The following is a 116427-nucleotide window of genomic DNA, read 5'->3' on the forward strand; positions in this document are numbered from 1 at the left end:
GCCCCACCCCTCCCATTTTTGGATGCACGACAGACGGACGGACGGACACAACAATCCCCTGTGGGCTGGTGTAACCAGGAGGTTCCTACCAGAATAATAATAACGACGGATGTCGTAACCTCTGGGCCACCCTCTATATTATACTGGTAGAAACCACCTGGTTCCACCAGCCCACAGGAGATTATTGTGTCCGTCCGTCCATCGTGCATCCAAAAATGGGAGGGGTCGGGCTGGGTGGAGAGGGGAGGGTGTGGGGAGGGGCTGGGTGGGGAGGGTGGGGCTGGGTGGGGCTGGGTGGGAGGGGTGGGGCTGGCTGGGGTGGGGAGGGTGGAGAGGGGAGGGTGGGGAGGGGCTGGGTGGGGAGGGGCTGGGTGGGGAGGGTGGGGCTGGATGGGGGGTGGTAGGGGTGGGGCTGGGTGGGGAGGGGCTGGTCACCCCGTGGTGCCCTTATAAAACTCAACGTTTCACCTACTCACGCCGACTTGTGCCCGCCCTCACAGTCGGCCATATTTGCGGAATACACCACGCCGCCGTTGACCCTGCAGGCCATTGACCGAGCAACCCAACGTTCCTACCAGCTCCCTCCGCAGGACAATGTGTTCGTCATCACCCTGTGTGTCCTGACCTTTGGCCCACCCTGTGTAGTTGAGCCTTCTCGCTGCATTATTGCACCTGATGATAGTTTTGGATGCCTCATTCATTTGTGTCCCATCCAAGTGCACTTTTAGTTTTACGAGTGTTTCTACAACAACGTTTGATGCGTTATCTCTGATGTTGCAAAGTGGCCTTGAACCCTGGGCTCTGAAAGTCGCTCTGCAAAAATAGTTGTTGTTGTGTGTGCGTGTGTGCTGGTGTGTGTGCGCACGTGTGTGTGGGTGCGTGTGTTGGTGCGTGTGTCTAGGTGTATGTGTGTGTGTGGGTGCGTGTGTGTGTGGGTGCGTGTGTGCGTGGGTGTGTGTGTGTGTGGGTGCGTGTGTTGGTGCGTGTGTCTAGGTGTATGTGTGTGTGTGGGTGCGTGTGTGTGTGGGTGCGTGTGTGCGTGGGTGCGTGTGTGTGTGGGTGCGTGTGTGTGTGGGTGCGTGTGTGCGTGGGTGCGTGTGTGTGTGGGTGCGTGTGTGTGTGGGTGCGTGTGTGCGTGGGTGCGTGTGTGCGTGGGTGCGTGTGTGCGTGGGTGCGTGTGTGCGTGGGTGTGTGTGTGCGTGGGTGCGTGTGTGTGTGGGTGCGTGTGTGTGTGCGTGTGTGCGTGGGTGCGTGTGTGTGTGTGTGCGTGTGTGCGTGGGTGTGCGTGTGTGTGTGTCTGTGTGTGTGTGTGGGGAGCGGTAGTGTAGTGGTTAGCGCTACGCTATGAACCTGGCGACCCGGGTTCGATTCCCGCTCACGGCCAACACCAGTGACGATTATCTGAACCGGTCCTGGGCCTCCCCTAGGTCGACTCAGCCTGAAATGAGTACCTGGTGCGGTGTGTAAACATCGCCACTAGAGAGACAAAGGCGGTCGGGCGTGGTCCTGGCCACCCACCCCCTCGTGTGCCGTTCCGGCCTTCATAGGTGCTCGCTAACAGCACTTGCCTCTAAAGTCTACACGGAGGATCTTTGTTGTTTTGTTTGTAGGTGCACGTGTGTGTGTGTGTGGGTGTGTGTGTGTGTGGGTGTGTGGGTGTGTGTAGGTGAATGGGTGCGTGTGTGTGTGTGGGTACGTGTGTGTGTGTGTGGGTGCGTGTGCATGTGTGTGTGTGCATGCACGTGCGTGTGGGTGCATGGATGTGTGAGAGCATGTGTGGGTGCGTGTGTGTGTGTGCGTGTGTGTGTGTGTGGGTGTGTGTGTGGGTGTGTGTGTGTGTGTGGGTGTGTGTGTGTGTGGGTGTGTGTGGGTGTGTGTGTGGGTGCGTGTGTGTGTGCGTGCGTGTGTGTGTGGGTGTGTGTGTGTGGGTGTGTGGCTGCGTGTGTGGGCGCATGTGTATGTGAGTGCGTGTGTGTGTGAGTGCGTGTGTAGGAGCATGTGTGTGTGTGGGTGCGTGGGTGTGAGTGTGTGGGTGTGTGTGCCTGCACGTGCATGTGGGTGTGTGGGTGCGTGTGTGCATGCACGTGCGTGTGGGTGTGTGTGTGTGGGTGTGTGGGTGCGTGTGTGCATGCACGTGCGTGTGGGTGTGTGTGTGTGGGTGTGTGGGTGTGTGGGTGTGTGTGTGTGCATGCACGTGCGTGTGGGTGTGTAGGTGCGTGTGTATGTGTGTGTGGGTACGTGTGTTTGTGTGTGCGTGTGGGTGCGAGTGTGCGTGTGCATGCACGTGCGTGTGGGTGTGTAGGTGCGTGTGTGTGTGGGTGTGTGGGTGCGTGTGTTTGGGTGCGTGTGTGTGTGTGCGCATGCACGTGCGTGTGCGTGTGGGTGCGTGGGTGTGAGTGTGTGTGGGTGTGTGGGTGCGTGTGTGTGTGTGTGCATGCACGTGCGTGTGTGTGTGGGTGTGTGGGTGCGTGCGTGTGCATGCACGTGCGTGTGGGTGCGTGGGTGTGAGTGTGTGGGTGTGTGTGCCTGCACGTGCATGTGGGTGTGAGTGTGTGAGGGTGTGTGGGTGCGTGTGTGTGTGCATGCACGTGCGTGTTGTTGTGGGTGTGTGGGTGTGTAGGTGCGTGTGTGTGTGTGGGTGTGTGGGGGTGTGGGTGCGTGTGTGTGTGTGGGTGTGTGGGTGTGTGGGTGTGAGTGCGTGTGTGTGGGTGCGTGTGCGTGTGTGTGGGTGCGAGTGTGTGTGTGGGTGCGAGTGTGTGGGTGCTGGAGACAAAGGCGGGATTTCTTTGTCGAGAGAAATCCTGCGAGCCGAGAAGTCGGCCTCGGCACGGCGAGCTAATTCACCCCGTTTTAACCGGGTAAAAGGGTAAAAGGTAAAGGTGTCGACATGCCGAGGGGTAAGGTAAAGGGTACACAGGGTAAAGGTGGCGCGGAAGAATTACCCGGCAAACACCTTGTTCACCCCCGTGCGTAGCCAAGCGTGCGGTGCTACATTGAACATTCATTTCTTGAGAAATGCTTTTAGTGGTAAAGGAGTTCAACACACACACGCTACACTCGACACGAATACACACGACACAATGTACACTATAACACACGAAACATACGACACTATACATAATACACTACACTATACACTACACTACACACTACACTACTATAGACTACACTATACACTACTATACACTACACTATACACTACATTATACACTACACTATACTCTACACTATACATTATACACTACACTATACACTACACTATAAATTATACACTACACTATACACTACACTACACACTACTATACACTACACTACACACTACACTATACACTACTATACACTACTATACACTACACTATACACTGTACACTACACTATACACTACACTATACACTACAATACACTACACTACTATACACTACACTACACACTACACTACACACTACACTATACACTACACTACACACTACACTATACACTACACTATACACTACACTACTACACACTACACTATACACTACACTATACACTACACTACACACTACACTATACACTACACTATACACTACACTATACACTACACTACTACACACTACACTATACACTACACTACTACACACTACACTATACACTACACTACTATACACTACACTACACTATACACTACACTATACACTACACTACTATACACTACACTATACACTACACTATACACTACACTACTACACACTACACTATACACTACACTATACACTACACTACACACTACACTATACACTACACTACACACTACACACTACACTATACACTACACTACACACTACACTACACTACTATACACTACACTATACACTACACTACTATACACTACACGAGGTTTAGTTTGTTGTCCTGCCCCCCACTACACTACCGTACGTGCACATTCACACGGAACAGAAATTGCCCAAGTGATGAGGTGACAGGAATCGATGCATAAAACTATAAACTATGAAAAGCAAATAATGTTTTACTTAATTTTACCAGCTAAGGCCCCACCACTGATCTGCGTAGCTCTTTAGCAGAAGGGACGTGCCCATCACAAAAGAAATCTCAATGAAGTGGGCTGATCATCACCATCATCACCATCATCGTGGAAATGTGTAGCAGTAGCCAAACACTCGGAGCGCATCTTGCTAAATGTGGAGAGGAAAAAAATACCGGAGGACCCAGAAAAAGAAATCCACGCGACCACGGGCAGAGAGAGAGAGACACGCAAATCAACAGCAGCAGCAGCAGCAGCATGCGTCTAGGTCTGGATCGAACCCACGACCCCCTGCAGACCAGGCGAGGTCGTTAACATCTCCTAGCCACTGTGGTTGTGGGTTCAATCCGGACACTACCACGTTTACAGTGTCTGGCTGCTGCATATTTCCAAGTGATAAGAGTGTGAGCGGGTGGAGTTTGTGTGTTCTACTCCTGTTCTACAGAGTGAGTGAGTGGAGTTTGTGTGATCTACCCCTGTTCTACAGAGTGAGTGAGTGGAGATTGTGTGATCTACCCCTGTTCTACAGAGTGAGTGAGTGGAGTTTGTGTGATCTACCCCTGTTCTACAGAGTGCGTGAGTGGAGTTTGTGTGTTCTACCCCTGTTCTACAGAGTGAGTGAGTGGAGTTTGTGTGATCTACCCCTGTTCTACAGAGTGAGTGAATGGAGTTTGTTTGATCTACCCCTGTTCTACAGAGTGAGTGAGTGGAGTTTGTGTGTTCTACCCCTGTTCTACAGAGTGAGTGAGTGGAGTTTGTGTGTTCTACCCCTGTTCTACAGGGTGAGTGAGTGGAGTTTGTGTGATCTACCCCTGTTCTACAGAGTGAGTGAGTGGAGTTTGTGTGATCTACCCCTGTTCTACAGAGTGAGTGAGTGGAGTTTGTGTGATCTACCACTGTTCTACAGAGTGAGTGGAGTTTGTGTGATCTACCCCTGTTCTACAGAGTGAGTGAGTGGAGTTTGTGTGATCTACCCCTGTTCTACAGAGTGAGTGAGTGGAGATTGTGTGATCTACCCCTGTTCTACAGAGTGAGTGAGTGGAGTTTGTGTGATCTACCCCTGTTCTACAGAGTGCGTGAGTGGAGTTTGTGTGTTCTACCCCTGTTCTACAGAGTGAGTGAGTGGAGTTTGTGTGATCTACCCCTGTTCTACAGAGTGAGTGAATGGAGTTTGTTTGATCTACCCCTGTTCTACAGAGTGAGTGAGTGGAGTTTGTGTGTTCTACCCCTGTTCTACAGAGTGAGTGAGTGGAGTTTGTGTGTTCTACCCCTGTTCTACAGGGTGAGTGAGTGGAGTTTGTGTGATCTACCCCTGTTCTACAGAGTGAGTGAGTGGAGTTTGTGTGATCTACCCCTGTTCTACAGAGTGAGTGAGTGGAGTTTGTGTGATCTACCACTGTTCTACAGAGTGAGTGGAGTTTGTGTGATCTACCCCTGTTCTACAGAGTGAGTGAGTGGAGTTTGTGTGATCTACCCCTGTTCTACAGAGTGAGTGAGTGAGAGGAGCTTGTGTGTTCTACAGAGTGAGTGAGTGGAGTTTGTGTGATCTACCCCTGTTCTACAGAGTGAGTGAGTGGAGTTTGTGTGTTCTACCCCTGTTCTACAGAGTGAGTGAGTGGAGCTTGTGTGTTCTACAGAGTGAGTGAGTGGAGTTTGTGTGATCTACCCCTGTTCTACAGAGTGAGTGAGTGGAGTTTGTGTGATCTACCCCTGTTCTACAGATGTCACTACGAACCGAGGGAGACTAACCGCACTTGCCTGCTAAAATAAATCAACTTTACAACAACAACAACAAAGTGAACGCCTCCCAATACCCCGCACCTCCCCGCCCTCCCTCCCCCACGGCGCCACTCACTGGAGGTCTCTGAGCGCCGTCTTCCCCACGATCCGCAGGAACCTCCACCCCCCCGTGGCGGCGTAGACCCCCAGGGAGAGCGCCAGCAGCCAGCCCCAGGCCAGCCCCATGTGCAGACGCAGCGCCAGCGCGGGCAGCAGCCGCAACGCCGCCAGCGCCACCGCTCGCCGCTTCTGTCCACGCATCCTCCTCCTCCTCCCTCTCCTCCTCCTCCCTCTCCTCCTCTACCTCCGACCACCACCACGACAAGATGAGCCGACGCCGCTCCGGCACCTCGGGTCGGGGTTGGGGGGGGGAGAGACGCAGGGCAGGCAGCGGATTTGACGGCAGCCCGAGACTCGTCCTCGCAATCCTGGAGTGGGGGGCGGTGGAGAGAGGCCGCCGGTTTTATTTGCTTGTCTGCAATCGACACCGCCGGGGTAACGTCATGGCGTGCACGTCCCCTGCCTCCCCCCCCAGCGTAGGTTTTGCACAACCCGTAATTGGATACACGGCGGCACGGACGTGGCGAGTCCAACGCGTTATCTGTTTCATAACGCGACGGCGATAAAAAATGTTATTTTATTACTTTTTATTTTCTATCTCCGTGACTTTGGCGAAAGAACCAAGAACGGGGCATCGAACAAGCGGTTGTACAGCTGCAACCTCGTCGTAGCAACATCATCATCGTCGTCGTCACACGAGGCGTCGGGATGCTGCTGGATGCTGCTGGACGCTGCTACTCGCCACGCGCCTTCAAACTTTATTGAGCGCTGCACCACGCATCTCACGCAGCGGATAGAACGCGAGTTGTGTGAACAGAACGATGTCGCGCACTGACCAGACTCAACACTGCCCCATAGACTCAACACTACCCATAGACTCAGCACTGTCCATAGACTCAACACTGCCCATAGACTCAACACTGCCCATAGACTCAACACTGCCCATAGACTCAACACTGTCAATAGACTCAACACTGCCCATAGACTCAACACTGCCCATAGACTCAGCACTGTCCATAGACTCAACACTACCCATAGACTCAGCACTGTCCATAGACTCAACACTGCCCATAGACTCAACACTGTCCATAGACTCAACACTGTCCATAGACTCAACACTGTCCATAGACTCAACACTGTCCATAGACTCAACACTGCACGATAGACTCAGCACTGTCCATAGACTCAGCACTGTCCATAGACTCAACACTGCCCATAGATTCAACACTGTCCATAGACTCAACACTGCCCCATAGACTCAACACTGTCCATAGACTCAACACTGCCCATAGACTCAACACTGCCCATAGACTCAACACTGCCCATAGACTCAACACTACCCATAGACTCAACACTGCCCATAGACTCAACACTGCCCCATAGACTCAACACTGCCCATAGACTCAACACTGCCCATAGACTCAACACTGCCCCATAGACTCAACACTGTCCATAGACTCAACACTGCCCATAGACTCAACACTGCCCATAGACTCAACACTACCCATAGACTCAACACTGCCCATAGACTCAACACTGCCCATAGACTCAACACTGCCCATAGACTCAACACTGCCCCATAGACTCAACACTGCCCATAGACTCAACACTGCCCCATAGACTCAACACTGTCCATAGACTCAACACTGCCCATAGACTCAACACTGTCCATAGACTCAACACTACCCATAAACTCAGCACTACCCATAGACTCAACACTACACCATAGACTCAACACTGTCCATAGACTCAGCACTGTCCATAGACTCAACACTGCACCATAGACTCAACACTGTCCATAGACTCAACACTGTCCATAGACTCAACACTGCCCATAGACTCAACACTGTCCATAGACTCAGCACTGTCCATAGACTCAACACTGTCCATAGACTCAACACTGCCCCATAGACTCAACACTGTCCATAGACTCAACACTGCCCCATAGACTCAACACTGTCCATAGACTCAACACTGCCCATAGACTCAACACTGTCCATAGACTCAACACTGTCCATAGACTCAGCACTGCCCATAGACTCAACACTGTTACCCATAGACTCAACACTGTCCATAGACTCAACACTGTCCAGAGACTCAACACTGCCCATAGACTCAGCACTGCCCATCGACTCAACACTGCCCATAGACTCAACACTGCCCATAGACTAAACACTGTCCATAGACTCAGCACTGCACCATAGACTCAACACTGCACCATAGACTCAGCACTGCCCATCGACTAAACACTGCCCATAGACTCAACACTGCCCATAGACTCAACACTGCACCATAGACTCAACACTGCCCATAGACTCAACACTGCCCATAGACTCAACACTGCACCATAGACTCAGCACTGCCCATCGACTCAACACTGCCCATAGACTCAACACTACCCAGACTCAACACTGCACCATAGACTCAACACTGCCCATAAACTCAACACTGCCCATAGACTCAACACTGCCCATAGACTCAACACTGCACCATAGACTCAACACTGCCCATAGACTCAACACTGCCCATAGACTCAACACTGCACCATAGACTCAGCACTGCCCATCGACTCAACACTGCCCATAGACTCAACACTGCCCAGACTCAACACTGCACCATAGACTCAACACTGCCCATAGACTCAACACTACCCATAGACTCAACACTGCCCATAGACTCAGCACTGCCCATAGACTCAACACTGCCCATAGACTCAACACTGCCCCATAGACTCAACACTGCCCATAGACTCAACACTGCCCAGACTCAACACTACCCATAAACTCAGCACTGCTCATCGACTCAACACTGCACCATAGACTCAACACTGCCCATAGACTCAACACTGCACCATAGACTCAACACTGCCCATAGACTCAACACTGCACCATAGACTCAACACTGCACCATAGACTCAGCACTGCCCATCGACTCAAAACTGCCCATAGACTCAACACTGCACCATAGACTCAACACTGCCCATAGACTCAACACTGAACCATAGACTCAACACTGCACCATAGACTTAGCACTGCCCATCGACTTAACACTGCCCATAGACTCAACACTACACCATAGACTCAACACTGCCCATAGACTCAACACTGCACCATAGACTCAACACTGCCCATCGACTCAACACTGCCCATAGACTCAACACTGCACCATAGACTCAACAATGCCCATAGACTCAACACTGCCCATAGACTCAACACTGCACCATAGACTCAGCACTGCCCATCGACTCAACACTGCCCATAGACTCAACACTGCCCAGACTCAACACTGCACCATAGACTCAACACTGCCCATAGACTCAACACTACCCATAGACTCAACACTGCCCATAGACTCAGCACTGCCCATAGACTCAACACTGCCCATAGACTCAACACTGCCCATAGACTCAACACTGCCCCATAGACTCAAAACTGCCCCATAGACTCAACACTGTCCATAGACTCAACACTGCCCAGACTCAACACTACCCATAGACTCAACACTACCCATAGACTCACAGAGACCCATATAACCCATAGAGACGCACAGAGCCTCAGAGACCCATAGAGACTCACAGAGACCTATAGAGTTGTTTCTCACTTTGAGTTTTTATTTTATTTTGCCAGGCCAGGCGGCCCACGGAACTGCGGCCATCACCAGTGATGGCGGCTCTCTCCCGAAGGGGGCAAATCATCAGCATCGTCATCATCGTCATCATCGCCATCATGTGGACATTTATAGCAGCCAAATACTCTAAACGCATAAACACCCATAGAGATACACAGAGACCCATACAGATACACAGAGATACACAGAGACCCATAGAGTCACATAGACACCCATAGAGACACACAGACCCACGTAGATACATACAGAGCCATAGAGATACAGATCCATAGAGACCCATAGAGACCCACAGAGACCCATAGAGACACACAGACACCCATAGAGACACATAAACACCCAGAGATACATAGAGACCCATAGAGACACAGACACCCATAGAGACACACATACCCACGTAGATACATACAGAGCCATAGAGATAGACACATAGACACCCATAGAGACCCATACAGACCCATACAGACCCATAGAGACCCATAGAGACATATAAACATCCATAGATACACATAGAGACCCATAGAGACCCACAGAGATACATACAGACCCATAGAGATAGAGACACATAGAGATACAGACCCATAGAGACCCATACAGAGTCATACTGACCCATACAGACGCATCCATACAGACCCATAGAGACCCACAGACTAAACTAAACTATTTTTACATGACACACTTTCTATGAACTCACTCTGTCTGTTGTTGTCGTATCCTCAAATCTTGTAACTCAATTTTAACCCACTTCCCAATGTGGTATCGACTGCAAACTTGGTATACTTAAGGTCATTCTGATGACAAAACTACATTCTATCATAAACATTTATTTTTATATGTTATGTTTCGGCTTGGGTCTAATCGTCCACGCTCAACTGATGTTGGCTGTAGATCACCACGGCCCCTTACGTTGTGGCAAGCCTGCAGTCGTGGAGTTCTTCCATTACTAGTACGGTACATTTCATAAAAGCGTGTTTTTAAAAAAGTTGACTTAGATATTACTTATTTATTTGACCAGGTAAGGTCCCACTGCACTACGTAGCTTGTCTTCAGAACCGACGCGGCTGCCACAAACGATGGCGTTTCAACGAAGTGGGCTCACCACGCGGAAATGTAGAGCAGTCAAAACGCTTTGAGCGCGTGGCAACGTCGATTCTAAATGTGGGGTGGAAAACACCGGAGGACACGGAGACAAATCCACGCGACCCACGGGGAGAGACACGCAGACTCCAAATATACAGCAGCAGCACGACCTCCTGTATACCAGGCGAGGTAGTCAACATCTCACAGCCACCGTGATGATGATGATGAGAGAGACACAGACTCCAAATCTACAGCAGCAGGCGTCAGGGTCGGGAACGAACCCACGACCTCCTGTAGACCAGGCGAAGTAGTCAACATCTCCTAGCCATCGTCATGATGATGAAGAGAGAGACGCAGACTCTAAATATACAGCAGTAGGCATCGTCAGGGTCGGGATGGAACCCGCGACCTCCTGTAGACCAGGCGAAGTAGTCAACATCTCCTAGCCATCGTCATGATGATGAAGAGAGAGACGCAGACTCTAAATATACAGCAGTAGGCATCGTCAGGGTCGGGATGGAACCCGCGACCTCCTGTAGACCAGGCGAAGTAGTCAACATCTCCTAGCCATCGTCATGATGATGAAGAGAGAGAGACGCAGACTCCAAATATACAGCAGCAGTAGGCATAGTCAGGGTCGGGATGGCACCCACGACCTCCTGTAGACCAGGCGAGGTAGTCAACATCTCCTAGCCACCGTGATGATGATGATGAGAGAGACACAGACTCCAAATCTACAGCAGCAGGCGTCAGGGTCGTGATGGAACCCACGACCTCCTGTAGACCAGGCGAGGTAGTTAACATCTCATAGCCACCGTGATGATGATGATGATGAGAGAAACACGCAGACTCCAAATATACAGCAACAGGCTTCAGGGTCGGGATCGAACCCACGACCTCCTGTAGACCAGGCGAGGTAGTCAACATCTCCTAGCCACCATGGTGATGATGATGAGAGACGCAAACTCTAAATATACAGTAGCAGGCGTCAGGGTCGGGATCGAGCCCACGACCTCCTGTAGACCAGGCGAGGTAGTCAACATCTCATAGCCACCGTGACACTTTACGGAAGGCCGGATCTGGCGGTAACGATTGAGATTTGAGTCAGGGGGGGGGGTGTTCCTGATTGTGCGATATTAGCCCACCGCGCTAAACGGAGGTGGCGTGGTGAGGACAACAACAACAACTAACCAACAACAACAAGCCGTTCTAAAGACATTCGATTACCATTTAGCAAAGTGGTGTAGTGCAAAGTCGCGTAGTGTATAGTGCAGTGTATTTGTTTTGTGTATAGTGTAGTGTGTAGTATATAGCGTAGTGTGTAGTGCAGTGTATTTGTTTTTTGTATAGTATAGTGTGTAGTGTATAGCGTAGTGTGTAGTGTATAGTGTAGTGTGTAGTGTATAGTGCAGTGTATTTGTTTTTTGTATAGTATAGTGTGTAGTGTATAGCGTAGTGTGTAGTGTATAGTGTAGTGTGTAGTGTATAGTGTAGTGTAGTGTGTAGTGTAGTGTATAGTGTAGTGTATAGTAGTGTATAGTAGTGTATAGTGTAGTGTGTAGTGTAGTGTATAGTAGTGTATAGTAGTGTATAGTATAGTGTATAATGCGTATCCAACCGAGCTAATCGGAGGTGCGGTGGCAGTGGGGAAGGACAACAAACTAGACGCAACAATCAGCAAAATAAACCACAAACCACCTGGAGGGCCGCGGAGACTGGAGGTGACTCCTTGCGGCTACGAGCCGCGGGGGGTCGGGGGGGCGAGGGGTCCGTACGTACGTGAGGACACACACACAGGTGAGGACTCACTCACAGGTGACTCACTCACAGGTGACTCACTCACAGGTGAAGATTGTTGGCACCGTACGTAGCCAACCGTGCTAATGGTGGGGGTGCGAAGTCCAGCAAAGAAAAGAAACGAGAGCAAACACAACAAAGGCAGCGGCCACTAAGTGGCGGTGACGTCACCACGATGCTTGTGCCAGGCCAAGTGCACCTTGAGGCCACGTGAAGTGTCGAACGCCCGCTGGCAGGAGGTCACGGGGCAGACCCAGCAGGTGCCACGGGTCGACTGACCGAGATGACCGAGATGACTGGCTGATGCACCACCTGTGCCCCCTACTGTACCAACTTGCTGTGCTTTAGCCACCCGGCACTCCGCTCGTTGTTGTGAGCGTCGCTCCTCCGCCCTCCGTTGTTGTTGGAGGGCGACTGCCTCCAACTGCCCAGTAGCGTCCTTCACGAGCCTCCTCCACTGAGGCCGATCTTGACACCGCTGGTACCAGTCATCGGCAAGTCCACTCAGCTCCACGTCCTCCTGCACCACATCACTCCATCTCTTCTCTAGCCCGTGCCGCGCCCGTTTAGCCCCCTCGATCCGGCCGAACAAAAGCTGTTTAGGCATGCGGTGGCTGGGCATGCGGGCTACATGACCCAGCCAACGCAGCCTTGCCTGCCGGAGGAGCTCACCGATGGGACTTTGCCCAGATCTTTCAAGGATTTGTGAGCTCCTCACACAATCTAGCCTGGTTAAACCCAGGATGGATCGTAGGCAGGCCAGCCTAAATGTTTCCAACTGGCGAAGATATTCCATTAGGGGGGTCCACGTTTCGCAAGCGTAGAGAAAGGAGGGAATGACCGTGGCCGAGAAGACCTGAAGCTTCGTGCGGAGCGACAGACCAGGTAGCTTCCACACAGCGTTACGCAACCGATGAAAAGATATTGCCGCTCGACTGATTCGGAGTGAGACCTCTGCTGATAAACTGGAGCCGGTCATAAGCACACTGCCCAGGTATGGGAAACTCTCCACTCTCTCCACAACTGCCCCATCACCAATTGGGAGTTGTGGGGGTGGAGTGTCCGATGGTACAAAATACCCAGGCAGGTGCTTAGTTTTGGTGGGGCTGATGGTAAGGCCCCACCTCTTAGTGGCACGCTCCAGTCTCAGCAGCAGCGTCTCCAACTCCTCTTCTGAATGAGCAGCTATTACCAAATCATCGGCATACATAACGTGGTTGACCAATAGGGAGCCATCCCTTGATCGCACCCGGGCATCGATCAGCCTCCCATTATATCTGTACCAAATGGAAATTCCCCCGGTACAGCTATTGAAGGCATCACGAACCACGCAGTCGAAATAGATGTTAAATAATGTGGGAGCCAGAGGACATCCCTGTCGCACCCCAAGGTGTACAGGGAAAGGCTCCGACTCCCGGCCACGTAGTTTTACCCGGGCCCGCTCACCATCATGAAGGTCCTTAATGATCGTGAGCAGAGGGTCAGGGACTCCGAAAGCACGAAGAACAATCCAGAGCCCAGGCCTACTGATGGTATCATAGGCCTTGACCAGGTCAATAAAGCAGAGATGTGGGTCTTGTTGGAATTCCCTACACCTCTGCTGTAGCAGACGGACAGAAAATATGGCATCTGTGCAGGACCGCCCTTTCCTGAAACCGCATTGGGGCTCCGCAAGCCTCTCCTCAGCGTGCCTAGCAAGGCGATGTTGAATAATCCTCGCCAGGACCTTTTCCGGCACACTGAGGAGTGAGATGCCCCTGTAGTTGTTACAGTCTGTGCGGTCCCCTTCTTAAAGAGGGGGACCACCAGGGCACCCTTCCAATCCTGCGGAACCCGTCCAGTGGTCAAGACTGTTGTTATGATGTCGTATAGGGCAGTCTGTGCACAAACGCCACCCTCCCTCAGCATTTCGATTGGGAGATCATCTCTGCCCGGTGACTTTCCTGGTCTCAGACTCCGGATCGCCCTCAGTACTTCCTCAACAGCTGGCACCTCAGCCAGCCACTCACAGGGGGTGACCTCTTCCAATATTTGAGGCACCGCAGCCTCAGCAGGGTTATCCCCACTTTGTGCCATGATGTTTTCCTGGCTGAGAGATTTTCCCTCCCCCAGGACCTCACAGAAATGCTCAGCAAATCTGAAAACCTGTTCCTGGGGGTCGGAGATTGGATCACCGTTTTTTCCCCTAATGATGGCAATAGGAGTGGCGCTGCAGGTTACTTTTTTGATGGAGTTAAATAGTGATTTGTGATCGCGGGCCACTGAAGCAGACTCCATCTCCTCAGCAACCCGCGACCACCACCCATCCTTACAGCGCCTTACGGCTCTCCGAACTTCCGAGCGAAGGCTGCGGTAAACCTCCTCATTCTCTGACGTGGGATGCTGTAGCCGATGAGAGTGGGCCTGTCGCTTTTTCTCAATTAACCTGAACACCTCCTCTGTCACAGACACACACACAGACACACACACGCTCTCACACGCTCTCACACACACAGAGACACACACACACACAGACACACACACACGCTCTCACACACAGACACAAACACACAGACACACACACACGCTCTCACACGCTCTCACACATAGACACACATACACACGCTCTCACACACAGACACACACACACACACGCTCTCACACGCTCTCACACACACACAGACACACACACAGACACACACGCTCTCACACACAGACACACACACACGCTCACACACGCTCTCACACACAGACACACACACACACGCTCTCACACGCTCTCACACGCTCTCACACACACACACACACAGACACACACAGACACACACGCTCTCACACACACACAGACACACACACAGACACACACGCACACACGCTCTCACACGCTCTCACACACACACACACAGACACACACACAGACACACACGCTCTCACACACACACAGACACACACACAGACACACACGCACACACGCTCTCACACGCTCTCACACACACACAGACAGACACACACACACGCTCTCTCACACACACACAAAACGCTGAACTGAGTGACGAAGACAAAGGCCCTCCCCGCCACCCCCTGTACAGCCTGCCACAGCCTGTCGGGTTAAATCGCGTAAACTTCTAAATGTGTCGTTAAAACACCGCCACCACCCAACACAGGCAACTAGTAAGGGTTGTTACGTAAACAGAACGTGGCCAATTCGTCACTAGTACAGCACTAGTGTGTAGTGTAGTGTATAGTGTAGCATATAGTGTAGTGTAGTGTGTAGTGTAGTGTATAGTGCATAGTGTAGTGCATAGTGTAGTGTATAGTGTAGTATGTAGTGTATAGTGTATTGTATAGTAGTGTAGTGTATAGTAGTGTATAGTGTAGTGTAGTGTATAGTGTAGTGTGTAGTGTAGTGTATAGTGTAGTGTATAGTGTAGTGTATAGTGTAGTGTATAGTGTAGTGTATAGTGTAGTGTATAGTGTAGTGTGTAGTGTAGTATATAGTCGTCTAGTGTAGTGTATAGAGTAGTGTATAGTGTTGTGTCTAGTGTAGTGTATAGTGTAGTGTATAGTATAGTGTAGTGTATAGTATATAGTAGTGTATAGTATATAGTAGTGTATAGTGTAGTGTGTAGTGTATACTAGTGTATAGTGTAGTGTATACTAGTGTAGTGTATAGTGTAGTGTATAGTGTAGTGTATAGTGTAGTATATAGTGTAGTGTATAGTAGTGTATAGTAGTGTAGTGTATAGTGTAGTGTATACTAGTGTATAGTGTAGTGTATACTAGTGTAGTGTATAGTGTAGTGTATAGTGTAGTGTATAGTGTAGTGTATAGTAGTGTATAGTAGTGTAGTGTATAGTGTAGTGTATAGTAGTGTATAGTAGTGTAGTGTATAGTAGTGTAGAGTGTAGTGTAGAGTGTAGTGTATAGTCATAATCAACGTTTTTGGGTTTAGATCGCGTTATTTATAAATGTGTCGTAACCCTCCACCACCCGACACGGCCAATCAGTAAAAAATGTGTCACGTTGACAAAAGACAAATAGTTCACTGCTTTAGCCCACCGGTGTGTTGAAGCCACAACATTAACAATTTGAGTACGACGTTTCGCTGGTAATTGCATCCAGCATCATCGGGCAATTCGCCAGAATGGTGAGGCTCTGCTGTGTCTCCCGTTCTTATATAGAGCAGCAGCAGGGTGACGTCATCATTAACTCATCAGGTGCAAAGATTCAAGGGGGGAGTGATTGTAATTATATACTAGATTAGTAATCAGGCTGTTGTTACGATGCGAGTTGTAGATTAGTAATCATTTGGAATGTGTTTTATTGTGATTATGCTACATTAGTAATCAGTTAGTGTTTGTTTCCCTTATAAGGAATTGTAATGTATCTTATTTAATAATACGCTTCCAGGCCGCACTAAGCCTGTAGCTGTCTGAGCGATTAAAGTTATTTCTGTTTCTCTCAATTTCAATCGATTCTCTAATTAGTCTTTGCCAGTAGTAACTAGTTTTACACAACACTTCCACGTTGTCAAAATCAATTGAGTGTCCCTGTTGGCATGCATGTTCTGCCACTGCCGACAGTTGTGTTTGTGATAGTTTAATATTTCTCTGGTGTTCTTTTAGTCTTACACTAACGTTACACCCTGTGGTGGGACCAAAGTCCCACCACAACCACCACCACAGTCCCACCACCACCACCACCACAGTCCCACCACCACAGTCCCACCACCACAGTCCCACCACCACAGTCCCACCACCACAGTCCCACCACCACAGTCCCACCACCACAGTCCCACCACCACAGTCCCACCACCACAGTCCCACCACCACCTCAGTCCCACCACCACCACCACAGTCCCACCACCACCACAGTCCCACCACCACCACCACAGTCCCACCACCACCACCACAGTCCCACCACCACCACAGTCCCACCACCACCACCACAGTCCCACCACCACCACAGTCCCACCACCACAGTCCCACCACCACCACCACCAGCACTGCTACCGAGTAATGTTTAACCCCATCCTGTCTAGTTGCAATCCTTTGCCGTATCTCAGAAATGTGCTCTTCACGAGAGAATGCCGTGGTGATAGTGATATAAAGTAATAATGTATTAACAATATCTGCTACTGGAACGCCGTCCCAGATAGCATGAGAAACACTGACGAGATTAAACGTGATTTCGTCCTCTCTGTAATGGGCCACACGTTGTTAATTATCTTTGCTGTGGTTATTAAAGTTTCTATTGTGCAGTTTTTATGAAACACTTTGTCTGTGCTGCTGAACAGTTGTCTGGGTGAAAAGTAATGGAGTCAGGTTAGCCAAATCATGGCCAAGTTGGCACAACTACTTTACAACCTCACTCACTCACTCATACAATCACTCACTCACACACTCACTCATACAGTCATTCACTCACTCATACAATCACTCATACAGTCACTCATACAGTCATATGCTCACTCACACACTCACCCACTCATACACTCACTCACTCATACACTCACTCATACACTCACTCACTCATACACTCACTCACTCGTACACTCACTCACTCGGTCACTCACTCATACACTCACTCACTCACTCATACACTCACTCACTCACTTATACACTCACTCACACACTCACTCACTCATACAGTCACTCACAAATACACTCACACACTCACTCACTCATACACTCACTCACACACTCACTCACTCATACACTCACTCATACACTCACTCACTCATACACTCACTCACTCATACACTCACTCACTCACTCGGTCACTCACTCACTCACTCATACACTCACTCACTCATACACTCACTCACTCACTCATACACTCACTCACTCATACACTCACTCGGTCACTCACTCACTCACTCATACACTCACTCACTCATACACTCACTCACTCATACACTCACTCACTCACTCATACACTCACTCATACACTCACTCACTTATACACTCACTCACTCATACACTCACTCACACACTCACACACTCACTCACACACTCACTCATACACTCACTCACTCATACACTCACTCACTCACACACTCACTCACACACTCACTCACTCACTCACACACTCACTCACTCATACACTCACACACTCACTCATACACTCACTCACTCATACACTCACTCACTCATACACTCACTCACTCATACACTCACTCACTCACTCACACACTCACTCATACACTCACTCACTCATACACTCACTCACTCATACACTCACTCACTCACTCGGTCACTCACTCACTCACTCATACACTCACTCACTCATACACTCACTCACTCACTCATACACTCACTCACTCATACACTCACTCGGTCACTCACTCACTCACTCATACACTCACTCACTCATACACTCACTCACTCATACACTCACTCACTCACTCATACACTCACTCATACACTCACTCACTTATACACTCACTCACTCATACACTCACTCACACACTCACACACTCACTCACACACTCACTCATACACTCACTCACTCATACACTCACTCACTCACACACTCACTCACACACTCACTCACTCACTCACACACTCACTCACTCATACACTCACACACTCACTCATACACTCACTCACTCATACACTAACTCACTCATACACTCACTCACTCATACACTCACTCACACACTCACTCACTCACACACTCACTCATACACTCACTCACTCATACACTCACTCACTCATACACTCACTCACTCATACACTCACTCACTCATGCACTCACTCACTCATACACTCACTCACTCATACACTCACTCATACACTCACTCATACACTCACTCATACACTCACTCATACACTCACTCACTCACACACTCACTCATACACTCACTCACTCATATACTCACTCATAAATACACTCACTCACTCACTTATACACTCACTCACTCATACACTCACTCATACACTCACTCATACACTCACTCATAGCTGTACCCCTGCTGTGCCAGGCTAGGTGCAGCAGGTCACGGGACAGACCCTGCAGGTTCCCTGGGTCGACTGACTGAGATGACCACTGGTAGATGCACCACCACCTGTACCCCCTACTGTGCCAGGCTAGGTGCAGGAGGTCACGGGACAGACCCTGCAGGTGCCACGGGTCGACTGAAATGACCACTGGTAGATGCACCACCAGCTGTACCCCTACTGTGCCAGGCTAGGTGCAGCAGGTTACGGGACAGACCTAGCAGGTGGTGCCATGGGTCGACTGACTGAGATGAGTGGTAGATGCACCACCACCTGTACCCCCCTACTGTGCCAAACTTGCGGCATTTTAGTCGGGATGAACGATTAATCGATTTCAAATCGAAATCGCAATTTAAAACAATGAAATTAGCAAATCGCAAAGGCTGCGAATTTTTTGCGATTTGAAAATTCCTGAGGAGAGGTTTTCCTCTTTTTTTCTGGCAACAAAACAGATGTGTTCAGATGTTAGAACACCAAACTGAAACCTTTCACAAGGAACCACGTCTGCATTGACCACGATACTTGTGGTGATAATGCGAACAAACAACTCTGATAATATCTGTGGCATTGCCTTTGCAACTGAGACAGCTTTCTTTGGGGCCTAGTCTCAAAACGGTGCTAGACCAGAGGACGCCAAAAGGCGTAGAAAAAACATCCTCCCCTTTATAAAACATACTCTGATCATATATATTATACATACACACACTCACTCATACATACATACATACAGACAGACACACATACATACATACAGACACTCACTTATACATACATACATACACACACTCATACATACATACAGACACTCACTCATACATACATACAGACACACTCATACATACATACAGACACTCACTCATACATACATACATACAGAAACACACTCATACATACATACAGACACACACACATACATACAGACACTCACTTATACATACATACAGACACACTCATACATACATACAGACACACTCATACATACATACAGACACTCTCATACATACATACAGACACACACTCATACATACATACAGACACACTCATACATACATACAGACACACACTCACTCATACATACATACAGACACTCACACATACATACATACAGACACACTCATACATACATACATACAGACACACACTCATACATGCACACAGACACACACTCATACATACATACAGACACACTCATACATACATACAGACACATACTCATACATACATACATACAGACACACACTCACTCATACATACACAATAGACATTTACTCACTCATACATACATACACACACTCATACATGCATACAGACACACACTCATACATGCACACAGACACATACTCATACATACATACATACAGACACACACTCATACATACATGCACACAGACACATACTCATACATACATACAGACACTCACTCATACATACATACATACAGACACACACTCATACATACATACACATACTCATACATACATACAGACACACACTCATACATACATACACACACTCATACATACATACACATACTCATACATACATACACACACACTCATACATGCATACAGACACTCACTCATACATACATACATACAGACACACACTCATACATACACATACTCATACATACAGACACTCACTCATACATACATACATACAGACACACACTCATACATACAGACACATACTCATACATGCATACAGACACATACTCATACATACATACAGACACACTCATACATACATACAGACACACTCATACATACATACATACAGACACACTCATACATACATACAGACACACTCATACATACATACAGACACTCACTCATACATACATACAGACACACACTCATACATACATACAGACACTCACTCATACATACATACATACAGAAACACACTCATACATACATACAGACACACACACATACATACAGACACTCACTTATACATACATACACACTCATACATACATACAGACACACTCATACATACATACAGACACTCTCATACATACATACAGACACACACTCATACATACATACAGACACACTCATACATACATACAGACACACACTCACTCATACATACATACAGACACTCACACATACATACATACATACAGACACACTCATACATACATACAGACACACACTCATACATGCACACAGACACACACTCATACATACATACAGACACACTCATACATACATACAGACACATACTCATACATACATACATACAGACACACACTCACTCATACATACACAATAGACATTTACTCACTCATACATACATACACACACTCATACATGCATACAGACACACACTCATACATGCACACAGACACATACTCATACATACATACAGACACACACTCATACATACATGCACACAGACACATACTCATACATACATACAGACACTCACTCATACATACATACATACAGACACACACTCATACATACATACACATACTCATACATACATACAGACACACACTCATACATACATACACACACTCATACATACATACACATACTCATACATACATACAGACACACACTCATACATGCATACAGACACTCACTCATACATACATACATACAGACACACACTCATACATACATACACATACTCATACATACAGACACTCACTCATACATACATACATACAGACACACACTCATACATACAGACACATACTCATACATGCATACAGACACATACTCATACATACATACATACAGACACACTCATACATACATACAGACACTCACTCATACATACATACATACAGACACACTCAACATACATACAGACACACTCATACATACATACAGACACTCACTCATACATACATACAGACACACACTCATACATACATACAGACACACTCATACATACATACAGACACACACTCATACATACATACAGACACACACTCATACATACATACATACAGACACACTTATACATACATACACATACTCATACATACAGACACACATTCATACATACATACATACACACACTCATACATACATACAGACACACACTCATACATACATACATACAGACACACACTCATACATACATACATGCATACAGACACACACTCATACATGTGTAGTGGTGATACGCGCTGGGTGTATATGTCGTGTGCCAGCGCGTATGTACGGGTGTGTGTGTGGTGACGCGCGCTGACGGGGAGGAGCAGGCGTCAGTGCGCGGGTGGGGGTAGTGCTGCTGATTGGCTGTGTGCCGGTGACGCGCGCAGAGGGAGTGATCGGGTAGCAGCGCGGTGTGATTGGTCGGGGAGTGGAAAGACGCGCTGAGCGGAACCGGATCGTAGGGATAGCGCGTGGGGATTGGGTAACTGAGGAGCGGTGCCGACGTTGAGGTCCGCATCCGCTCCGTCTCCCGGGAAGAAGGGGTATATAAGGTGATGCACAGAGGAGCAGGGGCAGAAGTGGAACCATCTAAGAATGAAGACGAAGGTGCAGAGATAGAGCCCGGAGAGGAGAGTAATGGAGAGTAGAGGAGAGTAAGGTATAAGTGTGTAGCCAGCGAGAGAGAACGGTCTACACGAGCTGAGTAATGTATAGTGTGTAGCCAGCGAGAGAGAACGGTCTACACGAGCTGAGTAATGTATAGTGTGTAGCCAGCGAGAGAGAACGGTCTACACGAGCTGAGTAATGTATAGTGTGTAGCCAGCGAGAGAGAACGGTCTACACGAGCTGAGTAATGTATAGTGTGTAGCCAGCGAGAGAGAACGGTCTACACGAGCCGAGTATGCATACGGTGTAGCCAGCGAGAGAGGAAGGTCTACACGAGCCGAGTATGCATACGGTGTAGCCAGAGAGAGAGATGCAAAGTCTACACGAGGCGAGTGGAGAGTGTAGCAGAGGCGCAGAGTCTACACGAGGCGAGAGAGGAGTGTAGCCGAGGCGCGGAGTCTACACGAGGCACAGAGAGCCGGCAGCACAGAATCCAGAGTCAAGAGAAGCGCATTGTGAAGAAGAGAGGCCACGCGTTGTATTGTTACAAGTCAAGATTTAATAAAAGAAGTGTGTTCCCGTCAAGGAGTTTCCTGCCGTCATTTTCCAATACTTCATCTGGCGTCAGAAGTGAAACGGGCTTCCAAGTATGGAGACGAGGAAGACCCGTAGGACCCACGGGATTGACCGCGAGGAAGACCTGGACGACTCGGGGCCGCTGGTGGCGGGGGGTGAGGAAGAGGACTTGCCCACGCTGCAGGGTCCGTCGACGGCGCCGGCCGAGCGACCGGGGACAGACGCCGGGCTTCGTGAGGCGCACTCCCGACTGGCGGAGCTGCTGCTCGCCGCCGCGTCCATCTTGGCGGAGATCAGCTCGTCGGGAGGAGCGGGGACGGTGGGGGACATTTTACAAGGTCGCCCCGCAGATTCCCGCCAAAACGAATGGGGGATTCCCGCCATTGCGCCTGGGCCTACTTTTGGCGGGAACGGCGAGCGCCACGTGGTGGTGGGTTCCCAAGCGCGCGCATCGACGTCATCAGCGCGCGAGGGGGTCCGCCATCTTACGTCTGCTGCTGGAGCCGCCATCTTAGACACCGACGGACAGGCGGAGAGGAACCACGAGGCGGATGACTTCATTTTTCAGCAGCGCCTGCCCACGTTGTCAGCCTTCAAGGCGGAAGGCGGAGACTGGGGCCAATTTCAGCGAAGGTTTTTGGCGCATCAAGAGATGTCAGCGTGGTCCGATGCTACGGCGCTGCGGGCATTGCCCGCCATGCTGGACGACGATGCGCTCGCGGCCTTCAGGGCTGCACGGAAGTCGGACCGCTCCACGCTGAAGGATGCGCTGGGGTTCTTGGCCAGGGTCTACGGGCCTCCCTCTACGTGCCGCCATCAGTTCTACGCAAGACGGAAAGCGGCCACGGAGACCGCGCTGGCCTATCGCACGGCGTTGCTGGCTCTTGCTGATGCTGCGTTCCCTCGGATGGACGAGGAGGGCCAAGACGCGATGGTTTTGGAGCAGCTGCTCAAGTTGGCGCAGGACCTGGGGGTCCCTATCAACACAGCTGACGAGATTGATATTTCTTCTTTGAGAGTCGCCACGAGTATTCAAGCGCACGAGGCCCTACAACGGAAGCAAGGCGTTGGTTGCAACGCTGCTGTCGTCGCAGCCCCGGGTTTGGTGGTCGCCGAACCCCAAGTCGTCAGCCCACGAGAGGAGGCGTTCGCCACGGGACGACCAGGGGACTGGAGGCCGGGGGCCCGGTCGCCTCTGCGATCGGGCCGAAAGTCGGAGCAACCAAGATCTACTCCGACCCTCGTCACGTGCTATAACTGCGGCCTCCGGGGCCACGTGGCGTCCGGGTGCCGCGCTCCGCGGCAGCGCGCCATGGGAGCTCGGCTGGACGACGACCGAGAGCCCAAGTCATCTCTACAATCCCCGGCAAGTCGCGGCACCTCACACGCTCGGCCTGTTTATTCGGCACACATGGGACGCCGCGTTGCGGCGGAGGAGGGCCGGTTAAGGTTCGGGGATTCGGTTCGGCGAGGGGGGTTCGGCCGGGACCAGGGAGACATTGAATGGGCGGAATTGGGGCATAGAATTGTGGCTGCTTCGGCGGGTTCGTCCGTTGTTACGGGATCTATTGATGGGGTTGAGATTAGGGTGTTAGTGGACACGGGGGCATCGGCAACTATTATATCGGACCTCATTTATAGTATTCTTCCGGTCCAATGTCGTCCGCTGCTTCCAGTGGATGTGCCATTTTACGCCGCTAATGGGGGATCGTTGGGCATTATCGGTCAGGTTAGGGCGTCCATTTGCATTGGAGATATCAAATTGTCGGGACCCGTTTTCGTTTCGTCTTCTTTGGCAGTTCCGTGTCTTTTGGGCACTGACTTTTTGGCTAAAATGCCCATTAAAATTCTTATCGATCAACGATGCATTGAACTGCCATCGGGTCGCCGGATTTCATTTTTGACGGGCCCTACTGACATTCGGACGGCGTGCGCTACGATACAAGCGGTGGCGACGCAGACAGTGCAAGTGCCCCCGGGTTCACAGATGTTGATTCCCCTCCGGTTGCGGAAACCATGGGTGAGGGAGGCTTCGGGACAGAGTATGCTTTTGGGTCCTTCTAACAAGGCTGTCGGGGGTCTTGATTTATCGGTGGCTCACACTTTGGTGCGGGCTGACAGGGATCCGTTTGTGATGGTTTTGAACGCGGGGTCGCGACCAGCTGTCATTCCGCAGGGCACCGTGCTGGCTCACGCGGCGCAGGTCCCTGGGGATGATGGGTTGGTTGCGCAGGTGGGCTCGAGCCCCGCGCGGAACGTTGAGCCAAGGGAAGACCTTGAGTGGGTCCATTCGTTATGTGCCGCCTCGGACGATTTGTCGGCGGCGCAGTTGGGTGCGCTGCGCGAGTTGCTCATTGAATTCTCTGATGTATTCAGTAAACATAAGTATGACATTGGGTGCACGGATTTGTTGCACCATCACATTGAAACGGGCGATGCGGCGCCGGTCAGGCTAAATCCCTTCCGACTGAGTCCCGTGGAGAAGGAACATGTTCAGTCGGCTGTTAACGATATGCTAGAAGCCGATATTATTTCGCCCTCCTCTAGCCCGTGGGGAGCGCCTATTGTGCTGGTTAAGAAGCAGGACGGGTCCCTGCGATTCTGCGTTGATTTCCGTCGCCTGAATAAGATCTCTGTGGCTGACGCGTATCCGCTCCCCAGGATGGATGAGTCCCTCGATGCATTGTCTGGTGCGCGATATTTTTCGACTCTTGATTTGTTATCGGGGTTTTGGCAGTTGCCGCTCGACGAAGAGTCGAAACCTAAGACAGCATTTCGGACTCCAGGGGGGCTGTTCCAGTTTAACCGGTTACCCATGGGACTTCACTCCTCTCCAGCGACGTTTCAGCGACTTATGGAGCTGGTTTTGTCGGGCTTGCAGTGGGATACATGCTTGATTTATATGGACGATGTCATTGTTTTCAGTAAAACGTTTGAGGAACACCTCCGGCGATTGAGAGGGGTGTTCTTGCGAATGCGATCGGCTAAGTTGAAATTTAAACCGGCCAAATGTCACCTCCTTCGTAGGTCCGTTAGATACTTGGGTCACATTGTCGATTCTTCGGGGATCTCCACCGATCCCGCGAAGACGGATTGTGTCGGTTCGTGGCCGACACCTACGTCCGTTTCCGACGTGCGTAGTTTCATCGGGTTTGCTTCTTATTATCGGCGGTTCGTTGAGCACTTCGCCACTATTGCAAAACCCTTGCACGCTCTAACGGCGAAGGGAGTGAAGTTCAAATGGGGACCGGAGGAGGAGGCCGCGTTTCGCTCCCTCCGGGACGCCTTGGTGGGTGCCCCACCCTTGTGTTATCCCGATTTTGCCAGTCCCTTTTTGCTGGACACGGATGCTAGCAACACGGGCATTGGGGGGGTGCTATCCCAAGTCGTTGGGGGTGTCGAAAGAGTTGTCGCCTACGGTAGTAGGGTGTTGTCTCCGGCGGAGCAGCGCTACTGTGTCACCCGTCGCGAGCTGCTTGCCATTGTTTTTTTTGTGCAGCAGTTTAGGCCATATCTTTATGGTCGTCACTTTACAGTCCGAACGGACCACGCGGCGCTACAGTATTCATTGAGGGTCGCCCAGCCCTCGGGCCAGTTGTCGCGTTGGTTGGAAGTCCTCCAGGACTATCAGTTTACGACTACGTACCGTAAGGGGTTGCGACACACGAATGCCGATTGCTTGTCGCGGTTGTTGCCTTGTGATGAATGCGCGTGTTTGTCGGGATCGGCGCGCTGTAAACCGACGCTTGCGGGGGAGATGGGGGCACTGGCTGCGACAGCGGGCGCACCGATCGGGGATGATTCCACTGCCTCTCAGGGTCGGGACTCACTGCTCTCGCTGTCGCTCAGCGAATGGGGCCGCCTCCAGATGGCGGACAGCTCGCTGCTAGCATTGCGCCGCAAGGTTGGGGGTCCCGAGGGGGACCAGGAGCGTACCGGCTCCTATGTACTTGAGCGGGGCGTGTTATTGAAATGGGACAGTTTGTCCCGGCGGAACGCACTCGTGGTGCCTTCCGCTGTGAGGGGGAGGGTTGTCTTGGCGGCACACGAACGCCTCTTGCACTTGGGAGTTAACAAGACGCTTGCCCTGCTTCAGCGTGACTATTACTGGCCGGGAATGGGAAGTGATGTGGTGCATATTCTGAAGGGGTGCGTTGAGTGCGCCAGGCGTAAACCACCGGCCGTGGCAGCTAATCCACCGCTGCAATCTATTCAGGTCTCGCGTACCAACGAGCTCGTTGCACTCGATATTTTGGGGCCCTTCCCAGTCACGCCGAGAGGGAATAAATATTTGTTAGTGGGGGTCGAATACTTTACCCGATGGCCTATGGCGTGGCCTCTCGCTAACCAGTCGGCAGCGGCTGTGACGGATGCCTTCGTCCAGGGCTATGTCCTGGACAAGGGGGCTCCCGAACGCCTGCTGACCGACCAAGGTAAAAATTTTTCGAGTAAATTGTTGCAAGAGGTGTGCGATCTGTTGGGTACCAAGAAGGTGCGTACCTCCCCGTACCACCCGCAGACTGACGGGATGGTGGAGAGACTCCACAAAACCTTGACTTCCATGCTGTGCCAGCAGGTGTGCGAGGCACATGTAGATTGGGACCTGCAGGTCCCGGGAGTCCTTGCCGCGTATAGAATGGCCCCCCATGCAGCTACGGGGTTTTCCCCATTCTATTTGATGTACGGTCGGGAAGCTGACCCGCCAATAGAAACGCAACTTGACCTGTCCGCTCCACGAACTAATTCTAATTTGGCAGAACATATTAAGTTTAATATTCACAAGCTGACAGAGGCGAGGGAGGCCGCGCGGCTTAATTCGCGGGCTCGCCAAATTGCTAATGAACGGTTGCGGGCACGGAAGGTGTCCATGCACGAATGGAAACCAGGTGACAGGGCCTGGCTGCATTGCCCTCAGGCACCCTTGGCTACGTCGCCTAAATTGTTGAGACCGTGGAGGGGACCCGTGGAGGTCGTGCGCGTTGCACGGCCCCAGTGCGTTCAGATAAAGTGGGGAAAGCGCCGGTGGTACGTTCACCCCTCCCGACTGAAACCGTTCTCGCCTCCATATGGCCTCCCCTTGTGTCGTGATGGCCGGGCGGGTGACGTGACCGGCGACCCAGAGGGGGAAATGTCTCTGCCTGATCCACACGTATTTTCGCCTGATCTGCTCCCAGGTGTCTCGGAACTGACAGCTGCCGATCACCGGCGGCCGGATCTCCGCGGCGGGGCCGGCCCTTTCAGGCCCGTTCCGCGCCGTCTGGAGCAGCCGGAACCGCCGGACGGTCGTCAGTGTCCCGCCCCATACGATGGACCAGCCAGACGGACTCGCGCCAGGTCGTGCTACTTTGCATGACCTGCCTCGTGAGGAGTCGGGGCAGTTGGAGCGCCTCGTCACTGCGTGTAGTCGCAGGGACGTGGGGCGCGTTCGTTTCGAATTTGCTCGTATCGTGTTATTGTTGACTTTTCGGGTTCATTGTCAATCTGTACATAGTTATTCTTGTTGTTGTTGTTGTTGTGTTATGTTACGGGGCACACTCGGGGGGTTACGGGGTTTTTTTTGTTGGTTGTCGTTTTATCGTCGCGGTTGGTTGTTGTTAGCAGCCGGGCCGGCTGCGAGCTATGTGGGAGGGGGTGATGTAGTGGTGATACGCGCTGGGTGTATATGTCGTGTGCCAGCGCGTATGTACGGGTGTGTGTGTGGTGACGCGCGCTGACGGGGAGGAGCAGGCGTCAGTGCGCGGGTGGGGGTAGTGCTGCTGATTGGCTGTGTGCCGGTGACGCGCGCAGAGGGAGTGATCGGGTAGCAGCGCGGTGTGATTGGTCGGGGAGTGGAAAGACGCGCTGAGCGGAACCGGATCGTAGGGATAGCGCGTGGGGATTGGGTAACTGAGGAGCGGTGCCGACGTTGAGGTCCGCATCCGCTCCGTCTCCCGGGAAGAAGGGGTATATAAGGTGATGCACAGAGGAGCAGGGGCAGAAGTGGAACCATCTAAGAATGAAGACGAAGGTGCAGAGATAGAGCCCGGAGAGGAGAGTAATGGAGAGTAGAGGAGAGTAAGGTATAAGTGTGTAGCCAGCGAGAGAGAACGGTCTACACGAGCTGAGTAATGTATAGTGTGTAGCCAGCGAGAGAGAACGGTCTACACGAGCTGAGTAATGTATAGTGTGTAGCCAGCGAGAGAGAACGGTCTACACGAGCTGAGTAATGTATAGTGTGTAGCCAGCGAGAGAGAACGGTCTACACGAGCTGAGTAATGTATAGTGTGTAGCCAGCGAGAGAGAACGGTCTACACGAGCTGAGTAATGTATAGTGTGTAGCCAGCGAGAGAGAACGGTCTACACGAGCCGAGTATGCATACGGTGTAGCCAGCGAGAGAGGAAGGTCTACACGAGCCGAGTATGCATACGGTGTAGCCAGAGAGAGAGATGCAAAGTCTACACGAGGCGAGTGGAGAGTGTAGCAGAGGCGCAGAGTCTACACGAGGCGAGAGAGGAGTGTAGCCGAGGCGCGGAGTCTACACGAGGCACAGAGAGCCGGCAGCACAGAATCCAGAGTCAAGAGAAGCGCATTGTGAAGAAGAGAGGCCACGCGTTGTATTGTTACAAGTCAAGATTTAATAAAAGAAGTGTGTTCCCGTCAAGGAGTTTCCTGCCGTCATTTTCCAATACTTCACATGCACACAGACACATACTCATACATACATACAGACACACACTCATACATACATACAGACACACACTCATACATACAGACACACACTCATACATACATACAGACACACACTCATACATACATACAGACACACACTCATACATACATACATACAGACACACACTCATACATACAGACACACACTCATACATACATACAGACACACACTCATACATACATACAGACACACACTCATACATACATACATACAGACACACACTCATACATACATACAGACACACACTCATACATACATACACATACTCACTCACTCATACATACATACACACACTCATACATACACATACTCATACATACAGACACACACTCATACATACATACATACAGACACACACTCATACATACATACAGACACTCACTCATACATACATACAGACACACATACATACATACAGACACTCACTCATACACTCGCCTCCTGTATACCAGGCGAGGTAGTCAACATCTCCTAGCCACCGTGATGATGAGAGAGAAACACTGAAACTCCAAATCTACAGCAGCAGCAGGCATCGTCAGGGTCGGGATCGAACCCACGACCTCCTGTAGACCAGGCGAGGTAGTCAACATCTCCTAGCCACCACGATGATGATGAGAGAGACGCAAACTTCAAATATAACGAACCCACGATCTCCTGCATACCAGGCGAGGTAGTCAACATCTCATAGCCACCGTGATGATGATGAGAGAGAGACGCAAACTCCAAATATACAGCAGCAGCAACAGGCATCGGTCAGGGTCGGGATGGAACCCACGATCTCCTGCATACCAGGCGAGGTAGTCAACATCTCCTAGCCACTGTGATGATGATGAGAGAGAAACACTGAAACCACAAATCTACAGCAGCAGCAGACATCGTCAAGGTCGTGATCGAACCCACGACCTCCTGCGTACCAGGCGAGGTAGTCAACATCTCCTACCCACTGTTCCTACCTCCACTCGTCACCTCTTCTTTCTCTTCTTTGCCGCTGCCACTGTTCGCTGTCGTTTTGTCGCGAAAAAATAAAAATCTGAAACTTTAAAAACAAAAAAACATCCCAGACGCGGTGCGGGCCACGGGCCGCGGTCGCTGCCCCCCCCCCCTGCCGGGTTTGGGTCGCCTCACCCGGCGCGGGATCTAGGCGAGGCCGGGGCTCTCGCGAGGCCTACCCTACGGCACTACGTATCTCTTACAAAGTAGTAAACAATTAATAACGATAACAACGACAACAACAACACCACCACTACTACTAATGTAACGTCCTCCCCTCACCCCCCTTTGTACCTAAAGTCGCTACAAACGATGCGAGGTCGTTACTAAAATGTCAACAAACGCGAAATCGCGAGTTTCCCCACATCCCTCGTTTAGAAGGCATCAACAAAAATAAACCACAGACAGAGACACAGAGACAGACAGAGAGACAGAGACACAGAGACAGAGAGACACAGCGAGAGAGACAGAGACAGATAGACACAGCGAGAGAGACAGAGACACAGAGACAGAGAGACACAGCGAGAGAGATAGAGACACAGACAGAGACACGGAGACAGAGAGACACAGCGAGAGAGACACAGAGACACACAGACAGATACACAGAGACACACAGACAGAGACACAGCGAGAGAGACAGAGAGAGACACAGAGACAGAGACACAGAGAGACAGACAGAGAGGCACAGAGAGACAGAGACACACAGACACAGAGACACACAGACACAGAGACACACAGACACAGAGACACACAGAGAGACACAGAGAGACAGACAGAGAGACACAGAGACAGAGAGAGACACAGACAGACAGACAGAGAGACAGGGAGACGGCGAGACACAGAGACACAGCGAGAGAGAGAGACACAGACAGAGACACAGACAGAGAGACACAGAGACACAGCGAGAGAGAGAGACAGACAGAGAGACACAGAGACACAGACACAGAGAGACACAGAGAGAGAGAGAGAAGTTGTTTTGTGTAATGTGCGCTGCGATATTTACAAGTTACAACTCAAGTCGCCTTGAGAGCGCCGCCAAAGCGTCCCGCGTCCAAGTGGGGAAGGCGGCGGCGGCGAGTGACAGACGTGCGTGGTGGTGATGGTGGTGGTGAGGGTCGTGATGGTGGTGATGAGATAGTGATGGTGAGGTGAGGTGATGGTGGTGGTGGTGAGGGTGGTGATGGTGAGGTGAGGGTGAGGTGATGGTGAGGGTGGTGATGGTGAGGGTGGTGGTGGTGAGGGTGGTGGTGGAGGTGATGGTGAGATAGTGAGGGTGGTGGTGGTGAGATAGTGAGGGTGGTGAGGGTGGTGGTGGTGGGGGTGCACTATCACCCACTCACCCGACCCACGCACTCTGGACTTGGGGTAACCCCAGCCACGCTGCCACCTGGCGGTCAACCTCGCCACGACATCTCCCCCCACCCCCCTCACCACCACCCCCCTCACCCCCACACCCCCTCCCCCCACACCCCCTCCCCCCACACCCCCTCCCCCCTCACCCCCTCCCCCCACACCACCACCCCCACCACCCCCACCACCCCCACCACCACCCCCACCACCACTACCACCTCCACCACCCCCCACCACCCCCACCACCACAACCACCACCCCCACCACCACCACTACCACACCCCCACCACCACTACCACACCCCCACCACACCCACCACCGCCACCACTACCACACCACCACCACCAACACCCTCTGGTTAAACCCAGGATGGATCGTAGGCAGGCCAGCCTAAATGTTTCCAACCGGCGAAGATGTTCCATTAGGGGGGTCCACGTTTCGCAAACGTAGAGAAGGGAGGGAATGACCGTGGCCGAGAAGACCCGAAGCTTCGTGCGGAGCGACAGACCAGGTAGCTTCCACACAGCGTTATGCAACCGATGAAAAGATATTGCCGCTCGACTGATTCGGAGTGAGACCTCTGCTGTTAAACGGAGCCGGTCATAAGCACACTGCCCAGGTATGGGCAACTCTCCACTCTCTCCACTACTGCCCCATCACCGATTGGAAGTTGTGGGGGTGGAGTGCCCGATGATACAAAATACCCAGGCAGGTGCTTAGTTTTGGTGGGGTTGATGGTAAGGCCCCACCTCTTAGTGGCACGCTGTAGGTTTAGCAGCAGCGCCTCCAACTCCTCCTCTGAGTGAGCGGAAATTACCAGATCATCGGCATACATAAGGTGGTTGACCAATAGGGAGCCATCAGCCTCCCATTGTATCTGTACCAGATGAAAATTCCTCTGGTACAGCCATCAAAGGCTTCACGAACTACGTGGTCAAAAAAGATGTTCAATAATGTGGGAGCCAGAGGACATCCCTGTCGTACCCCAAGGTGTACGGCAGCCGGGACGTCTGAGTGCTACGTGGGGGGGGGGGGGGGGTGATGTAGTGACTGAGTCGCGTACCGCCGGGCGTGGAACTAACCGGGCCAAGGGACACCCCGCTATGTACTGTCAGGCGTGGGTGCGGACAGTACCCACCCTGCGAGGGTGGGGTGCGGACAGTGCCTGGGCCCCCAGCGGATAGGGGATCCCGTGTCGGGGGCAGAGCCTGGAGGGGAGTGAAAAAGCCGATCCCCGAGGGGAAGATCGGCAGTTCGAGCTGGGAAGCAGACTCTGGGCTTAACCCTGAAGAGGACTCCACAAGGGGACTCGGACTCGAGTAGGGGAGTAGGTGGAGTGTGCGGTAGCGCGTGTCAGGTTAGCTCGGTCCGTTGGGTTACCACCGTAGCTATCCGCGTGAAGGGGCCATTACCCCTTGAGTTAATGTGTTAGCTTGTTAATGTTAATACATGTGTAGGACTCGTACTCCGGTTGTCTTTCTCATTCCGTTTATTCGCACTTTAGAGTTCACACCTTCTCCTCGTTGGCTCCGTTACACTATCCGCCATCAACGGCACTCTATGTCTCTCCGTTCACTCTCCTGCTCTCCCAAGGTCCGTTACTCCGCTGCTACCCTGTTCTCTATTCCTCCGATGCACTGGTACCACTGCTACCGAACTCTGCGTTCTCTCTCTCCACTGCTACCGTACTCTGTCCTATCTCTATCCACTGTTACCGTACACTATCCTATCTCTATCCACTGTTACCGTACTCTATCCTATCTCTATCCACTGCTACCGTTATCGTATCTTCTCTACTCACTGCTGCTCCATCTCTCTCCCTGGCACCAACCGCTCCAGCTCCAATCCCAATCAAGACTCCCGTCTCTCCATTACGCTATCCTCTTATCCCCACACCAATCAGTCCCAATCAATTATCTCACCCCCCCGCTTCGTCACTCGCCCCCAGGCCCCCAGCCTCACGTGGCCTTGTTATTCCGGCCAGAGCGGCGCCGGTCATTAACTACTCACCCTCCTAACCAATCACCGGCCTGCATCCTCGGTTACCCCTAACACCTGTCGCCCCTCTTAGCGACGTCTCCATCACGCCCGACAACAACAACCCCGTCCTCAGATACCCCCCACTGTACACCGCTCGCTTGCATAGCAACAGAACAACAGAACGCGTGGCGCGTCATATTTCAAGTCCTACACATGTGTTGCCTCCTATGCGTGGTTGAGAGTGTGTATATACCCACTACAGAGACATTTATCGGTGATTTTGCAGATATTGTATCGATTTCCAATTTTTATTATACACAGCGACCGAAAACAGAAGAGAATAAAGTTTCAGAGCAGTCAATTTGAACAAATTGAAGGTCAGTTATATACAGTGCTACAGTGACATGAAGTGAGGTGTTTTATGACGTAGTTTTGTGCAAGAATCACTGCCATTGATACAGTGCTACAGTGAAATGCAGTGAAGTGTTTGATGACTTCATTTTGTGCAAGATTCACTGCCATTAAATTTACACTAGATACAATTATACTGAATTTTTTCGTAAATGTTACAGCTTTCGTCCTAGGACAGGCAAAGATGCTAGTTGATCATATTAGTCGCAAAAGCCTGCTACGTGTTAAACCAACGTTAGGAATTTATCAACAATCCGCAAACAAAAGCAACGAAGCACTCAAATGCTGTCCCCGTGACCCTCAAGTCCACACGACACAACCTCTTGGAGCCGTGACCTGAGACATTTGCACGGTACAACACAGTGCCGGATGAAGCTAGTGCGGTGCATGTAGCATCTTCTCTAACCTATGTAGTATGGTTCCAGGGAGACTTGACACGTAGTTGGAGGCACACGCTTATTTATTAACACCAGCACGTAACTCGGAAGCTTACAGTAACTGAAGGGGTATCGGCCCCTTCACCCGTCTAGCTACGGAACACAACAGCCTAGCTCACAGCTAGCTTGCACCTAGGTTACGGCACCCCGAATACCCAGACCCCGCTCTTAGAAGAGCGTCGGTTCTGGGCTCTGGGGGCCACGCCGCTGGCTTGCCTGGTCGGTCCTTAAAAGGACAGCGATCCCAGGGAGTTCCAGGGCCGGTCTAGCTGGTCTTCTTTCTTCACTGGTTACAGCTTAACACGAGACCCAGAGCCCTTCGGCTCACCGCCTTAAATAGCCATCTCCCCCCGAGGGGAGGGGCTGTGGGGGATCACAGCGTACGGCGAGGACGTCGCTGCGAGCACCTGCTCCGCGTACCGACGTAGCCACGCCCATTGTGTTTGTTTGCCACCCGCGGCAAGTCTAAATCAGGCCGTCTGCAACGGCTACAACGGCTCTACACCTATACAAGGCTTTTTTTGTCTGTCTGTGTGTGGACGAAACTTGCGAAGGATTTGGCTCACGAATCGTGGGGTTTACGCTGAAAAAAAGTACCCAGGTACCACGCCATAGGTCCCGTGGTGAGCCAGCGCTATTCCATGTTCGCATCCGTCACCTTAAAAGTAGTTTAATTAACCATGTTTTAACGATTCATTACTATTTATATTCTTGCTTGCGTTGCGATCGAAACGTCGTAGTTTTTGGTTATTTTTGTAATTTTCTTTGAACCTATCTACGTGACTTTACCGAAAGAACCGAGAATATGAATTCCTGCAGTCACGAACGCTTTAATTCAAAATTCATTACTATTGAATTATTAGATTACGCCACTCACAGCGCGCCAAAGCACGCGTCTGCGCATGCGCGACTCAGCTGACCGGGGGTTGCCCCTAGCAACGCGCATCGTGCAGACACTGCTCAGGATAACACACAGATTTACAGCTCCCTTCCAACATTTATAAACATTATACTGTTTACTACTTAGTATTACTGTTAACTGTTTACTACTTAGTATTACTGTTGTTTCATATAATTAAATTATAGGATTAACCAATGTTTGATGATAGTAAATATACACTATGTAATACGATTTTTCTCCCTGGATTGTAAGTGTTATTTTATTATTTCCATTCTACGTGACTTTACCGAAAGAACCAAGAAGATTAATCCCTGCAGTCACGAAAGCTTTAAATCGAAATGTTATGCTCATAGTTCGAGGTAACGTAAGTTGATTTAGTATTCGTTTACTTTCATTTATTTACCAAATTTTACACAGAAAATGGCGGACCAACATCGTCATCGCACATATTTATTATTATACGTGCGCATTTCCCGTTATCCTTCCTACTTTCGCTACTGTCACATAGATAGAAAACTAATTTTACAACAATAAAGTTAGTCAAAGTAAAATGTATAATATTTGTGTGTGCCTGTAAGTCGATGTGTTTGCGTGAGTTAATGTGTGTGTGTGAGTCGATGTGTGTGTGTAAGTCGATATGTGTGTAAGTCGATATGTGTGTGTAAGTCAATGTGTGTGTGTGTGGGTCCATGTGTGTAAGTCGATGTGTGTGTGTGTGAGTCGATGTGTGTGTGTGTGTGGATCCATGTGTGTAAGTCGATGTGTGTGTGTGTGTGGGTCGATGTGTATAAGTCGATATGTGTGTGTGTAGGTCAATGTGTGTAAGTCGATATGTGTGTGTAAGTCAAAGTGTGTGTGTGTGGGTCCATGTGTATAAGTCGATGTGTGTGTGTGTGGGTTGATGTGTGTGTAAGTCGATGTGTGTTTGAGTCCATATGTGTGTTTGCGTGTAAGTCGATGTGTTTGTGTGTGTGGGTCGATGTCTGTGTGTGTGTAAGTCCGTGTGTGTGTGTGACCGTGTGACTGTGTGTGTGTGACTGTGTGTGTGTGACTGTGTGTATGTTTGACTGTGTGTGTGACTGTGTGTGTGACCGTGTCGGTGTGTGACTGTGTGTGTGTGACTGTGTGTGTGTGTGACTGTGTGTGTGTGTGACTGTGTGTGTGTGACTGTGTGTGTGTGACTGTGTGTGTGTGACTGTGTGTGTGTGACTGTGTGTGTGTGTGACCAGGCACCGACATTAGCGCTGAATAGCTACACAAGAGAATACGCTACTGTGTTAAATAAGGTCACATCGTGTAATCACCATACTGCAGCCTAAATGTACAGCGCTGCACATAACACTGAACTTTGGATGAGATACTTCTTCATCCTTGCTCTCAAGATTGTATTAAAGTTACATGGGTACAAGTCTGACTCGACTTATTCAATTACAAGTAACATTCACAATAAGGCAAGTGGCAGACTTCGTTGTTAACTAGGCCTGATATTTATCATAACGATTTAACAGCATTATAAAGGCATTTACAGCATTATAACGGCCATTCTAACATTATAACAGCATTCCCAGTATTATAAGAACATAAACGAACTTACAGACAATGCTTCTTAAAGTCCCATAATGAAAAAATGCACCTATCTTCACTGGGACGCTATTTGTGCCTCCATTTTGTACTCTGTGTAATGGCTGATACCCTGCCTCATGGCTTAGAGGATGTCAAATCGTCACTTCCTGGTCACGTGACCATATTCAACATCATATCAGGAAATTCCTGTGTACACACACCCCCACACCTGCCATGAGGCAGAACAAGCCCCGCGCTAAATGCTTTTTTCAAGCTATCAATTCCGGTTGAGTGATTCTGCACTTGCGCTATTACTATAGTACTAGACCGCCTTCAAATTTTATGAACGACTGGGTGTTGAAGGTTAGCGATTTGTCGTATTATCTGGCTGTATAGCAAATGAAAAAATACAATTACTTTACTATGCAAGTCAAAAATTTGTGTTTTAATATTTACGTTTTTTTTTAGAGCCCCTTTATAACATATGCTACAAGCCCCGCACTATCTTCATCCGGCCCTGAGCTGATCGCAATGAACAAATGAGAATATCTCTCACCCGGACGCCTTCACAGCCGCCCAGAGACCTCCACGAAGCACAAATTAGACCGCGGTGAACAACTTAAAATGTCATCTTCATTGAGCAATTCACTTTGAATGGAATCGTTACGTTTTAAAAAATTTAAAACACAACAAAACAATTTATAGAAAAGTATTTTTATTGGAAAAAATAATTTCTCATCTCCAACTGTTCGGTGGGGCGAATCGCGCTCGGTAGCCGATAGCCACACACAAGCGGTGAGGATCGCCACGACACCGCTCACTCTCACAGTCGGTGAACCTGGAGAGGCTTACAAACCACGTTACATCAAAGTGGTGAATTTGAAAGAATAGGTTGTACACCCTCTCCGTTGTGTTAAGATGCTCGGACGCCGGATAGATTTTTCCCTTTGCAAAGGGATCAAGTCTGCATTAACCACACGCAGCACTTGTGGCAAAACATGCTCTGATAATAATAATCTATGCGTTGTCTTCGAAACTGATTGGCCTACAAAGGACAATGCAAGCATCAGAACATGTATAGCTCGGGGTTTTGAGCAGCTATATCGTAGAATACCTTCTTGCCGGTGTAGTGACATTGAATGAGTCACTGTAGCGCGTGCCGCTGGGAGATTGGTAAACATTGGAATTAGGGGTAGCAGCGCGTTCTACCGGTTGGACCTGTGGGCAAGGCACGGAGCCCTCTGGGGGATCCAGAGGGGTGCGGGGCCAAGAGCGGAGCCTGGCCACAGTCAGGGCTGCTGCGATCTGGAGTGGAACTCGTCATCGCCGTCGTCGTGATCTTCACCCTCTTTAAGCCGTGGGTCTGGCAGCATGTCGGCTGTCCCGACCCGGTGTGTGGTCATCCCCTAAGGCTGTGAAGGCCGGAATAAAAGAGAGAGAGTGCCTCCTACTGGTACACTACACCAGTATCAAAATGATGAACAATAAGAATAGGATGTACACCCATTCCGGCAGTAACACAGGAGTTGTATTTCAAACACCAAATAGATACATTTTGCAAGGAAATCAAGTTACTGCATTCAGCACACACAGTACGTGTGGTGGACATGCAAACGAACATGCTTTGATAATAATAATGTTACATGCATCGTACTTAATTTGGAGCTTTCGTGACTGCAGGAATTACTCTTTGGTTGTTTCGGTAAAGTCACGTATAAAGAGAAAATAATAAATTAAATACTAGCATACGAGGTTTCGATTGCAACACAAGCAATCATCATTGTGTTGCCATCGAAACGTCGTATGCTAGTATTGAATTGATTATTTTATCTTTATACGTGACTTTACCGAAACAACCAAAGAATAATACATGCATCGTGTTTTAAACTAATTGATCTATAGCCTTCTTCATGGCCTCATCTCACCACCAGTGTCAGGCCAGAGAGAACGCCAAAAGGCGGAGGGTACAAGCACGATGCAAGCATCAGAACGCTTACAGCTCGGGTCGAGCAGCGATATCATGGAACACCTTTTTGCCGCTATCAAAATGATGCAAAATTTCAATGGGTTGGACACCTTTTCTGGCGATAAAATGTTCAAACACCAAATAGACACACACACACATTGCAAGGAAATCAAGTCTGCATTAACCACACAGATTACTCGTGTAGCGGGTTCACTTGAGAGACACACTCATTCGGGAGGCAAGACGTTTCTTCTACGACCACAACGGGGTAACTACATAACCAGTAACCACAACGGGGTAACTACATAACTGGTAACCACCACGGGGTAACTATATAAACGGGTCAGATCAGTCGGCTGACCCACGATGCCGAGCATGAAGACCGGAGACCGAGGAGAAATCGCAGCACGGCAGGTTCCATTCCAGCAGACAGCCCCGATGCGGCCCCGGGACCTCCCTTTTATGCCCCCCAGCGTGGGGGGCATAACTCACCAGAACCAGAAGGTTCTGGGCCCTACACCACGTGTCCCTTCTGTCACCCTTGGCCCACATCCTTACCCTGTCCTGTCACGTGACCTTGCCAGCCAACCGGGCAGCTACGTCCCCAGATGCCCCCTCTCTGCCAGCCACCAGAACCATGACCCCCTAGGGACCCTTTCCATGACATCATGTACCCTGCTGGTGACCCATTATTTGTCACTACACTTGTGGCAAACCACTCTCTGATGATGACGATAATGTTCCATGCATTCATACTCTTTGGTTCTTTCAGTAAAGTAACGTAGGTATAACATGAAAAAAAAAATATTGCTGTGGTTTTCCCACCTGATGACGATTGCTTGTGTTGCAATCGAAACGTCGTGATTTAGTTTATTTTATTTTATTTCATACCCCACGTGACTTTACCGAAAGAACCAAAGAGTTTGGATCCCTGCGGTCACGGAAACTTCAAGTCGAGTTCCATACCTTGCCTTTGAAACTGATTGGTCTGCACCAGAGACGGCAGCCTTCTTCATGGGCTTGTCTCTGTACCAGTGTTAGACCAGAGAATGACGCCAAGAAGTCGAACGGCGCAAGGGCAATGCAAGCATCAGAACGCCGATAGCTCGGCTCGAGCGGTTATGTCGTGGGATAAACTTTTGCCAGTGTAATAAACCCACTCTGGACGATATCGCGTTCTCTTGTCTTGTCTTTATTCGTTTCTTTTCCCCGTTCACAGCTCTCTCTCTCTCACACTGGGTTCCTTTTCCCGTTACTCCCGTCACTCCCTTCCGAGCGTGACGTCGCTCGCTCCCTCGCCCCCCACACCGCTGGCTGACGGCGTTCGGGAGACAGCCTCCGGCCTGCCACGTGGTCGCTGGCTAACGGCGTTGGGAGACAGCCTCCGGCCTGCCACGTGGCCGCTGGCGTACCGGAGGCACAAGACGTGGTCTCTCCTCGAAGCTCTTCACACTGACCACGAGCTGTCTCTCTCCACCCCTTATATCACCTGGCTCACGTGATGCCACGCAGCCAATCATAAGCCTCTCCCATGGAACCTTCTAGATGTTGCTATACAGCCACAGGGCCACGCCCCTGGCTCGACATCCCATTGGCTGCGGGCTGAGGCCGGCAGAGCCTATCACCATCGCTCAGTTACCCCCCCCCCCCCCCAGGTCCATCCTCATATTACACCAGTATCCAAAATAACGAAGAATAAGGATCGGCTGTTCATCCTTTCAGGCGGTATGCCAAATTTGCCCTAAACATCACGCGTTTAGGGCATTTGGCTGCTATAAATTCCCACGGGATGTTGAGATATCGTTTGTGATAAGCCGGTCAGGGCTTCTAAAGAAATAACTAATAGCTCAGTGGGCTTTAAGGGGCCGTCCATAAATGACGTCACGCACCTAGGGGGGGGGGGGTCAGACATTTGTGACCATGTGTGACGAGGGGGGGAAATGTGACGTCACATCAAAAGACAACACGTTCTACTTAATTAAATAGACTTTTTAATAAATGTTTTCTCCTACAACATCAGAGTGCAGCACCACATTAAATACGCACTACAATGACAATAGTTTAAAGCGATTTGAAGCATGTTTTATATTTTGGGTGGGAGCTTTGTGACGTCATTTTTGAGGGGGGGTCTGACTTTTGTGACGCCGTGTGACGAGGGGGGGGGGGTCAAAAATCGTCAAAAATCGCGTGACGTCATTTATGGACGGCCCCTAACTGGTAACATAATAAAATAGTATGTGAGCGTGTTAAGCAGACGTTGGGATTCCTGCCTTATCATCCGACGGGCGCCTTGCGACCTTCTTGTGAAATGCGCCTTTACAAGTGTAACTATTAATATTGTTAGCGTTATTATTCCTGTTACACACTTGGCAGAAGCATCTTGAAAAATAGGCATGCGACTCTAAATAACAATTATCATGGTAAAAAAAAAATAATTATGTAACCACCAGAACCCGTCACCGCCAGCACCAACCAAACCACTTCCACAAGATGCACCTAGCCTGGCACGGGCTGGGGGTGACGAACTCAGCTGTCCTGGCCGTGCACTTAACAAAAAGTATTTATGAGGAAAAAGTGGTGATTGTGAGCTGGAAAAAGCTATTAATGAGATATTTATTTAACAAAAAATAACAACGAATTAGCCGATAGGAGGAGACACATCCAGCCACAAGTATTGTTAAAACGCCTGGGACGTGTGTGTCAGCTTCATTAACAACACTTTTGTCTTTAAGTGAAGGTGATCTACAAGGCCGTAATTATAATATATATTCAAATATGCTAAAATTGTCCCCCCCACCCAATATATTTCTATAAAATAGATTTCTGTCTATATGATTGTGGTTATGGTTGTACTTTATAAATCCCTAATCTCTGCCATTACACACAATTAAACAAGAAAAGGTAAAACATAAAAACAGAGCAATGTTCGGTAAAGTCACGTAGAAGGGAAATAATAAAATAATAAAAATATTTTTCTTATTTTATCGTTTTATTTTTATTACTTTATTATTTCCCTTCTACGTGACTTTACCGAAAGAACCAAGAATGTGAGTCCCTGCAGTCACGAAAGCTTTTAATTAAAATTCAGTGTAACACAACACACTATTAGACATTATTGTAAAAACTGAATAAAAAGTCCATCCCACGTGTCAGTGAATTTTTAAATATTTTAGGCACGAAATTCGTTTTCAAATTTAGATTTCTTTTTTCTGGGGGGGGGGGGCCCTGGGGGGGGGGCCCTGGACGATTTGGCCCCCCACAATGTTAACTCCATGGCTACGGCCTTGGTTATCTATTTATACTTTATTGCCAAAGTTACGATATCTTCTTGGTTCTTTCGGTAAAGTCACGTAGAATGGAAATAATAAAATAATAAAAATAAAACATTTTATTTTATTATGTTTTATTTTTCTTATTTTCTTATTTCCATTCTACGTGACTTTACCGAAAGAACCAAGAAGATGAATCCCTGCAGTCACGAAAGCTTTAAATCGAAAAGTAACGATAGTTAGTCGTTTAACAAATATATGTAACCACTCGTCACCACCACCAACCAAACCACTTGCACAATGGCTTCAAGGTGCACCTAGCCTGGCACGGGCTATGGTTGACGAACTCAGCTGTCCTCTCCTTGCACTTAAAAAGTATTTCTGAGGAAAAAGTGGTGATTGTGAGCTGGAACAAGCTATTGATGATCTATTTATTTACAAAAAATAACAGCTCATTTGCCGATAGGAGGCGACACATCCAGTCACAAGTATTGTTAAAACGCCTGGGCCGCGTGTGTCAGCTTCATTAACAACACTACAGTCTCTACGCCAAGGTTATCATCTATATGTTTTATTTCCCGGTGTTAAAGTAGTAGATAGTCGTAATAGGCAAGGCGAGCGAATCGTCCGTGCAAAGTGTGCGTTGTTTGTGTGTTTAAATATCGCGATTTTTTAACATTTTAACGCCGCCTTAGAAGGCCCGAGGTTTTGGGTTGATTCGGCTTCGCCCCGCTGCCGATTCACTTCCAAGACGATAAAAGCCGCTTCGTGGGCCTCCTGCAAACAGAGTCCCACCCGTGAGGGTTTAACATTAAAAATAAAATTGTTTAAAGTTAAAATCGCTAATTTCGCGGCGGAGTTTTCCGCTCGCAACGCGCTGCGATGGGAGAGGCGGCGGGGAGCGAGCGAGTTGGAGGTGAGCGGCCTCCGTGCCATTCTACAACAACAACGATTAGATGATGGTGGTGGTGGTTGTTGTGAGGTTACGGTGGCGAACACGGGTTTAGAGGGTTAAACGCTTAACGATTGTGATGGATTCTATAATCATCACCATCACCGCCACTACCACCATAATCATCACCACCATCACCACCACTACCACCATCATCATAACCACCATCATAACCACCATCATCATTCACAAAGACGACTGTCAGTACGTGTCTGGTGGTGGTGATGAGTGTGGTGGTAATGGTGGTGATGATGGTGGTGATGATTGTGATGGTGGTGATGGTGATGATTGTGATGGTAGTGGTGCTGATAGTGATGATTGTGATGGTAGTGGTGGTGATTGTGGTGGTAGTGGTGGTGATGGTGATGATTGTGGTGGTAGTGGTGATGATTGTGGTGGTGCTGATAGTGATAATTGTGGTGGTGGTGATGGTGATGATTGTGGTGGTGATGGTGATGATTGTGGTGGTAGTGGTGGTGATGATTGTGATGGTAGTGGTGGTGATGGTGAGGAAAGGGCGGTCCTGCACAGATGCCATATTTTCTGTCCGTCTGCTACAGCAGAGGTGTAGGGAATTCCAAAAAGACCTACATCTCTGCTTTATTGACCTGGTCAAGGCCTATGATACCATCAGTAGGACTGGGCTCTGGGTTGTTCTTCGTGCTTTCGGAGTCCCTGACCCTCTGCTCACGATCATTAAGGACCTTCATGATGGTGAGCGGGCCCGGGTAAAACTACGTGGCCGGGAGTCGGAGCCTTTCCCTGTACACCTTGGGGTGCGACAGGGATGTCCTCTGGCTCCCACATTATTTAACATCTATTTCGACTGCGTAGTTCGTGAAGCCTTCAATAGCTGTACCGGGGGAATTACCATTTGGTACAGATATAATGGGAGGCTGATCGACGCCCGGGTGCGATCAAGGGATGGCTCCCTATTGGTCAACCACGTTATGTATGCCGATGATTTGGTAATAGCTGCTCATTCAGAAGAGGAGTTGGAGACGCTGCTGCTGAGGCTGGAGTGTGCCACTAAGAGGTGGGGCCTTACCATCAGCCCCACCAAAACTAAGCACCTGCCTGGGTATTTTGTACCATCGGGCACTCCGCCCCCACAACTCCCAATCGGTGATGGGGCAGTTGTGGAGAGAGTAGAGAGTTTCCCATACCTGGGCAGTGTGCTCATGACCAGCTCCAGTTTATCAGCAGAGGTCTCACTCCGAATCAGTCGAGCGGCAATATCTTTTCATCGGTTGCGTAACGCTGTGTGGAAGCTACCTGGTCTGTCGCTCCGCACGAAGCTTCAGGTCTTCTCGGCCACGGTCATTCCCTCCCTTCTCTACGCTTGCGAAACGTGGACCCCCCTAGTGGAGCATCTTCGCCGGTTGGAAACATTTAGGCTGGCCTGCCTACGATCCATCCTGGGTTTGACCAGGCTGGATTGTGTGAGGAGCTCACAAGTCCTTGAAAGATCTGGGCAAAGTCCCATCAGTGAGCTCCTCCGGCAGGCAAGGCTGCGTTGGCTGGGTCATGTAGCCCGCATGCCCAGCCACCGCATGCCTAAACAGCTTTTGTTCGGCCGGATCGAGGGGGCTAAACGGGCGCGGCACGGGCTAGAGAAGAGATGGAGTGATGTGGTACAGGAGGACGTGGAGCTGAGTGGACTTGCCGATGACTGGTACCAGCGGTGTCAAGATCGGCCTCAGTGGAGGAGGCTCGTGAAGGACGCTACTGGGCAGTTGGAGGCAGTCGCCCTCCAACAACAACGGAGGGCGGAGGAGCGACGCTCACAACAACGAGCGGAGCGCCGGGTGGCTAAAGCACAGCAAGTTGGCACAGTAGGGGGCACAGGTGGTGCATCAGCCAGTCATCTCGGTCATCTCGGTCAGTCGACCCGTGGCACCTGGGTCTGCCCCGTGACCTCCTGCCAGCGGGCGTTCGACACTTCACGTGGCCTCAAGGTGCACATGGCCTGGCACAAGCGTCGTGGTGACGTCACCGCCACTTAGTGGCGAATGGCGGTTGTTGGTGATGGTGATGATTGTGATGGTAGTGGTGCTGATAGTGATGATTGTGATGGTAGTGGTGGTGATTGTGGTGGTAGTGGTGGTGATGATTGTGATGGTAGTGGTGGTGATGGTGATGATTGTGATGGTAGTGGTGCTGATAGTGATGATTGTGATGGTAGTGGTGGTGATTGTGGTGGTAGTGGTGGTATAGTGATGATTGTGGTGGTGATGGTGATGATTGTGGTGGTAGTGGTGGTGATGGTGATGATTGTGGTGGTGATGAAAGTGATGATCGTGGTGGTAGTGGTGGTGATGGTGATGATTGTGGTGGTAGTGGTGATGATTGTGGTGGTGCTGATAGTGATAATTGTGGTGGTGGTGATGGTGATGATTGTGGTGGTGATGGTGGTTATAGTGATGATAATTGTGGTGGTGGTGGTGATGGTGATGATTGTGGTTGTGATGGTGATGATTGTGGTGGTAGTGGTGATGATGGTGGTGGTAGTGGTGGTGGTGATGGTGATGATTGTGGTGGTAGTGGTGATGATGGTGGTGATAGTGATGATTCTGGTGATAGTAATGGCTGTGGTGATGATGGTGGTTTTAGTGACGATGATAGTGGTGGTGATTGTTGTGGTGATGGTGGTTATGATTGTAGTGGTGGTGATAATGGTGTCAGTGATGATGATTGCTGTAGTGATGGTGGTGTTTTATGTGGCGATAGTGATGATAATAATGATAGTGATGATGGTGATGATTGTGGTGGTGGTGGTGATGATAATGGCGGTGTTCGTGATGATGATTGTGGTGGTGATTTTTATGGTGATGTTGGGGGTGGCGATAATTATGATTGTGGTGGTGATGATTGTTGTGGTGATGATGGTGATGATGTGGCAATAGTGATGATGATTGTGGTGATAGTGATGATCATACAGGAGGATGTGGAGCTGAGTGGACTTGCCGATGACTGGTACCAGCAGTGTCAAGATCGGCCTCTTAGGAGGAGGCTTGTGAAGGACGCTACTGGACAAATGGAGGCAGTTGCCCTCCAGCAACAACGGAGGGCAGAGGAGCGACGCTCACAACAACGAGCAGAGCACCAGGGGTGGCTAAAATGAGCACCTGGCCTGGCACAGGCACCGTGGTGACTTCACCACCACTTAGTGGTGAATGGCGGGTGTTGTTGTTGATGGTGATGATTGTGGTGGTGATGATGATGATTGTATACAGGACAGCAGATTGTGGGTTCGATCCCGACCCGGAAGCCTGCTGTATATTTGGGAGTTTGCATGTTGTGGTGATGATGCTGGTGGTGGTGATGATTGTGGTGATGGTGGTGATAGTGGTGATGATTGTGGTGGTGGTGATGATTGTTGCGATGGTGGTGATGGTGGTGGTGATGGTGGCGATAGTGACGATTGTGGTGATGATGGTGGTGATCGTGATGATTGTGGTGGTGATAGTGGTGATGATTTTGGTGATTGTGGTGATGGTGGTGATGATTGTGGTGATAGTGATGTTGATTATGGCGATCGTGGTGATGATTGTGGTGATGGTGGTGGTGATGGTGACGGTAGTCATGACGGCTGCATGCGTGTGATAGCATGTGGGGCTATATAATTCCCCTCCCCTCCGCTATAGCTGGAGAACTATCACCGCTATCATCGCTATCACCGCTATCACCGCTATCACCGCTATCACCGCTATCACCGCTATCACCGCTATCACCGCTATCACCGCTATCACCGCTATCATCGCTATCACCGCTATCACCGCTATCACCGCTATCATCGCTATCACCGCTATCACCGCTATCACCGCTATCACCGCTATCACCGCTATCACCGCTATCACCGCTATCACCGCTATCATCGCTATCATCGCTATCACCGCTATCACCACAATCATCGCTATCACCGCTATCACCGCTATCACCGCTATCACCGCTATCACCGCTATCACCGCTATCACCGCTATGACCGCTATCACCGCTATCACCGCTATCACCGCTATCACCGCTATCACCGCTATCACCGCTATCACCGCTATCACCGCTATCACCGCTATCACCGCTATCACCGCTCTCACCGCTCTCACCGCTCTCACCGCTCTCACCGCTATCACCGCTATCACCGCTATCACCGCTATCACCGCTATCACCGCTATCACCGCTATCACCGCTATCATCGCTATCACCGCTATCATCGCTATCATCGCTATCATCGCTCACCACCCAGCCAGCCGTGCCCGAGCCATCGGAGACTCGCGGCGCGCCGACCGCAACGCCACCGCTCCTCCTGACTCCAACCCCGACCCCACCTCTTACCCCCATCCAACTTTCAGGTTGACCCTCGACCCCAAGCCGCCCACCCCCCCCCCCCCAAGACATCGTTGCTTCCGCTGTTGGTGACGGGCAGGATGAGCGAGGCTGCAATGGCCGAATCATCCGGGGCTTGGAAGTCGTCCTCCGGCAAGGCCGACGGCAGCGGTGGTGGCAGCTGCTTGCGGTGGAACTACAACAAAGGCCGCCGTGAGTGAAGGGCAGGATGGGAGCCGTGATCTTCATCCTCGTCGTTACCTCCCATCCGCACCTTCGATTGGCGCGGTTGAGCTAACGTACGGTGTGAAGGAAGTTCAACGTGCATACGGTGGCTAGCAGATGTGTTGACTTCCTCGGCTGGTTTGTAGGAGGCTGTGGGTTCGATCGCGACCCTGACTCCTGCCGCTGTAGATTTTGAGTTTGCGTGTTCTCCCCGCGCCCGCGTGGATTTTCCTCCCCCCGGTTTTTCCCCTCCGCATTTCGAATCGGCGTCACGTGTTTAGCAGCAGCAACAACACGGCCACCCCCAACTTCATACACACGGCAGAACCCTCCGTGAGACTTTGCTGGGGTAAAAGTAAGCGGGATGGAAATAACGAGCAATGCGTGTGTGCTGTCACAAGTTTCATCTTTTTAAATCCTTTATTTTAAGTTCACTTGCTTGCTTAGGACCGTGCAAATCTTTCGGTCGTTTTTTAACCCACTTCCCGTGATCCAATCGAGCTGACATTTTGCACACAGACTCGTTGTGCGTGACAATGCATTTTCGTGAGAAAAAAATTTCCAAAATTTTACACTGTTTATGGAAAAAAAATGAAATATTTAATTACCAATTGTTTAATGCTGCCAGACAATCATCTGACCCATAGGTGGCAGCCATCTCAAGCCAGAGGACGAGAGGACTCTAGCCGCCCCGATGCCACGCATATAAAGGATTTATAGTGAAAAACTTAGTTTTTACGGGTTAATTTTTTTCTTTTATCATCATCATCAGAATCAGACTGCTGGAGGAGTCCGACGAGCCACGAAGCGCTGTGTTCCCACCCCATCCGCAGACGTAGTCCGGTACGGGCGACGGAACGGGCCGGCGAGAATCTCACCGCGTCTCTCTCCCCCCCACGGCAGACGAAGGCCCCAAGGCCGGCAAGCGCTGGTCGGCGCAGCGCAAGGCGGCGGCCGCAGCGGCGGACGCGGCGGCGATGATGGCCGCTGCGGCCGCCACGGCGGCGACCGCAGCGGCGGCAACGAACGCGGCGGCGGCGGCGGCGACGGCGGCCGGACTGCCGGGGACACGCGGAGAGTCTCCCGTGGCCAGCGCCCTGCTGGTGGAGACGGAGAGCGTGAAGACCGAGTGGGAATGTGAGTGGTTCAGTGGGCGAGTTGGTGAGCGGGCGAGTTTGTGGGCGGGTGAGTTGGTGAGTGAGTGATCCAGTGGGCGAGTTGGTGAGTGAGTGATTCAGTGGGCGAGTTGGTGAATGAGTGATTTAGTGGGCAAGTTGGTGAGTGAGTGATTCAGTGGGCGAGTTGGTGAGCGGGCGAGTTGGTGAGTGAGTGATTCAGTGGGCGAGTTGGTGAGTGAGTGATTCAGTGGGCGAGTTGGTGGGCGGGCGAGTTGGTGAGCGAGTGATTCAGTGGGCGAGTTGGTGAGCGGGTGAGTATATGAGTGAGTGATTCAGTGGGCGAGTTGGTGAGCGGGCGAGTTGGTGAGCGAGTGGTTCAGTGGGCGAGTTGGTGGGCGGGCGAGTTGATGAGTGAGTGATTCAGTGGGCGAGTTGGTGAGCGGGCGAGTTGGTGAGTGAGTGATTCAGTGGGCGAGTTGGTGAGCGGAAGGGTTGGTGAGTGAGTGATTCAGTGGGCGAGTGGGTTAGTGACTGAGTAGGTGTTTGAGTGGTTGAGTGAGTAAGTGGGTGAGTGAGTTGGTTAGTGAGTGAGTCGGCGGATGAGTGATCGGGTTAGTGAGGGGGTTAGTGAGTGAGTGACTGAGTGGGTTAGTGACTGAGTGGGTGAGTGAGTGGTTGAGTGAGTGGGTGAGTGAGTAAGTAGGTTAGTGAGTGAGTGGGTTAGTGAGTGAGTGACTGAGTGGGTGAGCGAGTGGTTGAGTGAGTGGGTGAGTGAGTGAGTAGGTTAGTGAGTGGGTGAGTGAGTGGGTGAGTGGGTGGGTGGGTGGTTGAGTGAGTGGGTGAGTGAGTGGGTGGGTGAGTGAGTGGGTGAGTGGGTTAGTGGCTGAGTGGGTGAGTGAGTGGTTGAGTGAGTGGGCGAGGGAGTGAGTGAGTGGGTGGGTGGTTGAGTGAGTGGGTGAGTGAGTGAGTAGGTTAGTGAGTGAGTGACTGAGTGGGTTAGTGACTGAGTGGGTGGGTGAGTGAGTGGGTGAGTCGACGCGTCTGCGTCTGTGCAGGCGTGTACTCCAATCCCGAGGACCTGGACGTCCGCCGGTCGCACCGACACCGCAAAGTCAAACTGCCGGTGGACCTCGGCGTCCTGCAGAGTAAGAAGCTGGCGGCAACACCGCCGCCACCACCGCCGCCACCACCGTCACCGCCACCGCCACCACCACCGTCACCACCGCCGCCGCCACCGCCGCCACCACCACCACCGCCACCACCACCGTCGCCGCCACCACCACCGTCACCGCCACCACTGCCGCCACCACCAAAGATCCCCCGTGTAGCCTTAACAGACTTTAGGGGCAAGTGCTGTTAGCGAGCACCTATGAAGGCTGGAACAGCACACGAGGGGGTGGGTGGCCAGCACCACGCCCGGCCGCCTTTGTCTCCCCAGTGGCGATGTTTACTCACCACACCAGGTACTCATTTGAGGCCGAGTCGACCTAGGGGAGGCCCGGGACCGGTTCAGATAATCGTCACCGGTGTTGGCCGTGAGCGGGAATCGAACTCGGGTCGCCGGGTTCGTAGCGCAGCGCGGCGCTAACCGCTGCACCACCGCTCCCGACAGAACTGCACCACGCACGCGCAAACGTTGCGGAGAAACAGCCGCCATCAGCCGTCGCGATTTCTCCGGCAGGTCACGGTAAGAAGAGGGAGGCGAAGAAGATGAAGGAGAACATCAAGATCACGCTGAAGATCAACAAGCCGCCGGGGGCACGCGAGGCCACGGAGACTCACGTCCTGACCAAGCACCCGGGCAGCCTGAAGCCGTACGTCTGCCAGGTGCGTCACTCACACACACACACAGATGTTGACTACCTCGCCTGGTACGTCACACACACACACACACACAGATGTTGACTACCTCGCCTGGTACGTCACACACACACACACACACAGATGTTGACTACCTCGCCTGGTACGTCACACACACACACACAGATGTTGACTACCTCGCCTGGTACGTCACTCACACACACACAGATGTTGACTACCTCGCCTGGTACATCACACACACACACACACAGATGTTGACTACCTCGCCTGGTATGTCACACACACACAGATGTTGACTACCTCGCCTGGTACGTCACACACACACACAGATGTTGACTACCTCGCCTGGTACATCACACACACACACACACAGATGTTGACTACCTCGCCTGGTACGTCACACACACACACACACAGATGTTGACTACCTCGCCTGGTACATCACACACACACACACACAGATGTTGACTACCTCGCCTGGTATGTCACACACACACACACACAGATGTTGACTACCTCGCCTGGTACGTCACACACACACACAGATGTTGACTACCTCGCCTGGTACGTCACACACACACACAGATGTTGACTACCTCGCCTGGTACGTCACACACACACAGATGTTGAGTACCTCGCCTGGCACATCACACACACACAAACACAGATGTTGACTACCTCACCTGGTATGTCACACACACACACACACAGATGTTGACTACCTCGCCTGGTACATCACACACACACAAACACAGATGTTGACTACCTCGCCTGGTACGTCACTCACACACACACAGATGTTGACTACCTCGCCTGGTACGTCACACACACACACACAGATGTTGACTACCTCGCCTGGTACGTCACACACACACACAGATGTTGACTACCTCGCCTGGTACGTCACTCACACACACAGATGTTGACTACCTCACCTGGTACGTCACTCACACACACACAGATGTTGACTACCTCACCTGGTACGTCACACACACACACAGATGTTGACTACCTCGCCTGGTACGTCACACACACACACAGATGTTGACTACCTCGCCAGGTACGTCACACACACACACAGATGTTGACTACCTCGCCTGGTACGTCACACACACACACAGATGTTGACTACCTCGCCTGGTACGTCACACACACACAGATGTTGACTACCTCGCCTGGTACGTCACACACACACACAGATGTTGACTACCTCGCCTGGTACGTCACTCACACACACAGATGTTGACTACCTCGCCTGGTACATCACACACACACAAACACAGATGTTGACTACCTCACCTGGTATGTCACACACACACACAGATGTTGACTACCTCGCCTGGTACATCACACACACACAAACACAGATGTTGACTACCTCGCCTGGTACGTCACTCACACACACACAGATGTTGACTACCTCGCCTGGTACGTCACACACACACACAGATGTTGACTACCTCGCCTGGTACGTCACTCACACACACAGATGTTGACTACCTCGCCTGGTACGTCACACACACACACAGATGTTGACTACCTCGCCTGGTACGTCACTCACACACACACAGATGTTGACTACCTCGCCTGGTACGTCACACACACACAGATGTTGACTACCTCGCCTGGTACGTCACACACACACACAGATGTTGACTACCTCGCCTGGTACATCACACACACACACACAGATGTTGACTACCTCGCCTGGTACGTCACACACACAGATGTTGACTACCTCGCCTGGTACGTCACACACACACACAGATGTTGACTACCTCGCCTGGTACATCACACACACACACACAGATGTTGACTACCTCGCCTGGTACGTCACACACACACACACAGATGTTGACTACCTCGCCTGGTACGTCACACACACACACACACAGATGTTGACTACCTCGCCTGGTACGTCACACACACACACACAGATGTTGACTACCTCGCCTGGTACGTCACACACACACACACAGATGTTGACTACCTCGCTTGGTACGTCACACACACACACACACAGATGTTGACTACCTCGCCTGGTATGCAGCAGGTCGTGGGTTCCATTTTGACCCTGATGACGCCTGCTGCTGTATATTTGGAGTGTGTGTGTGTCTCTCTCATCATCACGGTGGCTAGGAGATGTTGACTACCTCGCCTGGTATGCAGGAGGAGGTTCCTGGGTTTCGATCCTGACCCTGACGACGCCTGCTGTACATTTGGAGTTTGCGTCTCTCTCTCTCATCATCATCACAGTGGCTAGGAGATGTTAACGACCTCGCCTGGTGCGCAGGAGGTCGTGGGTTCGATCCCGACCCTTGTGTATATTTGGAGTGTGTGTGTCTCGCGTCGTCATCACGGTGGCTAGGAGATGTTGACTACCTTGCAGGGTCTGTCCCTCTGACTTCTTGCCAGCGAACGTTCGACACTTCACGTGGCCTTAAAGTGTACCTGGTCTGGCACAAGCGCCGTGGCGCATGGCGGTTGTTGGTATTGGTTTGTAGCTAGATCAGTGTGTGTATCTCTGTGTGTCTCTGTGTGTGTCTGTGTGTATCTCTGTGTGTCTCTGTGTGTGTCTGTGTGTATCTATGTGTGTGTCTGTGTGTGTATCTATCTGTGTGTATCTATGTGTGTCTCTGTGTGTATGTCTATCTCTGTGTATCTATGTGTGTGTCTGTGTGTGTATCTATCTTCGTGTATCTATCTGTGTGTCTCTGTGTGTATGTCTATCTCTGTGTATCTATGTGTGTGTCTGTGTGTCTGTGTGTGTATCTATCTTCGTGTATCTATGTGTGTCTCTGTGTGTATGTCTATCTCTGTGTATCTATGTGTGTGTCTGTTTAACACGTAGTCTTTCACGACCAATATTGTTCATAATCAACGATTTTTGGGTTTAGATCGCGTTATTTATAAATGTGTCGTAACCCTCCACCACCCGACACGGCCAATCAGTAAAAAAGTGTCACGTTGACAAAAGACAAATTAGTTCACTGCTTTAGCCCACCGGTGTGTTGAAGCGTGAAACCACAACATTTACAATTTGAGTACGACGTTTCGCACTAAGACAGAATGGCTACAATAATGCTCAAATTAACAGAGCAAAGCAACACTGCTGAAAGCGATCAGATTATTAAAACAATAAAAATACCATTTATCTCAGGAGTAACTGACAAATTAGCCCGTGTTTTGCAAAAGCAAAACATTACAGTAAGATTTGGTACAGTACACAAAATTCAACAACTAGTAACGTGCACTAAAGACGAATTACCTAAATTATCAACAGAAGGTGTATATCGGATTAATTGTGTATGTGGCAGATGCTATATTGGACAGACAGGGCGTAACGTTAGTGTAAGACTAAAAGAACACCAGAGAAATATTAAACTATCGCAAACACAACTGTCGGCAGTGGCAGAACATGCTTGCCAACAGGGACACTCAATTGATTTTGACAACGTTGAAGTGTTGTGTAAAACTAGTTACTACTGGCAAAGACTAATTAGAGAATCCATTGAGATTGAGAGAAACAGAAATAACTTTAATCGCTCAGACAGCTACAGGCTTAGTGCGGCCTGGAAGCGTATTATTAAATAAGATGCATTACAATTCCTTATAAGGGAAACAAGCACTAACTGATGATTAATGTAGCATAATCACAATAAAACACATTCCAAATGATTACTAATCTACAACTCGCATCGTAACAATAGCCTGATTACTAATCTAGTATATAATTACAATCACTCCCCCCTTGAATCTTTGCACCTGATGAGTTAATGAGTTAATGATGACGTCACCCTGCTGCTGCTCTATATAAGAACGGGAGACACAGCAGAGCCTCACCATTCTGGCGAATTGCCCGATGATGCTGGATGCAATTACCAGCGAAACGTCGTACAACTCAAATTGTAAATGTTGTGGCTTCAACACACCGGTGGGCTAAAGCAGTGAACTATTTGTCTTTTGTCAACGTGACACTTTTTTACTGATTGGCCGTGTCGGGTGGTGGAGGGTTACGACACATTTATAAATAACGCGATCTAAACCCAAAAATCGTTAATTATGTGTGCGTCTGTGTGTCTGTGTGTGTATCTATCTGTGTGTATCTATGTGTGTCTCTGTGTGTATGTCTATCTCTGTGTATCTATGTGTGTGTCTGTGTGTCTGTGTGTGTATCTATCTTCGTGTATCTATGTGTATCTCTATGTGTGTATGTCTATCTCTGTGTATCTATGTGTGTGTCTGTGTGTGTCTGTGTGTGTATCTATCTGTGTGTATCTATGTGTGTCTCTGTGTGTATGTTTATCTCTGTGTATCTGTGTGTGTGTCTGTGTCCGTGTGTCCCCCCCCCCCGCAGGAGTGTGGCAAGGAGTTCCGCCAGTCCACCGACCTGTTCCGCCACCAGACGCTGCACACGGGCGAGCGGCCCCTCAAGTGCGGCGCGTGCGGCAAAAGCTTCGCCCTGCAGGCCGACCTCAACCGCCACGCCATCATCCACACGGAGCAGCGGCCCTACGCCTGCCAGGTCACACACACACACTCACACAGTCACACACACACTCACACACAGTCACACACACAGTCACACACACACACACAGTCACACACAGTCACACACACAGTCAGACACAGTCACACACAGTCACACACACACACAGTCACACACACAGTCACACACAGTCACACACAGTCACACACACACACACTCACACACACACACACAGTCACGCCATCATCCACACGGAGCAGCGGCCCTACGCCTGCCAGGTGGGGCCTCCTCTCAACCACCACACACACTCACACTCAGTCACACACAGTCACACACACACACACTCACACACTCACAGTCACACACACACAGTCACACACACACAGTCACACACAGTCACACACACACACACACAGTCACACACACAGTCACACACACACACTCACACAGTCACACACACACACTCACACACTCAGTCACACACACAGTCACACACACACACACAGTCACACACACACACAGTCACACACACAGTCACACACACACAGTCACACACACACAGTCACACACACTCACACAGTCACACACACACAGTCACACACACAGTCACACACACAGTCACACACAGTCAGTCACACACACACAGTCACAGTCACACACACACTGACACACACACACTCACACAGTCACACACACACACACAGTCACACACACAGTCACACACACACACACAGTCACACACAGTCACACACACACAGTCACACACAGTGAGTCTCACACTCACACACTCACACACACACACAGTCACACTCACAGTCACACACACACAGTCACACACACACACTCATACTCACACACTCACAGTCACACACACAGTCACACACACACACAGTCACACACACAGACACACACAGTCACACACAGTCACACACAGTCAATCACAACAACAACACAACAACAACCGCCATTCGCCACTAAGTGGCGGTGACGTCACCACGACGCTTGTGCCAGGCCAAGTGCACATTGAGGCCACGTGAGGTGTCGAACGCCCGCTGGCAGGAGGTCACGGGGCAGACCCAGCAGGTGCCACGGGTCGACTGACCGAGATGACCGAGATGACTGGCTGATGCACCACCTGTGCCCCCTACTGTACCAACTTGCTGTGCTTTAGCCACCCGGCGCTCCACTCGTTGTTGTGAGCGTCGCTCCTCCGCCCTCCGTTGTTGTTGGAGGGCGACTGCCTCCAACTGCCCAGTAGCGTCCTTCACGAGCCTCCTCCACAGAGGCCGATCTTGACACCGCTGGTACCAGTCATCGGCAAGTCCACTCAGCTCCACGTCCTCCTGTACCACATCACTCCATCTCTTCTCTAGTCCGTGCCGCGCCCGTTTAGCCCCCGCGATCCGGCCGAACAAAAGCTGTTTAGGCATGCGGTGGCTGGGCATGCGGGCTACATGACCCAGCCAACACAGCCTTGCCTGGTGGAGGAGCTCACCGATGGGACTTTGCCCAGATCTTTCAAGGATTTGTGAGCTCCTCACACAATCCAGCCTGGTTAAACCCAGAATGGATCGTAGGCAGGCCAGCCTAAATGTTTCCAACCGGCGAAGATGCTCCATTAGGGGGGTCCACGTTTCGCAAGCGTAGAAAAGGGAGGGAATGACCGTGGCCGAGAAGACCTGAAGCTTCGTGCGGAGCGACAGACCAGGTAGCTTCCACACAGCGTTACGCAACCGATGAAAAGATATTGCCGCTCGACTGATTCGGAGTGAGACCTCTGCTGTTAAACTGGAGCCGGTCATAAGCACACTACCCAGGTATGGGAAACTCTCCACTCTCTCCACTACCGCCCCATCACCGATTGGGAGTTGTGGGGGTGGAGTGTCCAATGGTACAAAATACCCAGGCAGGTGCTTAGTTTTGGTGGGGCTGATGGTAAGGCCCCACTTCTTAGTGGCACGCTCCAGTCCCAGCAGCAGTGTCTCCAACTCCTCTTCTGAATGAGCAGCTATTACTAAATCATCGGCATACATAACGTGGTTGACCAAGAGGGAGCCATCCCTTGATCGCACCCGGGCGTCGATCAGCCTCCCATTATATCTGTACCAAATGGAAATTCCCTCGGTACAGCTATTGAAGGCTTCACGAACTACGCGGTCAAAATAGATGTTAAATAATGTGGGAGCCAGAGGACATCCCTGTCGCACCCCAAGGTGTACAGGGAAAGGCTCTGACTCCCGGCCACGTAGTTTTACCCGGGCCCGCTCACTATCATGAAGGTCCTTAATGATCGTGAGCAGAGGGTCAGGGACTCCGAAAGCACGAAGAACAGCCCAGAGCCCAGGCCTACTGATGGTATCATAGGCCTTGACCAAGTCAATAAAGCAGAGATGTAGGTCTTGTTGGAATTCCCTACACCTCTGCTGTAGCAGACGGACAGAAAATGGCATCTGTGCAGGACCGCCCTTTCCTGAAACCGCATTGGGGCTCCGCAAGCCTCTCCTCAGCGTGCCTAGCAAGGCGATGTTGAATAATCCTTGCCAGGACCTTTCCCGGTACACTGAGGAGTGCGATCCCCTTGTAGTTGTTACAGTCTGTGCGGTCCCCCATATTAAAAAGGGGGACCACCAGGGCATCCTTCCAGTCCTGCGGAACACGTCCAGTGGTCCAGACTGTTGTTATGATGTCATATAGGGCAGTTTGTGCACAAATGCCACCCTCCCTCAGCATTTCGCTTGGGAGATCATCTCTGCCTGGTGCCTTTCCTGGTCTCAGACTCTGGATCACCTTCAGTACTTCCTCACCAGATGGCACCTCAGCCAGCCACTCACAGGGGGTGACTTCTTCCTCCAATATTTGAGGCACCGCAGCCTCAGCAGGGTCATCCCCACTTTGCCCCATGATGTTTTCCAGCCTGAGCGATTTCCCCATTCCCAAGACCTCAGAAATGCTCAGAAAATCTGCAAACCTGTTCCTGAAGGTCGGAGATTGGATCACCGTTCTTTCCACTAATGATGGTAATAGGTGTGGCACTACAATTTACTTTTTTGATGGAATTAACGAGTGATTTATGATTGTGGGCCACTGACCAGAGGTGGGACAAAGTCATTGTTATGCAAGTCCAAGTCGAGTCGCAAGTCATCAAATTCATGACTCGAGTCTGACTCGAGTCCAAGTCACATGACTCGAGTCCACATCTCATAGGTGGGACAAAGTCATTGTTATGCAAGTCCAAGTCGAGTCGCAAGTCATCAAATTCATGACTCGAGTCTGACTCGAGTCCAAGTCACATGACTCGAGTCCACACCTCTGCCACTGACGCAGACTCCATCTCCTCAGCAACCCGCGACCACCACCCAATCCTTGCAGCGCCTTACGGCTCTCCGAACCTCCGAGCGCAGGCTGCGGTAAGCCTCCTCATTCTCTGACGTGGGATGCTGTAGCCGATGAGAGTGGGCCTGTCGCTTTTTCTCAGCCAGCCTGAACACCTCCTCTGTCAGCCAGGGTCTCTGGGGAGGTTTGTACCGTGTACCCAAAGCAGCCATTGCAGCTGCATGAGCCACAGTCCTTAACCCCTTCGGCATCAGGAGGAGTGGGGGACGATGCCAACCCCAGCTGCAAGCGATGATGAAATTCTGGCTTGCACCTTTCATCAGCTGAGACCAAGCCACTTTTGGTTTGAATGGGGTCCTGGGTGTACACCCACCACCGGAGTGGAAGAATGGCAGGCGCATCTTACAGATGACTAGTCGATGGTCAGAGGGCAGATCAGCTCCACGGTAGGTCCTGGTGTCAAGGACATGGGCTCGCATCCGCTGGTCAGTCACTATGTAGTCCAGCAGATGTTCTTGCTTGGACCGGGCATGCATCCATGATGTTGTGTGGATGCGCCGATGCCGGAAGAGCGTGTTGGTAACTACAAGCCCATGGGCTGCACAAAAATCTAGCAGCCTCCTACCGTTGTTATTGAGCTGATCTGGCCCATGCCTTCCAATCACTCCAGACCAGGTGCCAGCATCATGACCAACTCGGGCATTGAAGTCACCCAACAAGATGACTCTGTCCCGAGGGGCCACTTTAGCCAGCACCTGTGACAGGAGGTCATAGAAGGCATCTGAATCATCGGCCTTGCCTGCATCCCTCCACTGATGTTCATCTTCGGTGGGGGCGTAAGTAACCACGACCACCACTCCTCGCCTCTGGTTTATGGGAAGGCGAGCCCAAAGTAGCCTGGGGCTTGCAGCTTCCAACACCTCATCCCCACGCTCCCACGCCCCCTTCATGTTTTTGTTCAGAAGAAGAGCCGCACCCTGTTGTTTGGCAGTCTCCTGCCCCGAGTAGAGGACTGTCCACCCCTCATGGTGGCAGGAGCCAGAGCCGGTCCACCGGACCTCCTGAATGCCACAGAGATCCAGGCGGTACCGGTCAAGCTCCCGACAGAGGAGTGGCAGCCTCTCCTCCGCAGTGAGCGTTCGAACATTCCACGTGGCCATCCGTAGTGGTTTTTCATTGTTTCTGGAGGAGCCCCAAGGGTGAAGATTCAATCTCCTGGCTCCACCAATTGGGGTTTGGCCAGGAGACGTCATAGAAGCCTGTCCCCCCGGGGCCTCCGGCACAAGCTTATTTGTTACATTTTTATGTTTATATCGTAGTCTCGTGGTAATTCATTGAAGGTGGAGGGGTTACCAGCCCCTCGCACCTGTCCAGAGCCCCCGTTTAGCCGCTGTGGTGGTCACAGACGCCATGAGGGGAGAGGCCAATGGGCATTGGCCCTCCCCCCGCAGCACTGTCCACGACAGAGTTGCCAGTCCGGCACCACGAGGAGGTAGGGGGTTGTTTTGCCAGACAGTCACACACACACACTCACACGCACACAGTCACACGCACACAGTCACACGCACACAGTCACACGCACACAGTCACACGCTCATTCTCCCACTTGGCTTTCTCATCGATCAGAAGGGGATCGCTTGTCTGTCGCTCTGTCTGCCTGACGCTCCGTCTCTCTCTCCATCTCTCCATCTCTCTCCAACTCTCTCTCCGTCTCCCTCCATCCACCCCCCTCTCCCACCCCGTGTCTCCGCGCGTGTGCAGGAGTGCGGCAAGGCGTTCCGCTGGTCCCAGAGCCTGGTGCACCATCGGCGCTCGCACAGCGACGTGCGCGAGTTCCGCTGCGACGCCTGCGGCAAGGACTTCAAGCACCGGCGCACCCTCGTGCAGCACTGCAAGACCAACTGCGCCGGCGGCGGCGCCGCCATCGCCCACAACGACGACGGCTACGGCGGCGGCGATGGCGGCCATCAGCTGCAGCAGCAGCAGCAGCAGCAACAAGGTGGCCGCCAAGCCGGCACGGTGGCACCGGCGCACTCGCCAACACGGTGGCACCGGTGCCGAGAAGCAGTGAACGTGCTGGTGCTACTGTGAGGAGTGGGTGTGGGTGTCTCTGAGTCTGTGGGTCTCTGTGTGGTGAGTCTGTGGCTCTCTATGTGGTGAGTCTATGGCTCTCTGTGTGGTGAGTCTATGGTTTTTTGTGTGATGAGTCTATGGCTCTCTGAATGATAAGTCTATTGGTCTCTGTGTGGTTAGTCTGTGGGTCTCTGTGTGGTGAGGCTGTGGGTCTCTGTGTGATGAGTCTATGGTTTTTTGTGTGATGAGTATATGGCTCTCTGAATGATGAGTCTATTGGTCTCTGTGTGGTGAGTCTGTGGGTCTCTGTGTGGTGAGTCTGTGGGTCTCTGTGTGATGAGTCTGTGGGTCTCTGTGTGGTGAATCTGTGGGTCTCTGTGTGGTGAGTCGGTGGGTCTCTGTGTGAGTCTGTGGGTCTGTGTGGTGAGTTTGTGGGTCTCTGTGTGGTGAGTCTGTGGGTCTCGATGGCCGCTTTTGCGACGGGGTGGAACCGATGGGAAATTCCACATTCCCATGCCGTGCGTTTCTGCCGCAGGTGGGAGTGGAGTGCACCAGTCCCTAGAGGATGAGGAGGAGGATGAGGAGGATGAAGAGGAGGAGGAAGAGGAGGAGGAAGAAGAGGAACGTTCTCAGGGCAGCGTCCGAACGCAGCAGCAGCAGCTTCAGCAGCAGCTGCAGCTGCTGACCCCAGAAGGCACGGCAGACGCACCAACTCAGCCCCCTTGGGAAATAAATAAATAAATTGTAATTAATTATAATCATAACTTATTATAACTACCACTACTAGTAGGTTCTGAAACACATTACCATCCATTCTAGATTTGAAGCTTTCGTGACTGCAAGGATTCATATTCTTAAGTTTTTTCTGTAAAGTCACGTAGGTAAAAAGTTAAAATTAATAAGAGTAAAATAAAAATAAAATAAAAATCACGACGTTTCGGAGGCAACACAAGCTTCCGTCTTCAGGTGGAACCGTCACAGCACGACAGCTGTATCAAGTGAGAGAGATTCCCAGAAAACAGTCCTTGTATATATACCGGTTGAGGGTGGGAGGAGCCAAGGTAGGCCCTGAATATTATTTTTGTGAGGTTCGGTGCGGCTGAAGCACGCTGTTAGGAATGAGCCTTTGTTGTGTAAACTAGGTGCGGATGATGTAAAGGTGCGTGTAAAAGGGACTGAGCCTTTTTGTTATGTAGAGGTGGTGCGGCTGAAATCGCTGCCAGGAAATGAGTCTTTGTTGTGTAGAATGGTTGACTGAGCCTATTATTATGTAGAGGTGGTGCGGCTGAAATCGCTGCCAGGAAATGAGTCTTTGTTGTGTAGAATGGTTGATTGTTATGTAGAGGTGGTGCGGCTGAAATCGCTGCCAGGAATGCTCTAAATATGTGTAGTTAAATCTTCTTTGCATGGTTAATAACATCTTTCCAATGATTACTAAGTTTGTACCCATCATCACGGTTGAAATTATGTCTGTTTGTATATTTGGATGGCCTCGTGTACAAACCTTTGATGGTAGCCAGGAGGCTTGCAGAGCACCTTGGTCTCGGAAAAGACCATTTCATGAGAGCCCACAGCGTTGTAGCAATGATCGGCAACGGCGGAAGAATCAGTTTTGCCGTGTTTCAGATCTGACTTGTGCTCGCGGACACGATGGTGATTGCTACATTGGAGAAACGAAACGTCATATCTCTGATCGTGTCCGCGAGCACAAGTCAGATCTGAAACACGGCAAACTGATTCTTACGTTACCATCCACCATCCCATCTCAAGTAGTAGCACTACTACTAGTAGTGGGTTATGTACCATGTTCCAATCCACCATCCCATCTTCGTGCTGCCATTCTAAGTAATTTCCAAGTTTGTTCTCTCAGCAACGCATCCTGGGCATCAACCTGGCTATGCCTGAATGCTCGTGCGTTGAACTTCTTTTGCACCCTACGTAGCCAACCGTGCTAATAATCGTTGTTGTTGACGTTGTCATTGCAGATGACTTCCACATCATCCCCTCTGAGCCTCCAAAAAGAAAAGGTAAAAACAAATCCCGTGTTGGATTTCACTCACTCACACTCACTCACACACTCACTCACACACTCTGTATAACAGGGGTAGAACACACACACTCACTCACACTCATTCACACTCACACTCACTAACTCACACTCACTCTCACTCATTCTGTATAACAGGGGTAGAGCACTCACACACACACTCACTCTCACACACTCACTCTCACTCACTCTGTATAACAGGGGTAGAACACACACACAAAGACAAAGATCCCCCAAATAGCCTAAACAGACTGTTGGGGCAGGTGCAGTTAGCGAACAGCACCTATGAAGACCAGCACCACACTCGACCGCCTTGGTCTCCCCAGTGGCGATGTTCACCACACATCGCACCAGGTGCTCTTTTGAGGCTGAGTCAACCTAGGGGAGGAGGCCCAGGACCGGTTCAGATAATCGCTATCACCGGTGTTGGCCGTGAGCGGGAATCGAACTCGGGTCGCCGGGTTCTTAGCGCAGCGTAGCGCTAACCGTAAAAACCACCGCTCCCCATGCAATCATTCCCACGCACACCTATACCAACATCCGCCATTCTCTGACGGCACCCGTGCCAAGCTAGGTGCACTTTGAGGCTATCACGTGAAGTGTCGCTGCTGGCGGCAGGTCACGGGACAGACCCAGCAGATGCCGTGGGTCGACTGAGTGAGATGACCGGCAGATGCACCACCTGTGCCGGCTCTCTAAAGACAGATCCCCCGTGTAGCATTAACATGAAGGCCGGCACGGCGACGTTTACTACACACTGCACACAACCACCACCACCACACTGTGTTTAACCACCATCACACCGACTACAACAACACCGACTCACCCACCCCACACTGCTGGGTCACATCACGGTTTCTCCCCACGTCGCTCCGTCCCTCGCTGTGCTCCACGTTTCTAAATCTCTCCCCTCTCCCCACCACCACCACCACCACCCCCGTCACCACCGTCATCACCACCCTCGCCACCGTCACCACCACCACCACCACCCCCGTCACCACCACCGTCACCACCACCCCCGTCACCACCACTGTCACCACCACCCCCGTCACCACCACTGTCACCACCACCACCCTCACCACCACTTCCATCACCACCACCCTCACCACCACCCCCCGTCACCACCGTCACCACCACCACCGTCACCACCACCACCTCCGTCACCGTCACCACCACCCTCACCACCCCCACCACCACCGCCATCACCACCACCGTCGCCACCACTACCACCGTCGCCGTCACCACCACCGCCACCACCCTCACCACCCCCACTGTCACCGCCGCCACCTCCGTCACCACCATCCTCACCACCACCCCTGTCACCACCACCACCTCCGTCACCACCACCGCCGTCACCACCACCACCGCCGTCACCACCACCACCGTCGCCATCACCACCACCACCGTCACCACCACCACCCCTGTCACCACCACCACCTTCGTCACCACCGTCACCACCACCACCGCCGTCACCACCACCACCGTCGCCACCACCACCGTCACCACCACCACCGTCACCACCACCACCGTCGCCACCACCACCGTCGCCACCACTACCACCGTCGCCATCACCACCACCTCCGTCACCCCCACCACCACCTCCGTCACCGCCACCACCACTACCACCACCACCACCGTCGCCACCACTACCTTCGCCGTCACCACCACCCTCACCACCGCCACCACCCCCGTCACCATCGCCAGGCATCGCGGTCCACCGCTCCCAGCCGCGCGGCTCGGCCCTCAAGAAGTTCCTGTGCCAGGACTGCGGCAAGGGCTTCCGGCAGGCGACGGACCTGGTGCGCCACCGCAGCCTGCACACGGGCGAGCGCAACGCGCTGTGCGGCGTCTGCGGCAAGGGCTTCGCGCTGGCCAGCGACCTGGCGCGCCACGGGCGCACGCACGACCCCGCCGGCGAGCGCTTCCCCTGCTCCGAGTGCGGCAAACTCTTCGGCTGCCGCCGCTCGGCGCTGCTCCACGAGTCGGCGCACTCGCGGCCGACGCAGCCGCGGAGCCGGAGAGGCGGAGGAGGAGGGGGGGGAGGAGGAGGCGGAGGGAGGCCGCAGCAACTGCAGGAGGAGGAGGGCAGACGCCGCTTGGCGAGGGCCAGGAAGCGCGACGCCGCCACCAACTCGGCCGTCGCCGCGGCGACCGCCGCTCTGCGCCTGCAGCCCGCGTAGTGGTAGCCCCCCCCCCCCCCTCCTGCTCCTCCCATTCCGAGGTGGAGGAGGTGGAGGAGGTGGGCAGAGATGACGGCTCCACCGTCGCCCCGGGGCCAACTCGGCCTGAGGCCTTCGTAGTAGAGCCCCACCCACCGCCCCCCCCGGTCGGTCGTGCCGTGGACGCTCGGACGCTCGGGGCCTCCTCCAAGGGGAGGAGGAGGGCTGACGAGGGTTGAGGAGGCTGACAATGGTTGGCGAGGGGCCAGCGAGCGCGACGTCACCGCCGCCTTGCGCCCGAAGCCTGCGTAGGAGGCCTCGGCTCGAGCGTGGACGCCGTGGTGGGTCGGGGCCTACAGGAGGAGCAGCCAACTCGGCCTGCAGCTTGCCTAGGCGGCCTCAGGTCGGTCGTGCCGTGGATGGGCTGGACGGTCGCGGGCCCTACGGATTTCGGCGCGGTCGGGCTACGTATGTACATACGGTGCGAAAGAAGTTGGACGTACGGGGGGGGCCTAGCAAAGGCTGCGGGGGTTGCCCTCGCAAAGATTCTCCGTGGAGACTCTTGACGGACTGGTGCCGCGGGGGACGAGTGATCCCTGCCTCGGTCGCCCCTCCGCCACCCCCTTGGTGGACGCGAGGCCACCCCCACCCACTCGTGTTCAAGGTTGTGTTGGGCCGAGGTTCCAGGGCCCGGGTCGGTACGGCCGGCTGTGAAAGGCGGGCGGGCGGACGTCAACCGTTAAGTCGTTCCGTCGATGTTGGGGAGACGGGACGACGTTTAAATTAGCGAAAGCTGCTTTTACCGTCGGCTCAACTAGGCCTCGGCAAGGTAAGGTAATTTACTCTTTTTACCGGGTAAAAGGGTCAAGGTAAAGGGTAAAGATGTCAACATGCCAAGGGGTAAGGTAAAGGGTACAGGGTAAAGGTAGCTCGGAAGAATTACCCGGTGGGGTAAAGGTAGCGCAAAGTATTACCCGGTAAATACGGTACCTTGTTTACCGCTAGAAGCTCCGTGGCGCAGTCCGTGGCCTACATTTAATAAGTAATATTTAAACAAACTTGATTAAAAACACGCTTTTATTAATGTACGAGTAATGACAACTCCACGACTCCAGGAAGTGGCCCCGAGGCTTGCCATAATGTAAGGGACCGTGGCCAATTACAGCCAACGTGAGTTGAGCGTGGACAGTTAGACCCAAGCCGAAACATAACATATAAAAAATAATGTAAAAAAATATATAGATTTTTTATGATAGAATATAGTATTGTCATCAGTATGACCTAAGTATACCAAGTTTGCAGTCGATACCACATTAGGAAGTGGGTAAAAATTGAGTTTCAAGATTTGAGGATACAACAATAACGACAGTGTGAGTTAAAAGAAAGCGTGTAAAATTTGAATAATCGAGAGTATTCTATATGAATAAAGCGCTCTACCTTATAGCATTTACCGTTATAAACCTTGTTCATGTGTAGTAGTTCCCTAGTACCCTGTAATCGGGTAATTTGTATGGGGTAAGGGTAAAAGGTAGGGTAAAGGTAAGCTCGTTGCTCTTACCTTGTAACTTACCTTCTAAAGGGTAAAAGGTAAGGGTAGAGTGATTGTATTGTGGTAGGGTAAAGGTAGGCTCGTTTTTACCTTTTAACTTTTACCTTACCTTGCCGAGGCCTAGGCTCAACGGCGTTTCGATTCTTGGCAACGCATTCCCTGGGGGTGATTTTTCGTTAAAAAAAATAATAATTGGAGAGACAGAAAAGACGCGGCTTGTAGTGGCCGCGTTCCTGAAGACCTCTGCCCGCGTTCTGGAAGAATCGTGTTACAATAAACAATCTGCAACGGCAGCAGACCCTCGATCGTCCGCGCTAATGATGGCCGCGGATAATCCAACAGTGTTCATTTCCCGCGGATATCTATGCCAAAAATCAATCATGAGTTTAGAAAATGGAGTTGGTTCATGAACAAAACTACAATTTGTAACAATTAATGTATCATCTTGTTTTATTGCAAAAGTCAATTTCGATTCGGTGGCGACCAATCAGAAGACACCGCCCACTGAGTGGATGACAGCAGAGCCACAGCCAATCAGCGTCAATCAAACTCTGCCCACTGGATGACAACAGAGCCACAGCCAATCAGCATCAATCAATCTCCGCCCCACTGTTGTAAAGATATGGCAACTACTGTACTGTAGAGGTGATTGTGTGGATTTGGTATTAACCGGAACGTATTTGTTGGGTTGAAGCACCGTTTGACTCGTAGTAAATATTTCCAAGAATTGCAATGTGCGGCACCTTTTTAAATTATTAAGTAATGGGCTGAAGGGAAAATCCACGAGTTGTTACTAATACCGTCAAATTGTGAGGTGCGCGGTTAATCCGCAAGTCGTATGAACCGCACGCGGATGATCGAGGGTCTGCCGTGCAGGGCAAAAGCGCGGTCCTCGATAACACCGTGAGATGCTAAACGTCGGGCCGAACAGAGGCAGCAGCATCAAGAAGAATCCAGCAGCATCAAGAAGAATCCAGCAGCATCTCAATGCCGCCTTGTGCGACGCCGGTGGTGATGCTACGCCGATGGTGGTGATGCTACGCCGGTGGTGATGCTACGCCGATGGTGGTGATGCTATGCCGATGGTGGTGATGCTACGCCGGTGGTGATGCTACGCCGATGGTGGTGATGCTACGCCGGTGGTGATGCTACACCGGTGGTGATGCTACGCCGGTGGTGGTGATGCTACGCCGGTGGTGGTGATGCTACGCCGGTGGTGGTGATGCTACGCCGGTGGTGGTGATGCTACGCCGGTGGTGGTGATGCTACGCCGGTGGTGGTGATGCTACGCCGAGGCAGCCGCCCTGCCACCACCGCTGTGTTCCGACTGGCGCGCGACGTAGTTCCGTTCAACTCGGATCGCGCGACAGATCCAATTCACATTCGCGGTACAAAAACAGCGTTCCTGCATCACATCCATCGCGCCATGTCCAATTCGCGTTGTGAAGACGACACACGCGGCGTTAGAGCAGAACGGACTGCAAACGACCAAAAGTAGATGATTCTAAATAAAGTTTTTTTTTGTGTTCGATGGCTTAAGTCTAAATGTCGTGTCGTTAACCCTTCATTGCCAAGCCAATTCGTGAGGTTGTCACGTGAACCAGACGTGACAATCGGTGACTGCAACACCACCGGTGTGTTGAAGAGTAAAACCCACGGCAACGTTTGCAGTTGCAAAGGTTGCCGTGGGTTAACATTTAGAAAATACCCGAAAGTTTTTTTTTATCTGTTTACGAGTTTAAAGGATTCATATTCTTGGTTCTTTCGGCAAAGTCACATAGAAGGGAAACCAATAAAATAATAAAAATAATAAAATAAAAATACAATTCTCACGACGTTTCGATTGCAACACAAGCAATCATCAGGTGTGAAAACCACAGCAAGAATAAAAAAATTCTAATTTTCTTGCTGTGGTTTTCACACCTGATGATGATTGCTTGTGTTGCAATCGAAATGTCGTGAGAATTGTATTGTTTTATTTGATTGTTTTCCCTTCTACGTGACTTTACCGAAAGAACCAAGAATATGAATCCCTGCAGTCACGAAAGCTTTAAATCGGAGTTTAAAGGAGTACTAAAAGTGAGGTTTAGAGGCCTGGTGCGAGGTGCAACTGGGGCAAGATGTTGACTCCCTCGCCTGGTCTACAGGAGGTCGTGGGTTCCATCCAGACCCCCTGACGCCTGCTGCTGTATATTTGGAGTTTGTGGTATCTCATCTTCATCATCACGGTGGCTAGGAGATGTTAACTACCTCACCTGGTATACAGGAGGTCGTGGGTTTGATCCCAACTGCTGTATGTTTGGAGTTTGCGGTGTCTCTCATCATCATCAAAGTGGCTAGGAGATGTTAACTACCTCGCCTGGTCTACGGGAGGTCGTGGGTTTGATCCCAACTGCTGTATGTTTGGAGTTTGTCTGTCTCTCCGTGGTAGTCGCGTTGATTTTTCTCTGGGTCCCCCCGGTTTTTTCCTTCCACTTTGAAGTCGACTTCACGCATTTCGAGTATTTGGCTGCGGCAATAAATCTCCGTGACGATGACGACGCAATAGCTCAGTGGGGCCCTTGCCTGCCAAATTAAATCGTCACCGTAAAAGGGAAGTTGGGGAATCTTGCCCAGATGTCCAACTTCATCTCGAAATCGGTGATTTCCCCGGCCGCCTTCAATGGAGAGGCAGCGATGCAAACTCACTCGCCGGTTTCCACTCCATGGCTTGTAGGGCTCTGTACGTAAAGTATCTTTTACTGGTAGGAACCTCCTGGTTACACCAGCCCACAGGGGATTATTGTGTCCGTCCGTCGTGCATCCAAAAATGGGTAGGGCTGGGTGGAGAGGGGAGGGTGGGGAGGGGCTGGGTGGGGAGGGGCTGATCACCCCGTGGTGCCCATATAAAACTCAACGTTGAACCTACTCACACCGGCTTGTGCCCGCCCTCACAGTCGGGCTAATTTGCGGAATACACCACGCCGCCGTTGACCCTGGCCATTGACCGAGCAACCCAACGTTCCTAGCAGCTCCCTCTGCAGCAGGAATGTGTTCGTCATCACGTGGACATTAAACGTGTGATGTTGATTCTAAACGTGGACGGAAAAATCGGAGGGACCTGGATAAAAATCGACACGACCACGGGGAGGGAGAGAGAGAGACACGCAAACTCCAAATCTACAGCAGCAGCAGCAGGCATCATCATCAGGGTCGGGATCGAACCCACGACCCCCTGTATATCAGGCGAAGTAGTTAAGATCTCCTAGCCACCGTGATGAGAGAGAGACCAGCGGACTTCGAATACGCCGCAGGCATCACAGGGTTCGGGATTGAACCCAGGGGGAGGGAATTGACATCTCCTGGCCACCACGGCACACACGTACACACACGTACACACACGTACACACGTAGGGATGCTGAACTTCTTCCACGCCGTACGTAGCCGACCGCGGTAATCGGCGTTGTGCAGACGGAAACCCGCGGTGGGTGCACGGCGGCGCGCGGCATTTCATTCCCTCGCTTTTTCATCTCCAAAACGTTGCGAATCACCGTGTTGTCAAATTTATTCTCCCCCCCACCTCCTCACTTCCCAAATCCGTCGTGTGGCGAACGTCGCGGCGCAACGACGTCCGTGCGTTCATTTTTTGTTGTCGTTACGTTCCAATCCCCCCTCTGGACACATCGGTTTTCAATATTCTGGTTACGATTCTGGGCCACCGCCGTTGTCCCTGGACACGGCCGCAGGTTTTTTTTTCCCTCTGGCACATCCAGTGCCTGGCCCTGGCCCTGGGCATGGTACGGGTGTTGTATTTCCTCCTCGACTTGCACAATCCGGAGCCAAGCCAGTGCCAGGGGCTCGGCTCGGCACGGGTGTTTTTTCTACTGGCACATCAGAGCCGTGCCAGTGCCTGGGCCTGGCCCAGTGGCTTTCCCCACTGGGCGATTTGCCTATCAAGAGTCGGAACCAAACCTCTGGCTGCGACACCGCCGGCCTCGCGAGACGGACGTCCGAATCTGGATCGGGGGGGGCCAAGCAGGGCCAGGGGGTGGCGTCTAATCGACGGGTTCACCTGCGTGCCGATGTCGGTTGTGGCTCACCAGAGGAATGTGGAATTTCCATGGCTGGCTGAGAGACTCCGACACAGGAAAGTGAGTGGCCTCCTTTCCCCACCCACCACTCCGCTGGCCGACCCTTTAGTGGCTTCCAATCTTCGAGCCGAAAAGGCCGCACACTCTGAAGTGGGTGGTTCCTTAAACTTGACGGCAGCCTTGCACCCCCCCCCCCCCCCCTTTGATTCCCAATCGTTAACAATGTACGATGTTAATAAACTCGTCGGGTTTTACGAAAACAAACTTGTTACTTAATGTGCCCCGTAGCTTCATTTGTGTTTTCGATGATCGGCCCCCCCCCCCCCCCCCCCCAGAAAGGGCATCACGCACCCCCAGGGGATGCCCAACACAACCCCCAGGGCTCCAGGCCAAGAAGAAGAACAACCGCTGCCTTTAAGTTGTCCACGAGCATTAGTTGAGCATCACCGCCCAAGCATCGCGAAGCCGACGGGACGGACGTGCGCACGCGAGACGACTCCCCCCACCATCACCGCCCCGGGGGGACACCAAGAATCGACTCGCGTGGAAACGTCGGATTTGATTACTTGCGGATGTATTAAAAAAAAACAAAGCCGCGTTACATTCATATATCGCGTTACATTGAGAGGACGACGGTCGGCTTAGAGAGACCGCGACGGAGACGCGTCGCCCCTGCGAGACGAACAACGGAACGAGAACGCCCCCCGCCCCCGCACGCACATTTGTGCGGTTCAACTTCTCTCTGGCGCCGTGCGCGTTAGCAGACCTCGCATCATCGGAGGTGTGGCAGGGGATAGGACAAGAAACTAAACGCGACAAAAAAAAGAGTTTTCTTTCGTATGGCAAAAGCAACAGTTGTTTTCTTGCTTAATAATGATCAACTGAATGCAAAGGGTTCCTCATTCAGTCCAGCGAGGTGGTTGACGCAGTGCGGATTTCAGCGATACCGCCAGGATGTGCATGGATGGAGCATTCATCGGTGATGTGCTCGATGATTTGCACTTCTCCACAGTCGCAGCGGGGCGATTCTTTGATCTTCCTTTTGACGAAACGTCGACACGCATCTGCTGTGCCGTGTCCGGGCGCGGTCCAGCGTGGTCCACGGTCGTCGTGGAAGAGAGAATCTCGGTACTTCCACGGTCTGATCTTGAATTATGTTGTTTTGCCCACGTCTATAGCTGCCCACGATTCACACCACCTAGTGGCGGCGTCTTCAATTTCGGCTGCTAGAGCTGAGCCGTGCATCCAGAACGGTTTCCTGGATGTCATCCTTGGGCATGGGGGGGTCCTTGAGATCGGGGGTGGGGAATGTCCGGCCTGCGGGCCGTGTGAGACCCGCGGGATTACTTGGTGTGGCCCTGCCAAGGCGACCGCAGGCGGGACTCGAAATTCAATAAATCTCGGAGCAAACCTGGAAAAGCAGTTGCGAGTAGCAGCAACATCATCATCAACACCAGCTAACATCATCACACGCCTCGCCAAAGAGAAGCAGTTCCAGCCCATCGCATTAGGGGCGAGTTAATTAAATGTTTGACCAAATATAGCGGGCAGATTTTTAAGTTGATGATATTGTATGGCCTGCGAATGATGTTATAGAATCCAAAAGAGAAAAAGTCCCCCACCCCCCCCCCCTGCTTTAAATCTTGACGGAGCGGCACGGTCAAGTTCTTCATTATCTTGCTGAACTCCCGTGTCGTCGCATCATTGCGCCGGATGTTGGCCGGAGCGATGTCCACCAGCACGGGAAGCCACGGCAGTGGAGGAGACTTGAGGCAACGGCCGACGACGAGGTTCGTGCGAGGGCTTGCCCCCCGCAGCGAGGTTCTCACTCCGCAGCGGAGAGACGGGAGCGACTCCGTTGCTTGCCGACGGAGAGACGCACAACGGTTCCTGTCATGGCCGCGAGAGGTGGCGGGGGGGGTTGGTGGATCACAAGCAGATGGGATGCGAAAGTCCCCCCCCTTGCCCTGCCGGGGAGGAGGCGGCGGCAATAGGGGATACAGCGTTGCTCCTTCTCACACACGATGGTCACGCGCGTGGGTTTACACCGAGCTCCGACAGGCTTTCCTTCCGCACATACAAACACTCCTCAATCGACTCGACACATCTCAACATGTACAGGGACTCCTCTACTTACGAACATTCGACGTACGAACTTTGAGAAATACGAACAAACCTGTCCCATATGTCCAGTTGCCTGTTTGGAGCGAGAGTCTCAAGTTCAACCGCTGGTCAATAGATGGCAGTGGTGGAATTTACATCTGCAGGACGTGAAGAACCAGTGGCATCTACATCACCAGAACATGAAGAACCAGTGGCATCTACATCTGCAGGACGTGAAGAACCAGTGGCATCTACATCTGCAGAACGTGAAGAACCAGTGGCATCTACATCACCAGAACATGAAGAACCAGTGGCATCTACATCTGCAGTAGATGAAGAACCAGTGGCATCTACATCTGCAGAACGTGAAGAACCAGTGGCATCTATATCTGCAGTACGTGAAGAACCAGTGGCATCTACATCTGCAGAACATGAAGAACCAGTGGCATCTACATCTGCAGTAGATGAAGAACCAGTGGCATCTACATCTGCAGAACGTGAAGAACCAGTGGCATCTACATCTGCAGTAGATGAAGAACCAGTGGCATCTACATCTGCAGGACGTGAAGAACCAGTGGCATCTACATCTGCAGAACGTGAAGAACCAGTGGCATCTACATCACCAGAACATGAAGAACCAGTGGCATCTACATCTGCAGTAGATGAAGAACCAGTGGCATCTACATCTGCAGAACGTGAAGAACCAGTGGCATCTAGATCTGCAGAACGTGAAGAACCAGTGGCATCTACATCTGCAGAGCGTGAAGAACCAGTGGCATCTACATCTGCAGAACGTGAAGAACCAGTGACATCTACATCTGCAGAGCGTGAAGAACCAGTGGCATCTATATCTGCAAAACGTGAAGAACCAGTGGCATCTACATCTGCAGAAGATGAAGAACCAGTGGCGTCTACATCTGCAGAACGTGAAGAACCAGTGGCATCTACATCTGCAGAACGTTAAGAACCAGTGGCATCTACATCTGCAGGACGTGAAGAACCAGTGGCATCTATATCTGCAAAACGTGAAGAACCAGTGGCATCTACATCACCAGAACATGAAGAACCAGTGGCATCTACATCTGCAGGACGTGAAGAACCAGTGGTATCTACATCTACAGAACGTGAATAACCAGTGGCATCTACATCTGCAGAACGTGAAGAACCAGTGGCATCTACATCTGCAGTAGATGAAGAACCAGTGGTATCTACATCTGCAGAACGTGAAGAACCAGTGGCATCTACATCTGCAGAACGTGAAGAACCAGTGGCATCTACATCTGCAGAACGTGAAGAACCAGTGGCATCTACATCTACAGAACGTGAAGAACCAGTGGCATCTACATCTACAGAACATGAAGAATCAGTGGCATCTACATCTGCAGAACGTGAAGAACCAGTGGCATCTATATCTGCAGTACGTGAAGAACCAGTAGCATCTATATATGTGGAACGCGAAGAAACAGTGGCATCTACATCTGCAGAACATGAAGAACCAGTGGCATCGAAATCTGCAGAACGTGAAGAACCAGTGGCATCGACATCTGCAGAGCGTGAAGAACCAGTGGCATCTACATCTGCAGAACGTGAAGAACCAGTGACATCTACATCTGCAGAGCGTGAAGAACCAGTGGCATCTACATCTGCAGAACGTGAAGAACCAGTGACATCTACATCTGCAGAGCGTGAAGAACCAGTGGCATCTATATCTGCAAAACGTGAAGAACCAGTGGCATCTACATCTGCAGAACATGAAGAACCAGTGGCGTCTACATCTGCAGAACGTGAAGAACCAGTGGCATCTACATCTGCAGAACGTTAAGAACCAGTGGCATCTACATCTGCAGAACGTGAAGAACCAGTGGCATCTATATCTGTAAAACGTGAAGAACCAGTGGCATCTACATCTGCAGAACATGAAGAACCAGTGGCATCGACATCTACAGAACGTGAAGAACCAGTGGCATCTACATCTGCAGAACGCGAAGAACCAGTGGCATCTATATCAGCAGAACGTAAAGAACTAGTGGCATCGACATCTGCAGAATGTGAAGAACCAGTGGCATCTATATCTGCAAAACGTAAAAAACCAGTGGCATCTACATCTGCAGAACGTGAAGAACCAGTGGCATCTACATCTGCAGAACGTGAAGAACCAGTGGCATCTACAGAACATGAAGAACCAGTGGCATATATACATCTGCAGAATTTGAAGAACCAGCGACATCTACATCTGCAGAACGTGAAGAACCAGCGGCATCTACATCTGCAGAATGTGAAGAACCAGTGGCATCTACAGAACGTGAAGAACCAGTGGCATCTACATCTGCAGAACGTAAAAAACCAGTGGCATCTACATCTGCAGAACGTGAAGAACCAGTGGCATCTACATCTGCAGAACGCGAAGAACCAGTGGCATCTATATCAGCAGAACGTAAAGAACTAGTGGCATCGACATCTGCAGAATGTGAAGAACCAGTGGCATCTAGATCTGCAGAACGTGAAGACCCAGTGGCATCTACATCTGCAGAGCATGAAGAATCAGTGGCATCTACATCTGCAGAACGTGAAGAACCAGTGGCATCTACATCTGCAGAGTGTGAAGAACCAGTGGCATCTATATCTGCAAAACGTGAAGAACCAGTGGCATCTACATCTGCAGAACGTGAAGAACCAGTGGCATCTACATCTGTAAAACGTGAAGAACCAGTGGCATCTACATCTGCAGAACGTGAAGAACCAGTGGCATCTACATCTGCAGAATGTGAAGAACCAGTGGCATCTTCATCTACAGAACGTGAAGAACCAGTGGCATCTACATCTGCAGAACGTGAAGAACCAGTGGCATCTCCAGCTGCAAAACTTGAAGAACCAGTGGCTACTACAGAACGTGAAGAACCAGTGGCATCTACATCTGCAGAACGTGAAGAACCAGTGGCATCTACATCTGAAGAACGTGAAGAACCAGTGGCATCTCCATCTGCAGAACGTGAAGAACCAGTGGCATCTACATCTGAAGAACGTGAAGAACCAGTGGCATCTACATCTGCAGAACGTGAAGAACCAGTGGCATCTACATCTGCAGAACGTGAAGAAGCAGTGGCATTTACATCTGCAGAATGTGAAGAACCAGTGGCATCTACATCCGCAGAACGTGAAGAAGCAGTGGCATTTATATCTGCAGAATGTGAAGAACCAGTGGCATCTACATCCGCAGAATGTGAAGAACCAGTGGCATCTACATCTGCAGAACGTGAAGAACCAGTGGCATCTACATCTGCAGAACGTGAAGAACCAGTGGCATCTACATCTGCAGAACATGAAGAACCAGTGGCATCTACATCTGAAGAACGTGAAGAACCAGTGGCATCTCCATCTGCAGAACGTGAAGAACCAGTGGCATCTACATCTGAAGAACGTGAAGAACCAGTGGCATCTACATCTGCAGAACGTGAAGAACCAGTGGCATCTACATCTGCAGAACGTGAAGAACCAGTGGCATCTACATCTGCAGAATGTGAAGAACCAGTGGCATCTACATCCGCAGAATGTGAAGAAGCAGTGGCATTTACATCTGCAAAATGTGAAGAACCAGTGGCATCTACATCTGCAGAATGTGAAGAACCAGTGGCATCTACATCCGCAGAACGTGAAGAACCAGTGGCATCTACATCTGCAGTAGATGAAGAACCAGTGGCATCTACATCTGCAGAACGTGAAGAACCAGTGGCATCTATATCTGCAGAACGTTAAGAACCAGTGGCATCTACATCTGCAGAACGTGAAGAACCAGTGGCATCTACATCTGCAGAACGCGAAGAACCAGTGGCATCTATATCAGCAGAACGTAAAGAACTAGTGGCATCGACATCTGCAGAATGTGAAGAACCAGTGGCATCTATATCTGCAAAACGTAAAAAACCAGTGGCATCTACATCTGCAGAACGTGAAGAACCAGTGGCATCTACATCTGCAGAACGTGAAGAACCAGTGGCATCTACAGAACATGAAGAACCAGTGGCATATATACATCTGCAGAATTTGAAGAACCAGCGACATCTACATCTGCAGAACGTGAAGAACCAGCGGCATCTACATCTGCAGAATGTGAAGAACCAGTGGCATCTACAGAACGTGAAGAACCAGTGGCATCTACATCTGCAGAACGTAAAAAACCAGTGGCATCTACATCTGCAGAACGTGAAGAACCAGTGGCATCTACATCTGCAGAACGCGAAGAACCAGTGGCATCTATATCAGCAGAACGTAAAGAACTAGTGGCATCGACATCTGCAGAATGTGAAGAACCAGTGGCATCTAGATCTGCAGAACGTGAAGACCCAGTGGCATCTACATCTGCAGAGCATGAAGAATCAGTGGCATCTACATCTGCAGAACGTGAAGAACCAGTGGCATCTACATCTGCAGAGTGTGAAGAACCAGTGGCATCTATATCTGCAAAACGTGAAGAACCAGTGGCATCTACATCTGCAGAACGTGAAGAACCAGTGGCATCTACATCTGTAAAACGTGAAGAACCAGTGGCATCTACATCTGCAGAACGTGAAGAACCAGTGGCATCTACATCTGCAGAATGTGAAGAACCAGTGGCATCTTCATCTACAGAACGTGAAGAACCAGTGGCATCTACATCTGCAGAACGTGAAGAACCAGTGGCATCTCCAGCTGCAAAACTTGAAGAACCAGTGGCTACTACAGAACGTGAAGAACCAGTGGCATCTACATCTGCAGAACGTGAAGAACCAGTGGCATCTACATCTGAAGAACGTGAAGAACCAGTGGCATCTCCATCTGCAGAACGTGAAGAACCAGTGGCATCTACATCTGAAGAACGTGAAGAACCAGTGGCATCTACATCTGCAGAACGTGAAGAACCAGTGGCATCTACATCTGCAGAACGTGAAGAAGCAGTGGCATTTACATCTGCAGAATGTGAAGAACCAGTGGCATCTACATCCGCAGAACGTGAAGAAGCAGTGGCATTTATATCTGCAGAATGTGAAGAACCAGTGGCATCTACATCCGCAGAATGTGAAGAACCAGTGGCATCTACATCTGCAGAACGTGAAGAACCAGTGGCATCTACATCTGCAGAACGTGAAGAACCAGTGGCATCTACATCTGCAGAACATGAAGAACCAGTGGCATCTACATCTGAAGAACGTGAAGAACCAGTGGCATCTCCATCTGCAGAACGTGAAGAACCAGTGGCATCTACATCTGAAGAACGTGAAGAACCAGTGGCATCTACATCTGCAGAACGTGAAGAACCAGTGGCATCTACATCTGCAGAACGTGAAGAACCAGTGGCATCTACATCTGCAGAATGTGAAGAACCAGTGGCATCTACATCCGCAGAATGTGAAGAAGCAGTGGCATTTACATCTGCAAAATGTGAAGAACCAGTGGCATCTACATCTGCAGAATGTGAAGAACCAGTGGCATCTACATCCGCAGAACGTGAAGAACCAGTGGCATCTACATCTGCAGTAGATGAAGAACCAGTGGCATCTACATCTGCAGAACGTGAAGAAGCAGTGGCATTTACATCTGCAGAATGTGAAGAACCAGTGGCATCTACATCCGCAGAACGTGAAGAACCAGTGGCATCTAAAATCTGCAGTAGATGAAGAACCAGTGGCATCTAAAATCTGCAGTAGATGAAGAACCAGTGGCATCTACATCTGCAGAACGTGAAGAACCAGTGGCATCTACATCTGCAGAACGTGAAGAACCAGTGGCATCTAGATCTTCAGAACGTGAAGAACCAGTGGCATCTACATCTGCAGAACGTGAAGAACCAGTGGCATCTACATCTGCAGAACGTGAAGAACCAGTGGCATCTACATCTGCAGAACGTGAAGAACCAGTGGCATCTACATCTGCAGAACGTGAAGAACCAGTGGCATCTACATCTGCAGAACGTGAAGAACCAGTGGCATCTACATCTGCAGAACGTGAAGAACCAGTGGCATCTACATCCGCAGAACGTGAAGAACCAGTGGCATCTACATCCGCAGAACGTGAAGAACCAGTGGCATCTACATCTGCAGAATGTGAAGAGCCAGTGGCGTCTACAGGAGATTGTGCAACTTTTAAAGCCATTTCCCATGTTTAGAGTACACGCCGTACAGCATATTCTTAGGTTTTTTCGGTAAAGTCACGTAGGTAAAACATTAAAATTAATTAAAGTAAAATAAAATCACGACGTTTCGGAGGCAACACAAGCTTCCGTCTTCAGGTGGAACCGTCACAGCCACGACAGCTGTATCAATCATTACTTGATATCAATCATTACTTGATACAGCTGTCGTGGCTGTGACGGTTCCACCTGAAGACGGAAGCTTGTGTTGCCTCCGAATTTTTATTTTATTTTACTTTTATTAATTTAATTTTTTTACCCACGTGACTTTACCGAAAAAACCTAAGAATATGAATAATTGCAGTCACGAAAGCTTCAAATCTAGAATTAATGCCGTACAGCATGTTTGTGTTCGACAGCAGTGAAGACTTAAGAAAATATCGACTTACGAACAGACCTCTGGAACCCAACTCGTTTGTACGTAGAGGAGTCCCTGTATACAAGACACCGCCAGAGCTTGGGCAATTGCTGTGGCTGCCTTTCAGCTCCATCTGTGGTTCATCCACGCATTAATGGGGGGGTCGGCAAGGGGGGGGGGGGGGCGGGGAACGCCTCCATCCCTCACAGCCGACGACAGTAGGGGAATAAAATCATAGGCGGCGGGGGGGGGGAACCAGAAACCCCCCAAGGAGAGCACTGAGGAATTGCGAACGTCGAGACTTAGAACCGTGGCAGACACAAATTAAAAGCTTCTGTACAACAACGGCGACACACGGAGGAGAGGGGGGGGGGGTAACAAACCCCCAGGATACAAAAAAAAATTGTCCGGCGGATCCTGAATGGCGGCGGCGGAGGTGCCGAGGCTTGGGTTGTTCTTCAACTTCACTCTGGAAGGTCTCACCGGTGAGTCTCAGCACCTCGTTGTAAGGAGGGGTCCGGCCAGGTGGTGGCAGCAGAGGGGGTGGTGGCGATGCTGCTGCTGCCACCGAGTGATCTCCCCTAGGGGCACCAAAACTTTACAAACTTGTGGCCAAACCGAGAGCGCCACGACGCAAAGTCGGGACCGACCGTGTTGCATCACCGGATATCGGCACCGTGGCAAACCGCACGGCTCCCTCCACGTTCGCCCCGGCAAAACCGTCCAGCCACCGCCACCGGGGCCGAAATCCGGCAGGGCTCACCGGGGCCAATCTGGCCTCACCGGGCCGATCCGGTTCATCGTGCAGAACCGGCTCCCCCCCCCCCCCCCCGCGTCAGTTGAACACGTTCACTCCAGCCGCGACCGCCGCCAGGCCCTCCTGGAAGAGGACGGCTGAGAGTTTGACGTCCATGGCGGTCGCCGGTGCCGGCGGCGCCGTGAGCACGCTGACGGCGCGGCCCGGGTACGGCTGCATGCCGGGCGCAGTCACCCACAGCGGTAGCCCCTCGCCGCCCACGCCGCCGATGCCGCCGATGCCCCCGCCGATGCCGTAACCGCCCACGCCGCTGCCACCTCCGGCCACCTTCACGCCGCCATAGGCCAGGACTCCGCCGCCACCGCCACCGTCGGCGCCGCCCGACCACAGCAGCTTCCTGCTGCCGATGCCGCCGCCGATGTTGCCGCTGCTCATGCCGTGGCCGTGGCCGTGGCCGATGTTGCCGCCGCCGATGTGGCTACCGCCGATGTGGCCGATGTTGCCGCCGATAATGTTGCCGCCGCCGATAATGTTGCCGCCACCCGCCGCCGATGTGGCTACTACCGATGTGGCCGATGTTGCCGCCACCGCTGCCGATGTGGCCGATGTTGCCGCCGATGTGGCCGCCGCCTATGTGGCCCATGTTGCCGGCAACAATGTTGCCACCGCCAATGTGGCCGATGTTGCCGCCGCCAATGTGGCTACCGCCGATGTGGCCAATGTTGCCACCGACCATGTTGCCACCGACGATGTTGCCACCACCGATGTGGCCGCCGGCGTTGCCGCCGCCGCCACCACCCACGTGGCATCCGCCCCCGGCGTTACCTCCGCCGCCGCCGCTGGCGACGGCATCCTCGCCCAACAGCACCCTGCGCCCGCCGCCGCCGCCACCGGCGCCACCGCCGCCAGCCAGGTGCGTGTGCACGTGCTTGCGCAGGTGGTCCGAGCGCGTGAAGGCGACGCCGCACATCTCGCACGCGAACGGCCGCTCGCCGGTGTGCGTGCGCACGTGGTTGGCGAGCGTGCCCGCCTGGAAGAAGCCGGCGCCGCACGTGCCGCACACGTGCCGCCGCTCGCGCTCCGCCGCGTGGGTCTTGCGGTGGATGCTGACGGCCGCGGCCGTCGCGAAGGCCTTCCCGCAGGCGCCGCAGGGGTGGGGCCGCAGGCCGCCGGCGTGCCTCCGCTGGCGGTGCTCCAGGAGGCCGTGCTTGGACTTGTAGGTCTTGCCGCACTCCTCGCACTGGAAGGGCCTCAGGCCCAGGTGCACGTGGTTCACGTGGGCCCGGAGGCTCGCCATCCAGCCGAAGCTCTTGCCGCAGCCGTCGCAGCCGAAGGGCCTCTCGCCGCGGTGCACCGTCTGGTGGGTGCTCAGGTAGGCCTTGGAGCGGAAGCCCTTGCCGCACGTGCCGCAGCCGAAGGGCTCCGAGCCGCGGGCCGCGTGCGCCGTCTGGCGGTGCTTGGCGATGCCGTGGGGCCAGCGGAAGGTCTTGGGGCAGAGGTCGCAGGCGTAGCTGGGCCGCTGGGGGGCGTGCACCACGGCGTGGCGCCGCAGGTCGGCGGGCAGCGCGAAGCCCTTGCCGCACTCGCCGCAGCGCAGCGGGCGCTCGCCCGTGTGCAGCGAGCGGTGACGGAGCAGGTGGGTGGACTGGCGGAAGGCCTTGCCGCACTGCGGGCAGGCGTAGCGCTTGGCCTGGCCGCGGCGCGGCGCCTTTGCGGCGGCGCCGGCGGCGGGGGGCGGGACGCGCGACGACGGCGGAGAGGAGGAGGGGGCCAACGACGACGATGGCGGGAGGGGGGGCGGCTCGTCGCCGCGCGGCCGCTCGAGGCAGAGCGTCTTCGTGGGGTCTGTTGAGGCAGAGCGGGGAGGGGGGGGGAGTGGGCAGCGTTGGTTAGGAACATTGAGTGCCCGGTGTTAAACCGAATGTGGCTACGCCACACGGCGGCAGCAGCAGTATCGCCAACCCTACTGGCAGACTGCTGCCACAATCATTTTCGCGGTAGCAGCGGGTGGCGGTAGTGTCGGTGGTAGCAGCGGTAACGGCGGAAGTGGTGGTGGCGGTGGCTGTGGTGGCGGCAATGGTTGTTGTAGCGGCGGTGGCGGTGGTAGCGGCGGTAACTGTGGTGGCTGTAGTAGTTGTGATGGCTGAGGTAGTGGCGGAATTCCGGTGCGGTTCAACGCCGGTATCGAGCATGACCACCACCCAGCATCTGCTGCCACTCCAGACCGCCCCCCCCCCGCCCCCCCCCCCCCCGCGTTACCTTCCATCTTGACCTCGACGCCGGCCTCCCCCCCGTCGAGCCGCTCTTGCTTCACCGCCTGCGTCGCAGCGCCGTCGCCTGCAGGGACGCAAGCGGGGGGGGTTGAGGGTTGCCGAACACAAAATACGTTACGAGGTCGCACTCGTCGCACGCACAAAGCAATCATCATGATCAAGCAATCATCATCATGATCATCATGATCATCATGATGATCATTGCTTGTGTTGCAATCGAAACGTCGTGAGAATTTTATTGTTTTATTTTTCTTATCGTATTATTTCCCTTCTACGTGACTTCACCGAAAAAGCAAAGAATATTCTCCGGCTGCGTGTGGTGACGGCTACCGCAAGATCCCACCGTGTCCGTCCGGTGCTCGCAGAGCCGCGTTGGCTTCCCGGTTTTGCCAAACGGATACGCGACAAGCTCGCACCAGACACACACAAAGTGGCTTGCTGCTAATGCACCGCTACACCTCGCCGCCGATTTCAACGGGGAGCTATAAACCGTCATCACGCGGTCGCCCTCGGAGCAGCGGCTTTTTGTTCGCCGTCGAACCCAGACGGTGGTGGTCGCTGCTTCTGCGGCCGTCTGGAACGCTCTTTCCTTCCGATATTCGGAAGTCGCCGGGAGCCACACACTATCAAATCATGTACATTGACCAACTAATTTACTTAGAACAACTTTATGTGTTTAGTTTCCTTCCCCCCGCACCTCCGATTAGCACGGTTGGTCTATGCACGGCGCTGCGAAAGAAGTTCAACGTACACACGCACGTCCTGTCAAGTGTTCTTGCAGTAGGCGGTGGCAATGTTGAGGAGTTTGTTGCAGGGAATTGTTGAGCAGTGGGGGATGTGGTTGCAGTCGATACCAATTCCACTGTGGGTGTGGGTTTAGCTATGGGAGGGGAGCGGAGACCCCGGAGGGAAACCCATGCAGAGCAGGGGGATCACTCACTCTGTAGAACAGGAGTAGGTCACACAAACTCCACTCACTCACTCTGTAGAACAGGGGTAGATCACACAAACTCCACTCACTCACTAGAACAGGAGTAGAACACACAAACTCCACTCACTCACTCTGTAGAACAGGGGTAGAACACACAAACTCCACTCACTCACTCTGTAGAACAGGGGTAGATCACACAAACTCCACTCACTCACTCTGTAGAACAGGGGTAGATCACACAAACTCCACTCACTCACTCTGTAGAACAGGGGTAGAACACACAAACTCCACTCACTCACTCTGTAGAACAGGGGTAGATCACACAAACTCCACTCACTCACTCTGTAGAACAGGGGTAGAACACACAAACTCCACTCACTCACTCTGTAGAACAGGGGTAGAACACACAAACTCCACTCACTCACTCTGTAGAACTGGGGTAGAACACACAAACTCCACTCACTCACTCTGTAGAACAGGGGTAGAACACACAAACTCCACTCACTCACTCTGTAGAACTGGGGTAGATCACACAAACTCCACTCACTCACTCTGTAGAACAGGGGTAGATCACACAAACTCCACTCACTCACTCTGTAGAACAGGGGTAGATCACACAAACTCCACTCACTCATTCTGCAGAACAAGGTTAGAACACAAACTCCACTCACTCACTCTGTAGAACAGGGGTAGAACACACAAACTCCACTCACTCACTCTGTAGAACAGGGGTAGAACACACAAACTCCACTCACTCATCACCACCGTCCCCACCGCGCCCCACCGCGCACCACCGTCACCACCGTCACCACCGTCACCACCGCGCCGCGCCCCACCGTTGTGGCCGGCGCCGTGTGCGCAGTACGCCCGCTGGTGCTCCACGAGGGTGCGCCGGTGCTTGAAGCCCTTGCCGCAGCCCTCGCACTGGAACTCGCGCACGTCGCTGTGCGAGCGCCGATGGTGCACCAGGTTCTGGGACCAGCGGAACGCCTTGCCGCACTCCTGCACACGCGCGGAGACACGGGGAGGGGACGGAGAGATGATGGGGGAGAGGAGAGCCGGAGAAATGGAGAGAGCCGGAGAAAGGGAGAGATGGAGAGAGATGGAGAGAGACAGGGAGCGTCAGGCAGACAGAGCGACAGCGAAGCGATCTCTTCTGATCGATGAGAAAGCCGAGTGAATGAGCGTGCGACTGTGCGGGTGTGTGACTGTGTGTAACTGTGTGTGTGTGGCTGTGTGTGTGTGGCTGTGTGTGTGTGGCTGTGTGCGTGCGACTGTGCGGGTGTGTGACTGTGTGTGTCACTGTATGTGTGTGTGACTGTGTGTGTGACTGTGTGTGACTGTGTGAGTGTGTGACTGTGAGTGTGGTGGTTGAGAGGAGGCCCCACCTGGCAGGCGTAGGGCCGCTTCTCCGTGTGGATGATGGCGTGAGTGTGTGTGTGTGTGACTGTGTGTGTGTGACTGTGTGTGTGTGACTGTGTGTGTGTGTGACTGTGTGTGACTGAGTGTGAGTGTGGTGGTTGAGAGGAGGGCCCACCTGGCAGGCGTAGGGCCGCTGCTCCGTGTGGATGATGGCGTGGCGGTTGAGGTCGGCCTGCAGGGCGAAGCTCTTGCCGCATGCGCCGCACTTAAGGGGCCGCTCGCCCGTGTGCAGCGTCTGGTGGCGGAACAGGTCGGTGGACTGGCGGAACTCCTTGCCACACTCCTGCGGGGGGGTGGGAAACACGGACATAGACACACACACAGATACACAGAGATAAACATACACACAGAGACACACATAGATACACAGATAGATACACACACACAGAGACACGCATAGATAGATACACGAAGATAGATACACACACAGAGACACACACAGAGACACACACAGAGACACACACAGACATACACACACAGAGACACACACAGACAGATACACAGAGATAGGTACAACAACCGCCATTCGCCACTAAGTGGCGGTGACGTCACCACGACGCTTGTGCCAGGCCATGTGCACCTTGAGGCTATCATGTGAAGTGTCGAACGCCCGCTGGCAGGAGGTCACGGAGCAGACCCAACAGGTGCCACGGGTCGACTGACTGAGATGACCGAGATGACTGGCTGATGCACCACCTGTGCCCCCTACTGTACCAACTTGCTGTGCTTTAGCCACCCGGCACTCCGCTCGTTGTTGAGCATCGCTCCTCCGCCCTCCGTTGTTGCTGGGGGGCGACTGCCTCCAACTAGGAAGTAGCAGCGTCCTTCACGAGCCTCCTCCACAGAGGCCGATCTTGACACCAACGGTACCGATCATCGGCAAGTCCACTCAGTTCCACGTCCTCTCTTCTCCAGCCCATGTCATGCCCGTTGAGGCCAGGCCGTGGTTGGGCATGCGGGCTACGTGACACCGCCAACGCAGCCTTGCCAGCATTGGCTGGCAAGGCCGCGTTGGCTCACCGAGGATTTGCGAGCTCCTCACACGACCCAGCCTGTTCGAACCCAGGATGGATCGTAAGCAAGCCAGCCTGAATATGCACATGCGTAGTGACGTACTAAGTGTCACTAGAGGTCAGCGACAGTGCCAAGTGACGAATGGGACTGTAGGGGCACAGCCCCGGCAACGGTGAGAGAGCGGGCGGGTGAGGACACGGCCCCCCTTGGGTGAACCCGGGAGGACACGTGACCGGACCAGGCGGAAGGGGCCATCCCCCGCCCCCCCCCAAAGGGACACGTGATCGTGATGGGGAGCCAGAACCCCTGAGAAGATTCTCAAGGGTTCTGGTGCGGAGAAGCAGGCGGGGTTTGTCGTTGTTGCCGTCCCAGTGAATGGAATCTGCCAGCCAAGTCTTCGGGCATCGGACAAGCCGTCGAGAGCCGGGCAGCGTGTTAGCGGACCCGGCTGATTATATTGTATCGTGTTCCCGTGTGTAGTTGCGTAGCTATCTGTGGTGGTCACCACCCTTAGTCGTTCTCCCGCTAAGTGTAGACTTGCCCGTTGTGTTAGTCAATAAAACGTTGTTGCCTCCAGATACAAGTGTGCCCCTCAATAGAACCCACTACACATGGACACTGGCAAAGAGACGCACAGACACGAAGAGATACACACACAAACACACGGATACACACACACACACACGAATACAGACGTAAATATAAACAAGTGCTGTTAGCGTGTAGCAGCACCTATGAAGGCCGGCACGGCACGTGAGGTGGTGGGTGGCCAACACCACGCCCGGCCGCCTTTGTCTCCCCAGTGGTGATGTTTACACACCGCACCAGGTACTCATTTGAGGCTGAGTCGACCTTGGGGAGGCCCAGGACCGGTTTGAATAATCGACACTGCTGTTGGTGGCCGTGGGCGGGAATCGAACTTGGGTCGCTGGGTTGGTAGCGCAGCGCACTAACTGCTACACTTCCATTCCCCGTGAGGGCGACTAAGACCAGACAGACACACGCATTGTTCTTGTAGGACACAACAGCAGCTAGGAATGTTAACTACCTCGCCTGGTACGCAGAAGGTCGTGGGTTTGATCCAGACCCTGACGACGCCTGCTGCTGCTGTAGATTTGCAGTTTGCATGTCTCTCTCCCCATAGTCGCACGGAATTTTATCCGGGTCCTCCGGCTTTTCCCTCCACATTTGGAATCGACATCAAGCATTTAAGGTATTTGGCTTCTGCTATAAATTTCCACGTGATGATGATAAGCCACTTCGTCGTGACAGCTTCTGAAGAAAATCTACGCAGCTCGGTGGGCTCTGACCTGGGTAACCATAAAACCAGTTGCTGTTGTTGGTGTCGTTGTAAAGTGGCAAGTGTCTTCGTGCAGCAACGCGACCTCCACTCACCAGGCAGACGTGCGGCTTGAGGACGCGTTTGACGTCCGTGGAGAACTTCACCTCCTCTACTGGCGCCATCACCTCCTGCTCCTCCTGCTGATCCTCCTCCACCTCCTCCACATCCTCCTTCTCCTGCTCCTTCTCCTGCTCCACCTCCACCTCCTTCTCCTGCTGCTGCTGCTCCTCCATCTCCTCCTTCTCCACCACCACCTGCCCCTTCTGCTGCTGCACGTTCCTCACTATCACCGGCTTCCTCCTCACACCTGGAGGGGAGGGGAGGAGGGAGGTGAGGGAGGGAAGGTGGGGAGGGAGGTGAGAGAGGTGAGGGAGGTGAGGGAGGTGTGAGGTGAGGGAGAGGGGGAAGAGGGGAGGGTGGTGAGGGAGGGAGGTGAGGGAGATGAGGGAGGGAGGTGAGGTGAGGGAGGGGGGGGAAGAGGTGAGGGAGGTGAGAGAGGGAGGGTGGTGAGGGAGGGGGCATCTGTGACAAACAACTTCACAGCTCATCAGATTTCTCCAGGACAAATAAAACATTCCCATTCTTAACTTCCTTCTGTCGATGCGGAGCAACGACGACAACGTCACATTCAGGTGCTCAAGCCCAGAGCACCGCGTCAGGAGCAGTAGCGGAGTAGGAGTGTATCATCATCATCGTCATCATCGTCATCATCGTCATCATCGTCATCGTCGTCATCGTCGTCATCGTCGTCATCGTCGTCATCATCGTCATCATCGTCATCATCGTCATCATCATCGTCGTCGTCGTCGTCATCATCATCGTCGTCATCATCATCGTCGTCGTCGTCATCATCATCGTCGTCATCATCATCGTCGTCATCATCATCATCGTCGTCATCATCGTCGTCGTCATCATCATCATCGTCGTCATCATCATCGTCGTCATCATCATCGTCGTCATCATCATCATCGTTATCCCTGATGTCTCCTCCTCGTATTTGTGGATCGGGGGCAGCATCACGTCGTTACGCGTTGTACTGCGGGCTCCGTTCTAGATGACCTGCACCTAGCCTGGCACTGTAGGGGTACAGCTGGTGAATCTGCCAGTCAATCGACCCATGGCACCACCTGCTGGGTCTGTCCCGTGACCTCCTGCACCTAGCCTGGCACCGTAGGGGGGTACATCTGGTGTGCATCTACCGGTCATCTCAGTCAGTCAACCCATGGCACCTGCAGGGTCTGTCCCGTGACCTCCTGCACCTAGCCTGGCACAGCAGGGGGTATAGCCGGTGAATCTACCGGTCATCTCAGTCAGTCGACCCATAGCACCACCTGCTGGGTCTGTCCCGTGACCTCCTGCACCTAGCCTGGCACCGTAGGGGAGCGCACAGCTGGTGAATCTGCCAGTCATCTCAGTCAGTCGACCCATGGCACCACTTGCAGGGTCTGTCCCGTGACCTCCTGCACCTAGCCTGGCACCGTAGGGGAGCGCACAGCTGGTGAATCTGCCGGTCATCTCAGTCAGTCGACCCATGGCACCACCTGCAGGGTCTGTCCCGTGACCTCTTGCCTGCGGGGCCCTTCGACACTTCACGCGAAAGCCTCAAAGTGCACCCGGCCTGGCACGGGCACCGTGTTGACGTCACCGCCACCTCGTGGCGATCGTCGTCGTCGCTGCTGCTGCTGCTGGTGGTGGTGGTGGTGGGGTGCGAGCAGCAGCACTCACACTCCTCACTGGGGTCCAACTTGAGCTTGACCCGGCGCTGCCGGCAGGAGCGCCGCACCGCAGGCTGCGTGGAGCACGGCTTGGCCGCCGCTGAAGCAGCAGGAGGGGGAGCAGCAGCGGGAGGAGGTGGGGACGGAGGTGGTGGAGGAGATCGTGGAGGCACGGCTGTACGCTTGTGCTCTGTTGGAACAAGAGAGAGAGAAGGCGAGAGAGGCGTTGATGAAAGAATGTGCGCGCGTGTGCGTTGAACTTCTTTTGTACATGACTTAACCGAAAGAACCAAAGAATAATTCCTGCAGTCACGAAAGCTCCAAAATTGAGATTCTTTTGTTCCGTACGTAGCCAACCGTGGCTGATCGGAGGTGCGGGTGAAGGACAACCAGCTAAACTAGTTTGTTAATTTTAAATTTAAAGCTTTCGTGACTGCAGGGATTCATATTCTTGGTTCTTTCGGTAAAGTCACGTAGAAGGGAAATATTAAAATAATAAGAATAAAACAATACAATTCTCATGACGTTTCGATTGCAACACAAGCAATGATCATCATGATCAAGCAATCATCATGATGATTATCATAATGATGATTGCTTGTGTTACAATTAAAACGTCGCGAGAATTTAATAGTTTTATTTTTATTATTTTATTATTTCCTTTCTACGTGACTTTACCGAAAGAACCAAGAATATAGTTTGTCAATCTCGACGATTTCCATCTAGATGACAGCTCCAGCAGCTTTCCAACATCGGAAGGGGAAGAGCGTTCCAGACGGCCGCAGAAGCGGCAGCGTCTGCAAGCGCCGCGCGACGACCGCCGTGACTGCCGTCTTTGTCGTGCGATGGCGAGACAAAGGCCGCTGGCGCCGCTGCGAAAATCACAACCGTGAATTTACTGAAAAAACCTAAGAATATAACAACCGGGGCGTGCCCAGCGGTGGCTCGGAGCCCCTTGACGCGATCGGCGAGGGGGCATCGCCATTCCGCAGTTCGTCTGCGGCAAAGCTGCTGCGCACGTGGCCTGGCACAGGCGCCGTGGTGACGTCAACGCCGCTTGGCGGTGAATGGCGGTTGTTTGTTGTTGTTTGTTATTGTTGTTGTTGTCGTGTGTGCGCGTGTGACGAGCGACGGCCTCCCGCACCTTTTCTGCTCGCCTTGGAGGAGTGGACCGCGGCGTTCCTTTGCTTGCGATCTGACGAGTTAAACGAGGGGGGGGGAACAAAAATTAGCGTGCGCACGGCTTCCGCGGACACCTTCCGACGCGCGTGATTATCCTCAAGCGTCTCTCTCATCATCACAGCGGCTAGGAGATGTTAACTACCTCGCCTGGTTTACAGCAAGTCGTGGATTTAATCCCGACCCTGACGATGCCTGCTGCTGTATATTTGGAGTTTGCGTCTCTCTCTCCCCATGATGGTCGCGTGAATTTTTCTATGGGTCCTCCAATTTTTCCCTCCATGTAAGCCACTTTGTTGAGTTGCTGCTATCATTTGCGATGGCCAGGGGGTCGCTTCTGAAAACCAGCTACATAGCTCAGTGGGCCTTACCTGGAAAAATCTAAATACAGAGACTCCTTTACTTACAAACTAATTAGGGTCCAGGTCTGTACGCAAATCCAACATTACTACTGTCGAACCCAAACATGCTGTACGGCATGTACACTACACATGGGAAATGGCTTTAAAAGTTGCACAATCTCCTGTAGATGCCACTGGTTCTTTATGTTCTTCAGATGTGGATTTCACCGATTCTTCACGTTCTGCAGATGTAGATGCCACTGGTTCCTCACGTTCTGTATATGTAGATGCCACTGGTTCTTCATGATCTAGATGTAGATGCCACTGGTTCTTCAAATTCTGCAGATGTAGATGCCACTGGTTCTTCACGTTCTGCAAATGTAGGTGCCACCGGTTCTTCACGTTCTGCAGATGTAGATGCCACTGGTTCTTCACGTTCTGCAGATGTAGATGCCACTGGTTCTTTACGTTCTGCAGATGTAGATGTCACTGGTTCTTCATGTTCTGCAGATGCCACTGGTTCTTCACGTTCTGCAGATGTAGATGCCACTGGTTCTTCATGTTCTGCAGATGTAGATGCCACTGGTTCTTCACATTCTGTAGATGTAGATGCCACTGGTTCTTCACGTTCTGCAGATGTAGATGCCACTGGTTCTTCAAGTTCTGCAGATGTAGATGCCACTGGTTCTTCACATCCTGCAGATGTAGATGCCACTGGTTCTTCACGTTCTGCAGATGTAGATGCCACTGGTTCTTCACGTTCTGCAGATGTAGATGCCACTAGTTCTTCACATCCTGCAGATGTAGATGCCACTGGTTCTTCACATTCTGCAGATGTAGATGCCACTGGTTCTTCACGTTCTGCAGATGTAGATGCCACTGGTTCTTCACATCCTGCAGATGTAGATGCCACTAGTTCTTCACATCCTGCAGATGTAGATGCCACTGGTTCTTCACATTCTGCAGATGTAGATGCCACTGGTTCTTCACGTTCTGCAGATGTAGATGCCACTAGTTCTTCACATCCTGCAGATGTAGATGCCACTAGTTCTTCACATTCTGCAGATGTAGATGCCACTGGTTCTTCACATCCTGCAGATGTAGATGCCACTGGTTCTTCACGTTCTGCAGATGTAGATGCCACTAGTTCTTCACATCCTGCAGATGTAGATGCCACTGGTTCTTCACGTTCTGCAGATGTAGATGCGACTGGTTCTTCACGTTCTGCAGATGTAGATGCCACTGGTTCTTCACGTTCTGCAGTTGTAGATGCCATTGGTTCTTCACATTCTGCAGATGTAGATGCCACTGGTTCTTCATGTTCTGCAGATGTAGATGGCACTGATTCTTCACATTCTGCAGATGTAGATGTCACTGGTTCTTCACGTTCTGCAGATGTAGATGCCATTGGTTCTTCACATTCTGCAGATGTAGATGCCACTGGTTCTTCATGTTCTGCAGATGTAGATGCCATTGGTTCTTCACATTCTGCAGATGTAGATGCCACTGGTACTTCATGTTCTGCAAATGTAGATGTCACTGGTTCTTCACATTCTGCAGATGTAGATGCCACTGGTTCTTCACATCCTGCAGATGTAGATGCAACAGGTTCTTCACGTTCTGCAGATGTCGATGCCACCACCGCCATCTATTGCACGGCAGTTCAACTTGCACCTCTCGGTCCGAACAGGCAACTGGACACATAGGGGACAGGTTTGTTGGTATCTCTGAAAGTTCATAAGTCGAATGTTCGTAAGTAGAGGAGTCTCTGTAGTTAAAACATTTTTATATTTTTTTGACGGCATGCCACGTGGGCCCCCAGCACCCACCACTCGGGGCACTACCAGAAGAGAGCAGGCGGGCAGACAGTGGCGACCGCCCCTCTACCACGCATGTGCACGGCACCACGGGAGGCCGGCCCTACCGTGGGTGTGGCCGCCCTTGCGGTGGTCCCGGCGTGCGCTGGCCGGCTGCTGCCGTGCGTCTCTCCGGCCATTGGCTGCGACTCTGGCCATGGTCTCCCTGCACGCACACAGCCACGCACACAACCACGCACGCACACACACCTGTAACCACACGCCTAGCCACATGCACACACACGTGTAGCCATGCACGCACACAAGTAGCCACACGCAAATTGAATATACGGTACATTAAACACTACGTACATACAACTTAAAACAATGGAAACATCTGGACGTAATAAACTTCGGTAATGTAAAAACAATTAATATAGAGACGGTGCGATCTGGCGAAAGTTGCTTTATGTAAATTTAGCGTTGTCATCAGTCGGGCGATCGTCAAACTGCACGGTTGTGTTGAAACAAGAGCGTTGTAGTCGTAGTACGACTGCTAACATCACCCCGTGATGCAGTCTTATTGAGATGATGGGAGTAGTAAGTACGCTACAGTAAATACGATAACTTTTTTTAGGTTAGGATATCTATTTTGTGTCTATTTGTATGTTTATTAATGTCAATTTCACATAGTAAAAACATTTAAAGCGCTTTCAAACACATACACACCACACCTAAAAATGTTATGCAAGAATGTGCACAAATAACTTTTTTTAAAATAATGACGATGAGTGAATGTCCGCCGGTTTTTTTTAAATACAGCTCCCCCTCCCCCCCTAAGTCTCCCGATCATCTTGGATCTCCTGCAGAGCTCTTCTTTCAGAAGCCCTGACATGGCCATCACAAATGATATCAGCTCAACGAAGAGACTCATCATCATCATCACGTGGAGATGTATAGCGGCAACACTCTCAGCGCGTGATGTCGATTCTAAATGCGGAGGGGAAAACCGGAGGACCAGGAGAACAATTCACACAACCACAGGTACAGAGAGACACGCAGACCCCAAAATATGCAGTTGTCAGGGCCATGATCGAACCCACGACCTCCTGTATACAAGGCGAGGTAGTTAACATCTCCTAGCCACCATAATGAGAGAGACACGCAGACCCCAAATATTAAGTTGTCAGGGCCATGATCGAACCCACGACCTCCTGTATACAAGGCGAGGAAGTTAACATCTTACCACCAAAGCTAACCAAAGACCCCCCCCCCCCCATATAGCCTTAACAGACTTTTGGGGAAAGTGCTGTTAGCGGAGCACCTATGAAGGCTAAACACGCACACAAAATGTAACTGGTATTGGCCAAGACAAATACCAAATGCTGAACATCGCCACCGCTACTGCGCAAAGAAAAACGAACAGGACCCTCCTGAGAGAGAGCCTTGAGACTCAGCGAGACTTTCCCCGGGGTAAGCGAGCGGAACAGATGTTTGGTGGTGGTGGAGGGGGGGGGGTCTTACTACGACAGAAATATTGCCGGAACATTGTCGCTCGACTCATGAATCAAATACGATCTCACTTGCAATAAAACACTCACTGCTGCTTTTAGTGTTTAGTTTCGTGTCCTTCCCCCGCACCTCTGATTAGCCACGGTCGACAACGTACGGTGGAAAAGAAGTTCAACATCTGAACCTCATGGCGGTACCCCGGCTCTCACATAATGTCCGTGACGCAGTCATTCTTAGTCTGTTGATGGTCGGAGAAGTGGCAATTGACTCATCTCGACGAGCTGTACACGATGCACTCTTCAACGTTGCATTTTTCGATAACAGATTTTTGTTATGCTGTCTGGCGTTTCCACATCGCGGGGTGTGGCACTGATTTCGGATTGATTGCTACCCCAGTCGAGGAGTTGAGTAACACCCCTGGGAAAAAAAAAAGTGTCCCAGAAATAGAATATTTAATCACCTCGCCCATTTTGTATTATTTGGTACCCTGGGGTACATTTACTTTATACACACTGCACTATATACTACACTATACACTACGATACACTACACTACACACTACAGTACACTATACTACACTATACACTACTATACACGACACTATACAATACAAGGCGAGGTAGTACACTACTATGCTAAATGAAAACTAGTTTCTTTAGAACTGCTTGTTGCGTTTAGTTTATTGTCCTTCATCCCCGCACCTCCTATTAGCCACGGTCGGCTACGTACGGCGGTGGTAAAGACATTCAACACACACACAAACACACCGGCTATAACATCGTCAGCCCATGGGTCGTCGTTCTAATACGGTAGACATCCATCGCCTACCCTGCGGCGGCGATACACCGACAACGAAAGCTGCGTTCAACTCCATTACGATTCATAATTGAATCTAGAGGTGAAGTTTTTGTGACTGTTGAAGTTGCCCACTTCAGCAATAGTTTATTGCTGTGGGTGTCTATGTGTCTCTGTGGTTGACGGTCACTTGTGTTGCGCCCAAAACATCGTGATTCAATTTATTTTGTACCTATGGGACTTTACCGAAAGAACCAAAGATGTTTGAGTTGGGGCCATGTTCACGCCCCGACTAAACCTGTCGTTCATCCCCTCCACCACCTGACACGGACCGTACAACGTCCGCTTAATATTGCGGGTGTCCCGGTGGCTAGATGTTTACTACCTCGCCTGGGATACAGGAGGTCGTGGGTTCCATCCCGACCCTGACGCCTGCAGCTGTATATTTGGAGTCTGCATCTCTCTTTCTCAATGATCGCGTAGATTTTTCTCTGGATCCTTGGGTTATTCCCCTCCACGTTTAGAATCAGCAGCATGCATTCAGAGTCTTTGGAAGCTGCTATAAATGTATACGTGATCATGATAAGCCACGTTGTTGATCTCTAATAGGTCTCTATGTGTCTCTATGTATCTCTATGGGTCTCTTTGCACCTCTGTATCTATGGGTCTATATATCTCTGAGTCTCTATATATCGCTATATATCTCTATGGGTCTCTATAGGTCTCTGTATCTATGTATCTCTATAGGTCTCTGTATCTATGGGTCTCTATAGGTCTCTGTGGATGTCTGTGGGTCTCTGTGGGTCTCTGTATCTATGTATCTCTATGGGTCTCTATGCATTTAGAGTATTTGCCTGCTACTGTAAATTTCCACGTAATGACGACAAGCCACGTGGTTGAGCTATCATTCGTGATGGGCAGGTCCGCGCTTCTGTAAAAAAGCTACAGCAGCTCGTTGGGGCCTTAACTGGTGAAATAAATAAATGATATTTAAACAAACGTTTTTAAAAACACGCTTTTATGAAATGTACCCTACGAGTAATGGCAGAACTCCACGACTCCAGGAAGTGGCCCCGAAGCTTGCCATAACGTAAGGGGCCGTGGTGATTTACAGCCAACGTCAGTTGAGCGTGGACAATTAGACCCAAGCCGAAACATAACATATAAAAATGAATGTTTAAAATGTATTTGTTTTTCTTTTTTATGATAGAATATAGTATTGTCATCAGTACGACATAAGTATACCAAGTTTGCAGTCGATACCACATTGGGAAGTGGGTTAAAATTGAGTTACAAGACACCCACAGAGACACCCACTCAGACACCCACAGAGACACACAGAGACACAGACACCCACAGAGACCCACACAGAGACACACACAGACCCACAGAGACACACAGACACCCACAGAGACACCCACAGAGACACCCACAGAGACACCCACAGAGACACCCACAGAGACACCCACAGAGACACCCACAGAGACCCACAGAGACCCACACAGAGACCCACACAGACCCACAGAGACACACAGAGACACACACAGAGACACACACAGAGACACCCACAGAGACACACAGAGACACCCACAGAGACACCCACAGAGACACCCACAGAGACACACAGACACCCATAGAGACACACAGAGAGACACAAAGACCCACAGAGACACACAGACACCCACAGAGACACACAGCCACCCACAGAGACCCACAGAGACACACAGACAGACACACAGACACCCACAGAGACACACAGACACCAACAGAGACAGACAGACACACACAGAGACACAGACACACACAGAGACACACAGAGACACACTTACACCCACAGATACCCACAGCGACCCACAGAGACACACAGAATAAACTAAACTATTTTGTATTTTATTATTTTACACGCTTTTATTTAATTCACTCTGTTGTTGTATCTGTGGGTGTCTGTGTGTCTCTGTGGGTCTGTGTGTGTCTCTGTGTGTGTCTCTGTGTGGGTCTCTGTGGGTGTCTGTGTCTCTGTGTGTCTCTGTGGGTGTCTGTGTGGGTGTCTGTGTGGGTGTCTGTGTGGGTGTCTGTGTGGGTGTCTGTGTGGGTGTCTGTGTGGGTGTCTGTGTGGGTGTCTGTGTGGGTGTCTGTGTGGGTGTCTGTGTGGGTGTCTGTGTGGGTGTCTGTGTGGGTGTCTGTGTGGGTGTCTGTGTGGGTGTCTGTGTGGGTGTCTGTGTGGGTGTCTGTGTGGGTGTCTGTGTGGGTGTCTGTGTGGGTGTCTGTGTGGGTGTCTCTGTGGGTGTCTCTGTGGGTGTCTGTGTGTGTCTGTGTGTCTGTGTGTGTCTATGTGTGTCTGTGTGTGTCTCTATGGGTGTCTGTGTCTCTGTGCTGCTACACATTATTGCCACACGATGATTTTGATGATTATGATTTTGATTATTATGATGATTTTGATGATGATTATGATGACACAAGCCACTTTGGTTGAGCTGCTATCATTCGTGATATCCAGGCCGCTTGTTAAACACAATAAACAATCGCGGCTGATAAAATACAAACATCGTCAGCCACGGCCTCCACATTTCATCATCTTTCACGGCCACGAGTAATCGACGTTAACGTGGAGCGAACAAAGTTCACTGAGCGACGTTAACAACTTTAATCGTCGTTTAGAAATACACAGAAGTACAATAAAGTCGTCGTGTATAATTAAATACAAATTTATGTTAAATTGTGGGTGCTGAGCAGATCGCTCACGATCACTTTAACCGCCCCCCCCCCCCCCGCTTATTAAACAATAACATTACACACACACAGCCTGACTAACACCGCAACAAGCGATAACTTTGAGTCGTCGTTCACTTAAAACGTTGAAAGTTTAATTTGTTTTAGTTTTTTTTTAAATATAATTCGGGAGTTTCACGGCGGCCAGGAAAGGCCTCAGGCTAAAGGCCTAGGACGCAACGCCTCCTCGGCGATCGGAATTAAAGACTAAAACACTTTTGTTTATCGTTTAAAAACGTCTCTTGTCGCCGACAACACTTTAAAAGTTTGTTATTCGCAAGCAAGTTCGTGTGGGTTACAAGAACGTTAAGAGCGTGAGGTGGAGTGTTAAAGGTTTCGCGCTAATTTTTTTCTCTCTCTTTGTAACCGAATCGCAGCGGCTAATTTACTTATTTAACGTCTTTGTTGTTGCTAGAATCGTTTACAAAACGTACAGCGGCAACAGACGAACAGCAGCAGCACGACGACAACTTTTAAAACAACTTTAACTTTAAAAAAAAACTTAAATCGCCTCAAACCTCGCGACTCGGATTCCTCGTGACACCCGCCGCCGATATCCATCCGTAGGGAGGCGCCGCGTTAAATATTAATTATTTAAGATTCTAAACTAAAACGTAAACAAACTAAAACATAAACAACAACAACAATGATATCGAGAAGCAACAATCTTAATAAGCCGCCTACGAGTTCAGTTCGCGGCTTCGCCGTGCCGAGATGTCGACATTTGGGCGGTCGAACAGAATGGATGCTCTTGGTCCGGCCATGTGAATGTGGAATGTCCACCACCGACTTAAGTTGAGGCTAGGCGGGCCCAGTTCCACGCGTGTTTGATGTACGGCCTAGCGTACCGTTTACAACATCGATCCATCATGTGGCTGTCGCCTGATGAAGCTGGTGGTAATTACTGGCGAAACGTCGAACTCGGATTGTAAATGTTGCGGCTTGGCTCTCCAACACGCCGGTGTGGTGCTGTACTAGTACACTACACTATACACTACTATACACTACACTATACACTACACACTACTATACACTACACTATACACTACACACGACTATACACTACACTATACACTACTATACACTAGTGCTGTACTAGTGACGAATTGGCCACCTTCTGTTTACGTGACAACCCTCACTAGTTGCCTGTGTCGGGTGGTGGCGGTTTTAACGACCCTCTATTATGGCTGATATTGGTCGCGAAAGCCCTGCGTGTTCAACTACATTATCGATACCATGGGTAGAGAAACTAGCAAGGCCCGCTCCCTGTAAACCAATTTATAAACTATTTCTATTATTAACAGGTAAGAGCCCACTAAGTTTCTGTGTCGCTCTTTTCTTCAGAAGCGACCGGCCATCACAAATCATAGTGGGCTCATCGTCATCATCATCATCACGTCCATATTCACAGCAGCAGCCAAATGGGGAGGGGAGAAAGCGGAGGGCCGCGGAAAAGAATCCACACGACCCACGGGGAGAGAGATCGAGAGACACGCAAACTCCAAATATACAGCAGCAGCAGCAGGCATCGTCAGGGTCGGGATTGAACCCACGACCTCCTGTAGACCAGGCGAGGTAGTCAACATCTCCTAGCCACCGTGATGATGATGAGAGAGACACACAGACTCCAAATATACAGCAGCAGCAGGCATCGTTAGGGTCGGGATTGAACCCACGACGGCCTGCATACCAGGTGAGGTAGTTAACATCTCCTAGCCACCGTGATGATGAGACGCAAACTCCAAATATACAGCAGTAGACATCGTTAGGGTTGAGATCGAACCCACGACCTCCTGTAGACCAGGTGAGGTAGTCAACATCTCCTAGCCACCGTGATGATGATGAGAGAGACACACAGACTCCAAATATACAGCAGCAGCAGGCATCGTTAGGGTCGGGATTGAACCCACGACGGCCTGCATACCAGGTGAGGTAGTTAACATCTCCTAGCCACCGTGATGATGAGACGCAAACTCCAAATATACAGCAGTAGACATCGTTAGGGTTGAGATCGAACCCACGACCTCCTGTAGACCAGGTGAGGTAGTTAACATCTCATAGCCACCGTGAGAAAGGACAATAAACCCCAAAAGCACTTCTCAAGAAATGAGTTTTATATTGAGTATAGTAGTCCACTGTATGCTGTGTAGTGTATAGTGCAGTGTATTATCCATAAGAGGTTTTTGGGTGAGATCGCGTAAATATATAAAACACCGCCACCACCCGACACAGCCAACTAGTAAGGGTTGTCACGTAAAACAGAACGTGGCCAATTCGTCACTAGTACAGCACTAGTGTGTAGTGTATAGTGTAGTGTGGTGTGTAGTGTATAGTGTAGTATATAGTGTCATGTATAGTGTAGTGTATAGTGTAGTGTATAGTGTAGTGTATAGTGTCGAGTATAGTGTAGTATATAGTGTCATGTATAGTGTCATGTATAGTGTAGTTTATAGTGTAGTGTGTAGTGTATAGTAGTGTATAGTGTAGTGTATAGTGCAGTGTATAGTATAGTGTAGTGTATAGTAGTGTAGTGTATAGTAGTGTAGTGTATCGTGTAGTGTATAGTGTAGTGTGTAGTGGTGTGTAGTGTATAGTAGTGTATAGTGTAGTATACTAGTACAGCACCACACCGGTGTGTTGGAGAGCCAAGCCACAACATTAACAATCTGAGTTACGACGTTCCGCCAGTAATTACCACCAGCTTCATCAGGCGACAGCCAGATTTGTGGAGAAGTCCACCTGTTTCGTTCCCTATAGTAGATGTGTTGACCACGTTTCTGCGCTCTTGCACAATGTGGGGGGGGGGGGATTACTGAGGCAACGTGCATGATGCATGTGCAGTATGCGAGCTCTTTGACCTTGTCCTTCCCGTCTATTGTGTTAACCCAAAAACCTCTATTATGGATGATATTGGTCGCGAAAGCCTCCGGTGTTAAACTGTAGTGTAGTATGTATGTCTGTGGAACTTCTTTCGCACCGTACGTATTAGCCACCCGTGCTAATCTGAGGTGCGTGGGGGGGAAGGACAAAATAAACACAACAAGAAGCAGTTCTAAAGAAATTAGTTTAACAGCCAGGGGTGGGGAACCTTTTTTATGCCAAGGCCTATTTGGATATGTATAACATAATTCGCGGGGCCAAACAAAACCATCAACTTAAACATTAGCCCGTCATCGAATATCAATTCCCGCCTGCGGTTGCCTTGGCAGGGCCACACTAAATGATTTCGCGGGCCACCCCATTTATTCCAGACGATGATTATTTAAAAGTGCATCAAAGCTCCCAGCGGCTTCCTAACATCGGAAGGGCAGGAGCGTTCCAGACGGCCGCAGAAGCAGCGGCAATCTGAGAGAGCGAGGTAGTGAACATCTCCTAGCCACCGTGATGATGATGAGAGAGAGAGACACGCAAACTCCAAATCTACAACAGCAGCTGGCGTCAGGGTCTGGATCGAACCCACGACCTCCTGTAGACCAGGCGAGGTAGTCAACATCTCATAGCCACCGTGATGATGATGAGAGAGAGAGACACGCAAACTCCAAATCTACAACAGCAGCTGGCGTCAGGGTCTGGATCGAACCCACGACCTCCTGTAGACCAGGCGAGGTAGTCAACATCTCATAGCCACCGTGGTGGTGAGAGAGACGCAAACTCCAATCTACAGCAGCAGGCGTCAGGGTCTGAATCGAACCCACGACCTCCTGTAGATCAGGCGAGGTAGTCAACATCTCATAGCCACCGTGGTGGTGATGAGAGAGACACGCAAACTCCAAATCCACAACAGCAGCAGGCGTCAGGGTCTGGATCGAACCCACGACCTCCTGTAGACCAGGCGAGGTAGTCAACATTTCATAGCCACCGTGATGATGAGAGAGACACGCAAACTCCAAATCTACAACAGCAGCAGGCATCAGGGTCTGGATCGAACCCACGACCTCCTGTATACCAGGCGAGGTAGTCAACATCTCCTAGCCACCGTGATGATGATGAGAGAGAGAGACACGCAAACTCCAAATCTACAACAGCAACAGGCGTCAGGGTCTGGATCGAACCCACGACCTCCTGTACACCAGGCGAGGTAGTCAACATTTCATAGCCACCGTGGTGATGATGAGAGACGCAAACTCCAAATCTACAGCAGCAGGCGTCAGGGTCAGGATCGAACCCACGACCTCCTGTACACCAGGCGAGGTAGTCAACATTTCATAGCCACCGTGGTGATGATGAGAGACGCAAACTCCAATCTACAGCAGCAGGCGTCAGGGTCAGGATCGAACCCACGACCTCCTGTACACCAGGCGAGGTAGTCAACATTTCATAGCCACCGTGGTGATGATGAGAGACGCAAACTCCAATCTGCAGCAGCAGGCGTCAGGGTCAGGATCGAACCCACGACCTCCTCTACACCAGGCGAGGTAGTCAACATTTCATAGCCACCGTGGTGATGATGAGAGACGCAAACTCCAATCTACAGCAGCAGGCGTCAGGGTCAGGATCGAACCCACGACCTCCTGTACACCAGACGAGGTAGTCAACATTTCATAGCCACCGTGGTGATGATGAGAGACGCAAACTCCAAATCTACAGCAGCAGGCGTCAGGGTCAGGATCGAACCCACGACCTCCTGTACACCAGGCGAGGTAGTCAACATTTCATAGCCACCGTGGTGATGATGAGAGACGCAAACTCCAATCTACAGCAGCAGGCGTCAGGGTCAGGATCGAACCCACGACCTCCTGTACACCAGGCGAGGTAGTCAACATTTCATAGCCACCGTGGTGATGATGAGAGACGCAAACTCCAAATCTACAGCAGCAGGCGTCAGGGTCAGGATCGAACCCACGACCTCCTGTACACCAGGCGAGGTAGTTATCGGGTGGTGGCGGGTTTAACGACACATTCATATTTACGCGACCCCCCCCCCCTACATTATGAGGCTACAATGCCCTTCTCAAAACACATGTAGCTCCAGGCGCAATGCCCCTTGCCACCGCGCACGCAACCACGGCCTCGCCGCCGTCAACTTTAACGCCGCCGCGTTGGGGACGCGGCTTCGTACGCACCGAGACGCGGCGAATGTGGAGCTCGAACTCGCGCAGCAGACACGGCGGGACCCGGCCGCGAGGCAGGGGGATGCGGGCAGGTGGATTGGAGCCAGCAGACACGGCGACACGTGTGCGGGTGTTGTGAGTGAGTGTGCTGTGTGTGTGTGTGCACGCACTGTACTCGTACTGTAGTAAGGGGGGGGAAATAAATAAATAACTCCGCAGCCCCTCCCCCCCCGCTGCGCGCGCGACTCCCGGAAGTGGCTCCTTGAGCGTCCGCTCTACGCAATATGTCCGACGGGGGGCGGGGCTAGATAGGGTGGGCGGGGCTATGGGGTGGGGGGGGGGCGTCACTAGAGTGACGTCAGCGCGGCTGTGGTGGGGCAGGGGGCGTCGCTAGAGTAGGGTGGGCGGGGCTAACATCGAGGCGGGGCGAGCGTCACGATTGGACAGTAACTGAGTGGGCGGGGCTTTAGAGTGAGGTAGGCAGGGCTAGGGTGGGGAAGAAGGCGTCGTGATTGGACAGTGACTGAGTGGGCGGGGCTTTAGAGTGGGGTAGGCGGGGCTAGGGTGGGGAGGAGGCGTCGTGATTGGACAGTGACTGAGTGGGCGGGGCTTTAGAGTGGGGTAGGCGGGGCTAGGGTGGGGAAGAGGGCGTCGCGATTGGACATCTACCGAATAGGCGGGGCTTTAGAGTGGGGTAGGCGGGGCTAGGGTGGGGAAGAGGGCGTCGCGATTGGACATCTACGGAGTAGGCGGGGCTTGTAAGGGAAGGGGGAGGAACTACGTGGAATTTGTGGGCGGGGCTTAGGGTACCGACGCGAGAGGGTCTGGAGAGGCGGGGCTTGAATAATCATAATAATAATATGTACGTACTGTACTATGTACTGTACTATGTACTGTACTGGAGGAATCCGATGAGCTGCGAAGCTCTTCGAGAGGCAGTTCCACGGAACATTACCAACAACAGAGGCGGCGGCTGTTGGAACATAGAGGGTGGGGTTTGAATAAGATTAGGGAGAGGGGAGCCTCGCTATTGGTCGAGACTACAGTGGGCGGGTCTAAATGGGCGGGGCTAGAGTAGGAAGGCGGGGCTAGAGTATAGAGGCGGGGCTAGCGGGAGTGGGCTGCTGTAGGGGTGGGGTTTGAACACGATTCGGGTGAGGGGGGGAGCGTGGGGGGGGGAGCGTGGGGGGGGAGCGTGGGGGGTTCGTGGGGGGGAGTGGGGGGGGGTGCGTGGGGGGGCGTGGGGGGGAGCGTGGGGGGGAGCGTGGGGGGGGGAGCGTGGGGGGGGCGTGGGGGGGGGGGTGCGTGGGGGGGCGTGGGGGGGAGCGTGGGGGGGAGCGTGGGGGGGAGCGTGGGGGGGGGGGTGCGTGGGGGGGCGTGGGGGGGTGCGTGGGGGGGAGCGTGGGGGGGAGCGTGGGGGGGGGAGCGTGGGGGGGGCGTGGGGGGGGGTGCGTGGGGGGGCGTGGGGGGGAGCGTGGGGGGGAGCGTGGGGGGGGAGCGTGGGGGGTTCGTGGGGGGGCGTGGGGGGGGGGGTGCGTGGGGGGGAGCGTGGGGGGTGCGTGGGGGGGCGTGGGGGGGGTGCGTGGGGGGGGGCGTGGGGGGGAGCGTGGGGAGGGAGCGTGGGGGGGGAGCGTGGGGGGGGCGTGGGGGGGGAGCGTGGGGAGGGAGCGTGGGGGGGGGGGGCGTGGGGGGGGGGTGCGTGGGGGGGGCGTGGGGGGGGGGGCGTGGGGGGGGCGTCGCTATTGGACGGGTTGAAAGGGGGCGGGGCTAGAGTAGGATTAGGCCGTGTCCCCGATTGGGACGATTTTCGATGATTTGGCTGCGATAAATTAACCTTATGGAGGGATCCCGGTGTCCCGAATAAACGGGAGTCAAATCGTAATTCTAACTTTGATTAGCGCATCGTGTCGAGCTCGTGGAGAGGAATCGATTGCCGTGTCGCTCGCCTTCAACAGACATTAAATGACCCCGCCACGAGGTTAATTAATGTTCCATTCAAATGATGCTGAGCTTGTCATTTGTGATTGCCTGGTCGCTTCTGAAAAATCGGGAATAAATAAAACAAAATAACCAAAGCTGTAATCAGTGCGCTTTGGCCTGGGTAGGATGGTGGGTGGTTTAGTGTCTGTGTGATTTGTTTACTTTTGCTGTAACGTTTCCTTACTGAACATCTGTGAACAAAGAGCTTTACACCTATATTCTTAGGTTTTTTCGGTAAAGTCACGTAGGTAAAAAAATTAAATTAATTTCCTCCTGCAGTGTAAATACGACTTGAAGCTTTCGTGACTGCGGGAATTCATACTCATTGGGGTCTTTCGGTAGAAGGACAAATAATAAAATAAAAATCACGACGTTTCGATCGCAACCCAAGCAGCCGTCGTCGACTGGAGACGATTGCTTGTGTTGCGATCGAAACGTCGTGATTTTTTATTTTATTATTTCTCCATCTAAAGGGTATTCAGATGCTTTACTGAGAAGGGCCATTGGTCCGAAACGTCGTCTGTTATATATTTTCCCTTCCAAGGCCACAACACACACACACACTCTGGTGGTAGTGGTGGTGATGTTGTTGTTGTTGCTGCTGTACCACCAACAACAACGAATCAGCAGCAGCAGCATCGCCGGCTGATTCGTTTTTTCGTCGTCGGGAGTGTGGGGGAGGGGTGGAGAGGGGCGGGGCAGTGGGGGAGGGGTGGAGAGGGGCGGGGCAGTGGGGGAGAGGGGCGGGGCAGTGGGGGAGGGGTGGAGAGGGGCGGGGCAGTGGGGGAGGGGTGGAGAGGGGCGGGGCAGTGGGGGAGAGGGGCGGGGCAGTGGGGGAGGGGTGGAGAGGGGCGGGGCAGTGGGGGAGGGGTGGAGAGGGGCGGGGCAGTGGGGGAGGGGTGGAGAGGGGCGGGGCAGTGGCGGAGGGGTGGAGAGGGGCGGGTCAGTGGGGGAGGGGTGGAGAGGGGCGGGGCAGTGGGGGAGGGGTGGAGAGGGGCGGGGCAGTGGGGGAGGGGTGGAGAGGGGTGGGGGAGGGGCGGGGCAGTGGCGGAGGGGTGGAGAGGGGCGGGGCAGTGGGGGAGGGGTGGAGAGGGGCGGGGCAGTGGGGAAGGGGTGGGGAGGGGCGTGGTGAGTGGGGGAGGGGCGTGGTGAGTGGGGGGGGGGCTACAGCGGGCACTGCGCATGCGCGCGCGGCCGACATTTTAAAAACGTGTGGCAGCCCTGCGACATCACGTGGTGTCAATAGAATGTTCTGTTTCGTTTATTGGGCGTAGCCCTGTGAGCCATGAGGCTCTAAGGGGCCGTCCATAAATGACGTCACGCACCTGGGGGGGGGGGGGTCAGACATTGTGACGATGTGTGACGAGGGGGGAGGGGTTTAAGAAATGTGACGTTACATCAAAACGCGCAACTTTAAATAAATACAGACAACACGTTCTACTTATTCATAATCAACGTTTTTGGGTTTAGATCGCGTTATTTATAAATGTGTCGTAACCCTCCACCACCCGACACGGCCAATCAGTAAAAATGTGTCACGTTGACAAAAGACAAATAGTTCACTGCTTTAGCCCACCGGTGTGTTGAAGACACATTTATAAATAACACATTTATAAATAACGCGATCTAAACCCAAAAACGTTGATTATGAATAACATTGGTCGCGAAAGCCTACGTGTTAAAACGTTCTACTTGATTAAATAGACTTAAAAAAAATGTCTCCAACAACATCAGAGTGCAGCGCACATTAAATACGCACTACAATGACAATAGTTTAAAGCGATTTGAAGCATGTTTTTGGGGGGGGGGCAGAGCTTTGTGACGTCATATTTGAGGGGGGGTCTGACTTTTTGTGACGCCGTGTGACGAAGGAGGGGGGGGTCAAAAATCGTCCAAAATCGCGTGACGTCATTTATGGGCGGCCCCTTAACTCGGGTGCAACCGCAACAAACAAATCGTGAACAAATAACATCTCCAAGTGACGTTTCGCAACAGAAACATCCAGGAAAAACCAGGAAAACCTTCCAGAAAAAAGCACCGTATCATCCACGCTGTGTGCAAACATCCCAGTGGGATGCAAGTCGAACAATAACAACCATAATACAATTTAGATAAAATTATCCGGCTAACTCCGTACTTCAACAAAACAAACATGGCTTAACCATACGTTTTCGATATCACCAAAATAAAGCTATAAAAACGATGTAACAGTGATCATAAGAACTGTGATTCAAATGTAACAATAAACGATAAACATGACATGTATGACCAAGTGAATGCGTGGGAGCGCAACGCGTTGTTGACAACCACTAGAATAACCAACAACAATCACAATCGCCAACAATCACCACCACACAGCAACACAACAATCACCACACAGCAGCAACAACAACCACCACAGTGGCCACAACAATCACCACAACACAACACACCAACAACAACCACCACAGCAGCCACAACACACCAATAACAACCACAACACAGCAACCACCACAACACAACAATCACCACATGAACCACAACAACCACTACAACAACATCAACCACAACAACCACAATAACTCAGCAATCACCACAACACATCAACCACCACAGCAATCACCACAGCACATGAACCACAACAACCACTACAACCACAATAACTCAGCAAACACCATAGCGGCCACAACAACCACCACAGCAACCACAACCACCACAACAACCACAACAACACAGCAACCACAACCACCGCCACAACCACCGTAGCATCCACGTGAGCTCGCTCCATCCACGTCGCAAACATCCCCAGTGTCGGCCATCACTGCGCCACCTCTCCAACCCACCCATTACAGTGGCAGTGCCGGATGATCCGAGCTGCACGTGTAGCAGCTGCACGTGTAGCAGCTGCACGTGTAGCAGCTGCACGTGTAGCAGCTGCACGTGTAGCAGCTGCACGTGTAGCAGCTGCACGTGTAGCAGCTGCACGTGTAGCAGCTGCACGTGTAGCAGCTGCACGTGTAGCAGCTGCACGTGTAGCAGCTGCACGTGTAGCAGCTGCACGTGTAGCAGCTGCACGTGTAGCAGCTGCACGTGTAGCAGCTGCACGTGTAGCAGCTGCACGTGTAGCAGCTGCACGTGTAGCAGCTGCACAAGTTCGGTGATTCTGCACTTGCGCTATTACTATAGTACTATACCGCCTTCGACTTTGATGAACGACTGGGTGTTTAAGGTTAGCGATTTGTCGTATTATCTGGCTGTATAGCAAATGAAAAAAGTACAATTACTTTACGATGCAAGTTCAAAATTTGTGTTGTAATATTTATATGTTTGGGATTTTCGGTAAAGTCACGTAAATAGGTTCAAAGAAAATTATAAATAAAAATAACAAAAAACTACGACGTTTCGATCGCAACACAAGCGTTCATCATCAGGAAGAAAAAAAGAGGGAGACAGCTGCTAAGGCAGACTGTTTGAAAAGTTTAAAATGGGTGTAGCCCAAGGGTCATAAACGAAGTGGGCGGGGCTAGTAATGTTAATGTAAGAAATTAGCATGTAAATGTAAGATCGGAGGGTGACCTCCACGACGAGGGCACGGAAGTGGCCATGTTACTGTGAGAGATTAGCATGTTAATATAAGATCGGAGAGCGGCCTTCACGAGAGTGGGAGGTGGCCATGTTAATGTGAGAAATTAGCATGTTGATGTAAGATCAGAGAGCGGCCTTCACGAGAGTGGGAGGTGGCTATGTTAATGTGAGAGATTAGCATGTTGATGTAAGATCGGAGAGCGGCCTCCATGAGGGTGTGGAGGTGGCTATGTTAATGTGAGAGATTAGCATGTTGATGTAAGATTGGAGAGCGGTCTCCATGAGGGCACAGAAGTGGCTATGTTACTGTGAGAGATTAGCATGTTAATGGATGATCACAGAGCAGCAACGTCGAGCTTGGCGAGCAAGGTGGTTGTTTTAGTGTGGGAAATTTAACCTGTTAATGTGAAATCAGAGACCTGAAAATAACAACATCGGAAGGTGATAGGATGGGAACATCACAGCCAGTTATGGCTTAAATTGGTTGATAACGTCCTTCCAATGATTGCTCAGTTTATACCCATCTTCTTGATTGAAGTTGTGTCTGTGTCTGTATATGTGGATGGCATAATGAACGAATCTTTGTTGATAGCCAGTGGGTTTGCAAAGTACATTCGTCTTAGAGAAATATATTTCGTGTGAGCCCACCGCATTAAAATAATGATCAGCCACGGCCGAGGTATTGGTCCTACCGTGTTTAAGATCTGCCTTATGCTCACGAACACGGTCCGAGACATGTCGCTTAGTTTCCCCAATGTAACTACTGCCACAGACAGCTTAGTTTGTTGATGCCGGGGTATTGCATGTCAGGGATCACATCATTCACAGATGGGATCAGATCACGAATTGTATGTACTGTGTTAAATCGAACCTGGATCTTGTGTTTGCTCATAATTTAGGAGATCTTTTAGGTGACCCCTGCTATGTATGGCAAGGTAATGGTTTTGATTTGGTCCTCAGATGGTTCCTTCCCAAAAGTTGGGGTGATAGCTTTGCGGATTGTGTAGTCTGAATATCCATTCATCTTGAGAGCTTGGTGCACGTGTTTCAGTTCACTGGCTAGGTGATGACGGTGGGAAATACATCGAGCTCTATGGTGTAGAGTTTTGATGAGGGAATTCTTCTGGGCAGAATCGTGGTGGGAGTCAGGTTTTAGATATGCATCCGTACGGGTGGCTTTCCTGCAGACAGTGTCCCATTGAGCCATCTGGTCTCCTTTCGATTAAAACATTCAAGAATGATAGCTTGGCATAATTTTCCACTTCCATGGTGAATTTTATAGCTGGGTGCACGGAATTGATGTGGTTGAGAAATTGGTTCGGAGCTGGTCGGCCATGTGGCCAGATGACGAATGTGTCATCTACGTACCTCTTCCACAAGGACGGACGTAGAGTGGATGCCTGGATGGCATCTGTCTCAAAACGTTCCATGAAAATATTGGGTACAACTGTAGATAAGGCAGAACCCATTGGGGTACCTTCAACTTGTTTGTAGAATGTTCCATTCCAGGTGAAGTAGGTGTTGGTGAGGCAGTGTCTCACCAGGGCCTGTACATCAGCAGTCAGTCCTTGTTGGACCAAATCTTCAATTCTAGATTTGAAGCTTTCGTGACTGCAAGGATTCATATTCTTAGGTTTTTTCGGTAAAGTCACGTAGGTAAAACAAATAAAAATTTATAAAAGTAAAATAAAAATAAAATAAAAATCACGACGTTTCGGAGGCAACACAAGCTTCCGTTTTCAGGTGGAACCGTCACAGCACGACTGCTGCATCAAGTAAGAGAAATGCCAAGAAAACAGTCCTTGTCTATATACTGGTTGAGGGTGGGCGGAGCCATTGTGAGGTTCAGTGCGACTGAATCCTTGCAGTCACGAAGGCTTGCAGTCACGAAAGCTTCAAATCTAGAATTATTACCCTCTACGGGGAGGAATTCCACGGTTCCACCTGAAGACGGAAGCTTGTGTTGCCTCCGGAACGTCGTGATTTTTATTTTATTTTTATTTTACTTTTATGAATTTTAATTTTTTTTACCTACGTGACTTTACCGAAAAAACCTAAGAATACAAATCTTCAATGATTGCAATGGTGTCAGGCACATGAACTCTGGTAAACAAAGAGACCACATCGAAATTAACAAGCAAATCACCTGGAGATAGTGAGATGTCCTTAATTAACGATTCCAAGTGAGCTGAGTTAAGTACAGCTGAGGTGGCCTTACCAGTGAATGGTTGTAAGGTCTCAGAGATACATTGGGCCAGTTTGTAGGTGGGTGAGTCAATGGGGGAGACGTGAGAACGAAGGGGTGTCCCTTTATGAATTTTTGGTAATCCATACAATCTGGGTGGTCTAGCAGCAGAGGGTTTTAAGGAAAACCACTTGGTTGGTTCGATTAAAGGTGTCGAATCAGTGATGATTTTTTATCAGAGTATGTTTTTTTGTTTGCATTCTGACCACAAACATTGTGGTTAATGCAGACATGATTCCTTGTTGAAGGTTTCAGTTTGTTGTTTTAAAATCTTAACACATGTTTTGTTGCCAGAAAAAAGGGGGAAAACCTATTATCAGTGATGATATTGTTGCTTTTCGTAATGAGGCAGTTGGTAGGATCTCTTTTAATTTTTATTACTAAGTCGGTCCTGAATTTTGTTATTGTATGTGGTTTTGTCCATGATGACTGTGGCATTGCCCTTGTTGGCTGAGAGGATGACGATGTCATCTCTGTTTTTTAATTGAGAAAGCTCAAAGCGCTCATCCTTACTGATGTTGCTAATAAATGTCTTAGCGTTTTTGAGGATTGCAACGATTTCTGATCTTACCACGTCTGCAGTAATGTGTCCCAGACCCTTAAGGGCTATTTCGACCTGGGCAATGATATCATCAACTGGGATGTGTTTAGGGGTGACTGCGAAATTCAACCTTTTGGCTAGAACCGATTTTAGTCTGTCAGAAATTGGGCTGTTACTCTGATTGATAACAATCTTGTCAACGTCTAAATTTTTGATGTGTGGATCTGGCTTCTTCTTGGAAAGGAGGTTGAACTTGGAAATCAGGTTATCTTTGCATTTAGCTGACATTGAGGCGGCTGAAGAGGCTGTCATGTTATCTTCATGTGTAGTGTTGTAAAGATTGACGAATAAACTTCTTTATGAGGCACACGTTGTTTATTGTCTTTTACTACAGGGTCCCTAGCATGAAGGGTAGATCGGTCCCTTCACCCACTTCCTAGGGAGCTATGGCGTCCAAACTATACAGGACCTACTCTGGTGACCCGTTCCCTATCATCCTCCAGCTGGGACCTAGCGGAGGCTAACTGACCCTGACCTTCTGGTCCATGAGTCCTGACCACTGGCCTCACTGAGCTCCGGCCCTTAGAAGGGCTGCAGAGTTTGGTGTCCAGGGTCCTATTCTCCAGCCCGGGCTTCAGTCTTCGGCATGTAGATAACTGAGCCTGAGCTCTGAGTGCTCTGGCTTATATACCGGTTCGTGGCCGGCTCCGCCCTAGCCACACCTTCATTCTGGAACACTCTAGGCCATCCTGGAAGGTGACATCATTCCCCCAGTTCCCCCCATCCGGGGGCCCAGGGAATGTGTCCTAGGATCAGAGGTCGCAAACGGGTTTTGATTCCTTACCCGTACCCGGCCGCACCAGGGTCGCAAACGGGTACCCGTACCCTACCCGATACCCGGCTACCCGTACTCGGCCGGGTATCGGGTAGGGTACGGGTACCCGATTGCGACCTCTGGGATGAAGCCATGTTGCAGGCGCGGGTGGGTTGATTCTAGGAACTTGAATTGTGAGAAGAGACAAGACGTTGGGAAATGAGTGACAAACGGTTATTCACCAGTGACTCACGGCCTACCCGTACCCGTACCCGGCCGCACCAGGGTCGCAAACGGGTACCCATACCCGGCCGGGTACGGGTACCGGGTACCCGATTGCGACCTCTGCCTAGGATACGTTTACCGGGATCCACCATTGGCCTCTCTCTGGCCCATGGCAATTCCCCTGGCGAGGTAACGCCTCTGCACCCTGTTGACAGTAAGTGGAACTGCAGGGCTGTTGGATGGTGAGTGACAATTACTCCTACACATGTTCCCAATCAGATGTAGACATTTTTTCAGTCAGTGTTAAGTGTGATTTCAGGAGAATCTAAATTGTCTAGTTCAAATTGGAGGAGTCTTATTCTCTCTGAGATCAGGGCTAGGCCAGCCCTGAACAAGATCTGTTTAGCATTGGGAGAAGTGACAGCAGCAGATGTCAGTGTAAAGGCGATCGGTATGACCTTGGTGTCGTGGCATCTCTTCAGAAATGTGAGCGACTCGATCGGATGAGCATTCTTGTCTCGAAGTTTGTTAAAAGATCTAATAGTTGTAATAATAGGGGGTTTCCCCCTTTTTACTGGCAACAAAACTGAAACCTTTATACAAGGATTCATGTCTGCATTAACCACAATACTTGCAGTCAAAATGCAAACAAAACACACTATGATAATATATGCATTTCGATTTAAGCTTTCGTGACTGCAGGGATTCATCTTCTTGGTTCTTTAGGTAAAGTCACGTAGAAGGAAAATATAAAATAATAAAAAGAAAACATAATAATAGGATTAGGGATAGGAAAATAATAAAATAATAAACATAAAACATTAGAATTATTTTATTATGTTTTCTTTTTATTATTTTATTATTTTCCTTCTACGTGACTTTACCGAAATAACCAAGAAGATGAATATATGCATTGTCCTTGAAACTGATTGGTCCACACCAAGGGACGGCTTTCTTTTGAGCCTCGACCCAATTGGTGCTCGACCAGAGGACGCCAAAAGACGTCCAGTAAAAAGGTTCCAGTTTTGTTGCCAAAAAAGGGGGAAACCCTATTATTATTATTATTATATTTTGGTACTGGCAAATGAGGTCTAATGATGTAGATGCTCACCCCTCGTTACTTTGATAGTGCATTCAGATCATTATTTCTCACCTGATGACGGACGCTTGTGTTGCGACCGAAACGTCGTGTTCTTTTATTATTTTTTTTAATCTAAGTGACTTTACCGAAAGAACCAGAGAGTTTAGATTCCTGCAGTCACGAAAGCTTCAAATCAAGATTTGAGTTGAATCGTTGAACTTTGAGCTTTTGGAAGAACGTTAATCAACCAGGCTATGCGTTAACTGTGTGTTAGCTGACTCTCTGTGTTGCATAACATTGCATTCTCTAATTTTACTAAATTTGTTGTCAAACTTCCCAAATTTCTCCTTGCTTGTCTGTTCCACACTTAACTTCAAATTTAGTAATCTTTGGAAGAACGTAATCAACCAGGCTATGCGTTAACTGTGTGTTAGCCGAATCTGTGTTGCATTACATTACACTTCTTAATTTGACTAAATTTGCTTTATAAAACTTTCGATTTTCTTGCTCTAAACCATTGTCTCTCCTCCGGCCACTGTGGTCCGGAATTCCAGGCTGCTCCCTCCTTGTCCCCTCGTTTGTCTGCTGGCCCCCTCGTGTGTCCGCCTCCCCAGTCCTCTCTTGTTGTGTGTGTGTGTCTCTGCATGTGCGTCTGCCTATGTGGTTTCCGTGTCTGTGTTTTATCATTCATTCTTACCTGATGATGGCTGCTTGTGTTGCAACTGAAACGTCGTATTCTATTATTATTCGATTTTATTTTCTACGTCACTTTACTGAAAGAACCAAAGAGTTTAACAGTGGCGTATTGAGTTTCATGGTTGAGCTTTGAGTGTAATAGTTTAGTTTTGAGTTAAAAAGTTGAGCTTTGATTTTAATAGTTGAGCTTTGAGTTTAATAGTTGAGCTTTGAGTTTAATAGTTGAGTTTTGAGATTAATAGTTGTTTAACACGTAGGCTTTCGCGACCAATATTATTCATAATACATGTTTTTGGGTTAGATCGCGTTATTTTGAAATGTGTCGTAACCCTCCGCCATTCTGCCGTAGTTCACCATAGAAATGGAGGTGAATAACACACTCCCGTTCCTAGATATTTGCTTAGACATGGCCTAAATGGCAAAATAACACACAGCGTTTACAGAAAGCTAACGCACACTGATGCCTATCTGAATTCAGATTCACATCATCACCCAGCTCAGAAATCCTCTCTTATCAAGACGCTCATACATTGGGCTAAAACAGTGTCAGATGGTGAGAGTCTCGTGAGAGAGATTAAACATGTTAAATAAGCACTAAGACAGAATGGCTACAATAATGCTCAAATTAACAGAGCACTGAATGCCAAATCACGAACGCAAAGCAACACTGCTGAAAGTGATCAGATTGTTAAAACAATTAAAATACCATATATCTCAGGAGTAACTGGCAAATTAGCCCGTGTTTTGCAAAAGCAAAACATTAAAGGAAGATTTGGTACAGTACACAAAATTCAAAAACGAGTATCTTGCACTAAAGACGAATTGCCTAAATTACTAACAGAAGGTGTATATCGGATTAATTGTTTATGTGGTAGATGCTATATTGGACAGACGAGACGTAACATCAGTGTAAGACTAAAAGAACACCGAAGAAATATTAAATTATCTCAAACACAACTGTCGGCAGTGGCAGAACATGCTTGCCAACAAGGCCACTGAATTGATTTTGATAACGTTGAAGTATTGTGTAAAACTAATTATTACTGACCAAGACTAATTAGATAATTCATTGAAATTGAGAGAAATATAAATAACTTTAATCGCTCTGACAGCTACAGGCTTAGTGCAGCCTGGAAGCGTATTATTAAATAAAATATATATTACAATTCCTTTTCGGGGAAACACATGCTAATATAGTACAATTGAATGATTACCAATCTATTATAAAATTCCAAAACCACCCCCTCTCCGTCTCAAATCACTGCACCTGATTGGGTTAACTGATGATGAGGTCACCCTGCTGCTGCTCTATTTAAGACCGGGAGCAGGTGGAGGGCTTCACCATTCTGACGAATTGCCCGATGATGCTGGATGTAATTACCAGCGAAACGTCGTACTACTCAAAAACTGTAAATGATGTTGATTCACTCTTCAACACACCGGTGGGCTAAATTAGTGAACTATTTGTCTTTTGTAAACGTGTGTAATAAAGGACTCTCTCTCAGATGTCGATCTCCGTTGTCCTTTATTGGGTTCGTAGAATCTCCGTACCACGGCGTCTCGCTCAGGCCCGCGTCCCACTCGACGACCTCTCCACAGCCCTCGGCTGCTCCGTTGTGCAGTCTCCCTGCTGCTCCAATATGCAGTCTCACTGCTGCCCCGTCAGGCAATCCTTACAGCCACACCGCTGCTCCGCTATCTAGCATCACTGCTGCCCCGTACACAGCTAGCCTCTCACTGCCCCGTTAGCTCTCTTCATCTGACACCGATGGCCGTCGGTGTCGACGTCTCCCACCGCGTGGCAACCGCGCCACACTCTCCGTCTTGCCCAGCGTGGCCTCCTCGTATTTCACTCCGTCTCAACTCCCCTTTCCCCTTCCGGTTCTCTCCCTAAATCCTCTCCCCCACGTGACCGTAACTCCACCCACTCCCCACGTGACCCAGACTCCACCCCCCTCTCAATCCTTGCTCGCATTACACGACCCCCCCCCCTAATGAAAACCCAGCCATCCCCGGCTGCAACAATTACAAAAAAAATAATGCGAGCAATATGGGAACCATCTGGCATCACTGGACAACGGAAAGTATAACAATAACAAGAACAATAACAGTCAACGAAAGGAAAGGGATTTGGAACGCGTGCGGGTCGCCGGCCCATTCCGAACGGGCGGCGGTACCCCCACGGACTGAGAACGCGACGGGGTCTTAAGATCGATGGGAGTAGAACCGCCCGCCACTGTTGGAGGCCCGTCAACGCCAAGGTCCCGTCCCCCAGGGAGACCCAAGTCCGGGGTCTCTGGCAACCGTGTCTGTGGTGGGGTTGGAAGGGCAGCGGGGCCAAGTGGCCCCGTCGCCGTGGTAGGCCCACCCAGAGCAGGATTCACCACATCCGCCTGCGTCACGGCTGGTTTGTCTGTAGAAGGCACGACAGGTGCGCTTGCAGAGTCAACAGGCAAGGGCAGAGGTGCGTCGGGCGCAACAGACACCGGCAAGGCAACATCAGGGGATGACGCATCCGTCCGCGGGACCACGTAGGGCTTCAGCCTAGACGTATGAACATACCAGCGCCGTGATCCGAACCGAACCCGTGCGGATTGCGG

At 51.1% G+C, this 116427-nt stretch overlaps 2 protein-coding genes and 1 long non-coding RNA gene across 5 annotated transcripts; 1 reads left to right on the top strand and 2 right to left on the bottom strand.

Annotated features, from left to right (window-relative positions):
* Positions 1 to 6092: 6092 nt before the first annotated feature.
* On the bottom strand, positions 6093 to 32556 carry LOC144737334 (uncharacterized). Its single transcript, XR_013588940.1, has 2 exons — positions 32127 to 32556; positions 6093 to 6228 (listed from the first exon to the last, which is right to left on the bottom strand). It is a non-coding gene; the product is annotated as an uncharacterized LOC144737334 (long non-coding RNA).
* Positions 32557 to 43457: 10901 nt separating this feature from the next.
* Positions 43458 to 68628, top strand: LOC144737348 (uncharacterized). Its single transcript, XM_078620002.1, has 10 exons — positions 43458 to 43916; positions 48302 to 48488; positions 49404 to 49637; positions 50674 to 50763; positions 51300 to 51445; positions 55797 to 55964; positions 61023 to 61260; positions 61870 to 62028; positions 63320 to 63361; positions 65086 to 68628. Exons 2-10 carry the CDS (start codon positions 48377 to 48379, stop codon positions 65559 to 65561), a joined length of 1665 nt encoding a protein of 554 aa, XP_078476128.1. The 5' UTR covers positions 43458 to 43916; positions 48302 to 48376; the 3' UTR covers positions 65562 to 68628.
* A 12281-nt stretch (positions 68629 to 80909) lies between these two features.
* On the bottom strand, positions 80910 to 102929 carry LOC144737338 (uncharacterized). Of its 3 annotated transcripts, none has more exons than XM_078619997.1 (9): positions 102694 to 102929; positions 92683 to 92780; positions 90383 to 90433; positions 89249 to 89428; positions 87577 to 87830; positions 85283 to 85450; positions 84582 to 84747; positions 82801 to 82878; positions 80910 to 82386 (listed from the first exon to the last, which is right to left on the bottom strand). In XM_078619997.1, the coding sequence occupies exons 2-9, from the start codon at positions 92771 to 92773 to the stop codon at positions 81020 to 81022; spliced, it is 2355 nt and encodes a 784-aa protein (XP_078476123.1). In that variant the 5' UTR covers positions 92774 to 92780; positions 102694 to 102929; the 3' UTR covers positions 80910 to 81019. The 3 variants fall into 3 exon arrangements, with proteins under 3 accessions (XP_078476123.1, XP_078476122.1, XP_078476124.1); XM_078619996.1 differs by lacking the exon at positions 102694 to 102929 and adding an exon at positions 98315 to 98570; XM_078619998.1 differs by lacking the exon at positions 102694 to 102929 and adding an exon at positions 98149 to 98308.
* Between the last annotated feature and the right edge of the window lie 13498 nt (positions 102930 to 116427).

This window comes from Lampetra planeri, chromosome 68, assembly GCF_965212315.1.
Source record: "Lampetra planeri chromosome 68, kcLamPlan1.2.h2, whole genome shotgun sequence".
Taxonomy (NCBI): Eukaryota; Metazoa; Chordata; class Hyperoartia; order Petromyzontiformes; family Petromyzontidae; genus Lampetra; species Lampetra planeri.

Coding starts and splice junctions, on each gene's coding strand:
- LOC144737338 (XM_078619996.1), bottom strand. CDS start 98,394: ATGGCCGGACCAAGAGCATCCATTCTGTTCGACCGCCCAAATGTCGAC. Junction 87,831..89,248: donor GTTGGACCCCAGTGAGGAGT/GTGAGTGCTGCT, acceptor CCTCCCCTCCAG/GTGTGAGGAGGAAGCCGGTG. Junction 85,451..87,576: donor TCAAGCCGCACGTCTGCCTG/GTGAGTGGAGGT, acceptor ACCCCCCCGCAG/GAGTGTGGCAAGGAGTTCCG.
- LOC144737348 (XM_078620002.1), top strand. CDS start 48,377: ATGAGCGAGGCTGCAATGGCCGAATCATCCGGGGCTTGGAAGTCGTCC. Junction 55,965..61,022: donor AGCGGCCCTACGCCTGCCAG/GTCACACACACA, acceptor GCGCGTGTGCAG/GAGTGCGGCAAGGCGTTCCG. Junction 61,261..61,869: donor GCAGCAGCAGCAGCAACAAG/GTGGCCGCCAAG, acceptor TTTCTGCCGCAG/GTGGGAGTGGAGTGCACCAG.